This window comes from Aythya marila (genome assembly GCF_965140915.1).
Source record: "Aythya marila genome assembly, chromosome: 29".
Taxonomy (NCBI): domain Eukaryota; kingdom Metazoa; phylum Chordata; class Aves; order Anseriformes; family Anatidae; genus Aythya; species Aythya marila.
The window spans coordinates 1,021,708-1,132,872 of NC_139070.1; the positions used below are offsets into that span (position 1 = coordinate 1,021,708).

At 47.2% G+C, this 111,165-nt stretch overlaps 22 protein-coding genes and 1 pseudogene across 23 annotated transcripts in view; 18 read left to right on the forward strand and 5 right to left on the reverse strand.

Annotated features, from left to right (window-relative positions):
• Window positions 1-16,745: 16,745 nt before the first annotated feature.
• Window positions 16,746-17,042, forward strand: LOC309888482 (feather beta keratin-like; the record flags this gene model as incomplete). The annotated part of the gene is made up of 1 exon (XM_082780805.1): window positions 16,746-17,042. The coding sequence occupies one exon, from the start codon at window positions 16,746-16,748 to the stop codon at window positions 17,040-17,042; it is 297 nt and encodes a 98-aa protein (XP_082636931.1).
• Window positions 17,043-20,185: 3,143 nt separating this feature from the next.
• Window positions 20,186-20,482, forward strand: LOC309888471 (feather beta keratin-like; the record flags this gene model as incomplete). The annotated part of the gene is made up of 1 exon (XM_082780794.1): window positions 20,186-20,482. The coding sequence occupies one exon, from the start codon at window positions 20,186-20,188 to the stop codon at window positions 20,480-20,482; it is 297 nt and encodes a 98-aa protein (XP_082636920.1).
• Window positions 20,483-23,543: 3,061 nt separating this feature from the next.
• LOC309888472 (feather beta keratin-like) lies at window positions 23,544-23,840 on the forward strand (the record flags this gene model as incomplete). Its single annotated transcript, XM_082780795.1, has 1 exon — window positions 23,544-23,840. The coding sequence occupies one exon, from the start codon at window positions 23,544-23,546 to the stop codon at window positions 23,838-23,840; it is 297 nt and encodes a 98-aa protein (XP_082636921.1).
• A 3,735-nt stretch (window positions 23,841-27,575) lies between these two features.
• LOC309888476 (feather beta keratin-like) lies at window positions 27,576-27,872 on the forward strand (the record flags this gene model as incomplete). The annotated part of the gene is made up of 1 exon (XM_082780799.1): window positions 27,576-27,872. One exon carries the CDS (start codon window positions 27,576-27,578, stop codon window positions 27,870-27,872), a length of 297 nt encoding a protein of 98 aa, XP_082636925.1.
• A 3,735-nt stretch (window positions 27,873-31,607) lies between these two features.
• LOC309888474 (feather beta keratin-like) lies at window positions 31,608-31,904 on the forward strand (the record flags this gene model as incomplete). Its single annotated transcript, XM_082780797.1, has 1 exon — window positions 31,608-31,904. The coding sequence occupies one exon, from the start codon at window positions 31,608-31,610 to the stop codon at window positions 31,902-31,904; it is 297 nt and encodes a 98-aa protein (XP_082636923.1).
• A 3,735-nt stretch (window positions 31,905-35,639) lies between these two features.
• Window positions 35,640-35,936, forward strand: LOC309888481 (feather beta keratin-like; the record flags this gene model as incomplete). Its single annotated transcript, XM_082780804.1, has 1 exon — window positions 35,640-35,936. The coding sequence occupies one exon, from the start codon at window positions 35,640-35,642 to the stop codon at window positions 35,934-35,936; it is 297 nt and encodes a 98-aa protein (XP_082636930.1).
• Window positions 35,937-39,671: 3,735 nt separating this feature from the next.
• LOC309888480 (feather beta keratin-like) lies at window positions 39,672-39,968 on the forward strand (the record flags this gene model as incomplete). The annotated part of the gene is made up of 1 exon (XM_082780803.1): window positions 39,672-39,968. The coding sequence occupies one exon, from the start codon at window positions 39,672-39,674 to the stop codon at window positions 39,966-39,968; it is 297 nt and encodes a 98-aa protein (XP_082636929.1).
• Window positions 39,969-43,703: 3,735 nt separating this feature from the next.
• Window positions 43,704-44,000, forward strand: LOC309888475 (feather beta keratin-like; the record flags this gene model as incomplete). Its single annotated transcript, XM_082780798.1, has 1 exon — window positions 43,704-44,000. The coding sequence occupies one exon, from the start codon at window positions 43,704-43,706 to the stop codon at window positions 43,998-44,000; it is 297 nt and encodes a 98-aa protein (XP_082636924.1).
• A 3,735-nt stretch (window positions 44,001-47,735) lies between these two features.
• Window positions 47,736-48,032, forward strand: LOC309888477 (feather beta keratin; the record flags this gene model as incomplete). The annotated part of the gene is made up of 1 exon (XM_082780800.1): window positions 47,736-48,032. One exon carries the CDS (start codon window positions 47,736-47,738, stop codon window positions 48,030-48,032), a length of 297 nt encoding a protein of 98 aa, XP_082636926.1.
• A 3,512-nt stretch (window positions 48,033-51,544) lies between these two features.
• LOC309888479 (feather beta keratin-like) lies at window positions 51,545-51,841 on the forward strand (the record flags this gene model as incomplete). The annotated part of the gene is made up of 1 exon (XM_082780802.1): window positions 51,545-51,841. The coding sequence occupies one exon, from the start codon at window positions 51,545-51,547 to the stop codon at window positions 51,839-51,841; it is 297 nt and encodes a 98-aa protein (XP_082636928.1).
• Window positions 51,842-54,556: 2,715 nt separating this feature from the next.
• Window positions 54,557-69,434, forward strand: LOC309888589 (uncharacterized protein; the record flags this gene model as incomplete). The annotated part of the gene is made up of 2 exons (XM_082781006.1): window positions 54,557-54,848; window positions 69,079-69,434. 2 exons carry the CDS (start codon window positions 54,557-54,559, stop codon window positions 69,432-69,434), a joined length of 648 nt encoding a protein of 215 aa, XP_082637132.1.
• Window positions 58,657-58,953, forward strand: LOC309888473 (feather beta keratin-like; the record flags this gene model as incomplete). Its single annotated transcript, XM_082780796.1, has 1 exon — window positions 58,657-58,953. The coding sequence occupies one exon, from the start codon at window positions 58,657-58,659 to the stop codon at window positions 58,951-58,953; it is 297 nt and encodes a 98-aa protein (XP_082636922.1).
• On the forward strand, window positions 62,466-62,762 carry LOC309888469 (feather keratin 1-like; the record flags this gene model as incomplete). The annotated part of the gene is made up of 1 exon (XM_082780791.1): window positions 62,466-62,762. One exon carries the CDS (start codon window positions 62,466-62,468, stop codon window positions 62,760-62,762), a length of 297 nt encoding a protein of 98 aa, XP_082636917.1.
• A 4,999-nt stretch (window positions 69,435-74,433) lies between the features above and the next one.
• On the forward strand, window positions 74,434-74,787 carry LOC309888467 (feather keratin 1-like; the record flags this gene model as incomplete). Its single annotated transcript, XM_082780789.1, has 1 exon — window positions 74,434-74,787. One exon carries the CDS (start codon window positions 74,434-74,436, stop codon window positions 74,785-74,787), a length of 354 nt encoding a protein of 117 aa, XP_082636915.1.
• Window positions 74,788-87,523: 12,736 nt separating this feature from the next.
• Window positions 87,524-87,868, forward strand: LOC309888591 (feather beta keratin-like; the record flags this gene model as incomplete). Its single annotated transcript, XM_082781008.1, has 1 exon — window positions 87,524-87,868. One exon carries the CDS (start codon window positions 87,524-87,526, stop codon window positions 87,866-87,868), a length of 345 nt encoding a protein of 114 aa, XP_082637134.1.
• Window positions 87,869-89,386: 1,518 nt separating this feature from the next.
• LOC309888487 (uncharacterized protein) lies at window positions 89,387-90,091 on the reverse strand (the record flags this gene model as incomplete). The annotated part of the gene is made up of 1 exon (XM_082780810.1): window positions 89,387-90,091. One exon carries the CDS (start codon window positions 90,089-90,091, stop codon window positions 89,387-89,389), a length of 705 nt encoding a protein of 234 aa, XP_082636936.1.
• A 4,627-nt stretch (window positions 90,092-94,718) lies between these two features.
• LOC309888592 (uncharacterized protein) lies at window positions 94,719-95,423 on the forward strand (the record flags this gene model as incomplete). The annotated part of the gene is made up of 1 exon (XM_082781009.1): window positions 94,719-95,423. The coding sequence occupies one exon, from the start codon at window positions 94,719-94,721 to the stop codon at window positions 95,421-95,423; it is 705 nt and encodes a 234-aa protein (XP_082637135.1).
• A 6,535-nt stretch (window positions 95,424-101,958) lies between these two features.
• Window positions 101,959-103,311, reverse strand: LOC309888461 (feather keratin 4-like; the record flags this gene model as incomplete). Its single annotated transcript, XM_082780783.1, has 2 exons — window positions 102,462-103,311; window positions 101,959-102,345 (listed from the first exon to the last, which is right to left on the reverse strand). The coding sequence occupies exon 2, from the start codon at window positions 102,322-102,324 to the stop codon at window positions 101,959-101,961; it is 366 nt and encodes a 121-aa protein (XP_082636909.1). The 5' UTR covers window positions 102,325-102,345; window positions 102,462-103,311.
• Window positions 103,312-103,504: 193 nt separating this feature from the next.
• Window positions 103,505-103,879, forward strand: LOC309888483 (feather keratin 4-like; the record flags this gene model as incomplete). The annotated part of the gene is made up of 1 exon (XM_082780806.1): window positions 103,505-103,879. The coding sequence occupies exon 1, from the start codon at window positions 103,514-103,516 to the stop codon at window positions 103,877-103,879; it is 366 nt and encodes a 121-aa protein (XP_082636932.1). The 5' UTR covers window positions 103,505-103,513.
• Window positions 103,880-105,693: 1,814 nt separating this feature from the next.
• On the reverse strand, window positions 105,694-106,708 carry LOC309888460 (feather keratin 4-like). Its single transcript, XM_082780782.1, has 2 exons — window positions 106,560-106,708; window positions 105,694-106,443 (listed from the first exon to the last, which is right to left on the reverse strand). Exon 2 carries the CDS (start codon window positions 106,420-106,422, stop codon window positions 106,057-106,059), a length of 366 nt encoding a protein of 121 aa, XP_082636908.1. The 5' UTR covers window positions 106,423-106,443; window positions 106,560-106,708; the 3' UTR covers window positions 105,694-106,056.
• A 198-nt stretch (window positions 106,709-106,906) lies between these two features.
• LOC309888593 (uncharacterized protein) lies at window positions 106,907-107,977 on the forward strand (the record flags this gene model as incomplete). The annotated part of the gene is made up of 3 exons (XM_082781010.1): window positions 106,907-107,018; window positions 107,149-107,477; window positions 107,591-107,977. The coding sequence occupies 3 exons, from the start codon at window positions 106,907-106,909 to the stop codon at window positions 107,975-107,977; spliced, it is 828 nt and encodes a 275-aa protein (XP_082637136.1).
• A 1,725-nt stretch (window positions 107,978-109,702) lies between these two features.
• On the reverse strand, window positions 109,703-110,806 carry LOC309888456 (feather keratin 4-like). Its single transcript, XM_082780778.1, has 2 exons — window positions 110,658-110,806; window positions 109,703-110,541 (listed from the first exon to the last, which is right to left on the reverse strand). Exon 2 carries the CDS (start codon window positions 110,518-110,520, stop codon window positions 110,155-110,157), a length of 366 nt encoding a protein of 121 aa, XP_082636904.1. The 5' UTR covers window positions 110,521-110,541; window positions 110,658-110,806; the 3' UTR covers window positions 109,703-110,154.
• LOC309888594 (scale keratin-like) overlaps window positions 110,654-111,165 on the reverse strand; it is a 1,788-nt pseudogene continuing 1,276 nt past the window's right edge. Inside the window, exons 3-4 of the transcript in view lie at window positions 110,953-111,090; window positions 110,654-110,658 (exon numbers count right to left, since the gene is read on the reverse strand). The product of the transcript in view is annotated as a scale keratin-like (transcript). The remainder of the gene's footprint in view (window positions 110,659-110,952; window positions 111,091-111,165) is intronic.

Consider the following 111,165-nt stretch of genomic DNA (forward strand, 5'->3'; position numbering starts at 1 on the left):
TGGTGCATATAGAAGATTTTGTAGAGCCTTCACAAAATTCTTTGAAAGTATTTGCTCTCAGCATTCCGCAGGATATATTTAACAAGTGAGTTTCCCCTCAGGGAGATCCCACATATTCACCTCAAAATTTAAGGACAATTTATGGTATGGAAACCTGAAGTTATTTAATCAGGATCAAACCACAGGAATGTAAACAAATTATACAGGAGAATGAAGAAAGTATTTTTAGCAATCTGTGGGTGTAGCAGCTTAATTCATTGCGAGTCATCCTATGTCCTCCCTGGCAGACCTCAGAGTTGGGATGGTTACAGGGTGAGAAATGCTGTCTGGCACACAGACCTCTGCTGCCACATCACAGCCTGGGGGTCTGGCCCTTAGTGGCAGTAAAAATAGTTAGAGCTCAGGGGCTGGAAGTGAGGATTACTTTGTCAGTAAAGTGCCACAAATGAAGTTTGTACATGTAATTTAAAGTGCTCTTTTTTACTTGATATTTTTGTGCAGAGCCTGATGAGGTAGGGTTCAATTTGTTTTGTTCCCGTGGTTGGTGCAGAAAAAGTAAAAACAAGTATGAGATGAGAATTTTGAACTTGTTTCTTCTAAAACAGCCATAGATAGGTGTTATTACTGAACAGTTCCTTTAGAGGGCAGACCAGAAATTAGGGATAAAGAATGTAGAAGTAGCAATTTAGGGAATAAAGAGAAGACAAGAATACGAATAGTATGAGTCCTGCGTGCACATAGAAGACCTCTGAAATGGAAGAGGGGTAGAAGAGAATGTTAGGGAGAATCAGGAACATAACCTACCTCATGGGAAAGTTTGAAGTGATGAACTTTTGCATACTCAGGGTTTATTATTGAATGCATCTGATCCAGATAAATAGCTACTTCTTAGTAAAGATCGGATCCCAGGGCATCAAAGTTGAGTTAAGTGATATTAACTTTATAATAGGCACTTTGCCTATGTAAATCAATACAAAGCACTTTGGAATTATTTTGAAACTCTTTCCCTGAGGGCATTTTGGAGATTTCCCAGTGAATGATTTTCTCTGAGACCCTCAGAGAAGCACCTCCCAAACTGCAGGGAGCAGTTGGGAGTATAAATCTGATTAAGCCAAAGCCCAGGTAGTACAGAAACAGTATGCAGCAATAGAAGCAGGCTTCTAGTACACAACCTGGACCCCAGCAGTCCTTCCCCTTCCTAGAGCGCATAGTTCCATGGAGCTTCCCAGTGCTGACATCAGTGCTGTGCACACCTGCCCTCCTTTTTAGGATGGCTGTTTTTTGAGTGTTGGGACCACGTAGCAACTGACTGCATCAGCAGCAAAGTTACACCTATATGCCAGGTCACTTATGGGTCTGTGACCAACACAAGCCTTGCACAGATCCTTGGGAAAGGAATAGCAAGGAACATATACACTCTCCCCTTGTTGTGGGGTTTGGCCTGAAGGATCCGGGATCCTCCATCACCAATGCTAGGACAAGTGTCACAGCTAAGTCTGTAGGACGTGTGGTGGTAGCAGGTTTGCAGGTGAGAAGTAGCTACTAGTGCCTGACTAGCTGATCTGCTATTACATAAACCACTATGTGAGATATGTTCATGGGGCTGGACTATTGCAGGGAGCAGATATTCAAAATACATGAATATTTTGTATTCATGCCCAATGTAAGCTGAGTATACTCTTACTGGGTATACTCAGTAAGTATACCCAGTAAGAGTATACTCAGCTTACTCTTACCTCATACTGGGTTGCTAAAGGGGAGAGAGAGGGAGATGCCTGGATTCCACTTTCTTGGTGTTTGTCCCATGCACTTCAAAAAGCCTTAGGGTATGCGAGAGGTGGTTTGTTTAAAATGGAGGGGAAAATAAAATAAAAAAAAAGAAAAAAAAAAAGCTTGTTTTCATGAAAAGCTGTAAAATAATGATCTCACCTGCAAAATACTTCTTGAAATCCTCACACATTTCTAAAGTGTGGATGTTACTCAACATCTGGATGTCTAAATCTGAAGGCATACACTTAGTTTTGTAACACTGCATGTGTACAAACATAATTAATGTTTATGAAATAACCTGGAAACTTCAGAGATACGTGCTATTACTGCAAGGATCACATAGAATCCATCAGAAGTGGGTCTAATTTATGGGAATAGAAGCTACGGCTTTAATTTGCAGACTCCAAGAGTTCGAGTAGATTAGTATGGAGAGGATGTCCTGGGGGATGGGGAGGGCTGTTGGAAATAGTCCTCTGGGAATTACAATGAGGGAAGAAGGTTTCCACTTGAAAAATCTTGTGAGGCATCAGCATTTGTCTCTGACTTCAGGGTACAAATTTTTATGTAATTTTTCATGGACTTACTCCTACAGGCCTAGCCTCAAATCCACCCCCTTCTACTTGTCTTTTTTTCCAAACATTTTGGAAACACAGGATAATGGGGTAGGGGAGAAGTAGATGATCCTTCCTAGTCACAGAATATAGACAATTTAAAAGCAGAATCACTCCCCTGCTTGGCTTCTTCAGCACATTAATACTTAGCCTAATAGCACATGAGTTCTAGCTGTTGTTGTCTGTTGGCCAATTGATGTTTGCTTTGCATTTTTAAGTTGCATGTATCCAGGTTGCAGGTGATTTTTGCACAAGTTGTCCCAACAGAGTGACCCAGAGACTGCCACAGTGCCCTGCTGTTGCGAGTGCTCAGCTGACGATTTTACGCAGTTTTGGGAGAATAGACTTGCTAGTTTGCTAGGAAACTCATGGTGGCACTCAAGACAATCTGAAAATCTGCATGTGTTGTGCATCTCTGAGCTCCTAACAACTGGGGAAGGAGTGAGGAGGGTACTTCATGGTGCTCTATGCTGCTGTAGCCAGGTGGATTCCTGTGAACCACTGTGCTGCTGTGCAGGGCATGGCCCCCTCTGAATACAACAGCATTTTTCTTCCACGCAAAAATGCAGTTGGGATGGATGCTTTAAAAAATGCAAAAGTTTCTAAACATCAGGTAGTGATTTAGTTAATGCTGGTGTGGGTGGTGCACCTCAGGCAGGTGACAGCACAGCTTGAGGTGGGACTCATAAGGGTTCAAAAATAGAGTGTAGGGGAAAAAAAGGAAAAACAAAAAGTGCATGCTGCATGATAATGTTTAATGCGAATGAAAAGCTGAATATACATGCACAAAATTAGATGGATAGGATATAATCAGAAGAGTTCCAGGACTTCATGAGGGTCTACAGTGAATCTCCAGTTCCATGGTTCTGCATAGGTTGTTGTTTTTTTGCTCACAAATATTTCACAATGAAATCTGCTGTTACAAGTGCTTGAACGTTTTTTTTTTTTTTTTTTTTTTTTTTTTTTTTTTTTTTTTTTTGCCCTGGTTTGCATTAAATGAGATATAGGCAGAAAAATAAGCTGGTAAGCCAGTACATCATGGGTCTTAAGCAGAAATAAAGTATAAGGAAGACTTACTAATGCCTAAGAGCTAACTTTTTTTTTTTTTTTTTTTTTTGGGGGGGGGGTGGAGGGGTTCAGCAAAGTATACACATGAATGTCAATTTTGATTAAAAAAAATCTTTTGGGAACCCAAGATTTTCAGTCGTATAATTTTAAGAAATTGTGTTTTCAAGATGAATTGATAATAAAAAGTCAATGTTGGCATAAAATCTTTAATTTATTGAGAGATACAGTTTTGTCAAACCAAAAATATTTTTTTGAAAATCTTGTTTCTTGGAGAATTCTTTTTCATTTCATCCTAATTTTGGATAAGATCAATGGTGAAATTCCAATTTCTTGTAGTTTGGAAATTCTAGTCCTCATGCAGGTCTAGTGCCAGGAAGCCATGCTTTTATTGACTCCACTGGGAACTGTGGGAGCTCAGCACTTCTACAACCCATTATCCATAAACTTAGTCATGATCTGTCTTTTCAGTTCTCGTTTTTACTTAATCCAGCATGGATATCCATGGATTTAGGCTGGCCTGCAAGTTCTATAACAAAATGGCTTGGAGAAGTGAGGAGACAAAGTATTACAGTTTCCTGTATCAAAAAATGGTAATCCTGAGTTACATGCTGTCCCAGAACCACACATGCCCCTGAACCCAAGCGATCCCCTGGAACCAAGTAAATTCCCGATATCGAACAGTGCAGTAGATCCCACTATGGTTTGCTGAGGGAAAGTGGTGAGAGTTGGGCCTGGATAGATCACAGAATATGGTGGTGAGTCAGGTTCCACTATGTCCACTATCGTGTCGGGGTATTTTATGACACAGGTCTCATTGGAGGTGAGGGCAAATGGCTCAGGGCATACCACCCCCGGCGGCAGGCAACACTCGTCGTAGGGAGACATGTGATGGATCCAGACCTGAAACACAGCAAGAGGGGAGGAGAGAAAAGGCAGTTGTCAGTCCAGCAAGAAGATAACATATTGGATGTCAAGATTTTTGGAAGACAGGGTTGTGTGCTAGATATAGCAATTGGGAGTATTCCAAGTTGCAAGTATTTTAGGTGACTGGATGTCCAGTATCCTCTTTTTGCAATCGTTTGTCTCCCTCCCACTGCCTGTTCAAACCTTCCTGAGAGCTGTAACCAAAGCCCAACTCTGTGTTAAAACTCCAGTTTTAATCCCCAGCACTGGCAAAATCAAAATACAGGGATGAAGCAAGTTACCTCACCTCACCTGGTTAAAAGTGGAACAGTAAGAAATGGGATGGAGATCCACCCATCTTTTATTAGTCTCATTAGTTATCCTCCAGATTACAGATTCTTTTATTTGAAATCACACAGCTCTTTAAAACTGCTCCTGATATCAAGGTCAGGTTTTCTTGGGCATTGTTTAATTATAGATTAACAAGCAGTCCTTGCCCTGAATTGTGCCCACACTAATTAGGTGCGGCAAACACAGTGAGGGAGAAGTGATAATTTTCTTCACTTGATCAGTGTGGAACTGATGTGGAAGAGATTAAGGGTTGGCAGAAAGGGTGGGCCTAAACTGATTTCCCAAATGAATCCCAACATTTACTCCATGAGTCTACAGGAAAAAGAAAATTCAGGGGAGATTTCTTGTCTCCATCTAAATGTCTTGTTTTAGCCACGTGTCTGTGTTGTCCTCTCCCAACCTCAGGGCTGCATCTTCAGCTTTTGCCAATTGACCCCATGCCTTTGACTTGAAGGTAAGACAAAGGCAACAACAGGCTATTTTGTCAGCTGAAGTGCTGGATCTGGAATGGCTCGTTTTCCTCTGACCGGGTAAGAATCACTACCACAGATCAGTCTAAGGGCAGGGATCCCCAAGTGGTGTGAAGGAGACCAACAACTTGTGGAAGCTCACCCTAGAACCCATGAAGAGAGGTGAAGGAGAATTTGTATGATCCTTCTAGATTAGTAATTCAGCACTGCTTAAAATATATTTTAAACAAAACCAGCAGTAAAGTGACTCTTTAATAGGAAAAAAAAAATGAGCTCCAGTCACCGTAGGCTTTTAAAAATATTTAGGGCAGCTTCAGCTGTTAAAAGACACTACTTTCTGTGAAGACAGCTGAAGGTGAGAACATCAAAAAAAATATTTTTTTTTCCAATGTTAATTTGTTTAATGTGACATAGTCTTTATAGTATGAAAAGAATGCTTGCCAGTATGAAATTATTGAGACTTTCTAGAGTTCTGAGGGAATTTTATATACCATTCCTAGTCTAAATGAACAGTTGTCCTGAACACTAACATAGTTTGCAAATGCCAGCTTCCACCTCTGAAGTATAAAACTTCAATTGACTTAAAACTAAAGGTCAATAGAAAGTATATTTCTGGAAGAATACCCCCTTAATATTTCCTAAGTTTAACCTATCATTTGATAATATTTAGATAGCAATAAGTAATTGATTCAAAATTGACTTACCCGGATCACCAAGGAGAAGAGTTTAAGAAAAGTGATTAGAAGAGTTCTACGTAGCAAATGCTTTTATACACTTAGTCAAATTGCCTGAAGGATGTGACACCCTTTTTGCATGCAGTCTTAATTAGTTGCAAAACAAAGTTTGCTGCATGCATAACTTCATGCAAGTAATGAAACTGTTTTGCTCGCTGTTTGTGTTTGCTAGCTATTGGACATTCACGTAGTGTGCTAACATGCTACTACACCCTGCAGGCAGGATTCACTAACATTTCATGGGTCAAAAAGAACTAGATATACTTCATTAGCCACATTTCAGTTATATCATAAGTTGACCACACATTCATGTATTTTCTCTATCTCCCTGCTGCCCCCCATCAAATTCAATTTGTGAAAGAAAATTAAGGGAGCACCAGCAGTACCATTTGCTGTCAGGGAATAGGATTTTATTGTTTTTTTTCCCTAATTTGTGCTGGTGTGCAGCATGGAAAAGAAGAGTTTGCCCGTAAAATTCCTTACAGGGAGCTTAACCTGAAGCTGTTATGACTCTAAGTGAATATTCACATTTAAGGAGAACTAAATACATCTGTAGTCATCTTCCGAGTAAGACTGCCTTTGAATAGGATTGGTTTCTAGGGAGAGACCTCTGTTATTTAACATCCACTTTACAAATAGTGCTCGCATAGGATTTGAGTGGAGCATGTAGATTTATTTCAGCTTTCTTTGTAGGGTTTGACCATGTTACAATTAAAGACAGGCAGGTGTCACCCACGTTTTTTTGCCACTGACTCAAAGTGAAGTCATAGAGCATCATGGTAGTATGTTTTTAGGGTGTTTTTTTTTTTTTTTTTTTGACTGGGTTGAAAAGGGCAATACTACAGAAAAGGGAAGATTGCAACAGGGAAGATTGTACTGTACTATGAAACTGGTGTTTCCATCCAGCCTTTGTTTTTTTCAGTGACAGTACCAAGGTGATGACTGGAAAGAACATACACAAAAAATAGCTCTATCCTGATTAGAAATTAATTTAACACATGAGAGACATAAGCTTAATATAAGACTACTGAAGAATCAGAGAAAATGAGGGCTGTCAGTTTGTCAAGATTTTTATGAGTGAGACAAAGATGTGGAATTAAAAATGTTTTTCTAGTTACTTTAAAGAGAAAATCAGTATAACAGAAGCATGTTAAATGAGGAGAAGGAAACCGGGATTCACTGGGAGCAGACTTCTGGAGAAGTTAGTGTAGATAGAAGAGTTTTTGATGTCAGTCACATGACACAGCAGCTCATAACTCAGAATGTTCTTAATTAAAATAGTTAAAATACATATAAGTTCTTAATTAAAATCTTTTAGCAATACTAAGGATATGGATCATTTACATGTTTGGAAACACACTTGGGTAGTACAATAGAACTTGCTGTGTTGCATTAGCATACCTGAAGCAAAGCATGATGTTTTATCTGCATAAATGACTGGGAATTGGACTGAAATCTTTTGTTCTGTTCACAAGTCTCTGTAAATGCTTTTGCCTTAGGACCCCTGTGAACATCCTCCCAAGCTACAGATAGCTTATGATATGAAGGAAAACTTTGGGTAAATAATCACAAACAAAAGAATCCTTCATCAAGTTTGTAAGGCAAGGGAGGCAGGCATGTCATCTTCCTAGCACCACACAATGGTTCCCTTTCACTTGGAATATAAATCTTGTGAAAGAGAAATAGTAGTTTTTGATAGCAGGGTCTTTGTTGTGGGGTTCCATAGCCTGACATCTACTTTAAAACAATGAAGTTTATTACAGGAATAAGAAGCTTTCTGGGACTGGAGTAACAAGAGAAGTGACCCAGTTGAGAGGACTCTAGGAAAGACCTCCCTGTCCAGATGAAAGGTAACATCACTGAACATCACTGCTTTATGAAGATATGTGAGGAGCCCTGACAGGTCCTCCTTTGAGAGAAGAGATGCACCAGCCGCGCTGGAGACAGTAAAGATCTAAAGCTGAAATACATTATTTCATTAGCACTTCACAGTCCTGAAGAAGGACTGAAGTCAAGGTTGGCGACCGGACGCTTCAAGTTTGCATAATGCAGTATATTTATTTGGAGACAATTTTCCCATTTTTGGTCCCCTTTTGCTTCTCTTCTTCATCCTTGTTAGGAAACTTTAAACTCCGACTGACTCCCTGCCAGATATATTGTGCTCTTGCATGTGCATCATCATGCCTTCAGTCTTTGCAGAGATTACCAGAGCATTTACCATGATTTGTCTAAAATATTTCAAAATCAAATGTCTGCTTGAAGCTACGGGGAAAAAAATTTGCCTATTCCTTCTGCATAACATATGTAAGATATAGCTTCTATTCACTGAAGGCAAATGTTTTATTGTACAGATTAAGAGCTAAATTTCTTGATCATCTTGTGTTGATCTTTATTGTATGAATAGGCATTTGTGGGGAATGCCACTGAGTGAAATGGGTGCTTCCCTTCTGCCAGAAGGTGGCAAGTTTGGAGTAAAAAGGTGGATTTGTGTTTAACCCTTAGAGCTGCCTTTATATTTATTTTTCCTCCCCAGCACAGTGTTGTTACCTCTTAGACAGGTTGTTTTTTAAGACCATGTTAAGAAATGGGAAACATAATTTTTCTGATTAAAAATAGGAAATAGGATTTCTGAGCACAGCAGGAAGAAGAGAGTAAAGGCAAATAAGAATGTCCTAAAATCTACCCATGTAATTAAACTGCCTGAGCACTCAGCTGAAGAGCTGCAGGTATGGTCACACACATATATGGAGAATCATATATATTTTGAATGAATCTACTAAATAAATTATTTTAACAAAATTCTGGTTCTTGCAAGTTGACCACAATATAAAATTCACACAATGTGCTTCTCATATGCCAAGTCAGGATAAACCTGAAAAACTTTTTTTTTTTTAAAAAAAAAAGACAGTTCTTAACGAACTATAACACACCACTGGTGCCATTCTTAGCAATGAAAGCTGTTGTATGCAGAAGATCCCTTAATTACTGGAAGTGCCCATTTATTTAGTTCTATAAGCAGAGAACAAGAATCCCTGTGATGGTCCAGACATGGAGCCCCCCGGTGAGAGACACTCATGTGGGTGCCATGCAGGAGCCCAAGAGCAGCAGTGGCTGTTCCTTCCCTGGGGCTGGGGTTCTGGTTATCCTTGGACCTTGCTTGAACCAGGGCAATGCCCTATGGAGGCTTTGCTGCAAGCGCTTCAGGCAAACTGGATACGGTCTTTAGTAAACAGTACAGGAAGATAACTGGAAGTATCCAGTAAACAAAAACACAAACACCTTAGCTGCCAACTATGCTCATCTTCTGTGGTTTCAGCACTTTGTGACATTAATCCAGGCTTAGCATAGCCACTACTCATTTTATGCATCTTCTGACTCCTTTCTAAATGCTGTCCCAGAGACTGGTCAATGCTTTGTGCTCATTGCATCCTCTTTTTCCAGTGCCTTGTCACATTATGTCGTGGGGCTCCTTGAGACTTTTACTTTCTTTGCAATTTTGGGCACTATATTGAATGCTACCTGACATCCCTCACAGCTTAATTTTTCATTGCCTTGAGCAAATTTTAATTCTAGTTATTATCTAGATTTAATAAAGTGAAGCACAGAGGCTAAATGAATCACCAGAGGTCACTTGGTGAGCAAATGGAACAGCCTGGAGTAAAACAGGCTTTCTTCCTTGGCATTTATCGTATTTATAATTTGAATTCCAGCAACTGTTTGAAGTCTTCACTAAGATTGTGTTGTATCAGGCAAACAAAGAACAAGTCCATGCACTGAACAGCAAGTATTGGAACTGATTAGACCTGGGAAACAAAAGAGAAGGGATTATTATCTCTTACAAATGCAACTTTAATGCACAGGGATTAAGGGAGGGGCCGTCAGTTGAGAAAAGCACAGTGAGCAATTTTTGACATGTCCTGAAATGACACAGGAAATCTGTGGCAGTCAGGAAGTAAACACAGACCTGAGTTTTAATAAATGATTGAACTCCAAGAGTACCCATTATAGTCATATTTTCCCAGTGCTGTTTCTACAATAAAACTGAGGATTTGTTGCAAAAGCTCAGTCCCTAAGATGTCAGAAGTGTGTGTGACCGTGACGAGGCCAGTGTTTTGGGTAACGGAGTGTCCTTCTCTCTGGGGTAACTACTTCTAGAGAAAAGAGACCTGAATTTGAATCTGAGGGAATAAGCATCCAAAGGGATTATAAATCCTAGCTTTGTGGAGACATTCTTGGTCTGGACAAAACGTAACTTTTCAAGAAGGCTGCAGACTCAAAACTGCTTCTTTTTCCTTTGCTTGGAAAAAATAGTGAGCACTGCTTTTTTTCATAAAACAGAAAAAAAATTCCAAGTTTTTCAAAGCTAAAGTATTGTTACCATCCGTGTAACAGTAGTTAAAATCTGTGGCTTCCTTTTTGTTTTTTGAAACCTAAGTTGTCATTTAACAAATCTGCAATTATCAATGCATGCAAATTAATGCCTATGGAATAAAATGATCTTTATTAAAAAGAAATCCCCTTAAAGAAAAATATACATTCAAAATCATCCTTTAATAGTTGGTTACCAGGGAACAATTTCTTTAAGGTGGATTTATATGCTTTTCTGAGCAGAATAGCTAAAGAGAAACAAATCAAGGAAACAAGTAAAGGAAACAATAAGTTGAAAATAAGTTGGGAAATAGGAAGCCTCTGTTTTGGGGACTTTCTTAAATTAACTGAAGGATTACAATTTTTATTTTATTTTATTTTATTTTATTTTATTTTATTTTATTTTATTTTATTTTATTTTATTTTATTTTATTTTATTTTATTTTATTTTATTTTATTTTATTTTATTTATATATATATATTTTTTTGTGCGTGTGAGTTATTTACCTACCCAGAATTTTATTTCTACAAGTAAGCTCTTCATGCACATTTTCTGACCTTCATATTCTGCCTTTAGGTTTCTTTCATTTGAAATTCAGAAGAACCTAGAATATCACTTGAATCATTCTCCTAACTCTGAAAACAGCCTCTGGAATTGAAAGGTGTTTATTTTGTCACTCATTTTTCAATCTGAGTCTATGAATGTTTCAGATTTTTCTGAGACTCTCCCTGCAAATGCAAACAAAACTAAACTATATGTGCAGATCATGTACTCTTACACAATTCTTATTCTTTCTTGTTTGCACATACATACAAGAGGGCAAGCAAGGAGGTGCTCATTTATGTAATTTCTGAGAAAATAATTCTGTATGAGAAGGTTCAGGTTTTCTTTGTAACACTTTTTTTTTTTTGTTTTGTTTTGTTTTGTTTTGTTTTGTTTTGGTTGCGTATTTTGAGAAACCTGACAGCAGTGCAAAGCTACTTTTCAAATGAAAATCAAACAAAAATGCATATGTTGCAAACACCTTAATACAGAACTAGAGAATGTATATTAATAACCTTGACACATTTCAGGGTGACTTTGTAACTCTTTTAAAACACTGCAATCATTCTGGATACTTAAAATATGATAATAAGTGTTTTGCATGTATAAATCATTAATGAGGATTTGCAGAGTGCTTTGAAATCCTTTAATATGAAACTTCCGCAGGCTGTTTCCAATGACTGTCATTGCTTTGGGACCTTTACAAAGACATCTACTGTATAGGAATGCTTTAGAAGATGAGGACCACAGATTGAAAGATTATTAACAAAGAAAAAAAAAAAAGGAAAATATTAGCAAGTAAGAAAATTAAATAGTTTTTAGAGAAAAGTGGTGGAGCATAAACACTTTCTATGCTGAAATCTTCTCATATTTCACGAGATAAGATGGTACCTCAGATATATTACTTTCAACATCTTGTCCAGAGAGATTTACTCATATAGTTCAGGAGTTTATACATTCAAGTTGCTGAGAGAGTTTTTCACACACAACTATAAATGTAATTCAAGTATTATGAGAGAGTCCTCTTTACTGCTTATCAACATTGTCCAAAGAGCTGATTGCTAAGACCACATGCAACCACATTATACCACTCATCTGAGGGTAGGAGCCAGCTCTCTTAGAGTATAAGATTATAAAATTAGGGAGCATAGAATATATAAAAATTTCTTCTCCTTGTACATCAGTTCCTGTGCACTCATTCCCCTGAGCATACAGATTCCCTGAACATGGCCAGTGACAGAGGGCACTAAAGTAATAACCACTGCCTTCAATATTGCTTCGTATGGAGCCTGGTGGTTCCCTGTAATCCTTTCTCTGAGATCCTCAGGAGTCTGACTTTGAAGGTGGGTAAAAGTTGTGAGAGACATCCAGGGAGAAAGAAGGGGAAAGAAGTCGACCAAATGCCTCCTGCTTTACAGCGAAAGCTAATGTTCACTCCAATTGAAAAATGATCAGAGGTTTTGGTTGCCAAAGCCACAATGCCTCAAATGAGAAAGAGTTTTAGAAATGATTTGACTTGAAAGCCAAGACATATCTGAGCAGCTCCAAATTTAAATCCAGAAGTAACTAGTCACCGTGATGATCTGTTTATCTTTCCAAGCAGTGGGCTCCAACTCCCAGCCCATCTGTCTGTTGTCCTTAAGAGTACCACAGCTAAATTATGATTTGAAGGGAGAGATGAATGGAGAACAAGAGTATTGGACTGATGACAGGCAGCCTGCTAAATACACTAGTAATTGTACCATTGATAAGCGACCAGTCCTTCAAATACGTTTATAAAAAGAGAAAATCTGTCAGTGATATGACTTTTATCCTGAGACAATATGATTAACATTATTATTTCTAACCTTGGTGGTAAAAATCATTGCAATGACAGAAATCTATGGAATGGTGTTTATTTGCATCTACGGGGGTCACCCAAGATTCTTTAAGGTGGGAGTGGGATCTAATGAGAATGCAGTGTAGGAAAAAAATTGCATTATGAGGCAAGAAATCATGACCTGATTAAGACCTGATTGGTGGTATGACATGCGTGACTTTGATCTGTTTATCATAAAGGGATTCTATTACTCAATTCATGGGTGTCTGAAGCCTGTACCACACTTTAAGTATAATAACACAGCACTTTGCATGTATAAATCATTAATGAATACTTGTGATATGACATTTGATCCAAGGAGGCCACAGAGCTTCCTGATAAGAGTTACTGCCCCAGGGATCCTTCTAACACACCTTATAATTTAGAAGGGATTTACAGATTTATTTTTTTTTTTTACCATTCTATTAGAGAAGGAAACAAGTAGCAGGTAAACAACTCCAGATAGGAAATCTGTCTGTGGGGAAGGGCAGATCTCAAGGTATGTGAGGCACTTTCCCTGATGAGCTTGTTCTGTGGGCTGTCAGCTACACCTTCTGACACAACAACCCAAGAATGAATTATGCAGGAGAGGAAAAAACTTTGTCATCCTTTGTGGCTGCAACTTTTCACCCTCATACTGACTGACAGACCCTTTAATCAGGATCAGTGCCCAAACAAGCATCCTGGGGGGCAACCAAAGCTTGTGTTCAGAATGATGCTATCCATCAGAAAGGGCGAGGAAGGCCAGAAAGATCTTTTTCTTAAAACAAAAACAAAAACAAACAAACAAACAAAAAAACACTGAAGTACCATTTTCTGTCTAGACAACACACTGATGTAGAAGCAATTACAATGTAGCAGCCTCTTCAGTCTCATGGCAAGTCTCAAATCCTTCCTTCTCTCACCTGAAGAAGTCTACTTGCCTTGGGATCACTGGGTGTAAATTTTTACTATGAATCTGGAGCAGACATATGGCGCTAGCTATGCAGGTAAATGCTTTAATTAGTATTCTCTTAGTAGAACTGAGGAAATAATTTTTCACCGAGATGGACAAGCTGGTGAAAGACAAACAGAGAGAAGCAATAAGTCACAGAATTTGTATAAAATGCAAATTATGCAGTAACGACAGGAACAGACACAGAAGTTGTGGCAGCAGGCTAATGCTCAGGAAAGTGGGTGGTTTGTGTTGGTGGTTTAAAAAAAAAACAACATACCGTATTCCAGCTTTATTTTGTTGCCTGGTGCTGCTGCACTACATAGTCATAAGAATTTAGAGTAGATGAAGATCTGCTCCAGAATTTTTATAAAAGGTTACTATTATGACACACAAAACTACTTTTTAATGAAAAATGTAATAACTCTGGTTTGAAGCTATTAAATGCTGTCTGCTTATGGAGTAACCATGACTCTCAAATTTAAAGTGATGTTATTATCCAAGTGACATATCTGTTTAAATTTTGTCATATACTTGGAATATTTACATACTATATGTACTTTGTATGTCTCAACCATTAATGAATATTTGAGACTAGCTTTGAAGTTCTAATTTTAAAGAAGCCAAAGAAGAACCTTCAATATTGTTATACAGCCCTAGGGATCTGTAGACAGACACACCTCACTGGCTTCTAAACGTATAATAGAGGTAAATGAAAGATCAAGATGGTGATATTGCTAGGTAGAAAATTTTATTTTAAGTGAAATACACTTTTAAAAATGAAATTATATTTTATAAAACATTTCCATCAATCAGGTAATTGATCACCTATTTCACCTCAAAGATCACCATTGGATGAATTCCCAATTAATTTGTTTTTGTTTCTCAGTTGCAGTGAAATATGTTTTGGGGATGATAGTGGGCTTGACTCATGCTCTAATGTAGACAGAGAAATAAGTACTGAACTAAGAATAATAATCATAAAATAACAAAACTGGATGTGATGTTTTGTAGGAACACTGATAGATATATAATTTGATCCCTTCATAGTCAAATTCTTGTTTTGCTGTAGTCATGATGCATTAGGCATGATTTTAATGAACAAAATTAAAACATTTCTCAGAAATGTTTCATACAATGGAGAAAAAAAAATCAAGCTTCAGACTTTGTTCATTTTTCTTCATTTGGTTAGCCAAAATTACCAACTCAAATTATTTGAATCTAATATAAGTAATTGTTTAGTACACCACCTCAATGTAGCACTTGGTTTTCTGTGTTTTGGTATGGTAATAAATCAACAGAAAGTATGTGTCCAAGCAATTACATGGATGCCATCTTCTCATGATGTCAATTGATTTAATGTCTTTCCTATAGGAGAGGTGTCTGAATACTTTAAGTGGATGTTCTGCATACAAAATTGTTATTCAAGTACATGAAATGTTAGTGTATTACATCCATAACTAGATAAGGAAAACAACTGTTTCAATAACCCATATCCAACATCAGATGAGAAATGCTCTGTAGAGTAATTTTGGATTACTTTAAAAAATCAGCTAATTTGCTGTGCTAAATCCCTAAATCAGCGTCTCTTAAGGTGCAACACTTTATCCTTTGAGTTTCATCTCAAATATTTAATGATTTTTTTTTTTTTTTTTTTTTTCTTGTACTGTCATGGTCTCTACTGCTGCCAGTGCATGGATGATTCAAAGTCCTGTTGTGAGAACAGTTTTGTCTGTACTTCACAGGTGCCTGGACTGCCTGATGATGCACAATGGACTGTGATTGATATCTTGAATGTGCAATTCAGTCTCTGCCCTGAAGAAACTGCTGAACTGTGTAGTTCATTGTCCTTGAATGGTTCGAACAAGAGTCCAAAAGTCTGAAAGTTTTTGGTCTCAGCTTATTGAGACAATTCTCACTCTGACTGATATCAGGAAAGGATTCAGAAATCTAACTACTAGTGGCTTCTTTTTCTGACTACATCCCAAAATATGAGATTTCCTTCAAGAATTCATTGGTTTACTGTTGGAAGTCAGAAAAAAAAAGGGAAACATACTCCTTAAGATGTTTTACAGAAATTAAAGGATTGAAGTTTTAAGTTGCCTTGGAGAATACATTATAAACCACAATACGATTTCTGAAATAAAATAGTTAATTTGACCAAAAAAAAAAAAAAAAAAAAAAAAAAAGTTCATATTACACAGGGGATGTGTTGTAGTTATGATTTACTAAAAAAAAGTAATTCACTGTAAAATATATATCAAGGCCATATACGAAATTGATTTCTACAACAAATCTAAGAACTACATAAAAATACCTGGAAAATATTTTCTGCAGATGATGTAAATTTTCTCATTTTATAGCTGCTTAGGATGAGTCTGGCATCATTCTAATTTCTAAATGGCCCCAAGACAAGTAGGTGACTAAACTAACAGAGAGAGGAGGAAAAGACCAGTGCTTTTCAAGCAGAGTGCCATAAATGGCCAAATTACATTAATAAAGTATACTGTGATCAAAATTCATTTGATCTGCAATTATGATGCAAAAGACAAAGATCTAAGGTAGAAGAGACATACCATTAGCAAGGAATTGCACTGGGAGCATTGCAAACACCAACCCCAAAGACTGTGTCACTAGCACTGACTGCTTTGCATTCAAGACGAACTTGTTGGTACACAAATGACAAATGCATGGGGTGCCTCTGGGCCTGGGGCAGCCTGGAAGAGTATAAAAGCCCATCCAACATTAAGCTCCCTCACCCACTTCTCTTGCCTTCTCCTCCTTGGTGAAAAAGGTGAGCTGCAAGAGCCTTCTCCTCACTCCCCTCATTCTCTTCTTCTCCTCTTGGCCTTCTGACCCTGACTGAGTCTGCCTCCATGTAGCTTTGATGTGGGCCTTGCTACTCACTCCATCATTGTTCTGCTTGTCACTGAGAGAAGAGGTGGGAGAAGGACTTAGGCTGTCTTTGCAGGGGTCCTTGAGCACCCAGGCCCCCAAGCCCCTCTCTGTCATTGTGCACCCTGTGCTCCCCAGACTATGTCTTCCATCTTGGCCAGCAGGCTGTCAGGCTGCTGCTGACATGCTGCATGTGTTTTCCCTGCTCTCTCTCGCAGGTGCGCCTCCATCCCGCAGCCATGTCCTGCTACGATCTGTGCCGTCCCTGTGGGCCAATCCCACTTGCCAACAGCTGCAACGAGCCCTGTGTCCGGCAGTGCCAGGACTCCCGTGTGGTGATTGAACCATCTCCCGTGGTGGTGACCCTGCCCGGTCCCATCCTCAGCTCCTTCCCCCAGAACACCGCTGTGGGATCCACCACCTCAGCTGCCGTTGGCAGCATCCTGAGTTCTGAAGGAGTTCCCATCTCCTCTGGGGGCTTTGGCCTCTCTGGCTTTGGTGGCCGCTACTATGGCAGAAGGTGCCTGCCCTGCTAAAGCCCACGAGGACATCCAGTGATCGCATCGACCAGGAAGCCCGAAGCCAGGTGCCGGACTGAGGACGGAGCTGCTGGCCAGAGTTTCCAGATGGGCTGAACACCCTCGTGGCCTCCTGCAGAGCAGAGAGGGAAGCCAGGGTGCTAGCCTGCGCTGTCTGGAAACATGGCCAGCAGACATCTTCTTCTCCCACTTTCTTCATTGCATGACAAGTCCTTGTTTTCTGCTGCTGTCCTGTGCCATGGGTTCATCTGGAAGCAAGTCAAGAGTGTCCTGTTTGTTCTTCCTCTTCCCATGTGAGGGAGGAAGACATGCAACCCATTGTGTTGAAGTGGGATCTGACTGCCAGCTGTCCTTGTGGCAGCTTGGACTGGATCCCTTCCTCCTAGTGCTGCTTTGATTCCTTCTTCAGACTCATTAAAGTTTATGCTGCATTGTAATCTGTGTCTCCTCATATTCCTTCCCTATTGGGATTCCCAGCCATTCTCTGTAGAGGGAATGGGCATGTCCTGAATTGTAATATTCTGGTTAGCCACCACATCATCTCTCTGTGCATACACTAATGTTTCTGAATCACTCAATGAGTCCAGCAGAGCCGCACAGTCACTGTTTCTGTGTCTGCAAGACCATTCTCCAGCAGCATTCAAGTGAGGGATTTTGGCAAGTCCCTGTCTGACCCTCTCCTACCACAGCAAGGAGAGGAAGAAATCATCCTGGATGCATCTGTTGTGCTTTTCTACCGTTCTGCCCCAACCTGCAAGAGCACCATCATCAGGGAGGAAAGTAGCATGGTTTGTGTGTGGTTGTTGTGTCCAATTACAACAGGCTCTGGTGATTGCTCCTGCCATGGGGGATGCAGGTGACAATGAGCTCCATAGCCCTACTTCCCATATGCTCTATTCCTCAACAGGAGATTTGTTTGTCTGTGTCACCCACTCCTGCTTGAGGCAGAGTGTGGGGCACCTCTCATGCTATCCTCTATACTGGGGAAATCCTACAACACTTTACACCATAGCTAAAGGCCTGCCTTCCCTGACTGATTGCTTTTTCAGGCAAAGTCCTGAGTCTTGCTGTGTGGGAAGACCCTCAGGAAACACACTCTTTGTTAATAATCCTTATCTACCCTGAGCTGACAGTGGGAGAAAAGTGCTGTGAACAGCTGATATCTGGGAGAGAAGGCAACAACTGCAGCAGGTGATCAGGGAACGTAGGGAACTGCAGGGAACTGGAGCTTTGGGGCAGAGTAGCATTCTGAAGACTGACTGCTGGGTAGCACTGGCCAGTGGGAAACCACATATGTGTGAGTGTGCTGAGATGCATGGGGAGAGGAAATTGAGGGAAATGATTGTTGTGCTTTGCACTGTGCTGGTGCGGCCTCACATTGAGTGTTGAGTTTTGGCTGCCACAGTATAAGAAGGTTATAAAACTATTAGAGTGTCCAAAGGAGGGCTACAAGTTGGTGAAAGGTCTCGAGGGAAAGACATACGACCAGTTTTCTCAGTCACCTGTGTTTTTCAGCCTAGAGAATAGCAGACTGAGGGGAGGCCTCCTTGCGGCCTACAGCTTCTTCATGAGGGAAATTAAAGGTAGGCCCTGTTCACTTCTCTGTAGTGACAGTGGCAGGACCTGAGGGAATGGCATGGATCTGCAACAAGGGAGGTTCAGGCTGGATGTTAGGAAAAGCTTCTTCACTCTGAGAAGGCAGTCAGCACTGGAACAGGCTCCTCCTGGGAGTGGTCATGGCACTGAGGCTGCCGGCATTCAGGAAGCGTTTGGAAACCACTCTCAGACGTATATTCTGATTGTTTGGTGGTCCTGTGTGGAGATAGAAGTTGTACTTGATGATCCTTGTGGGTCCCTTCTAACTCAGGATATTCTAGGATTCTATGAAGCAGAGGTCGTGATGCATACTTTCCTCTATAGACATCCTGCTGTCATTCTCAGGCCATGCCAGCTTGTGATGAGTTTTTGTGTTGCATGGAAAGTTTTCCAAGCATTTTGCAGTGGAGGTTATTGAATTAGCATGCAGTTTGAAAGCAGAAGTTGCAGGAAGCCTTGAGGAGGAGGAAGGAGGAGTTGTGAAGCCACTACATCACTGCACTGACCTTTGGTAGTGTGAGGGGTGTAGACTTAGCATGTGTTGGAAAGGGGTGTCTCTCCTCAAACATCCTTCTTCTGTTGACTGGGGACTTCAGGAGGCTGCCCAGCCAAAGGAGGGAAGGGCAAAGAACATGTGAATTTCTCCTATGTGAGATTGCAGACAGTCTAAAAGCCAACAGCTTATCCAACCTGACTCGCATGTTCAGACCTAACATAGAATTATTTATTATGTGAAGCATTGGCAATGGCCACTCCTATCATAGAAAGCTGTTTTTAAGTCATACCTTGTGTTTTAGTATGGGAAGGAAATGTGAGTTAAGCATTTTTGAAATCGTCAAAGTAAGGCTCTTTAGGATATGAGGCTGTCATCAAATACTGTAGCTGAATACCCCTCATCACTACTGTATCATTTCCATGTGCTGATGCATCATTTCCAATGGAAATATTTTGGTCTATAATTCTGTCCATTTAAAGGAGTGTGCATGGCAAAATAGTCATGTCATGAAAAGGGTGCATTAATTGGAACAAAAAATAGTGTCCCCATTTACTTTGACTTCACAGTTTTGCATAGAAGATGAGCTTGTTGTGAAACATATTCAAGCCCAAAAGGTGTCTCTGCGCCTGGGGCAGTCTGGAACAGTATAAAAACCCATCCAACAACAGGCTCCCTCATCCACTTCTCTTGCCTCCTCCTCCTTGGTGAACAAGGTGAGCTGCAAGTGCCTTCTCCTCACTCCCCTCTTGCTCTTCTCCTCTTGGCCTTCTGGCCTCCACCAAGGCTCTGCCTCCATTAGGTTTGGTGTGGGCCTTGCTCCTTGACTCTGCTCCCTCTGCTGCTGTTCTGCTTGTCACTGAGGGGGAAGGTGGGAGGAGGTTTGGAGTGTGTTTGCAGAGGCCCTTGGACCCCTCTCTGTCCTCGTCGACTGTGTCCCTGTTCCCCAGACTATGCCTTCTGTCTTGGCCAGCAGGCTGTCAGGCTGCTGCTGACATACTGTGTGTGCTTTCCCTGCCCTCTCTCGCAGGTGTGCCTCCATCCCGCAGCCATGTCCTGCTACGATCTGTGCCGTCCCTGTGGGCCAACCCCGCTTGCCAACAGCTGCAACGAGCCCTGTGTCCGGCAGTGCCAGGACTCCCGTGTGGTGATTGAACCATCTCCCGTGGTGGTGACCCTGCCCGGTCCCATCCTCAGCTCCTTCCCCCAGAACACCGCTGTGGGATCCACCACCTCGGCTGCCGTTGGCAGCATCCTGAGTTCTGAAGGAGTTCCCATCTCCTCTGGGGGCTTTGGCCTCTCTGGTTTTGGTGGCCGCTACTGCGGCAGAAGGTGCCTGCCCTGCTAAAGCCCACGAGGATGTCCAGTGAGCGCATCGACCAGGAAGCCCGAAGCCAGTTGCCGAACTGAAGATGGAGCTGCTGGCCAGAGTTTCCAGATGGGCTGAGCACCCTCGTGGCCTCCTGCAGAGCAGAGAGGGAAGCCAGGGTGCCAGCCTACGCTGTCTGGAAACACGGCCAGCAGACATCTTCTTCTTTTCCCACTTTCTTCTGTGCATCATGAGCCGTTGTTGTCTCCTGCTGTCCTGTGCCATGGGTTCATCTGGAAGCAAGTCAAGAGTGTCCTGTTTCTTCTGCCTCTCACCATGTGAGGGAGGAAGACATGCATCCCATTGTGTTGAAGGGGGGTCTGACTGCCAGCTGTCCTTGTGGCAGCGTGTACCAGATTCTTTCCACCATGAGCTGCTTTGATTCCTTCTTCAGACTCATTAAAGTTTACACTGCATTGTAATCTGTGTGTCATCATGTTCCTTTTCTTTATGGATGCCCAGTGAAGCTGTCCAGGGAGAAATGTGATGTCTTGGAGTGGAAAAGCATGGGTGAATATGGCCCTAATATGGACCTCCTTCATGTCTGGAGGAGTTAGCTAGCCTGAAGAAAGATGGTCATTAGTGGAGATATGGAGAGGTGGAAGGGTGTCTGGTGTTTGCAAGCTAAAATGAGAGTGTCCAAGATGTAACCCAAGAGATTTGTCACCAACATGGGAGGTTTGCTGCTGTCTTCCAATTTATGAGGCAAACCTTTGAATTTGTGGAAGGTATGCTTGTGAAGGCCAGTGCCCATCTGGATGAAGCTCTGGTGGTATATTACAGCTCTAAATATTTTGTTCTGCCCATCTCTCCCCACGCATATCTGCCAAAGCCTCAGATTGGAAAGAGTCCCAAAGAAGATAAAGGGAGAAGTGGAAGCTAGGGCAATCTATTAGAGGATGGTGTGAGCTCCTATTTTTGGGTTTAAGTCCCTCCCTCCTCTGCTATTTTTCTCTGTGGGCAATCCCTTACTCCAGGCCCTCCAGTCCTCACTGAGGTTGAGTGGGAAGCTTCTCTTTTGCTCTACCCTCTGGAGGACAGTATAATTTTGCACCAGGTGGGTATATTCTCTTAAAGACAGCAACCACCAAAAAGATCCATGCATCTGTCCTTGATGGGAGACCCTCTAAAATGCACTTTGCTCTATGTTTTTAAGGCATCCTGTTTCATCTCCAGAATACAGGAGTTGTTAAAAGATACAACTGGGGATAGAAGTCAACATCCTCAGTATGCCGTCTGAGAGTAGTGTGTTACAAGATGCTTGAGGTCTTGTATAGACCCTCTGTATGTGATTCTGCATTGGAGACTATGGAGAAATGATAGAAAAATGTATTTTTGCATGCAATGTCTTTCTTGTGGAGAGTTTTTAATGAAAGCAGCATGTATGGGAAACTGGTGCCCTGTATAGTTTAAAGATGATTAAAATTCCTTTGTATATGGAGATCCTTATTTTCCGTGCAGCAATGCTGTGTTGCAGTCACACTGTGGATTTATTCTGCATGCAGATTTGCTTAGATGAACATGCCCTGTCACCTTAAAAGCTCCTTTCATCTTCTTAAATGAGGAATTTGGTTGGGCCTCTGTGATTAGAGAGTTGCCTATGTCTGGTGGAGTCCCAGCCTCACTGGGGAAGGCATTTTGTCCACCCCGTGGGATGAGGTCGTGAGCTGTGTACATGTATGCTTAATATCCCAAGCTGGGCTGTTGTTCCCCTGAGAAATGTGCTGCCTCAGGAAAGCACAGGGTGTGGCTTGGTGTTGCCCCCTTGGCACATATCTGCAGGGAGGTCCTGATACCTGCTGCTCACCCAGATGCCCTTGGTGGACCTCCCAGACCTCCCTTGTTTCTGGGCAGGGTTGTGTGTAGCATGGAAATGTTGCCGTGTGTTTTTGTTAGAGTGGTTTCTTCAAAAAAGCAGCATATCTAGATAATACTGACTTTGGAAAAGCAAAATCATTCTTTCTGAAGCATGCTTGGTCTGGTTATTGGGGACTAACAGACAACAGTGAAGGAGGTGAGAAAGCAAAACAACCAGGATAACTGGACTGTGCAATGCCAGTTCAAAAGGAGAGTACAAAACACCTGACAGCGCAGTCATCCTGCTGTAAAAATAATGCCTACGAAAGATTTAAAAGCCTTGGAGTCACAGAGAGCAACAGATTTGACCAGTCCTTGGATAAGGATCTGCTCTCTAATCAAATGAAAATATTGGAAGAAAAAACAAAAACAAAAACAAAAGCAAACAACAAACAAACAAAACAACAACAACAAAATCAAAAAGCACCAAAAAAATGCCACATTCATAACAGTCTAATATGCCTAAGAAGGGGAAAATGCTGATGTCAACTAAAAACATGGCAAAACTCCTCTGACGTGGTTGAAACATCTGCCTGATTTTAACTATAATTTCCAATGGAAATATTGGCCTATAATACTGGAGCTTGAAAGGAGACTGCATGATGGAATGGACATGTCATGAAACAGCAAAATGAAAAGGGAGCATTGCAGGGAAAATAAACAATGAGCCAATTTACTTAATTTGGAAGCTCAGCATAAAATATGAGCTTGTTGGTAAACACATTAAAAGTGCAAATGGTCCCTCTGTGCCTAAGGCAGTCTGGAACAGTATAAAAACAAATCCAACAGTAAGCTCCCTCATTCACTTCTCTTGCCTTCTTCCCTGGTGAACAAGGTGAGCTGCAAGTGCCTTCTCCTCACTCCCCTCATTCTCTTCTTCTCCCCTTGGCCTTCTTGCCTTAAAAAACTCTTTGCCTCTGTTAAGCTCTTGCTGTGGCCCTTCATCCTTGACACTCCTCGCTCCATTGTTGACCTCCTTGACACTGAGAGGGGAGGTGGAGGAGGTCTTGGACTGTCTTTGCAGGGGCCCTTCGGCCCCTCTCTGTCCTCGACCTGGACTCAAGCCTGTCCCTGCTCCCCAGACTATACATTCTGTCTTGGCCAGCAGGCTGTCAGGCTGCTGCTGACATGCTGCGTGTGCTTTGCCTGCCCTCTCTCCCAGGTTCGCCTCCATCCCGCAGCCATGTCCTGCTACGATCTGTGCCGTCCCTGTGGGCCAACCCCGCTTGCCAACAGCTGCAACGAGCCCTGTGTCCGGCAGTGCCAGGACTCCCGTGTGGTGATCCAGCCCTCTCCCGTGGTGGTGACCCTGCCCGGCCCCATCCTCAGCTCCTTCCCCCAGAACACCGCTGTGGGATCCACCACCTCAGCTGCCGTTGGCAGCATCCTGAGTGAGGAGGGAGTGCCCATCTCCTCCGGGGGCTTTGGCCTCTCTGGCTTTGGTGGCCGCTACAGTGGCAGGAGGTGCCTGCCCTGCTAAAGCCCACGAGGATGTCCAGTGAGCGCATCGACCAGGAAGCCCGAAGCCAGGTGCCGGACTGAGGACGGAGCTGCTGGCCAGAGTTTCCAGATGGGCTGAACACCCTCGTGGCCTCCTGCAGAGCAGAGAGGGAAGCCAGGGTGCCAGCCTGCGCTGTCTGGAAACACGGCCAGCAGACATCTTCTTCTTCTCCCGCTTTCTTCTCTGCATCACGAGTCCTTGTTATCTCCTGCTGTTCTGCGTCATGAGTTCATCTGGAAGCAAGTCAAGAGCATCCTCTTTGTTCTTCCTCTGGCCATGTGAGGGAGGAAGAAGTGCTTCCTGTTGTGGTGAAGGGGGGTCTGACTGACAGCTGTCCTTGTGGCAGCGTGGGCTGGATCCTTTCCTCCATGTGCTGCTTTGATTCCTTCTTCAGACTCATTAAAGTTTTTGCTTCCAAGTAATCTGAGTCTCCTTATGTTCCTTTTCTATTGGGATGTTCCGTGAAGATGTACAGGGAGAAATGTGATGTCTTGGAGTGGAAAAACATGGGTGGATATGGTCCTAATATGGATCTCCTTCATGCCTGTAAGAGATGAGTACCCTTAAGGAATTTGGTCTTTGTAGGAGTGACTGAGAGGTGTGGTATTGGCAAGGTCTTAGAAGGATGTCCAGGAGCTCCTGCTCTCTAATTGTCGTATCACCAACAACCAAGGTTTGATCCTGTCTCCCCGTTGATGAAGCAAACCTTTGAATTGCTGGAAGGTATGTTTGTGCAGGCCAATGCCCAACTGGATGAAGCGCTGATGGTATATTAGCACTCTAAACATTTTGTATTGCCCATCCCTCCTCCAAGCACACCTGCCAAAGCCACAAAGAGGAGGGAGTCCCAAAGAAGTCAAAGGGATAGGTGGCATCCAGGACAACTTTTAGAGGGTGATGTGAGGCCCCTTTAGATCTTGGCAGGACGCAGATAAATTCAGCCTTGGTGTGTATAATGGCGGCGGAATGCAAATGGCGATGCAAAGATTGTTTTCTCTCCTCCGAAAGGGCTTATGCAGAATCTTTCACTTGTCCTGAAAACACTGCAGAGGACAGGAATAGCGCAGGACAAGTATCATCTTCCCCATTGGAGCATTCCTGTGGTGAAAAGTGTTATGTCTTTCAGGGTACTACGTGTGCATCCCTGTGTCCTGAAGCCAAGTGGGTCTGGAGAAACCCTGCAGGACCCCTCCAAAAATCCCATTCTGATGCTGTGCAGGCTAGGCTGTGCCTGGGTTGGTCCCAAGCCAATGATTGCTTTGTCCCTCCACCCTGGCCTCAAGCTGGGGAGACCGAGGTTGTGGTAGACCAACAGCTCTGTTCTCAGTCCCTCCTTCCCACACGCTTGTCCTCCGCAGGCAGTGCTGTGCTCCTGCCGCTCTGATCCTGCCTCAGGCAGAGTTAGGGGCACGTCTGGTGCCCTTGCTCATCTGGCTGCCCTTGTGAGGACTCCCAGAGCATGCGTGCTGCTGAGCCGGGTGGGTGGGGTGTCCTGGGGAAATCCTACCAAATATGTGCTTGTGCCTGCTGTGCAGGCAGAATGATGTGTATCAATTACTCAGCATGTGCTTTTGTTATTGAAGCTCTTGTAGTGGCTTTATGTGACAAGGTTTTGGTAGCAGTGGCCCACAGGGGTGGCTTCTGCGAGAAGAATCTAGAAGATGCCCCATTTTAGGTAAGGGCCCACTGCTGGCCAGAGTAGATCCAATAAGCAACGCTGTTTGCACCTCTCTGTGAGCATAATTAAGAAAGGGACACACACACACACAAAAAAAGGTGGTGCTACACAGCATCTGGGGGAGTGAGTCGTGAGAAAGAGCCTTGCAGGCGCCATGGTCAGTGAAGAAGGAGGGGGAGAGGTGCTCTAGGTGCTGGAGCCCAAGTTCCCTTACGGCCTATGGTGTGGACCATGGCGAAGAAGGCTGTCCCTCTGCAGCCCATGGAGTACCACGGTGGAGCAGGGTTCCATGCTGCAGCCCGTGGAGGAGGCCACGGTGGAGCAGGTGGACCTGCACTGAAGGAGGCTGTGGGCTGTGGAGGACCCCTGCCGGACCCAGATCCTGGGCCAGACCTGTGGCCTGTGGAGAGGAGCCTATGTAAGAGCAGGTGACCTGGCAGGAGCTGTTGCCTGTGGGGGACTCATTTTGGAGCAGTTTGCTCCTGATGGATTGACCCTGTGGTACGGACCCATATCTGGAGCAGTTCTTGAAGAGCTGCTGCCTGTGGGAAGTCCACGCACAATCAGTTCAGGAAGGACTGCATCCTGTGGGAGGGACCCCAACGTGCAGGTTACGAGAGTGACTGTGAAGGAGCGGCAGAGACAAATGGTATAGACTGACCACAACACCCGATCCCCCATTCCCCTGGGCCGCTCGAGGGGAGGAGGTTGAAGAGGGCAGATGGGAGGAAAGCATGTTTGGTTTCTTTTCTTTGTTTCTCACTCCTCTAGCTTGTTAGTAATAGGCAATAAATAGTAATAGGCAATAAATCTTACTATCTCCCTATGTTGAGGCTCTTTTGCCCATCACAATAATTATTGAGCGATCTCCCTGTCGTTATCTCAAACCTTGAGCCCTTTTTATCCTATTTTCTCCACCTCTCCCTTTGAGGAGGGGGAGTGAGGGAGCGGTTGTTGTGGAGCTCGGCCGCCCACCCAAGTAAAACAACCACAGCTCTCCAACAGAAACTCTTGGGAGGGCAGCAGCCTTCATTCCCAATTCTTGGAGTTAAGAGGTGTAAAGCAGGAAGGTACAAAGGGGAGAAGTACGATTACAAAAGAAGAGCCAGGCACATTTCTCCCAAGAGAATTGTTAATCTGAGGGAGTCTAAAACCAAGATTAGAGGTGCCCTGCCTAGAAATACAATGACTAAAAGAACCTGAGTAAGCACTGCGTTAAGGAGGGAGATTGATAATGCTGACCCTCACACCTGGAAGTCCATCCTGAAACTTCAAGGCTAGGGAGGAGATGTACACCAGAAATCAGGGTGAGTGTTGGAGCAAGGCTCCAGGGAGTAAGAGGCTCCCATTCCCTAAAGAGGTAGGACAATCCGCATCATTGTCTTCATCATCTCTTTGTGCTGATGTGTATTTTTGCCCGGAAACATTCTGGCCTCTAATCCTGTGACTTGAAAGAAGCCAGCGTGGCAGAATGGCTATGACATGAGCAAGGAAATGAAAAGGGAGCATTGCAGGGAACAAATAAATGCCAGAGATTCTTAAATTGTAATATTTTGCATGTGAGATGAGCTTGCTAGTAAAAACACTACTTGTGCAAATGGTGCCTCTGGGCCTGGGGCAGTCTGGAACAGTATAAAAACTCATTCAACAGCAAGCTGCCTCATCCACTTCTCTTGCCGTCTCCTCCTTGGTGAACAAGGTGAGCTGTAGGAGCCTTCTGCGTACTCCCCTCTTGCTCTTCTCCCCTTGGCCTTCTGGCCTCCACCGAGGCTTTGCCTCTGTGTAGGTTTGGTGTGGGCCTTGCTCCTTGACTCTGCTCCCTCTGTTGCTGTTCTGCTTGTCACTGAGGGGGAAGGTGGGAGGAGGTCTTGGACTGTCTTTGCAGGGGCCCTGGGACTTCTCTCTGTCCTTGTCGACTGTGTCCCTGTTCCCCAGACTGTGCCTTCTGTCTTGGCCAGCAGGCTGTCAGGCTGCTGCTGACATGCTGCGTGTGCTTTGCCTGCCCCCTCTCCCAGGTTCGCCTCCATCCCGCAGCCATGTCCTGCTACGATCTGTGCCGTCCCTGTGGGCCAACCCCGCTTGCCAACAGCTGCAACGAGCCCTGTGTCCGGCAGTGCCAGGACTCCCGTGTGGTGATCCAGCCCTCTCCCGTGGTGGTGACCCTGCCCGGCCCCATCCTCAGCTCCTTCCCCCAGAACACCGCTGTGGGATCCACCACCTCAGCTGCCGTTGGCAGCATCCTGAGTGAGGAGGGAGTGCCCATCTCCTCCGGGGGCTTTGGCCTCTCTGGCTTTGGTGGCCGCTACAGTGGCAGGAGGTGCCTGCCCTGCTAAAGCCCACGAGGATGTCCAGTGAGCGCATCGACCAGGAAGCTCGAAGCCAGGTGCCGGACTGAGGACGGAGCTGCTGGCCAGAGTTTCCAGATGGGCTGAACACCCTCGTGGCCTCCTGCAGAGCAGAGAGGGAAGCCAGGGTGCCAGCCTACGCTGTCTGGAAACACGGCCAGCAGACATCTTCTTCTTCTCCCACTTTCTTCTCTGCATCACGAGTCCTTGTTATCTCCTGCTGTTCTGCGTCATGAGTTCATCTGGAAGCAAGTCAAGAGCATCCTCTTTGTTCTTCCTCTGGCCATGTAAGGGAGGAAGAAGTGCTTCCCGTTGTGGTGAAGGGGGGTCTGACTGACAGCTGTCCTTGTGGCAGCGTGGGCTGGATCCTTTCCTCCATGTGCTGCTTTGATTCCTTCTTCAGACTCATTAAAGTTTTTGCTTCCAAGTAATCTGAGTCTCCTTATGTTCCTTTTCTATTGGGATGTTCCGTGAAGATGTACAGGGAGAAATGTGATGTCTTGGAGTGGAAAAACATGGGTGGATATGGTCCTAATATGGATCTCCTTCATGCCTGTAAGAGATGAGTACCCTTAAGGAATTTGGTCTTTGTAGGAGTGACTGAGAGGTGTGGTATTGGCAAGGTCTTAGAAGGATGTCCAGGAGCTCCCGCTCTCTAATTGTCGTATCACCAACAACCAAGGTTTGATCCTGTCTCCCCGTTGATGAAGCAAACCTTTGAATTGCTGGAAGGTATGTTTGTGCAGGCCAATGCCCAACTGGATGAAGCGCTGATGGTATATTAGCACTCTAAACATTTTGTATTGCCCATCCCTCCTCCAAGCACACCTGCCAAAGCCACAAAGAGGAGGGAGTCCCAAAGAAGTCAAAGGGATAGGTGGCATCCAGGACAGCTTTTAGAGGGTGATGTGAGGCCCCTTTAGATCTTGGCAGGACGCAGATAAATTCAGCCTTGGTGTGTATAATGGCGGCGGAATGCAAATGGCGATGCAAAGATTGTTTTCTCTCCTCCGAAAGGGCTTATGCAGAATCTTTCACTTGTCCTGAAAACACTGCAGAGGACAGGAATAGCGCAGGACAAGTATCATCTTCCCCACTGGAGCATTCCTGTGGTGAAAAGTGTTATGTCTTTCAGGGTACTACGTGTGCATCCCTGTGTCCTGAAGCCAAGTGGGTCTGGAGAAACCCTGCAGGACCCCTCCAAAAATCCCATTCTGATGCTGTGCAGGCTAGGCTGTGCCTGGGTTGGTCCCAAGCCAATGATTGCTTTGTCCCTCCACCCTGGCCTCAAGCTGGGGAGACCGAGGTTGTGGTAGACCAACAGCTCTGTTCTCAGTCCCTCCTTCCCACACGCTTGTCCTCCGCAGGCAGTGCTGTGCTCCTGCCGCTCTGATCCTGCCTCAGGCAGAGTTAGGGGCACGTCTGGTGCCCTTGCTCATCTGGCTGCCCTTGTGAGGACTCCCAGAGCATGCGTGCTGCTGAGCCGGGTGGGTGGGGTGTCCTGGGGAAATCCTACCAAATATGTGCTTGTGCCTGCTGTGCAGGCAGAATGATGTGTATCAATTACTCAGCATGTGCTTTTGTTATTGAAGCTCTTGTAGTGGCTTTATGTGACAAGGTTTTGGTAGCAGTGGCCCACAGGGGTGGCTTCTGCGAGAAGAATCTAGAAGATGCCCCATTTTAGGTAAGGGCCCACTGCTGGCCAGAGTAGATCCAATAAGCAACGCTGTTTGCACCTCTCTGTGAGCATAATTAAGAAAGGGACACACACACACGCAAAAAAAGGTGGTGCTACACAGCATCTGGGGGAGTGAGTCGTGAGAAAGAGCCTTGCAGGCGCCATGGTCAGTGAAGAAGGAGGGGGAGAGGTGCTCCAGGTGCTGGAGCCCAAGTTCCCTTACGGCCTATGGTGTGGACCATGGCGAAGAAGGCTGTCCCTCTGCAGCCCATGGAGTACCACGGTGGAGCAGGGTTCCATGCTGCAGCCCGTGGAGGAGGCCACGGTGGAGCAGGTGGACCTGCACTGAAGGAGGCTGTGGGCTGTGGAGGACCCCTGCCGGACCCAGATCCTGGGCCAGACCTGTGGCCTGTGGAGAGGAGCCTGTGTAAGAGCAGGTGACCTGGCAGGAGCTGTTGCCTGTGGGGGACTCATTTTGGAGCAGTTTGCTCCTGATGGATTGACCCTGTGGTACGGACCCATATCTGGAGCAGTTCTTGAAGAGCTGCTGCCTGTGGGAAGTCCACGCACAATCAGTTCAGGAAGGACTGCATCCTGTGGGAGGGACCCCAACGTGCAGGTTACGAGAGTGACTGTGAAGGAGCGGCAGAGACAAATGGTATAGACTGACCACAACACCCGATCCCCCATTCCCCTGGGCCGCTCGAGGGGAGGAGGTTGAAGAGGGCAGATGGGAGGAAAGCATGTTTGGTTTCTTTTCTTTGTTTCTCACTCCTCTAGCTTGTTAGTAATAGGCAATAAATAGTAATAGGCAATAAATCTTACTATCTCCCTATGTTGAGGCTCTTTTGCCCATCACAATAATTATTGAGCGATCTCCCTGTCGTTATCTCAAACCTTGAGCCCTTTTTATCCTATTTTCTCCACCTCTCCCTTTGAGGAGGGGGAGTGAGGGAGCGGTTGTTGTGGAGCTCGGCCGCCCACCCAAGTAAAACAACCACAGCTCTCCAACAGAAACTCTTGGGAGGGCAGCAGCCTTCATTCCCAATTCTTGGAGTTAAGAGGTGTAAAGCAGGAAGGTACAAAGGGGAGAAGTACGATTACAAAAGAAGAGCCAGGCACATTTCTCCCAAGAGAATTGTTAATCTGAGGGAGTCTAAAACCAAGATTAGAGGTGCCCTGCCTAGAAATACAATGACTAAAAGAACCTGAGTAAGCACTGCGTTAAGGAGGGAGATTGATAATGCTGACCCTCACACCTGGAAGTCCATCCTGAAACTTCAAGGCTAGGGAGGAGATGTACACCAGAAATCAGGGTGAGTGTTGGAGCAAGGCTCCAGGGAGTAAGAGGCTCCCATTCCCTAAAGAGGTAGGACAATCCGCATCATTGTCTTCATCATCTCTTTGTGCTGATGTGTATTTTTGCCCGGAAACATTCTGGCCTCTAATCCTGTGACTTGAAAGAAGCCAGCGTGGCAGAATGGCTATGACATGAGCAAGGAAATGAAAAGGGAGCATTGCAGGGAACAAATAAATGCCAGAGATTCTTAAATTGTAATATTTTGCATGTGAGATGAGCTTGCTAGTAAAAACACTACTTGTGCAAATGGTGCCTCTGGGCCTGGGGCAGTCTGGAACAGTATAAAAACTCATTCAACAGCAAGCTGCCTCATCCACTTCTCTTGCCGTCTCCTCCTTGGTGAACAAGGTGAGCTGTAGGAGCCTTCTGCGTACTCCCCTCTTGCTCTTCTCCCCTTGGCCTTCTGGCCTCCACCGAGGCTTTGCCTCTGTGTAGGTTTGGTGTGGGCCTTGCTCCTTGACTCTGCTCCCTCTGTTGCTGTTCTGCTTGTCACTGAGGGGGAAGGTGGGAGGAGGTCTTGGACTGTCTTTGCAGGGGCCCTGGGACTTCTCTCTGTCCTTGTCGACTGTGTCCCTGTTCCCCAGACTGTGCCTTCTGTCTTGGCCAGCAGGCTGTCAGGCTGCTGCTGACATGCTGCGTGTGCTTTGCCTGCCCCCTCTCCCAGGTTCGCCTCCATCCCGCAGCCATGTCCTGCTACGATCTGTGCCGTCCCTGTGGGCCAACCCCACTTGCCAACAGCTGCAACGAGCCCTGTGTCCGGCAGTGCCAGGACTCCCGTGTGGTGATCCAGCCCTCTCCCGTGGTGGTGACCCTGCCCGGCCCCATCCTCAGCTCCTTCCCCCAGAACACCGCTGTGGGATCCACCACCTCAGCTGCCGTTGGCAGCATCCTGAGTGAGGAGGGAGTGCCCATCTCCTCCGGGGGCTTTGGCCTCTCTGGCTTTGGTGGCCGCTACAGTGGCAGGAGGTGCCTGCCCTGCTAAAGCCCACGAGGATGTCCAGTGAGCGCATCGACCAGGAAGCCCGAAGCCAGGTGCCGGACTGAGGACGGAGCTGCTGGCCAGAGTTTCCAGATGGGCTGAACACCCTCGTGGCCTCCTGCAGAGCAGAGAGGGAAGCCAGGGTGCCAGCCTACGCTGTCTGGAAACACGGCCAGCAGACATCTTCTTCTTCTCCCACTTTCTTCTCTGCATCACGAGTCCTTGTTATCTCCTGCTGTTCTGCGTCATGAGTTCATCTGGAAGCAAGTCAAGAGCATCCTCTTTGTTCTTCCTCTGGCCATGTAAGGGAGGAAGAAGTGCTTCCCGTTGTGGTGAAGGGGGGTCTGACTGACAGCTGTCCTTGTGGCAGCGTGGGCTGGATCCTTTCCTCCATGTGCTGCTTTGATTCCTTCTTCAGACTCATTAAAGTTTTTGCTTCCAAGTAATCTGAGTCTCCTTATGTTCCTTTTCTATTGGGATGTTCCGTGAAGATGTACAGGGAGAAATGTGATGTCTTGGAGTGGAAAAACATGGGTGGATATGGTCCTAATATGGATCTCCTTCATGCCTGTAAGAGATGAGTACCCTTAAGGAATTTGGTCTTTGTAGGAGTGACTGAGAGGTGTGGTATTGGCAAGGTCTTAGAAGGATGTCCAGGAGCTCCCGCTCTCTAATTGTCGTATCACCAACAACCAAGGTTTGATCCTGTCTCCCCGTTGATGAAGCAAACCTTTGAATTGCTGGAAGGTATGTTTGTGCAGGCCAATGCCCAACTGGATGAAGCGCTGATGGTATATTAGCACTCTAAACATTTTGTATTGCCCATCCCTCCTCCAAGCACACCTGCCAAAGCCACAAAGAGGAGGGAGTCCCAAAGAAGTCAAAGGGATAGGTGGCATCCAGGACAGCTTTTAGAGGGTGATGTGAGGCCCCTTTAGATCTTGGCAGGACGCAGATAAATTCAGCCTTGGTGTGTATAATGGCGGCGGAATGCAAATGGCGATGCAAAGATTGTTTTCTCTCCTCCGAAAGGGCTTATGCAGAATCTTTCACTTGTCCTGAAAACACTGCAGAGGACAGGAATAGCGCAGGACAAGTATCATCTTCCCCACTGGAGCATTCCTGTGGTGAAAAGTGTTATGTCTTTCAGGGTACTACGTGTGCATCCCTGTGTCCTGAAGCCAAGTGGGTCTGGAGAAACCCTGCAGGACCCCTCCAAAAATCCCATTCTGATGCTGTGCAGGCTAGGCTGTGCCTGGGTTGGTCCCAAGCCAATGATTGCTTTGTCCCTCCACCCTGGCCTCAAGCTGGGGAGACCGAGGTTGTGGTAGACCAACAGCTCTGTTCTCAGTCCCTCCTTCCCACACGCTTGTCCTCCGCAGGCAGTGCTGTGCTCCTGCCGCTCTGATCCTGCCTCAGGCAGAGTTAGGGGCACGTCTGGTGCCCTTGCTCATCTGGCTGCCCTTGTGAGGACTCCCAGAGCATGCGTGCTGCTGAGCCGGGTGGGTGGGGTGTCCTGGGGAAATCCTACCAAATATGTGCTTGTGCCTGCTGTGCAGGCAGAATGATGTGTATCAATTACTCAGCATGTGCTTTTGTTATTGAAGCTCTTGTAGTGGCTTTATGTGACAAGGTTTTGGTAGCAGTGGCCCACAGGGGTGGCTTATGCGAGAAGAGTCTAGAAGATGCCCCATTTTAGGTAAGGGCCCACTGCTGGCCAGAGTAGATCCAATAAGCAACGCTGTTTGCACCTCTCTGTGAGCATAATTAAGAAAGGGACACACACGCACGCAAAAAAAGGTGGTGCTACACAGCATCTGGGGGAGTGAGTCGTGAGAAAGAGCCTTGCAGGCGCCATGGTCAGTGAAGAAGGAGGGGGAGAGGTGCTCCAGGTGCTGGAGCCCAAGTTCCCTTACGGCCTATGGTGTGGACCATGGCGAAGAAGGCTGTCCCTCTGCAGCCCATGGAGTACCACGGTGGAGCAGGGTTCCATGCTGCAGCCCGTGGAGGAGGCCACGGTGGAGCAGGTGGACCTGCACTGAAGGAGGCTGTGGGCTGTGGAGGACCCCTGCCGGACCCAGATCCTGGGCCAGACCTGTGGCCTGTGGAGAGGAGCCTATGTAAGAGCAGGTGACCTGGCAGGAGCTGTTGCCTGTGGGGGACTCATTTTGGAGCAGTTTGCTCCTGATGGATTGACCCTGTGGTACGGACCCATATCTGGAGCAGTTCTTGAAGAGCTGCTGCCTGTGGGAAGTCCACGCACAATCAGTTCAGGAAGGACTGCATCCTGTGGGAGGGACCCCAACGTGCAGGTTACGAGAGTGACTGTGAAGGAGCGGCAGAGACAAATGGTATAGACTGACCACAACACCCGATCCCCCATTCCCCTGGGCCGCTCGAGGGGAGGAGGTTGAAGAGGGCAGATGGGAGGAAAGCATGTTTGGTTTCTTTTCTTTGTTTCTCACTCCTCTAGCTTGTTAGTAATAGGCAATAAATAGTAATAGGCAATAAATCTTACTATCTCCCTATGTTGAGGCTCTTTTGCCCATCACAATAATTATTGAGCGATCTCCCTGTCGTTATCTCAAACCTTGAGCCCTTTTTATCCTATTTTCTCCACCTCTCCCTTTGAGGAGGGGGAGTGAGGGAGCGGTTGTTGTGGAGCTCGGCCGCCCACCCAAGTAAAACAACCACAGCTCTCCAACAGAAACTCTTGGGAGGGCAGCAGCCTTCATTCCCAATTCTTGGAGTTAAGAGGTGTAAAGCAGGAAGGTACAAAGGGGAGAAGTACGATTACAAAAGAAGAGCCAGGCACATTTCTCCCAAGAGAATTGTTAATCTGAGGGAGTCTAAAACCAAGATTAGAGGTGCCCTGCCTAGAAATACAATGACTAAAAGAACCTGAGTAAGCACTGCGTTAAGGAGGGAGATTGATAATGCTGACCCTCACACCTGGAAGTCCATCCTGAAACTTCAAGGCTAGGGAGGAGATGTACACCAGAAATCAGGGTGAGTGTTGGAGCAAGGCTCCAGGGAGTAAGAGGCTCCCATTCCCTAAAGAGGTAGGACAATCCGCATCATTGTCTTCATCATCTCTTTGTGCTGATGTGTATTTTTGCCCGGAAACATTCTGGCCTCTAATCCTGTGACTTGAAAGAAGCCAGCGTGGCAGAATGGCTATGACATGAGCAAGGAAATGAAAAGGGAGCATTGCAGGGAACAAATAAATGCCAGAGATTCTTAAATTGTAATATTTTGCATGTGAGATGAGCTTGCTAGTAAAAACACTACTTGTGCAAATGGTGCCTCTGGGCCTGGGGCAGTCTGGAACAGTATAAAAACTCATTCAACAGCAAGCTGCCTCATCCACTTCTCTTGCCGTCTCCTCCTTGGTGAACAAGGTGAGCTGTAGGAGCCTTCTGCGTACTCCCCTCTTGCTCTTCTCCCCTTGGCCTTCTGGCCTCCACCGAGGCTTTGCCTCTGTGTAGGTTTGGTGTGGGCCTTGCTCCTTGACTCTGCTCCCTCTGTTGCTGTTCTGCTTGTCACTGAGGGGGAAGGTGGGAGGAGGTCTTGGACTGTCTTTGCAGGGGCCCTGGGACTTCTCTCTGTCCTTGTCGACTGTGTCCCTGTTCCCCAGACTGTGCCTTCTGTCTTGGCCAGCAGGCTGTCAGGCTGCTGCTGACATGCTGCGTGTGCTTTGCCTGCCCCCTCTCCCAGGTTCGCCTCCATCCCGCAGCCATGTCCTGCTACGATCTGTGCCGTCCCTGTGGGCCAACCCCGCTTGCCAACAGCTGCAACGAGCCCTGTGTCCGGCAGTGCCAGGACTCCCGTGTGGTGATCCAGCCCTCTCCCGTGGTGGTGACCCTGCCCGGCCCCATCCTCAGCTCCTTCCCCCAGAACACCGCTGTGGGATCCACCACCTCAGCTGCCGTTGGCAGCATCCTGAGTGAGGAGGGAGTGCCCATCTCCTCCGGGGGCTTTGGCCTCTCTGGCTTTGGTGGCCGCTACAGTGGCAGGAGGTGCCTGCCCTGCTAAAGCCCACGAGGATGTCCAGTGAGCGCATCGACCAGGAAGCCCGAAGCCAGGTGCCGGACTGAGGACGGAGCTGCTGGCCAGAGTTTCCAGATGGGCTGAACACCCTCGTGGCCTCCTGCAGAGCAGAGAGGGAAGCCAGGGTGCCAGCCTACGCTGTCTGGAAACACGGCCAGCAGACATCTTCTTCTTCTCCCACTTTCTTCTCTGCATCACGAGTCCTTGTTATCTCCTGCTGTTCTGCGTCATGAGTTCATCTGGAAGCAAGTCAAGAGCATCCTCTTTGTTCTTCCTCTGGCCATGTAAGGGAGGAAGAAGTGCTTCCCGTTGTGGTGAAGGGGGGTCTGACTGACAGCTGTCCTTGTGGCAGCGTGGGCTGGATCCTTTCCTCCATGTGCTGCTTTGATTCCTTCTTCAGACTCATTAAAGTTTTTGCTTCCAAGTAATCTGAGTCTCCTTATGTTCCTTTTCTATTGGGATGTTCCGTGAAGATGTACAGGGAGAAATGTGATGTCTTGGAGTGGAAAAACATGGGTGGATATGGTCCTAATATGGATCTCCTTCATGCCTGTAAGAGATGAGTACCCTTAAGGAATTTGGTCTTTGTAGGAGTGACTGAGAGGTGTGGTATTGGCAAGGTCTTAGAAGGATGTCCAGGAGCTCCCGCTCTCTAATTGTCGTATCACCAACAACCAAGGTTTGATCCTGTCTCCCCGTTGATGAAGCAAACCTTTGAATTGCTGGAAGGTATGTTTGTGCAGGCCAATGCCCAACTGGATGAAGCGCTGATGGTATATTAGCACTCTAAACATTTTGTATTGCCCATCCCTCCTCCAAGCACACCTGCCAAAGCCACAAAGAGGAGGGAGTCCCAAAGAAGTCAAAGGGATAGGTGGCATCCAGGACAGCTTTTAGAGGGTGATGTGAGGCCCCTTTAGATCTTGGCAGGACGCAGATAAATTCAGCCTTGGTGTGTATAATGGCGGCGGAATGCAAATGGCGATGCAAAGATTGTTTTCTCTCCTCCGAAAGGGCTTATGCAGAATCTTTCACTTGTCCTGAAAACACTGCAGAGGACAGGAATAGCGCAGGACAAGTATCATCTTCCCCATTGGAGCATTCCTGTGGTGAAAAGTGTTATGTCTTTCAGGGTACTACGTGTGCATCCCTGTGTCCTGAAGCCAAGTGGGTCTGGAGAAACCCTGCAGGACCCCTCCAAAAATCCCATTCTGATGCTGTGCAGGCTAGGCTGTGCCTGGGTTGGTCCCAAGCCAATGATTGCTTTGTCCCTCCACCCTGGCCTCAAGCTGGGGAGACCGAGGTTGTGGTAGACCAACAGCTCTGTTCTCAGTCCCTCCTTCCCACACGCTTGTCCTCCGCAGGCAGTGCTGTGCTCCTGCCGCTCTGATCCTGCCTCAGGCAGAGTTAGGGGCACGTCTGGTGCCCTTGCTCATCTGGCTGCCCTTGTGAGGACTCCCAGAGCATGCGTGCTGCTGAGCCGGGTGGGTGGGGTGTCCTGGGGAAATCCTACCAAATATGTGCTTGTGCCTGCTGTGCAGGCAGAATGATGTGTATCAATTACTCAGCATGTGCTTTTGTTATTGAAGCTCTTGTAGTGGCTTTATGTGACAAGGTTTTGGTAGCAGTGGCCCACAGGGGTGGCTTCTGCGAGAAGAATCTAGAAGATGCCCCATTTTAGGTAAGGGCCCACTGCTGGCCAGAGTAGATCCAATAAGCAACGCTGTTTGCACCTCTCTGTGAGCATAATTAAGAAAGGGACACACACACACGCAAAAAAAGGTGGTGCTACACAGCATCTGGGGGAGTGAGTCGTGAGAAAGAGCCTTGCAGGCGCCATGGTCAGTGAAGAAGGAGGGGGAGAGGTGCTCCAGGTGCTGGAGCCCAAGTTCCCTTACGGCCTATGGTGTGGACCATGGCGAAGAAGGCTGTCCCTCTGCAGCCCATGGAGTACCACGGTGGAGCAGGGTTCCATGCTGCAGCCCGTGGAGGAGGCCACGGTGGAGCAGGTGGACCTGCACTGAAGGAGGCTGTGGGCTGTGGAGGACCCCTGCCGGACCCAGATCCTGGGCCAGACCTGTGGCCTGTGGAGAGGAGCCTATGTAAGAGCAGGTGACCTGGCAGGAGCTGTTGCCTGTGGGGGACTCATTTTGGAGCAGTTTGCTCCTGATGGATTGACCCTGTGGTACGGACCCATATCTGGAGCAGTTCTTGAAGAGCTGCTGCCTGTGGGAAGTCCACGCACAATCAGTTCAGGAAGGACTGCATCCTGTGGGAGGGACCCCAACGTGCAGGTTACGAGAGTGACTGTGAAGGAGCGGCAGAGACAAATGGTATAGACTGACCACAACACCCGATCCCCCATTCCCCTGGGCCGCTCGAGGGGAGGAGGTTGAAGAGGGCAGATGGGAGGAAAGCATGTTTGGTTTCTTTTCTTTGTTTCTCACTCCTCTAGCTTGTTAGTAATAGGCAATAAATAGTAATAGGCAATAAATCTTACTATCTCCCTATGTTGAGGCTCTTTTGCCCATCACAATAATTATTGAGCGATCTCCCTGTCGTTATCTCAAACCTTGAGCCCTTTTTATCCTATTTTCTCCACCTCTCCCTTTGAGGAGGGGGAGTGAGGGAGCGGTTGTTGTGGAGCTCGGCCGCCCACCCAAGTAAAACAACCACAGCTCTCCAACAGAAACTCTTGGGAGGGCAGCAGCCTTCATTCCCAATTCTTGGAGTTAAGAGGTGTAAAGCAGGAAGGTACAAAGGGGAGAAGTATGATTACAAAAGAAGAGCCAGGCACATTTCTCCCAAGAGAATTGTTAATCTGAGGGAGTCTAAAACCAAGATTAGAGGTGCCCTGCCTAGAAATACAATGACTAAAAGAACCTGAGTAAGCACTGCGTTAAGGAGGGAGATTGATAATGCTGACCCTCACACCTGGAAGTCCATCCTGAAACTTCAAGGCTAGGGAGGAGATGTACACCAGAAATCAGGGTGAGTGTTGGAGCAAGGCTCCAGGGAGTAAGAGGCTCCCATTCCCTAAAGAGGTAGGACAATCCGCATCATTGTCTTCATCATCTCTTTGTGCTGATGTGTATTTTTGCCCGGAAACATTCTGGCCTCTAATCCTGTGACTTGAAAGAAGCCAGCGTGGCAGAATGGCTATGACATGAGCAAGGAAATGAAAAGGGAGCATTGCAGGGAACAAATAAATGCCAGAGATTCTTAAATTGTAATATTTTGCATGTGAGATGAGCTTGCTAGTAAAAACACTACTTGTGCAAATGGTGCCTCTGGGCCTGGGGCAGTCTGGAACAGTATAAAAACTCATTCAACAGCAAGCTGCCTCATCCACTTCTCTTGCCGTCTCCTCCTTGGTGAACAAGGTGAGCTGTAGGAGCCTTCTGCGTACTCCCCTCTTGCTCTTCTCCCCTTGGCCTTCTGGCCTCCACCGAGGCTTTGCCTCTGTGTAGGTTTGGTGTGGGCCTTGCTCCTTGACTCTGCTCCCTCTGTTGCTGTTCTGCTTGTCACTGAGGGGGAAGGTGGGAGGAGGTCTTGGACTGTCTTTGCAGGGGCCCTGGGACTTCTCTCTGTCCTTGTCGACTGTGTCCCTGTTCCCCAGACTGTGCCTTCTGTCTTGGCCAGCAGGCTGTCAGGCTGCTGCTGACATGCTGCGTGTGCTTTGCCTGCCCCCTCTCCCAGGTTCGCCTCCATCCCGCAGCCATGTCCTGCTACGATCTGTGCCGTCCCTGTGGGCCAACCCCGCTTGCCAACAGCTGCAACGAGCCCTGTGTCCGGCAGTGCCAGGACTCCCGTGTGGTGATCCAGCCCTCTCCCGTGGTGGTGACCCTGCCCGGCCCCATCCTCAGCTCCTTCCCCCAGAACACCGCTGTGGGATCCACCACCTCAGCTGCCGTTGGCAGCATCCTGAGTGAGGAGGGAGTGCCCATCTCCTCCGGGGGCTTTGGCCTCTCTGGCTTTGGTGGCCGCTACAGTGGCAGGAGGTGCCTGCCCTGCTAAAGCCCACGAGGATGTCCAGTGAGCGCATCGACCAGGAAGCCCGAAGCCAGGTGCCGGACTGAGGACGGAGCTGCTGGCCAGAGTTTCCAGATGGGCTGAACACCCTCGTGGCCTCCTGCAGAGCAGAGAGGGAAGCCAGGGTGCCAGCCTACGCTGTCTGGAAACACGGCCAGCAGACATCTTCTTCTTCTCCCACTTTCTTCTCTGCATCACGAGTCCTTGTTATCTCCTGCTGTTCTGCGTCATGAGTTCATCTGGAAGCAAGTCAAGAGCATCCTCTTTGTTCTTCCTCTGGCCATGTAAGGGAGGAAGAAGTGCTTCCCGTTGTGGTGAAGGGGGGTCTGACTGACAGCTGTCCTTGTGGCAGCGTGGGCTGGATCCTTTCCTCCATGTGCTGCTTTGATTCCTTCTTCAGACTCATTAAAGTTTTTGCTTCCAAGTAATCTGAGTCTCCTTATGTTCCTTTTCTATTGGGATGTTCCGTGAAGATGTACAGGGAGAAATGTGATGTCTTGGAGTGGAAAAACATGGGTGGATATGGTCCTAATATGGATCTCCTTCATGCCTGTAAGAGATGAGTACCCTTAAGGAATTTGGTCTTTGTAGGAGTGACTGAGAGGTGTGGTATTGGCAAGGTCTTAGAAGGATGTCCAGGAGCTCCCGCTCTCTAATTGTCGTATCACCAACAACCAAGGTTTGATCCTGTCTCCCCGTTGATGAAGCAAACCTTTGAATTGCTGGAAGGTATGTTTGTGCAGGCCAATGCCCAACTGGATGAAGCGCTGATGGTATATTAGCACTCTAAACATTTTGTATTGCCCATCCCTCCTCCAAGCACACCTGCCAAAGCCACAAAGAGGAGGGAGTCCCAAAGAAGTCAAAGGGATAGGTGGCATCCAGGACAGCTTTTAGAGGGTGATGTGAGGCCCCTTTAGATCTTGGCAGGACGCAGATAAATTCAGCCTTGGTGTGTATAATGGCGGCGGAATGCAAATGGCGATGCAAAGATTGTTTTCTCTCCTCCGAAAGGGCTTATGCAGAATCTTTCACTTGTCCTGAAAACACTGCAGAGGACAGGAATAGCGCAGGACAAGTATCATCTTCCCCATTGGAGCATTCCTGTGGTGAAAAGTGTTATGTCTTTCAGGGTACTACGTGTGCATCCCTGTGTCCTGAAGCCAAGTGGGTCTGGAGAAACCCTGCAGGACCCCTCCAAAAATCCCATTCTGATGCTGTGCAGGCTAGGCTGTGCCTGGGTTGGTCCCAAGCCAATGATTGCTTTGTCCCTCCACCCTGGCCTCAAGCTGGGGAGACCGAGGTTGTGGTAGACCAACAGCTCTGTTCTCAGTCCCTCCTTCCCACACGCTTGTCCTCCGCAGGCAGTGCTGTGCTCCTGCCGCTCTGATCCTGCCTCAGGCAGAGTTAGGGGCACGTCTGGTGCCCTTGCTCATCTGGCTGCCCTTGTGAGGACTCCCAGAGCATGCGTGCTGCTGAGCCGGGTGGGTGGGGTGTCCTGGGGAAATCCTACCAAATATGTGCTTGTGCCTGCTGTGCAGGCAGAATGATGTGTATCAATTACTCAGCATGTGCTTTTGTTATTGAAGCTCTTGTAGTGGCTTTATGTGACAAGGTTTTGGTAGCAGTGGCCCACAGGGGTGGCTTCTGCGAGAAGAATCTAGAAGATGCCCCATTTTAGGTAAGGGCCCACTGCTGGCCAGAGTAGATCCAATAAGCAACGCTGTTTGCACCTCTCTGTGAGCATAATTAAGAAAGGGACACACACACACGCAAAAAAAGGTGGTGCTACACAGCATCTGGGGGAGTGAGTCGTGAGAAAGAGCCTTGCAGGCGCCATGGTCAGTGAAGAAGGAGGGGGAGAGGTGCTCCAGGTGCTGGAGCCCAAGTTCCCTTACGGCCTATGGTGTGGACCATGGCGAAGAAGGCTGTCCCTCTGCAGCCCATGGAGTACCACGGTGGAGCAGGGTTCCATGCTGCAGCCCGTGGAGGAGGCCACGGTGGAGCAGGTGGACCTGCACTGAAGGAGGCTGTGGGCTGTGGAGGACCCCTGCCGGACCCAGATCCTGGGCCAGACCTGTGGCCTGTGGAGAGGAGCCTATGTAAGAGCAGGTGACCTGGCAGGAGCTGTTGCCTGTGGGGGACTCATTTTGGAGCAGTTTGCTCCTGATGGATTGACCCTGTGGTACGGACCCATATCTGGAGCAGTTCTTGAAGAGCTGCTGCCTGTGGGAAGTCCACGCACAATCAGTTCAGGAAGGACTGCATCCTGTGGGAGGGACCCCAACGTGCAGGTTACGAGAGTGACTGTGAAGGAGCGGCAGAGACAAATGGTATAGACTGACCACAACACCCGATCCCCCATTCCCCTGGGCCGCTCGAGGGGAGGAGGTTGAAGAGGGCAGATGGGAGGAAAGCATGTTTGGTTTCTTTTCTTTGTTTCTCACTCCTCTAGCTTGTTAGTAATAGGCAATAAATAGTAATAGGCAATAAATCTTACTATCTCCCTATGTTGAGGCTCTTTTGCCCATCACAATAATTATTGAGCGATCTCCCTGTCGTTATCTCAAACCTTGAGCCCTTTTTATCCTATTTTCTCCACCTCTCCCTTTGAGGAGGGGGAGTGAGGGAGCGGTTGTTGTGGAGCTCGGCCGCCCACCCAAGTAAAACAACCACAGCTCTCCAACAGAAACTCTTGGGAGGGCAGCAGCCTTCATTCCCAATTCTTGGAGTTAAGAGGTGTAAAGCAGGAAGGTACAAAGGGGAGAAGTACGATTACAAAAGAAGAGCCAGGCACATTTCTCCCAAGAGAATTGTTAATCTGAGGGAGTCTAAAACCAAGATTAGAGGTGCCCTGCCTAGAAATACAATGACTAAAAGAACCTGAGTAAGCACTGCGTTAAGGAGGGAGATTGATAATGCTGACCCTCACACCTGGAAGTCCATCCTGAAACTTCAAGGCTAGGGAGGAGATGTACACCAGAAATCAGGGTGAGTGTTGGAGCAAGGCTCCAGGGAGTAAGAGGCTCCCATTCCCTAAAGAGGTAGGACAATCCGCATCATTGTCTTCATCATCTCTTTGTGCTGATGTGTATTTTTGCCCGGAAACATTCTGGCCTCTAATCCTGTGACTTGAAAGAAGCCAGCGTGGCAGAATGGCTATGACATGAGCAAGGAAATGAAAAGGGAGCATTGCAGGGAACAAATAAATGCCAGAGATTCTTAAATTGTAATATTTTGCATGTGAGATGAGCTTGCTAGTAAAAACACTACTTGTGCAAATGGTGCCTCTGGGCCTGGGGCAGTCTGGAACAGTATAAAAACTCATTCAACAGCAAGCTGCCTCATCCACTTCTCTTGCCGTCTCCTCCTTGGTGAACAAGGTGAGCTGTAGGAGCCTTCTGCGTACTCCCCTCTTGCTCTTCTCCCCTTGGCCTTCTGGCCTCCACCGAGGCTTTGCCTCTGTGTAGGTTTGGTGTGGGCCTTGCTCCTTGACTCTGCTCCCTCTGTTGCTGTTCTGCTTGTCACTGAGGGGGAAGGTGGGAGGAGGTCTTGGACTGTCTTTGCAGGGGCCCTGGGACTTCTCTCTGTCCTTGTCGACTGTGTCCCTGTTCCCCAGACTGTGCCTTCTGTCTTGGCCAGCAGGCTGTCAGGCTGCTGCTGACATGCTGCGTGTGCTTTGCCTGCCCCCTCTCCCAGGTTCGCCTCCATCCCGCAGCCATGTCCTGCTACGATCTGTGCCGTCCCTGTGGGCCAACCCCGCTTGCCAACAGCTGCAACGAGCCCTGTGTCCGGCAGTGCCAGGACTCCCGTGTGGTGATCCAGCCCTCTCCCGTGGTGGTGACCCTGCCCGGCCCCATCCTCAGCTCCTTCCCCCAGAACACCGCTGTGGGATCCACCACCTCAGCTGCCGTTGGCAGCATCCTGAGTGAGGAGGGAGTGCCCATCTCCTCCGGGGGCTTTGGCCTCTCTGGCTTTGGTGGCCGCTACAGTGGCAGGAGGTGCCTGCCCTGCTAAAGCCCACGAGGATGTCCAGTGAGCGCATCGACCAGGAAGCCCGAAGCCAGGTGCCGGACTGAGGACGGAGCTGCTGGCCAGAGTTTCCAGATGGGCTGAACACCCTCGTGGCCTCCTGCAGAGCAGAGAGGGAAGCCAGGGTGCCAGCCTACGCTGTCTGGAAACACGGCCAGCAGACATCTTCTTCTTCTCCCACTTTCTTCTCTGCATCACGAGTCCTTGTTATCTCCTGCTGTTCTGCGTCATGAGTTCATCTGGAAGCAAGTCAAGAGCATCCTCTTTGTTCTTCCTCTGGCCATGTAAGGGAGGAAGAAGTGCTTCCCGTTGTGGTGAAGGGGGGTCTGACTGACAGCTGTCCTTGTGGCAGCGTGGGCTGGATCCTTTCCTCCATGTGCTGCTTTGATTCCTTCTTCAGACTCATTAAAGTTTTTGCTTCCAAGTAATCTGAGTCTCCTTATGTTCCTTTTCTATTGGGATGTTCCGTGAAGATGTACAGGGAGAAATGTGATGTCTTGGAGTGGAAAAACATGGGTGGATATGGTCCTAATATGGATCTCCTTCATGCCTGTAAGAGATGAGTACCCTTAAGGAATTTGGTCTTTGTAGGAGTGACTGAGAGGTGTGGTATTGGCAAGGTCTTAGAAGGATGTCCAGGAGCTCCCGCTCTCTAATTGTCGTATCACCAACAACCAAGGTTTGATCCTGTCTCCCCGTTGATGAAGCAAACCTTTGAATTGCTGGAAGGTATGTTTGTGCAGGCCAATGCCCAACTGGATGAAGCGCTGATGGTATATTAGCACTCTAAACATTTTGTATTGCCCATCCCTCCTCCAAGCACACCTGCCAAAGCCACAAAGAGGAGGGAGTCCCAAAGAAGTCAAAGGGATAGGTGGCATCCAGGACAGCTTTTAGAGGGTGATGTGAGGCCCCTTTAGATCTTGGCAGGACGCAGATAAATTCAGCCTTGGTGTGTATAATGGCGGCGGAATGCAAATGGCGATGCAAAGATTGTTTTCTCTCCTCCGAAAGGGCTTATGCAGAATCTTTCACTTGTCCTGAAAACACTGCAGAGGACAGGAATAGCGCAGGACAAGTATCATCTTCCCCACTGGAGCATTCCTGTGGTGAAAAGTGTTATGTCTTTCAGGGTACTACGTGTGCATCCCTGTGTCCTGAAGCCAAGTGGGTCTGGAGAAACCCTGCAGGACCCCTCCAAAAATCCCATTCTGATGCTGTGCAGGCTAGGCTGTGCCTGGGTTGGTCCCAAGCCAATGATTGCTTTGTCCCTCCACCCTGGCCTCAAGCTGGGGAGACCGAGGTTGTGGTAGACCAACAGCTCTGTTCTCAGTCCCTCCTTCCCACACGCTTGTCCTCCGCAGGCAGTGCTGTGCTCCTGCCGCTCTGATCCTGCCTCAGGCAGAGTTAGGGGCACGTCTGGTGCCCTTGCTCATCTGGCTGCCCTTGTGAGGACTCCCAGAGCATGCGTGCTGCTGAGCCGGGTGGGTGGGGTGTCCTGGGGAAATCCTACCAAATATGTGCTTGTGCCTGCTGTGCAGGCAGAATGATGTGTATCAATTACTCAGCATGTGCTTTTGTTATTGAAGCTCTTGTAGTGGCTTTATGTGACAAGGTTTTGGTAGCAGTGGCCCACAGGGGTGGCTTCTGCAAGAAGAATCTAGAAGATGCCCCATTTTAGGTAAGGGCCCACTGCTGGCCAGAGTAGATCCAATAAGCAACGCTGTTTGCACCTCTCTGTGAGCATAATTAAGAAAGGGACACACACACACGCAAAAAAAGGTGGTGCTACACAGCATCTGGGGGAGTGAGTCGTGAGAAAGAGCCTTGCAGGCGCCATGGTCAGTGAAGAAGGAGGGGGAGAGGTGCTCCAGGTGCTGGAGCCCAAGTTCCCTTACGGCCTATGGTGTGGACCATGGCGAAGAAGGCTGTCCCTCTGCAGCCCATGGAGTACCACGGTGGAGCAGGGTTCCATGCTGCAGCCCGTGGAGGAGGCCACGGTGGAGCAGGTGGACCTGCACTGAAGGAGGCTGTGGGCTGTGGAGGACCCCTGCCGGACCCAGATCCTGGGCCAGACCTGTGGCCTGTGGAGAGGAGGCTATGTAAGAGCAGGTGACCTGGCAGGAGCTGTTGCCTGTGGGGGACTCATTTTGGAGCAGTTTGCTCCTGATGGATTGACCCTGTGGTACGGACCCATATCTGGAGCAGTTCTTGAAGAGCTGCTGCCTGTGGGAAGTCCACGCACAATCAGTTCAGGAAGGACTGCATCCTGTGGGAGGGACCCCAACGTGCAGGTTACGAGAGTGACTGTGAAGGAGCGGCAGAGACAAATGGTATAGACTGACCACAACACCCGATCCCCCATTCCCCTGGGCCGCTCGAGGGGAGGAGGTTGAAGAGGGCAGATGGGAGGAAAGCATGTTTGGTTTCTTTTCTTTGTTTCTCACTCCTCTAGCTTGTTAGTAATAGGCAATAAATAGTAATAGGCAATAAATCTTACTATCTCCCTATGTTGAGGCTCTTTTGCCCATCACAATAATTATTGAGCGATCTCCCTGTCGTTATCTCAAACCTTGAGCCCTTTTTATCCTATTTTCTCCACCTCTCCCTTTGAGGAGGGGGAGTGAGGGAGCGGTTGTTGTGGAGCTCGGCCGCCCACCCAAGTAAAACAACCACAGCTCTCCAACAGAAACTCTTGGGAGGGCAGCAGCCTTCATTCCCAATTCTTGGAGTTAAGAGGTGTAAAGCAGGAAGGTACAAAGGGGAGAAGTACGATTACAAAAGAAGAGCCAGGCACATTTCTCCCAAGAGAATTGTTAATCTGAGGGAGTCTAAAACCAAGATTAGAGGTGCCCTGCCTAGAAATACAATGACTAAAAGAACCTGAGTAAGCACTGCGTTAAGGAGGGAGATTGATAATGCTGACCCTCACACCTGGAAGTCCATCCTGAAACTTCAAGGCTAGGGAGGAGATGTACACCAGAAATCAGGGTGAGTGTTGGAGCAAGGCTCCAGGGAGTAAGAGGCTCCCATTCCCTAAAGAGGTAGGACAATCCGCATCATTGTCTTCATCATCTCTTTGTGCTGATGTGTATTTTTGCCCGGAAACATTCTGGCCTCTAATCCTGTGACTTGAAAGAAGCCAGCGTGGCAGAATGGCTATGACATGAGCAAGGAAATGAAAAGGGAGCATTGCAGGGAACAAATAAATGCCAGAGATTCTTAAATTGTAATATTTTGCATGTGAGATGAGCTTGCTAGTAAAAACACTACTTGTGCAAATGGTGCCTCTGGGCCTGGGGCAGTCTGGAACAGTATAAAAACTCATTCAACAGCAAGCTGCCTCATCCACTTCTCTTGCCGTCTCCTCCTTGGTGAACAAGGTGAGCTGTAGGAGCCTTCTGCGTACTCCCCTCTTGCTCTTCTCCCCTTGGCCTTCTGGCCTCCACCGAGGCTCTGCCTCTGTGTAGGTTTGGTGTGGGCCTTGCTCCTTGACTCTGCTCCCTCTGTTGCTGTTCTGCTTGTCACTGAGGGGGAAGGTGGGAGGAGGTCTTGGACTGTCTTTGCAGGGGCCCTGGGACTTCTCTCTGTCCTTGTCGACTGTGTCCCTGTTCCCCAGACTGTGCCTTCTGTCTTGGCCAGCAGGCTGTCAGGCTGCTGCTGACATGCTGCGTGTGGTTTCCCTGCCTCCTCTCCCAGGTTCGCCTCCATCCCGCAGCCATGTCCTGCTACGATCTGTGCCGTCCCTGTGGGCCAACCCCGCTTGCCAACAGCTGCAACGAGCCCTGTGTCCGGCAGTGCCAGGACTCCCGTGTGGTGATTGAACCATCTCCCGTGGTGGTGACCCTGCCCGGCCCCATCCTCAGCTCTTTCCCCCAGAACACCGCTGTAGGATCCACCACCTCAGCTGCCGTTGGCAGCATCCTGAGTGAGGAGGGAGTGCCCATCTCCTCCGGGGGCTTTGGCCTCTCTGGCTTTGGTGGCCGCTACAGTGGCAGAAGGTGCCTGCCCTGCTAAAGCCCACGAGGATGTCCAGTGAGCGCATCGACCAGGAAGCCCGAAGCCAGGTGCCGGACTGAGGACGGAGCTGCTGGCCAGAGTTTCCAGATGGGCTGAGCACCCTCGTGGCCTCCTGCAGAGCAGAGAGGGAAGCCAGGGTGCCAGCCTGCACTGTCTGGAAACACAGCCAGCAGACAGCTTCTTCTTCTTGTGCTTTCTTCTCTTCATCATGAGTCCTTGTTGTCTCCTGCTGTCCTGTGCCATGAGTTCATCTGGAAGCAAGTCAAGAGCATCATCTTTGTTCTTCCTCTCACCATGTGAGGGGGGAAGAAGTGCTTCCCATTGTGGTGAAGGGGGTCTGACTGGCAGCTGTCCTTGTGGCAGCCTGGACTGGATTTCTTCGACCACGAGCTGCTTTGATTGCTTCTTGAGACTCATTAAAGTTTATGCTGCATTGTAATCTGTGTCTCCTCATGATACTTCCCTTTTGAGATTCTCAGCCACGCTCTCTAGAGGGAACTGGGATAACGTAGAATCTAAAGTTGTGGTTAGCCCCCACATCCTCTGTGTGCCTACAGTCCTGTTTCTGAAGCACTGAACCAGTCCCGCAGGGCTGCGCAGGTGCTGCTTGTATGTTTGCCAGACAATTCTGCAGCATTCAAGTGAGGGATTTTGGCGAGTCCCTGTCTCACCCTTGCCTACGAGAGCAAGGAGAGGAAGAAACCCTCCTGGATGAAGCTGTTGTGCCTTCCTGACCTTCTGCCCCAAAATGCAAGAGAGCCAACATCAGGGAGGGAAGCAACATGGCTTGAGAGTGGCTGTTTGGTCCAACTACACCGCGCTCTGGTGATTGCTCCTGCCACAGGGGAAACAAGGGAAAACAAGCTCCATAGCCCTTCTTCCCTTATGCTCTAGTCCTCCACAGGAGATGCTTTTGTCTGTGTCACCCACTCCTGCTTGAGGCAGAGTGAGGGGCACCTCTCATGCTATCCCCTGTGCTGGGGAAATCCTATGATGCCTTACACCACAGCTAAAGGCCTGCATTCTCTGACCAACCACTGGTATGAGGCAAAGCCCTCAGCCTTGCTGTGCAGGAAGACTCTCAGGAAACATGCTCCTTGTCAACATTCCTGAGCCACCTCGAGCTGACAGCAGGAGCAAAGTGCAGTGAAAAGCTGATACCAGGGAGGGAAGGCAACAACTGCAGCAGGCAATCAGGGAGCGCAGGGTGCTGCAAGGCATTGCAGCTTTTTTGGGCAGACCCTGAGGTGCGAGACATGTTTTTCCTTGGAAAATTAATTGAAGCTTCCTTCCTTTCTTCTTTTGGGGTAGATGCAGCTGGTGTCCTATGTCCCAAGTGCACAGGAGATTTCTTCCTCATGCATATGAGTTGTCTGAGTGCAGCAGAGGCCCAATGGCCCTCATCAGGCTCACCTGGAGCCTCCCACCACACCCTCTTCCCATTGACCCTGGTGCTATAGTTAAGTTTTGTCCTGAGCCTTTGGCCCCCCCTTCAGATCCGGGTCATCAGTGTGGGTTGCCTGCTCTGTTGCAGATTTGCTTTTGCCTGCCCCTGGGTTGCCTTGGTAGGGCTAAAGTTGCCCAGTGGTTTCCCAGCTTTCCCTTGGGTCTGTCTGTGTTACTTTTTCTGGGCCTGGTCAGCAGTCTTTGGGCCCCGTGTTGACCCTGGTTGCTGTCACTGGACCTGACCCTGAAGTGTGGACTGTCTTGTCATCAGTCCTATGTCACCTGACCACCGAGCTAGACGCCTGGCTGAATCTGCCTTCCATCTCCTCATCTTCCTTGGTCAGGTGCTGTACAACGAGGGCCATTGCTGGTATAGCTGATGCCCTGTTGGCTGTGTGGCCTTGCTTGGCTCCTGGCTCCCATTGTGTAGGCAGCAGGTGGCTCGTACTGAGCTGTGACAGCACTCTTTGGGATAGATGTTTACTGTCATCATCAGGGTAGTACTGTGCACCTTCAAAGCTTTCCTCATCTTCCTAAATGAGGAATTTGGTCGGGCCTCTGTGATTTGACAGTTGCCTTTGTCTGCTGTCGTCCCAGCCTCATTGGGAAGGCGTTTTGTCCAGCCCTTGGGAAGACGGCCTGGCTGAGGGGCCTGAGCTGTGTATGCCTAGTATTCCTTGCTGGGCAGTCGTGCCCCCAAGAAACATGCTGCTGGTATGGCTTGGTGTCACCCCTTGGCACACGTCCCCAGGGAGGTGCTGATACCTGCTGCTGCCCAGGCTGCCCTCAACGGCACTCTCAGACCTCCCTGGTTTTTGGGCAGGGTTCTGTGTTGCACGGAAATATGGTCACATGTTTGCTGGTGTGTACTGTTCTGTCGGTATGTGGGGTCAAAGCAGAATCTGAGGCGTGGAGATGGGGAAGGAGGAAAGGAGCTGTGTTTGTTGTCCAGTATGGGGCTTTGTCTGCAGGAGACATCCCGGTTTAACAGGAGTGGGCAGCAGGAGCGAGTAGTAGAGAGAGAGCCATGTCCGTGTTTCTGAAAGAGGCCTGCTGTGGTGACAGGGGACCTCTAGTTGCTGGGGACAGAGGGGAGAGGAAAACCAGTCAGGCTTTTGTCACCTGAGAGCAAGGCTTGATCCCACAGAAGGGCTGAGGCTTGATGGCAGAGCAGCCATACTTGGAAATCTGGTGCCTAAGGCAGCCTGAGCAGGTTGATAGGTAAAGCAAAGGCTGTACCTGCTCTTTGCTGATGAGCCTGGCTGGCAGTCTGACCTTTAAGGGTGGGTTTGCATGGAAATGAGTACCCATGCATTTAGGACAAAGCCTGAAGGAAGCTGCAGGAGGGTGAGAGGCTGGCACCACTTGACAATTTGGCCATCTCCTTCTTTTTGCCTTCATCTTCTTCCTGTGCTTTTGTGTCACTTCCCCAGAAGCATTTTGGCCTGTAATCCCGTCACTTGAAAGGAGCCTGTGTGATGGAATGGGCATGTCCTGACCAGGAAAATGAAAAGGGGTCACTGCAGGGAACATAAGTCACCCATCTCTTCCATTGCGGTGTTTTGCATGCAAGATGAGTTTCCGGTATACACATTACATGCGCAAAAGGCACCTCTGGGCCTGGGGCAGTCTGGACTGGTATAAAAGCCTGTCCAACAGCAGGCTCCATCATCCTCTGCTCTTGCCTTCTCCTCCTTGGCGAACAAGGTGAGCTGCAAGTGCCTTCTCCTCACTCCCCTCATTCTCTTCTTCTCCCCTTGGCCTTCTGGCCTCGACCAAGTCTTTGCCTCCATGTAGCTCTTTGTGTGGTCCTTGCTCCTTGACGCTGCTCCCTCCATCACTGTTCTGCTTGCCAGTGAGGGGAGAGGTGAGAGGAGGTCTTGGACTGTCTTTGCAGGGGCCCTTGGGGACCTTGGCTCACAAGCCCCTCCCTGTCCTCATGTACCGTGTCCCTGCTCCCCAGACTATGCCTTCTGTCTTGGCCAGCAAACTGTCAGGCTGCTGCTGACATGCTGCGTGTGTTTCCCTGCCCTCTCTCCCAGGTGCGCCTCCATCCCGCAGCCATGTCCTGCTACGATCTGTGCCGTCCCTGTGGGCCAACCCCGCTTGCCAACAGCTGCAACGAGCCCTGTGTCCGGCAGTGCCAGGACTCCCGTGTGGTGATCCAGCCCTCTCCCGTGGTGGTGACCCTGCCCGGCCCCATCCTCAGCTCCTTCCCCCAGAACACCGCTGTGGGATCCACCACCTCAGCTGCCGTTGGCAGCATCCTGAGTGAGGAGGGAGTGCCCATCTCCTCCGGGGGCTTTGGCCTCTCTGGCTTTGGTGGCCGCTACAGTGGCAGAAGGTGCCTGCCCTGCTAAATGTCCAGTGAGTGCATCGACCAGGAAGCTCGAAGCCAGGTGCCGGACTGAGGACGGAGCTGCTGGCCAGAGTTTCCAGATGGGCTGAGCACCCTCGTGGCCTCCTGCAGAGCAGAGAGGGAAGCCAGGGTGCCAGCCTGCGCTGTCTGGAAACACGGCCAGCAGACAGCTTCTTCTCCAGTTTTCTTGTCTGCATCCTGAGCCCTTTTTGTCTCCTGCTGTCCTGTGCCATGGATTCATCTGGAAGCAAGTCAAGAGTGTCCTGTTTTTTCTTCATTTCCTCTTCTGATGGAGGAAGACCTGCATGCTTTTCCGGTGAAGTGTGATCTGTCTAGCAGCTGTCCTTGTGGCAGCCTGGTCTGGATCCTTTCCTCCATGTGCTGCTTTGATTCCTTCTTCAGACTCATTAAAGTTTTTGCTTCAAATTAATCTGAGTCTCCTTATGTTTCTTTTCTATTGGGATGTTCAGTGAATCTCTTCAGTGAGAAATGTGATGTCTTGGATTGGAATAGCTTGAGAGGATATGGTCCTAATGTGGATCTCCTTTGTTCCTGTAGGAGATGAGTACCCTTAAAGAATTTGGTCTTTATAAGAGTGTAAGAGAGATGGTAGTAAGTCATATTGGCAAAGTGTGAAGTCTTAGAAGTGTGTCCGGGAACTCCCTCTCATTGAAATATCACCAACAGGAAGGATTACCAACACTTCCTATTCTTCTGTGTAAGGCAGGAAATTATGAATGGGCGAAGCATGATTAAAAAAGAAAAGCCACGCACCTTTCTCCCAAGACCATATTTAATATGAGGGAGAGTCCAAAACCCAAGTCTAGAGGTGTCCTGCTTAGAAAGGTGATGCATAAGTGGATCGGAGTGACCATAATGTTTATGGGTTACACTAACGTTGATGACACCAAGACGAGTGGTACAGTTGATATCCCTGTTGGGAATGGATTTTAGCAGAAGTCACCCTGCCAGATGTGAGAACTGGGGCCATGTGAACTTCATGGAGTTCAGCAAGGGCACGTGCAAGTTCCTGCATCTGATTTGAGGAGATCCCCCATGTCAGTACAGGCTGGCTGTGGGCATGTAGATGTGGTGCTTTGGTACATGGTTTAGTGGTAGCCTTGGCAGTGCTAGGCTAAGAGTTGCACTTGATGATCTTAGAGGTCTTTTCCAACCTAAATGACTCTATGATTCTGTGAATTGACTGAGATTGGCCCTGCAGTGTAGGAGTCAGCAATATGTGCTTGTAGCCCAGAAACCCAATTACATCTTGGGCTGCATGAAAAGAAGTGTGTCCAGCAGGAAAAAGGGAGGTAATTGTCTCCATCTGCTGTGCTCTACTTCACCCAGAGTACCATATCCACTTCTGGGTTCCCTGGTACAAGAAAGACATGGACCTGTTAGAGCAGGTCTAGCAGAGGCCTTGAAAATGACCTGGGAGCTGGAGTACCTCTGCTCTAAAGGCAGGCTGAGAGAGTTGGGCTTCTTGAGCCTGGAGAGGAGAAGGCTCCAGGGAAACCTTTTTGCAGCCTTTAAATATCTAAAGTTGTCTTGTAAGAAAGATGGATAAAGACTTTTTACCAGGCACAGCAGTGACAGGACAAGGGAAAACAGTTTTAAATGGAAAGACGGTAAGTTGAGAGGGGATCTAACGAAGAAAGTTTTCACAGTGAAGGTTGTTACACACTGGAAGAGGTTGTGCAGAGAAGCTGAGGATGCCTCAGCATTGAGAATGTTCAAAGTGAGGTTGAATGGAATATGAGTAACCGGATCTGGCAGAAGATGTTCCTGCCCAAGGCAGAAGGTTGAACTAGATGATCTTTAAAGGTCCCTTCCAAACTAAGCCATTCCCTAACTTAAGATTTTATTATAGCATCAGGGGGAACAATTGATGATGCTGGCCCTCCCATGTGGAAGTCCAGGTGATGCTTCAGGGTTAGGAGGAAACCTACCCCAAACATCAGGACAAGTGTTGAAGCAAGGCCCCAAAGGGCAAGAGGCTGGCATTCCCCGACGAGGTTGCACACTCCTCATCACTGGCTGCATCATCTGCTTGTGCTGACGTGTCACGTCTCCTGGAAAAAAATATTTTGGCCTCTAATCCTGTGACTTGAAAGAAGACTCCATGGTGGAATGGGCATGTCTTAAGCAAGGAAATGAAAAGGGAGCGTTGCAGGGAACAGAAACAAGACACCCATTCCTTTAATTGTAGTGTTTTACATACAAATGGGCTTGCTGTAACACATGCTGCATACATGGTGTGCCACTGGGCCTGAGGCTGTCCGAGCCAGTTTAAAAACCCATCCAACAGCAGGCTCCATCATCCACTGCTCTTGCCTTCTCCTCCTTGGCGAACAAGGTGAGCTGCAAGTGCCTTCTCCTCACTCCCCTCATTCTCTTCTTCTCCCCTTGGCCTTCTGGCCTCGACCAAGTCTTTGCCTCCATGTAGCTCTTTGTGTAGTCCTTGCTCCTTGACGCTGCTCCCTCCGTCACTGTTCTGCTTGCCAGTGAGGGGGGAGGTGGGAGAAGGTCTTGGGCTGTCTCTGCAGAGAACCTTGGGCACCCAGTTCCCCAATCCTCTCTATGTCCTCATACACCATTTCCCTGCTCCCCAGACTGTGCCTCCTGTCTTGGCCAGCAGGCTGTCAGGCTGCTGCTGACATGCTGCGTGTGCTTTGCCTGCCCTCTCTCCCAGGTGCGCCTCCATCCCGCAGCCATGTCCTGCTACGATCTGTGCCGTCCCTGTGGGCCAACCCCGCTTGCCAACAGCTGCAACGAGCCCTGTGTCCGGCAGTGCCAGGACTCCCGTGTGGTGATCCAGCCCTCTCCCGTGGTGGTGACCCTGCCCGGCCCCATCCTCAGCTCTTTCCCCCAGAACACCGCTGTGGGATCCACCACCTCAGCTGCCGTTGGCAGCATCCTGAGTTCTGAAGGAGTGCCCATCTCCTCTGGGGGCTTTGGCCTCTCTGGCTTTGGTGGCCGCTACTGCGGCAGAAGGTGCCTGCCCTGCTAAAGCCCACGAGGACATCCAGTGAGTGCATCGACCAGGAAGCCCGAAGCCAGGTGCTGGACTGAGGACGGAGCTGCTGGCCAGAGTTTCCAGATGGGCTGAGCACCCTCGTGGCCTCCTGCAGAGCAGAGAGGGAAGCCAGGGTGCCAGCCTGTGTTGTCTGGAAACACAGCCAGCAGACAGCTTCTTCTTCTTGTGCTTTCTTTTTTTCATCATGAGTCCTTCTTGTCTCCTGCTTTCCTGTGCCATGGGTTCATCTGGAAGCAAGTCAAGAGTGTCCTGTTTCTTCTTCCTGCCATCTTCTCAGGGAGGAAGATGTGCATGCTGTTGTGGTGAAGTAGGGTCTTGCATGACAGCTGTCCTTGTGTCAGACTTGGCCGGATCCCTTCCATTGTGAGTTGCTGTGATTGCTTCTTCAGACTCATTAAAGTTTTTGCTTCAAATTAATCTGAGTCTCCTTATGTTCCTTTTCTATTGGGATGTTCAGTGGATCTCTCCAGTGAGAAATGTGATGTCTTGGATTGGAAAAGCATGAGAGAATATGGTCCTAATGTGGATCTCCTTTGTTCCTGTAGGAGATGAGTACCCTTAAAGAATTTGGTCTTTATAAGAGTCTAAGAGAGGTGGACAGATTTGTACTGACAAAGTCTTAGAATCATAGAATTAAAGAACTGGGTTTGAAAGGGACCTAAATATATCTTTGGGTCCAACCCCCTTGTGAAAGCAGGTTCCTTAGAGCAGTTTGCCCAAGTAGGTATCCAGACTGGTCTTTAGTGTCTTCAAAGAAGGAGAGTCCACAGCCTTCCTGTGCAGCCTGTTCCAGTGCTCTGTTGCTGTCACTGTGAAGAAGTTCTTTTGCATGTTGGTGCGGAACTTCCTGTGATCCATTTTGTGGACACTGCCCCTTGTCCTGTCCCCACAAACCACTGAAAAGAGGTTGGCCATATCCCTCTGTCTCCTACACTTAAGGTATTTATAAACATGAATAAGATCCCCTCTCAGTCTTCTTTTCTAAAGGCTGAACAGACCCAGGTCTGTCAGCCTTTCCTCATAGGTGAGATGCTCCTTGCCCCCTGAGGATGGTGACCCTGCCCGGCCCCATCCTCAGCTCCTTCCCCCAGAACACCGCTGTGGGATCCACCACCTCAGCTGCCGTTGGCAGCATCCTGAGTTCCGAAGGAGTTCCCATCTCCTCCGGGGGCTTTGGCCTCTCTGGCTTTGGTGGCCGCTACTGCGGCAGAAGGTGCCTGCCCTGCTAAAGCTCACGAGGACATCCAGTGAGCGCATCGACCAGGAAGCCCGAAGCCAGGTGCCAGACTGAGGACGGAGCTGCTGGCCAGAGTTTCCAGATGGGCTGAACACCCTCGTAGCCTCCTGCAGAGCAGAGAGGGAAGCCAGGGTGCCAGCCTGCGCTGTCTGGAAACACAGCCAGCAGACAGCTTCTTCTTCTCGCGCTTTCTTCTCTTCAGCATGAGTCCTTGTTGTCTCCTGCTTTCCTGTGCCATGAGTTCATCTGGAAGCAAGTCAAGAGCATCATCTTTGTTCTTCCTCTCACCATGTGAGGGCGGGAGATGTGCATTCTGTTTTGGTAAAGTGGGGTCTGTCTGACAGCTGTCCATGTGTCAGCTTGGACCTGATCCCTTCCTCCAAGTGCTGTTTCGATTCTTTGTTCAGATTCATTAAAGGTTACACTGCAATGTAGTCTGAGCCTCCTTATTTTCCTTTTTTATTGGGATGTCCAATGAAGCTGTCCAGGGAGAAATGTGATGTCTTAGGGTGGAAACGTGTGGGCGGATATGGTCCTAATATGAGCTCCTCCTTGCAAGTTGGATTTGACTAGTCTTGAGGCATATATCCATTTGTGGAGAGGTGGAGTGGTGTATGTTGTAAAACATAACGAAGTATGCTTGTGCAGGCCAGTAAACAACTGGATGATGCTCTGATGGTGGATTACCACTCTAAAGATATTGTTTTGCTCATGCTTCCTCCAAGCACACCTGTGAAAGCCTCAAAGATGAGAGAGTCCCAAAGAAGTCAAAGGGACAATGAGCATCTAGGACAGCAGTGTAAATTGATGTCTAAGCCCTGCTTTGATCTTGTGCTGTGGATATGTATACTGTCTAGGGGAGTGAGAGGGAAACATGGAGGATGTTTTCTGTCCTCTAGGGAGAAAATCAGAGTATGTGATATGTCCGGAAAACCTTGCATAGGGCAGGAATGGAGCAGAACAAGTATGATCTCCCCTGGTAGAAATGTCCTGTGGTGAAAAGTGTTATGTCTTTCAGGGTACTACGTGTGCATCCCTGTGTCCTGAAGCCAAGTGGGTCTGGAGAAGCCCTGCAGGACCCCTCCAAAAATCCCATTCTGATGCTGTGCAGGCTAGGCTGTGCCTGGGTTGGTCCCAAGCCAATGATTGCTTTGTCCCTCCACCCTGGCCTCAAGCTGGGGAGACCGAGGTTGTGGTAGACCAACAGCTCTGTTCTCAGTCCCCCCTTCCCACACGCTTGTCCTCCGCAGGCAGTGCTGTGCTCCTGCCGCTCTGATCCTGCCTCAGGCAGAGTTAGGGGCACGTCTGGTGCCCTTGCTCATCTGGCTGCCCTTGTGAGGACTCCCAGAGCATGCGTGCTGCTGAGCCGGGTGGGTGGGGTATCCTGGGGAAATCCTACCAAATATGTGCTTGTGCCTGCTGTGCTGTCAGTCTGGACAGCCAGAGCGCAAAGACATGGGCAGGCAGAGTGATGTGTACCGATTACTCAGCATGTACTTTTGTTATTGAAGCTCTCCAGTAGAAAGTCTTGGGACAGCAGCAGCCTTCATTCCCAATTTTTGGAATTAAGATGTATAAAGCAGGAAGGTATGAAGGAAAGAAGTACGATTACAAGAGAAGAGCCAGGCACATTTCTCCCAAAAGCAATAGTTAATTTGACGGGGAGTCAAAAAACAAGACTAGAGGAGCCCTGCCTAGAAAAGTAATGTTTAACTCAAGATGAGGGCATATTATAAAGGGGAGCAATTGTTGTGGCCAGACTTTGAATGTAGAAGTCCATCCTGGTGCTTCAGGGATGGGAGGAGAACAGCCTCAATCATCAAGATAAATACTAACACAATGCCCCAGAGACTAAGAGGCTGGCATCCCCTGGAGTGCTAGGACACTCTTCATCACTGGTGGTACCATTCTTGTGCTGACGTGTCCTTTTTCAGACATTTTGGCCTCTAATCTTGTCACTTGAAAGGAGCCTGCCTGATTGAATAAGCATGCCCTAAAAAGGGACATAAAAAGGAAGTATTGCAGGTAACATAAACAAGACAATTTCTGTAATTGTGATGTTTTGCATGGAAGATGAGCTTCTGGTAAACACATTACAATTGCAAAGGATGCTTTGTACCTGGAGCGTTCTTGTCCCGGTATAAAAACACATCCAACAGAAGGCTCCATCATCCACTTTTCTTACCTTTTCTTCCTTGGTGAACAAGGTGAGCTGCAAGTACCTTCTCTGCACTTCCCTCATTCTCTTCTTCTCCCCTTGGCCTTCTGGCCACGACCGAGGCTTTGCCTCTGTGTAGTTTCAGTATGGGCCTTGTCCCTTGAGGCTGCTCACTATTCCGCTTGTCACTGCGGTGGTAGCTTGGAGAAGGTCTTGGGCTATTTTTGCAGAGGCCCTTGGGCCCCTCCCTGTCCTCATACACCATTTCCCTGCTCCCCAGACTATGTCTTCTGTCTTGGCCAGCAGGCTGTCAGGCTGTTGCTGACACGCTGCATGTGCTTTCCCTACCCTCTCTCCTAGGTTTGCCTCCATCCCGCAGCCATGTCCTGCTACGATCTGTGCCGTCCCTGTGGGCCAACCCCGCTTGCCAACAGCTGCAACGAGCCCTGTGTCCGGCAGTGCCAGGACTCCCGTGTGGTGATCCAGCCCTCTCCCGTGGTGGTGACCCTGCCCGGCCCCATCCTCAGCTCCTTCCCCCAGAACACCGCTGTGGGATCCACCACCTCAGCTGCCGTTGGCAGCATCCTGAGTGAGGAGGGAGTGCCCATCTCCTCCGGGGGCTTTGGCCTCTCTGGCTTTGGTGGCCGCTACAGTGGCAGAAGGTGCCTGCCCTGCTAAAGCCCACGAGGATGTCCAGTGAGCGCATCGACCAGGAAGCCCGAAGCCAGGTGCCGGACTGAGGACGGAGCTGCTGGCCAGAGTTTCCAGATGGGCTGAGCACCCTCGTGGCCTCCTGCAGAGCAGAGAGGGAAGCCAGGGTGCCAGCCTGCACTGTCTGGAAACACAGCCAGCAGACAGCTTCTTCTTCTTGTGCTTTCTTCTCTTCATCATGAGTCCTTGTTGTCTCCTGCTGTCCTGTGCCATGAGTTCATCTGGAAGCAAGTCAAGAGCATCATCTTTGTTCTTCCTCTCACCATGTGAGGGGGGAAGAAGTGCTTCCCATTGTGGTGAAGGGGGTCTGACTGGCAGCTGTCCTTGTGGCAGCCTGGACTGGATTTCTTCGACCACGAGCTGCTTTGATTGCTTCTTGAGACTCATTAAAGTTTATGCTGCATTGTAATCTGTGTCTCCTCATGATACTTCCCTTTTGAGATTCTCAGCCACGCTCTCTAGAGGGAACTGGGATAACGTAGAATCTAAAGTTGTGGTTAGCCCCCACATCCTCTGTGTGCCTACAGTCCTGTTTCTGAAGCACTGAACCAGTCCCGCAGGGCTGCGCAGGTGCTGCTTGTATGTTTGCCAGACAATTCTGCAGCATTCAAGTGAGGGATTTTGGCGAGTCCCTGTCTCACCCTTGCCTACGAGAGCAAGGAGAGGAAGAAACCCTCCTGGATGAAGCTGTTGTGCCTTCCTGACCTTCTGCCCCAAAATGCAAGAGAGCCAACATCAGGGAGGGAAGCAACATGGCTTGAGAGTGGCTGTTTGGTCCAACTACACCGCGCTCTGGTGATTGCTCCTGCCACAGGGGAAACAAGGGAAAACAAGCTCCATAGCCCTTCTTCCCTTATGCTCTAGTCCTCCACAGGAGATGCTTTTGTCTGTGTCACCCACTCCTGCTTGAGGCAGAGTGAGGGGCACCTCTCATGCTATCCCCTGTGCTGGGGAAATCCTATGATGCCTTACACCACAGCTAAAGGCCTGCATTCTCTGACCAACCACTGGTATGAGGCAAAGCCCTCAGCCTTGCTGTGCAGGAAGACTCTCAGGAAACATGCTCCTTGTCAACATTCCTGAGCCACCTCGAGCTGACAGCAGGAGCAAAGTGCAGTGAAAAGCTGATACCAGGGAGGGAAGGCAACAACTGCAGCAGGCAATCAGGGAGCGCAGGGTGCTGCAAGGCATTGCAGCTTTTTTGGGCAGACCCTGAGGTGCGAGACATGTTTTTCCTTGGAAAATTAATTGAAGCTTCCTTCCTTTCTTCTTTTGGGGTAGATGCAGCTGGTGTCCTATGTCCCAAGTGCACAGGAGATTTCTTCCTCATGCATATGAGTTGTCTGAGTGCAGCAGAGGCCCAATGGCCCTCATCAGGCTCACCTGGAGCCTCCCACCACACCCTCTTCCCATTGACCCTGGTGCTATAGTTAAGTTTTGTCCTGAGCCTTTGGCCCCCCCTTCAGATCCGGGTCATCAGTGTGGGTTGCCTGCTCTGTTGCAGATTTGCTTTTGCCTGCCCCTGGGTTGCCTTGGTAGGGCTAAAGTTGCCCAGTGGTTTCCCAGCTTTCCCTTGGGTCTGTCTGTGTTACTTTTTCTGGGCCTGGTCAGCAGTCTTTGGGCCCCGTGTTGACCCTGGTTGCTGTCACTGGACCTGACCCTGAAGTGTGGACTGTCTTGTCATCAGTCCTATGTCACCTGACCACCGAGCTAGACGCCTGGCTGAATCTGCCTTCCATCTCCTCATCTTCCTTGGTCAGGTGCTGTACAACGAGGGCCATTGCTGGTATAGCTGATGCCCTGTTGGCTGTGTGGCCTTGCTTGGCTCCTGGCTCCCATTGTGTAGGCAGCAGGTGGCTCGTACTGAGCTGTGACAGCACTCTTTGGGATAGATGTTTACTGTCATCATCAGGGTAGTACTGTGCACCTTCAAAGCTTTCCTCATCTTCCTAAATGAGGAATTTGGTCGGGCCTCTGTGATTTGACAGTTGCCTTTGTCTGCTGTCGTCCCAGCCTCATTGGGAAGGCGTTTTGTCCAGCCCTTGGGAAGACGGCCTGGCTGAGGGGCCTGAGCTGTGTATGCCTAGTATTCCTTGCTGGGCAGTCGTGCCCCCAAGAAACATGCTGCTGGTATGGCTTGGTGTCACCCCTTGGCACACGTCCCCAGGGAGGTGCTGATACCTGCTGCTGCCCAGGCTGCCCTCAACGGCACTCTCAGACCTCCCTGGTTTTTGGGCAGGGTTCTGTGTTGCACGGAAATATGGTCACATGTTTGCTGGTGTGTACTGTTCTGTCGGTATGTGGGGTCAAAGCAGAATCTGAGGCGTGGAGATGGGGAAGGAGGAAAGGAGCTGTGTTTGTTGTCCAGTATGGGGCTTTGTCTGCAGGAGACATCCCGGTTTAACAGGAGTGGGCAGCAGGAGCGAGTAGTAGAGAGAGAGCCATGTCCGTGTTTCTGAAAGAGGCCTGCTGTGGTGACAGGGGACCTCTAGTTGCTGGGGACAGAGGGGAGAGGAAAACCAGTCAGGCTTTTGTCACCTGAGAGCAAGGCTTGATCCCACAGAAGGGCTGAGGCTTGATGGCAGAGCAGCCATACTTGGAAATCTGGTGCCTAAGGCAGCCTGAGCAGGTTGATAGGTAAAGCAAAGGCTGTACCTGCTCTTTGCTGATGAGCCTGGCTGGCAGTCTGACCTTTAAGGGTGGGTTTGCATGGAAATGAGTACCCATGCATTTAGGACAAAGCCTGAAGGAAGCTGCAGGAGGGTGAGAGGCTGGCACCACTTGACAATTTGGCCATCTCCTTCTTTTTGCCTTCATCTTCTTCCTGTGCTTTTGTGTCACTTCCCCAGAAGCATTTTGGCCTGTAATCCCGTCACTTGAAAGGAGCCTGTGTGATGGAATGGGCATGTCCTGACCAGGAAAATGAAAAGGGGTCACTGCAGGGAACATAAGACACCCATTTGTTTAATTGTGGTGTTTTGCATACTTGAAGGTCCTGTTGGTAAACACATTAGAAATGCAAATGGTGCCTCTATGCCTGGGGCAGTCTGGACTGGTATAAAAGCCTGTCCAACAGCAGGCTCCATCATCCACTGCTCTTGCCTTCTCCTCCTTGGCGAACAAGGTGAGCTGCAAGTGCCTTCTCCTCACTCCCCTCATTCTCTTCTTCTCCCCTTGGCCTTCTGGCCTCGACCAAGTCTTTGCCTCCATGTAGCTCTTTGTGTGGTCCTTGCTCCTTGACGCTGCTCCCTCCGTCACTGTTCTGCTTGCCAGTGAGGGGGGAGGTGGGAGAAGGTCTTGGGCTGTCTCTGCAGAGAACCTTGGGCACCCAGTTCCCCAATCCTCTCTATGTCCTCATGCAACCTCTCTCTGCTCCCCATACTATGTCTTCCATTGTCCAGCAAACTGACAGGCTGCTGCTGACATGTGGTGTGTGTTTTCCCTGCCCTCTCTCCCAGGTGCGCCTCCATCCCGCAGCCATGTCCTGCTACGATCTGTGCCGTCCCTGTGGGCCAACCCCGCTTGCCAACAGCTGCAACGAGCCCTGTGTCCGGCAGTGCCAGGACTCCCGTGTGGTGATCCAGCCCTCTCCCGTGGTGGTGACCCTGCCCGGCCCCATCCTCAGCTCCTTCCCCCAGAACACTGCTGTGGGATCTTCAGCATCTGCTGCCGTTGGCAGCATCCTGAGTGAGGAGGGAGTGCCCATCTCCTCCGGGGGCTTTGGCCTCTCTGGCTTTGGTGGCCGCTACAGTGGCAGAAGGTGCCTGCCCTGCTAAAGCCCACGAGGATGTCCAGTGATCGCATTGACCAGGAAGCCCGAAGCCAGGTGCCGGACTGAGGACGGAGCTGCTGGCCAGAGTTTCCAGATGGGCTGAGCACCCTCGTGGCCTCCTGCAGAGCAGAGAGGGAAGCCAGGGTGCCAGCCTGTGCTGTCTGGAAACATGGCAAATACCTTAATCTTTAAATAACTGCTTCTGATTACTTCTGTTGCATTTTTACTTTGCTTTGTGTAATCCTCTCTTTATGAATAAGTTGAGGGTACTTAATGCCTCAGTAAGGAAAAGCAGTGTCTTGTCTGTGTTCCAGTGTTAATGGCTTCCTTCCTTTACATAAATATTTACTTTGCTTTTGCATTGTGGAATGTTTGCCTATCTCATTAAACTGAGTCTGCATCTTAATTTGAATTTCATTGTGTTTTGTTCTCTGCTTCCACCCTTTTGGGTGGAGTAAATCATTATATGGTAAAATCTATGCATTTATTAAACCATACCTTCACAGCTGAATTCGAGAATTTAATAGCCAGCAATAATCAACACTAAGTTTTTTCACCATTTACTCCATTCTTGAAGCATTTAACTGGTTTTCTTGCTAGCTTTTTCATTTTTTTCCACATCCATGTGGAATGTTACTTTTGCAACCTTTCACAGCGATAACTTTCTCATCTTGTCTCATAGTTTTCTTTGAAACTCTGAAAATTGCAAAGTGTGGAGTAGCTTCTCAGAACTTATATTTGTCTGGGATTTTGTTTGTTTGTTTGTTTTTATTGACATGAATGCTACTAAACTCTGAAGATCTAACCATGATAGGCTTTGAGGCAAACTTGTGATCTTGTCTCACATTTTCAAGACTGAAATGATTGTTCACAACCCCTAAGAATAAGAAGACTCTGTATGATTTAGTCATTAATAAATTTTTATGGTCAACTTCCACGTTCTCTCTTTCAAGCCTTAAACAAAGTAGATCTTATTCCTTAGCTAATCTGTGCAAGAACTCTAATCCACACAGAAAAAATTATGTGGGTGAAGAACTAGTTAAATGGCTGTGTTTGTCTTAACAGATTTTAATCCTGCTTTCAGCTAAGACTTTTCTCAAAGAATGTTGAAACCCTGCGCTTTGTGTGCTACTGAGTTTTATCAAAAAATATTAACAAATCCTTGTTTTGTCTAGATACAAAACCATCTAGATATGCATCTGAGCTCTTAATTGTATCATTAAGACAATCAAGACATTAAGACAACCTCGTTAGCTCCAGTGGCAAAGCAGTGTGGGGTCCAGTATGACACAGAACAGGAAAGCAGTAAGAAAGAGTAGCATCTAATTTCTTATGACTCTAAAGCTTGTGGAGAGCTTTCTCTTTAGGAGCACAATAAGTTCTATTTGAAAATGGAAGTGCTGAAATAAAAACAGCAAAGGAACCAGGCTGAAGTCACCAGACATTCAGGTTCAAAGCTGGAACTAGCCCAATATCCAATCATTGGTGGTAAAAAGGCAGATGTATTCTTTTCAAATGTCCTTTCCTTTCCTTTCCTTTCCTTTCCTTTCCTTTCCTTTCCTTTCCTTTCCTTTCCTTTCCTTTCCTTTCCTTTCCTTTCCTTTCCTTTCCTTTCCTTCCCTTCCCTTCCCTTCCCTTCCCTTCCCTTCCCTTCCCTTCCCTTCCCTTCCCTTCCCTTCCCTTCCCTTCCCTTCCCTTCCCTTCCCTTCCCTTCCCTTCCCTTCCCTTCCCTTCCCTTCCCTTCCCTTCCCTTCCCTTCCCTTCCCTTCCCTTCCCTTCCCTTCCCTTCCCTTCCCTTCCCTTCCCTTCCCTTCCCTTCCCTTCCCTTCCCTTCCCTTCCCTTCCCTTCCCTTCCCTTCCCTTCCCTTCCCCCAAAGTTGCAAAATTAGGAAAAGAATATTTAATTTAGAGATAAGATGGCTTATGGCCTTTTTTAGACTGTGGCTCGAGGCAGCAAAGTATAAGAGATGAAAAGTCAACAGGTGTTAGACTGAATAGAGCTTCTGCTGAAAAAAATCAATTCCATGAGTGTATTTAAAAAAAATAAAAGAACAAATGTATACATGAATATATGGTATCCTATCAAAAGAACTGGTGTGATTGAGGTAATTAGTTATTCACCCAGGTCTGTGGGGAATCACTGATAACACTGATATACATCAAAAACTTTCTGTTTGGGGGAAGGTAGGTGTCTTTCTATGATGCAAATAGACACATACCATAAAGAGTATAGAAATGTGTTTCAGAAGAAGGAACTGCCTAGCTTAGTGGCCTGTCTTTGACAACAGCATATGCTGAAAAGTGTGTTTTGTGGTTCTTCTTCTGAATGAAATAAATGAAATAGATTGGAGATCTAGCCTCTTCCATAAGTGTTTCAGTCTTTGCCTTGAAATACTTGTTGATTTTAAAAAAAGAAATAATCTCCTAGAAGCCTTTAGTAAATGTGGCATTAGAAACATCCTGAAGAATGTGAATGTCTGTTTAAAACCAATGTCTCCTTTATATGTTGAGATTGGAGAAATGGATACAATAACTATGATTATGACTTTTTACGAATTTCTCAGACTCTTTGAGACTACTGAAGCATCTTTTTTTTTTTTTTTTCATGACTTGGTTCTCACATAGATTTATTTATTTATTTATTTTCAGGTGGAACCTTTTTTGATAATGAAATTATTTTTAGTTTTCTAGTCTAGGTTCCTTCTGGCGCTGCATGAGAAGCATACTCTGTCCATTTAAAATTCTTTCATCTTCACAATTTATGGGTTCAATTAATTTCTGGTACTTCTATACTTACTCCATTAATGTCCATATGAAATGAGTAAAAGCCCAGTCTAATAAATCATTCTTTTCAGATCCTCAGCAATTTGTTACCTTACAGGTGTCTTGGAAGTACAATCTAAGATCGCATTCAAGACATTTATTAAAGTTCTTTGTGTGCAATTCCCTGCCTGACCTAGTTAAGAACAATTGTCATTTAACTTGTTTGTCATTCTTAAAATTTCCAAAAAAGGCTCCAAGCCTCCTGGGTAAGTTCTTTGAGCCAACCAGTGCAGTCTGAAGTCAGGCCACCATCAGAAGACAGTTCACAAGTCTTCTTGAAAACATTGCTGTGATCTTTCATGAGTTTGTTTTTAAAGTGAGTTATTATATCAAATAGAAGCTGTTGTGTTAAAAGAAGGAAGAAGAACAGAAGTGCTGAAAATAGTATTTATGAATGTTGTTACATGTTTTACAGGAAAATTAATTCTCCAAGTTGCCAATAAGAACCTGCTGCTATAGATAACTTAAAGAACTTTAAAAAATGTAGGTGCCACATATACGTTTATGGATTGATATTGTTTAGGTCTGGAAAGGTAGGGAAATATTTTAGTCTAGGTGGGTCACTTTAAATTATATTACTGAAATATGAAGAGCAGTTTAAAATTGCTAAAACATTGAATTGTTCTTTAAATAATAGTTCAGAGCTGGTTTTCATAGAGTCCATTAAAATACAGACGGATCCCTTTTGTGAAGCTGGGTGGCAAAAGATGATCCAGGCTGACAGATTTTGAAGACATCCCATTAGGTGGATTATAAAGGTGATCAAACCCCATTATGTATCATGAGCAGTTTGATAATTCCATGAATATGCACACTGTTAATGAAAATTGTGAAGAAAAATGCAAACATAGTAAAATCTTGCATATGTATTCCACTTGTGCAATGAATCTACACCAGTCTGGAGTACCATCACTGCTATACTGAAGTCTGTAGCAAGGGGAATAACTATGATGGCAAATGGCTAATTCTTGTGTTTCCTTCTCCCCCCCTTCCCCCCCCCCCCATAACTTCACTGTTAAAGTCCTGTGAGGATGAGAGGATAATATCTCAAAATAGTTTAAAATTCATATGTCTTCAAGATGACTTATGAAATGCTCTTCATATTTGTTGTCTGAGAAGATACAGAGGGGAGTTACAGGTAACTGAGAAATCAAGTTCAGAACCAGTCTGCAAACGTCCCCAGGTGATAGCAGCTGCACCTCAAACTATGACACCAAAGTGTGTGATACTATCTGAATTAGAAGAGACCATTCCTAACCTTTGTGTCTTGTCCATGGTGAAGAAGCAAAATCCTGTACAGATTTGAATCTGTACTGAAAAATGCGAATTACCCTAATTCACACCAGAAAAACTATCTGCTGCTGTATTTCATCATACTGTTTCATATAACAGTATTTTTGTCTGAATTTCACAATGGGGTCTGGTTCTTTCTCATTGGATTTGGTGGGATTTTGTTTCATGTGTGCATATGGTTGTGGGTTTTTTGCAGGGCCTTGAGAAAACACAAAAGTTCAGTCTAGATTGTTCTTAAGCTTGATTGAAGTCAGAGCTTTGCAGCCATTGGTAGAGCACAGAATTTGTTGAGGACTTACATTCATATTCTTAATAAAAGAAAAAAAAAAAAAGGATGATAATTTATGTATTCCATAAATTTTCTTTAATCTTTATCCTGATGACTGAAGTGTGTTGAATGTACAACACATACATTCTGTTGTGACTGAAAGGTGGCACTGGAATAAATTTGTCCCATAATACCATAAGATGAGAGAAACTTGTATGGCAGAATATTCATGTCAGAAGATAAGGAAATGAAAACAATAATAAACAGTAAGGAAAAGGCATTTAATCAGTTGGAAGCATTTTGCATTCAGGGCATACTTGTTGGTAAATAATTTCATGTACAAAGGATGTCTGCAGTCCCCAGGCCATCCAAGACTCAGTATAAAAGCTAGCTCTACTCAAGGTGCTTCCTACCACTACTTGCCATTTTCTCTTTCGTGAACAAGGTTAGTTGAAATCTACTTCTATTTTCTGAATTCTTCCTTCCTAACAGTTTGATTACTGTACTTCTTCCTCCATAGTATTCAGCTAGCTGCTGTTTTGGGGGAAGTGGGTGAGTGGGGGGCAGTGGGGGGTGTTTTTTTGTTAAAGAAGTATTTTTTCAGTGTTTGAGTTGCAGGGACTTCTAGAGGCCAGGCTTGGCTATATAGATCTTTGAAATTCTCATATATATTTATTTAAATGTATGCTTTCAGGTATGCTAAGTGACTTAGAAAATCCCAATACTAATAATATTAGAGATTAACAAACTGAATGGTTAGAATACAGAGATCTATATGCCCAGGAGAAAAAGTGTATTTTATATATTTAAGGGTCTGTTTCATCACCTGTAATGCTTGAAATTTCATCTGGGTTGACAAGAAGAGAAAATAACAGTGTTTGTAAGGGCTAAATTTATCTTCAGAAATGTCCAGAAAAATCTGGTTCTGTGCTGTTTATGTTGTAGGAGGCTTCTCCAGTGTTTGCATTTTTGTTATGACAGATCTACTCCTGGGCACAGTGGGAAGTAGGAGGGTAAAAGGAACCATATTATCAAGGAAGCAGCTGGAGAGCAAGAAGATTAGGAAGGTTTAAAGCAGAGGCTTGTGGGTCTTAAAATTCAGTTACGTTGAACCACAAGATTTTGATATCTAAATAATACTTTCTAAATGAGGAAAAAAAGAAGCTGTATACTGAGATTAGAAGCATTCACACTGGGTTTAACAAGGGTATTGATTCTAATACTATAGTAATTAATATAGACTTTAATAGGACAGATATCAAAATATTCTGCTTGGTATCTTATAGCTGCCAGGTTTTTGAAATTGTAGGTTGCAATGACATCTCCCTCAAGTTTAAAGAAATGGTTTCAGGGTCAGCGAGGATAAAGAAGAACAAAAATAGAGGAGAACTGAGCACTCAACAGACTGAGATAGACATAGGAGATAGTGAAATTTGTGTTTGTTGGAATGGTGGAACTGGTCACAGGGAGCATGCAGGGACTGCATGGATTTCTCATGGATGGACAAGTCATCTGGGACAAATTTCTAAACAGCTCAGCTTCAAGTATGCCAAATGGCAGTGAAATTTGTACATTTTCCTAGGTGAAGTTGGCATCTGGAAAATTACTACTTCTGAAATGCTTTTAATACTTAGGTTGGATCTCAGTAGTGTCTTTCCAGACAGCAAATCAAAACGCTAAAATATGTCATGAAACAGGTATGTCTCCTTTTGTTCTGCTGCCATTTATTCCATTGGATCACCAAAAACTGATAAAGGACTTTTTCAGCCTCCATCTTCTTGTAGAAGTGGTTTTACTTCCTCACTTGACTCTTGAAAGGTTACCTGGAAAGCTCCAGTGGTCCTGGTACCTGAGAGGAGTAAACAGTAAACTGCAATATGACTCCTATGCTGCATTTGTTCTGATCCTGTATTTCAGACTTGCCTCCATCCTGCAGACATGTCCTGCTATGAGCGGTGCCCTTCCACACCTTGTGGCCCAACCCCACTTGCCAACAGCTGCAACGAGCCCTGTGTGCGACAGTGCCAGGACTCGACAGTGGTGATCCAGCCCTCTCCTGTAGTGGTTACCCTGCCCGGCCCCATCCTCAGCTCCTTCCCCCAGAACACCACTGTGGGATCCTCGGCATCTGCGGCTGTTGGGAGTGTGCTCAATGCTGAGGGAGTCCCCATCTCCTCTGGGGGCAGCTCCTTGGGATATGGGAGCTTTGGCTATGCAGGCCTGGGCAGTGGGTACAGCCGGCCCTACCGTCGCTACAACACCTACCGCAGCAGTTTCAGTGGACCATGCTAAAGCACGAGGAGCAAGCACAAAGAAATGACCAGAAACACTGAAGCACGACCTGATGCAGGAGAGAGCTCATGGCCATGGTTTTCAGATGTGATGTTAGGCACCCACAACTCCACCTGAAGTGCATGGAGCTGTGGGAGTTAGTCATTCCCTAAAATGAGGCCCCTGTTCTTGATATGCTACTTTATATTTCTAATCAAGTATGTAATTCTGCTACCCACTGCTGTATTTGATACTGCCTGGTGCTAAACATACTTTAAACAGTAGATGGGACTTGATTGTCAAGGTGTAGTCCTACACTGAAAGAAGAGCTCTGTCTGTGGGACACATCACCTTTTTTCCCTTATTAGAACCTGTTGCTTTGCAGTATTTTAATGCACTCTTTAGTATTATTAAAGTTTTATCATATTCCAAGTCTTCTGTTATTTTTATTCCCCATCCTACCTTACTTTGTAACTTTTTCTAGGTGAAATTCATCACTGTAGATCATCAGTACCAGGCAGAGACATGATATGAATACTAGCAGAAACACCGATAAGAGGAAAAGAAGATATATTTAGAGGTTGAGATCAAAAACATATCTTATATTGCAGCTGAAATGCATATTGATTCCAGAGTTATTTATTGTAATATTTGACTTTCTGCATCTCTGTCAGGAAAGTTTTCTGAAGACAGGAAGTATTTTATTATCTAACAATGACATACTGAGTAATGCATATCTAATCTAGCCTATAATTATGTTTGTTTTAAGGAATCCTGTTGTGATTCACTCTCAATAACTCTGACCTAGAGCTGCAGGGTGCAAAGAAAGATTAACCATCAAATCACTGCTTGAATGCTTGAATTCATAAGGTCGAATATGAACAGCAGCACAAGTCCCAAGGAAGGTATAGACATAGCTTTTTGTGAGAGACAGAACAAAACCATTTGGTCTATTTGCTTGCTACTTACTGCAGAAGTACTGTCTATTTTAGGGCTCCTAATAAAAGCCTGTCTTTAATGTCCTGTCTGTAGCCCTACAGAATTCCAACAGAAAACACATGGAATGAAGCATGCTAAAAATTACAGGACACTGGTAGGCATCAAAACCTTAGAAGTTCTCTCAAATAAATTATTTGTGCTGAAAGTAAGTACCTGAGATTAAAAACAGCATTGCACAGCCACTGAAGCTACTAAAGCAATAGATTTTTGGAAAGAAAAAAAAAAGAAAAAAAAAAGAAAAAAAAAAAAGAAAAAAAAAAAAAGAAGGCGTTCTCAGGTAGGGAAATGTTTTAGGCATTCAATTAATTCTAGTTATCAAACAAATTCTATTGCAGCTGGTTGAATGGTCCCCAAGACTTAAATTGTTCCAGGTAGTTAAATTGTTATGTTTATAGTTTATGCACCAGTCTAGTCTCATCCTGGCATCAGATGAAAAGCCTTCCTCAAAGCTTCTTTCATGTCAAAGACTTGTGGATCATTTAAACACTTCATACTATTACATTCACGCCTGTGAAGTCAACATAAAGATGATACAAATTTTAGTTCATGTAAGTAATTTGTCAGCTCTGGCAATTTGGTAGTTCACCAGCCTAATGGGAGCACTCTGTCGTTATACAAAGTGTTTTAATTGAGTGCATGGAATGTGAAAAGCCATCACTGATCCATACATGAGAGCTGTTCAGTCCTGGTTCACCAGTCTTAGCAGTCCCAAAAAGCAAGATCTGAAGACTCACAGCATTTTAGGTGAACTTTACTAGATGCCAATTAGACTTAACTGGCAGAATGTCAATTGAAGTATTTCCAGGCTGTTTCTAAGATATTATATACCCTCCAAGGAAAGGAGGATATATATTTTGTGTTCTTAGAGGGAAGAATGAGGAAAAGTTAGCATTTTTTGCCTACCTAGTTTTAAGGATGAAAAGGAAAAAAAAAAAATCCCCAGGCGAGTGATGTCTTTCAGTTACTCTAAGGAAATATGTTTTTAAAATTTCTAAAGTAGTATGTGAGATAGAGATTTTGTGAAAAGGGAAGAACGTAGCAGCTGTAGGAAAGGAGAGGAAAATTTTCCTCTGGAGAATCATTAAAATATTTAGTTATAGGAATTTACAGAAATCTTCCCTTCCCTTCCCTTCCCTTCCCTTCCCTTCCCTTCCCTTCCCTTCCCTTCCCTTCCCTTCCCTTCCCTTCCCTTCCCTTCCCTTCCCTTCCCTTCCCTTCCCTTCCCTTCCCTTCCCTTCCCTTCCCTTCCCTTCCCTTCCCTTCCCTTCCCTTCCCTTCCCTTCCCTTCCCTTCCCTTCCCTTCCCTTCCCTTCCCTTCCCTTCCCTTCCCTTCCCTTCCCTTCCCTCCCCACCCCTCCCCTCCCCTCCCCTCCCCACCCCTCCCCTCCCCTCCCCTCTTTCTTAATCAAGTTTGACATTTTTAAATAAAATCATTTCTGAAGGAGTGCGCTTCGAGTTACTTTGTGAAGTCCTTTGAATGATCTTGACTCACACACTTTGAAATTAGGTTATTAGCCAGGTGATGCGAGAGCTGAGATCTTGTCATGTACCTTGAAATTTAGGTAGCATGAAACTTTGCATATTTGAGACATTAGTGAAAAGCTATTCTGAACTTTGAAGTCCTTTGTTCTTCTGAAGACCAAAACCAACCTACGTATAAAGATACTCCTCATTGAGAGTTAATTCACATCTCTTGCTGGAGGACTGTGACGCTAAGAGAAGAGACCTGATCCTTGCTCTTTGAATACTTTTCATCTGTACAAATATTTCTGTCAGGCCACTGCAGGCTGAAGAGGTGAAACAAATCACATAATGATAAATATCATGGAGAAATGCTGGGTGCAATTTCTACTGACGCTGTAGTTTAGCTCAGGCAGAGAACTGCCTTTAAGAACCAATAACTGAAAGCAGTCTTAATATCCATATTCCTATCTAATTTGATGTGAAAATTGATGTACATCCCTTTGACTTGCTGGGATTTCATGTAGGACTAATGTTGATTCTTCAGATGAAAGATTGCAGAAATCAGATAAAAAATTAGAGGCAGTTAATAAAGTCTCTAAAGTAATAAGATCATGCCATGACACTTTTTCATTAAAGTGTGATTGTTTGACCTTCACCTGGAAAAAGAAGCTAAAAAATACAGTCCTGTGTGTATATTAGCTGTGTTTGTACAAACTGGGGGAAAAAAGTATGGGTTAGCCCACAATAAAACACTCCAGAAAGTGTTTTATTGTCTCTGGTCAGCAATTCTCACTGGTCTTAATTTTCTCTACCTTTTGCAATACTCATGGAAATTTGGTGCTCTTCTCAGCTGTATGTTTGTGTGGGGTTGAAATAGTGCAGAAATGCAAAATTTGGGAATATATATAATGCATCACATCTTGTGGTCAGACTGACCCCTTGAAATGGAAATGGTCATGAGCCCAAGCTCGCATCTCAGAGCTTAATGATTGTTCACCTAAAGGAGTGAAGTCTTGAATAAGGACTCTGCATCACATACGCTCCCCTTAAGCAGTGTCTTGACGACAGAAATGAAACATAAAATGTACATTGGCCTTAGGAGACAATATAATTATTGCTGTAATTCAAATGAATCACCACAGTCTTCCAAGGAATTAAATGGGTACTCATTGCTGAAGATGAAAGCTTTGCCTGTACTGGAATGTGAGTGTAATAAGGGGAGGGGAAAAAGAGAGAAATACCAAAAGAGATTTTGGGAAGAAAAAAAAAAAAAAAAAGTTAATCAGTTTGGTGGATTTTGCATGCAAAAGTATGGATTGTTAAATAATTTCATGCATAGTATATGTCTCAGGTCTGCAGGCAGTCTGGAATGCAGTATAAAAGCCTATACAACACAAGACTCTTCCATCCACTTCTCTTGCCTTATTCGCTCAGGTGAACAGGTAAGTCTGAATCTACCCAGTGTCTTTTTAAATGCTAAACTGTGACTTTGATGACTGCTTTTTGTTGTTCTTAGTTCTTTATAAATATTGCTAGGTGTTTTTTTTTTTGTTTTGTTTTTTTCCTTTTCAGGAGGAAAATTAGAAAGGCTTACTTCTATCAGACAGAAAGGCTTTATTTATTTGTGAAGCAGGGTGTAATGATGCAAGACTTAAACTTCAATACTGGCAATATTGTCTCTCAAAACATGCAGCTTCATGCTCCATTTTAGAGGCTGGTGCTAAGCTAGCCAAAGGATCTGGCTGGAAATACGGTCTTGTCTTAAAATATAGGGACTAGCCCAAAAATAAACCTATTCTGAGTTCCAGGATCCATCCCAAGTCCTCTTTTCCACAGGCAGGAGAGCTGAGATCCTAGGAGACTCAAATACATTGAATTTGAACTAGGGCAAAACTTCTGACCAAGAAAATAATCCTTTTTCCCACTCCATGTCTGCCTGTTCTGGTCATATGTACTTTGGGAGCAAAGGATGCATCTAAAACACTTTTCTACAATTCTGAAAATGCTTCTGGTTGGGCTGCTAGAGAGTAAATTCTAGCACTGAGGCATTAAACTCAGATAAGTGTCAGGATAAGGCTCAGTGTTTCCACCGCGATGGTAGCTTCAGCAGCTGTCCTCCATCTACGCTATAGTGGTACCATCTGCACTGAGTTGCTGCAAGGGGAAATTGCCAAGGAATGGGAAATGCCTTTGCTGGTGAGGGTTAAGAGGAGTTTTTTCACAACTGGCAGCATGGTTCAAAGGCTACCTGCTCCATCAGTCTTGAAAAAGATAAAAATAAAAACTTCTATGTCATTTTCAGACTGCTCACAGTAGATTTTGGTCTAATAAATGATATTAATACTAGGTCAAAGGTTGGACTAGATGACCTTAGAGGTCTTTTCCAACCTGAATGATTCTGTGATTCTATGATTCCATGAAATGATTATCCCTTTAACCACCTTGTCTAGTTACTTTCCCATGTTAACCCCATACCTGAGTTTTTTAAATTCAATATAACTTCTATATTGCACATGATTTCTTTGCTGTATTTCAGACATCCCTCTGTCCTGCAGCCATGTCCTCTAATGACCTGTGTCCTCCCACCTCCTGCGGCCCAACCCCACTCGCCAACAGCTGCAATGAGCCATGCGTCCGGCAGTGCCAGGAATCGACATATGTGATCCAGCCACCTCCTGTGGTGGTTACCCTGCCTGGACCCATCCTCAGCTCCTTCCCCCAGAACACCGCCGTAGGATCCACCAGCTCGGCTGCTGTAGGCAACACCCTCAGCTCTGAGGGAGTCCCCATCTCCTCTGGGGGCAGCTCCTCGGGATTTGGGAGCATTGGCTATGCAGGCCTGGGCAGTGGGTACAGCCGGCCCTACAATCGCTACAACACCTACCGCAGTGGTTACAACGGGCCATGCTAAAGCACGAGGAGCAAGTACAAAGAAATGACCAGAAACGCTGAAGCACGACCTGACAAAGGAGTTAGCTCATGGCCATGGTTTTCAGATGTAGTGTTAGGCCCCCGCGACTCCACCTGTAGTGCATGGAGCTGTGGGAGCTTGGCATCTCCTAAAATAAGGCATTTGCTTGTCTTATACTTTGAATACTTCATATTTCTCATGAAACTTTTTATTTATTTTTTTTTCTATTGCTGTAGATGGGACTTTATTGTCTCAGTACACAGCAGCATTGAGAAAAGAAACCTAGGATGAAAAGACATATTTGCTGTTGTCTTACCGACTCCTAGAAATATTTGCTTACACTTTGTACTTTTTTATTCCACTTTTTGCTCTCATTAAAGTTATGCTGCATCATAAACCAAGTCTCCTGGTGTTTGTTTGGTAACACCTACTAGCAGCCTGCTCTTGGTAAAATTTCTTTCCATTTTTTTTAGTAATTAACTGCTACTATTTCAAGTTGACTAGAGTTAAATATTCAGCTTACTGCTTCTATGCCAAGAAATCATTTCTACAGCCAGGAAACTTTGGCTTCCTTGTATATACAAGGTAGATACTCTGCAGAGTAGTAGAGTCTGTGCGTGTGTGTGTGTGTGTAAGTGCAAAGTAGATGCATAGTAGGAAGACCATAGGGAGTTTGGCAGGTTTATGCTCTAAGAAGAAACCTGCTCCCTCTGCAAATCATATTGAGTATTTTTATTTTTTTAATTAATGCCAGCTTATCTGAGACTACTTAAGTGTAGAAATTCTACTGTAGACAGTGCTCCTGGTGCTTCTGTGGTGCTGAAATAATTGGGTTTGGCGGAGATATTTGCATGCACTCACTGGCTGCAGGCATCTGTAGAGTTAAATGACAGGCTGAATTTTCATCCCATGATAATGTCTGTAATTTCAAAGTTTATTTTCAGCATGAAAACCCATCTCTTCTTACTGGGATGGAAAGGATTTAAATGAGTGTGTGTTAGTCCTGCGTCTCCAGCTCCAAGCATGTAGGCTGTGATCATTTCCTTTCTAAATGACTAATGGAAGTAAATATAAAATCAGGGACCTGTAATGGGCATGTAATTGTGGCAAAATTCATGAGTGAGATCTTATGCAACCCTTGCCAAAAATAAATAAGGGACTGTGAAAAGGGTTTATACCAATGATAATAGGCAACCCCTTGCTCTGAGCTGATGAACTCCAAGTATGCTTGTGTCTTTCTGTCTTGGCACTGAGACATCTTTCTGTGAGGTAGGTGGATCTGACACATAGGGCCATGAGTAGAGAAATTCTAATTGCACAATTACAATTTGAAATGTAATTAACATATGCATTAAAAAAAAATATTCAAAAGTATTTGAAAAATGACTAAAGCCCACCCATTGTGGGTGTGGTGTTCTGCAGAAACTCAGGTGAGTAAATAATTTCTTCCCTCTAGCATGAAATAATTTTTGTTGTTGTTTTCTCCTACTGTGCCCTTTGAATTCTGGTATAACAACCCCACTATAAGCTGTCTCTTTGCAGAAATACTCCACAGATCTCTATGCAGAAGTTAGCTACATTTATTTTTTGACAGAAAGAAAAATTGTAATATAAACTGTTTAAGCTTATTAGACCACTGTAAGATGCCAAACCTCAAAATTTAGTCATTTTAAAGTTCTTTATAACTGTAATTGATTATCATTAACAATGAAAATAGCTATGTATGAAATAGGTATGAACTTTTAGGACTGTATATATCTACCTATATTTGAACATCCTTGCCTTCAGGGGAGGCATCCGAGCAGCATAAATTGATATTGTGAAGCTCAAGTTGCAGGCTGTGCCTATACCAAATGCCATCTCAGATTATACACAGAGTGTATATTATTCATCTGCCTGTGTCAAACAACAATTTGCAGCAACAGATTGCAACAGAAACAGCAGAGATACACAGTCTGATTGAACAAAAGAACCTTAATATACATATATATCTTTGGTTTCAAGCACTAAGTCCTAATACTATGAGGGTATTAGCAGAGTTCACTGTCAATGGCCTCAAACCAGATGTCCTAGATTATTCTGTGAACTTCAAATGGCTGTGCAGTCTGTATGAAATGCTGTCAATAACATCAGTATTAGTACAATTAGCTAAGATTGAGGCCTGAGATTAAAGAGATAACTATCAAACCCACTGTCAACAGTGAGAGAAGGGGACTGCACAGGAGGAATCTGTGCCATAAGGACTTTTACAGATTTGTACAACTGTTCAAAGCCTCTGAGGCATCCATTTCTTTGAACAAGCTAATTAATTACAGCTCAAAAGTTATTGCAGGTGGCAGTCTTCTCATCAGGGAAACCGCTCTGGTCTCTGCATGTCTGTGTTTCCACACACAGATTTTGGGGTCAATTTTGTGTCTGGAGCCATTGCCCAGAGATTAATGTGAGTAAGATTCCAGTTCCCTTTTGATTAAGAGCTTTTTTCAGCCATTTAGTCACTTACAGGTGTCTTGGGAGGATGTTCTCACATTATGCAAAAACTTTTTTGTATATGAATATACAGACCTGTCTCTGATTATATAAAAACAGTCATGAATTCTGATTCGCTCGCTTTAATTCAGCCCAAAGATCAGGACATGAAGTCATTCTGACTGTACAATAATTATTGTAATCACTTTTAAGGAAGGTCATAGACATCTCTGAAACATTGCTAGGTCCTTTTCTATACTTTGAGTCTGATTTTAAAATTATTTAAGCAGAGCTTGGAAGAAAGAATATATATATTTTTTAATGATGAAAATCATCTATCAGTACTGCTATGCAAATTAATTTCCTAAGTAGCTGTTGAAAAAGCTTGCTAATCCATCAGAGTATGGAGAAATACTGAGGAATAACCAGAGTTGGTGAAGCTAAAAAACAATACAGTAATTTCTTTTTGAATCTCCATGAAATATGATATAGCTTGAAACAAGCCTTTAGGTATTTTTTAATTAAAGTGAAATAGCCATAATTCATGTCACCAGCAACAGTGATATACATTTTAGAAGCCAATGACTGACCTGTACTCCCAAATCTTAATAATAGATTATTATAGAAATGATATGAGGATTCATATCTGGGTCACATATCTTAAGGTGCCACATAATATGATACTTTGCATGCCTAGAGTTTTAATAAAAGTTTTTGATAAACTTTGATGTTCTCAGGAACACATGACCAAGCCAAACAAGTTTCTGTTCTCAGGGGATCTTCACAAAGACGCTCATAATTTGGAGATGATTTGCATGTCTAAGTAATTAAAGCGCTAGGAGAGAAAAGACCTGAGTGCTGATCTCTGTGCCAATGATTGCTTTTGTATTTTACCCCTTTACTATTTATCCTGCATGCCCTTCCTATGGAAGAAGTTTGATGTCATTGCACTGTTCAGAAAATAAATAAATAAATAAAAAATGATAACAAGTGAAGAAATTGCTGATATTTTATGTATTTTTGATGCTTCTGCACTGGGCTACCACTGGTCTGTAGCACACTGTGTACCAGTAATACAGGGGCAGCAGGAGAAATTAATACTGCAATACAAAATCTTGTATGTGACTGCTTCTGCCTCCACAGGTGAGTTTTGTAAAGCAATATCCTTTGTAGGACTCTTCCTTGAGAACAAATGTCACCAAGCATTATTATACATGTAGAAGTTAGCCTAATTAAGCAGCTGCTGATGTGTTGAGGTCTGAGATAAGAATAAAGGTGCATCTGTGGATTCCATAAATTAAAAACTCCTAAGAGATGAGGCCCAGAATTAGACAGCCAGGAAAGATGCTGTATAAGATTTGTGCTTCAGAATCTTCCACAGAAACAGAATTGTTTGATGTTATCTCATTGGACTGGACATTTTATACCTTTTTTTTTTTTTTCTTTTTTCTTTTTTTTTCATATGAAAGAAGTGGTATCTTAGTTTTTCTAGTTATATCTTGGCCCTTGTACACAGCCATAACTCTTTCCAGTTCCTCCTGATTCTCACAGAGTTCTTCTTTCTCAATATTTTTTTTCTCTCATTTTGAGGCCTGAGTTGGGTGTAAATTGTATGTGAATTCCCAGCCATTTTCTGAAAAACTCAGTCTCTCTCTTCTTCTCCTTGAGAGCACCTGAATTCCCCAAACTACAGCTGCTCATGGATTTGCTTCCAACTCATTAAAAGCTGAAATTCTTCATAATTTGCAACAATATTTACCTTGCAGAGGAGGGCTTGTAGAAGGGACTGTATTATGTAAATTCAGCTTAGTCTCCTTTAATGACACCAGGCAGATCCAAAAGAGTTTTGAAGGCAGAATAATTTTTTCTGAATTAATTATTCTAATGTTACCAGAAATTAACTTGGCCCAGAATATTTTAAGATGAAAGAAACTTGTGGTCAGATATGCATGCCACAAGATAAGGAAGTGAGGCAGTAATAAGCACAAATACTGAGGCAAAAAAACATGTAATCAGTAGTGTCTCATAAATAACTTCATGCACAAAGAATGTCCCAAGTTGTCAGGCAACTTGGAGTGCAGTATAAAAACCTGAGCAACTCAAGGTTCTTCCATCCATTTCTCTTGCCTTCCTTGCCTTCGTGTATAGGGTAAGTCTGAACTCTTTAGTTCTTTTTCTATATGTTGAACTGTTGCCTTGATGATTTTGTAGCTTTTCCTCTCTAATATTGTAGTAGATTCAGTTTTTTAAAATTATTTATTTTATTTTTTTTTTCTTCTGAGGGAGGAAGTTGGGAGGGCTTTTCATTTAAAAGAGAATATTTTCTGTTGGTGGCCAGTTATAAAAATCATGGAATGGGGGAGTTAGACACGTTAGTTAGACAGTAAGGTTCATGTATTCAACTTCAGGATCCAAACGAGTTATTTGATATGGCAACTGAACATAAAAAAATCTGCAGTCACTTCTTAGGTCTGTTCAGAGTAGCGTGCTGGTCTGTGGAATATTTATCAAAGACCAGACATTCAGAGAAATAGGGGGCCAATACTGGCATTTTATTCTTTGCAGTTCTGGGTCACCAGCTTATCATGCAGAAAGCCTCAGTCCATGTCTGTCTTTGAATCCCAACTCATAGTTCTTCTGAATGCAAGGAGTGACCTTTAACCAACTGTCTCCCCATGCTCCAAACAACTGGAGAGATTTCCATGGTAGCTTCTGCTACTGATTTTAATGTTAATAGCAAGACAAAAAGTGGAAGTGTTCCCGAATTCAGCTGCCTGCTTTCCATTTCTTGTCAAACAAATGTTGAGTACTTCAGTTTCTATTTTCCAGTTTCTTAAAATTGGGAGAAGGGACCTCCAAGATGGGACTTGCATGAAAGAAAGCGATACAAAGATATGGGGAAGATTATTTCCTGTATTATCTTTTGGTAGGATGCTTGTCATTCTTGGCTGTTGAGCAAATATGCCAGCCTTGGATCAGGAATATCAGGCCAGGTCTTACCCATTCCAGCTGCGCACCTTCCTCTGAAGGCTACAGAATCAGTCTCCATTTCTCTAGGGCACACTGAGCCCTAATAGCTTTCCTGTGTGCAGCCTCTGCAAGGGGAAGTGTTCAAAGTTCCCTTTTTCCAGGGTAGCACTATGGCCATGTGGTTAGGGCACTCTCTGCAGTGTGAGCGACGAGGTTTTCAGCACCGCTACATGCCCCGGTTCCTTGGTGAGTTTACTAACCACGGAGGCTTCAGGGTAAGTTACTGAGCAAAACGCATTAGTGCTACCTTCCTTAGCAGTCTCCTTAAAGAAAATGCAAACTCAACCCTTTTTTCAAAGTACTCTGGAGCAAAAATTTAATCTTGCTCCCCATGCAATCTCTTGTTAGTTTGCTATACTAAAGAGAAGTTTAATCCAATTCTTGTATGGCATTTATTTCCTTCTTTTTCAGATTTACCTCCACCCCAGAGCAATGTCCTGCTATGATCTGTGTCCCCCCACCCCCTGTGGCCCAACCCCGCTTGCCAACAGCTGCAACGAGCCCTGTGTGCGGCAGTGCCAGGACTCAACAGTGGTGATCCAGCCCTCTCCTGTGGTGGTTACCCTGCCTGGCCCCATCCTCAGCTCCTTCCCCCAGAACACCGCTGTGGGATCCTCGGCATCTGCAGCTGTGGGGAGCGCTCTCAGTGCCGGGGGGGTTCCCATCTCCTCTGGCAGCTCCTTGGGATTTGGGAGCTTTGGCTATGCAGGCCTGGGCAGTGGGTACAGCCGGCCCTACCGTCGCTACAACACCTACCGCAGTGGCTTCTGTGGGCCTTGTTAAAGCATGAAGAGCAAGTATGAAGAAATGACCAGAAACGCTGAAGCACAACCTGATGCAGGAGAGAGCTCATGGCCATGGTTTTCAGATGTGATGTTAGGCACCCACAACTCCACCTGAAGTGCATGGAGCTGTGGGAGCTTGGCATCTCCTAAAATCAGGCCTTTGCTTGTCTTTTGTTATGCTTTACTTTATATTTCTGATCAGATGTCTTGTTGTCTTATGCTTTTTTTTTGTATTTGATAATGACTAGGTAAAATATGTAATTATTAGAAGTTGTTATGCATGACTGAATTAGTACAGTCCATTTAAGTTACAAAGAAGGAAGATATAATTTTGCTGAGTGTGTCACTGTGAGAGAGATGAGTGGGTACTGTCCTTACTGGACCTTGGAAATGTATTCCTTACACTTTACATTGCTTCCTTCCATTCCTCAGCCTCATTAAATTTGTGCTGCATCATATTCTGAGTCTGCCTGTGTTTCTTTCTACTCTCAGCCCATTTTCCAGCATGTCTGGGGTGAAACAGGTCTGTTTGCACGTCATCCATGCCAGAAACTATTGTGCAAATATCTTCAAACCAATTGCTAAATGGGAATGAGACAGATTTCAGTTGTGGACAACTTTTCCTTTTTTTTCTATATATGGTAAATTTTGCTGAAGAAAATTTGTCAAAGGCTAGAAACAGATGAGGTTCCCCTGCAATGGTTATGCCTTCTGTTGTAGCATAAGGAGGTAATCTTAAAGTAAGCAAGCTGTTTCTGCTTACTTTCTTTAAACACCCTTTACCTATTGCACTATGGAGATTGAAATGGGCCCTTTAACTGTTTTGATATCAATTTTCTATGAAAAATTGTTCATTTGACATAGATTTCTTCGAAGAGGGATGAGAATGGAGGAATAAGCTCACCTGAGAAAGAGGATGAGGTCCCCTTCAATGAGAAATAGCCTAAATTCAGGGAAAAGTTCACTGATGGAAATCATATTTCTCCTCATCCTTCTGTAGACGTAAGCAAGAAGAGGGCAGAGGGGTAGAGATACTGGAGGAAAATCTGGAGGAATATGAGGAACACTAGAAATTATGGGGGGTGCTGAAGTGTTACCTCCACTCATCTGTTCACAGTTTGATCTACAAACTGGAAGGAGATTGCAACTTTTTTAACCTATCTGTGATACTTAAGAGGAACCCTTTAAAAGAAAGGAGTGCTTATGCTTGTCTTGAGAGCACCTGAGCTTGCTAAGGGTGAAGGTGGAAGGAGAGAGGTGGCAAGCTGCTGCAACCCCTTGAGTGCACCTTGATGGGTGCAGCAGAACTCTTGGCAACTGTGAGCAGACTCCAGCAAGTGGTGGAGTTGAGGAAGAGAAGGCTATATGATGTTTTTGCAAAGGAATTAGCCATTGAAGTTTGCTGGCTTGGGACATGTATTTGTGAGAGAGAAATTAAAAGATTTTGAGTTCTATCCCTTTCTCACTGTGTCTTTATATACTTAGATCTATCTATTGTGCCTAGCAGATCTGAACTTTATATGGCATTGCTTTGTCCTAGCATGGTTGTCTGTGTTGTAATAAAGGAGGTCTTTAGAGACTGGGAGCTTTGGTCCCTGAGGGAAATAGGCTTGAAAAGTTCTATGTGAAAGCTCTGGGTGATTCAGTGTTCTGTCTCCCCACACAGCTCACAGCCTGCTATCTGTGAAATTTCTTACTTGGAATCTTTGTACAGACTGATGCTGAACTATAATTAAGGCCAGAGAAAGATGTTGACAAAGTTATATTGACTACAGTCATTACTGAAGCTAAATTAAAGGAGGTACATCAGTTCGATGAAAGAATCCATAATTTCAAGGAGTAAGTTTTCTTAATTAACAACAGAAGAGAATAGAAAGTTAGCAGTTTGATAATACAATACAGCAGAAGGCTAGTCCGAATTTAATATATAATATGATTTTTTGCTATCTCAACTGAAGCTATTACTTGATTAAAGGGGATTCATTCCAAAGAAATCATTCTTCATTTACAGTTGCAGCAAAATAACTTTCTCTTACGGAGTTCAATCTGCCTATCTAGCACAACAAAGGAGTTACAATTGCACAGTAGCAATGTGACTGGAGAGTCATGGCTAAGGCACTAGAGTTCAAGTATCTCTAACATATCCAGGTGGAAAGACAGCATCTTTGCTCCCTAAAAAAATACATTTTATTACTGTTGTAATCTCCTTCTGCAACTCTCTGTTAAGTTTTAATCTAATTGACTGCATTAAACCCCTCTGCAGATGTAACCTCTGTGCTTATAAAGTCTTGCTGAAGTTGGGATATTTCCTTTGTGTATTCAGAAAGGAGAAAGGTCTGGTATGTTGCTTATTTATTTAACACAAACAAACAAACAAACAAACAAAAACCTAAAGCATGATTCCCTCCCTTAATTCATATCACAGACTGCCTTTTTTTGTAATAAAATTACTGTAGCAGCAAATGTTGCATCATCCTAAAAGTGAAAGTTTTATTCAGTGCTGCAGAATATGAGCTAGATTATTGTGTTCTGGATAAATTTTCTAGACAAGACAAGCTGCTTTTCAAATTACTACTCTGTTGGCTTTGGAAACGTCACCCCATGTTAGATTGGGGCTTATGTAATTGGGCAGCAGGTGTGCAATAACACAGTACCAGACTACAACAGCAGCATAAAAAATAGCACATGATACTGTATACATGCTCTGAAACAAACAAACAAACAAAAAAAAGTCATTATCTTCTTTCTAGACTGATAAATTTCCATCTGTTAATCTCTGAACAGATTGAAGAATTTGGTCCCATGGATGGAAGTGGGACACTCTCTTTGGTCTTGCTGTCTGTAAAGGCATATTTCAATGCCAAACTTTATGAAACTGAAACCAAAATTATAGTGTCTGCTGTGCCTGCAGGGATTAGAGAAGACAGAAAGGTTCTGAAAGATGAGAGCTTTTATAGCTTTCTCAGGCTCCCTGGAGGACCCAAGACATTCTTGCACACTTACTAACTAGGTCTTGCATTTTTATTTATTTTTTTAATTCTTCTCTTTTTGCATATGGCTGTGTTCCAACTAGTAAAATTGTTTTGTTTACTGTTTATGTTTATTGCCTGGACTTATCCTGGTGTTAGATGAAAACCATGATCCATGATGTCTCTTTCATCTTTATGGTTTGCATCCTTTAAATCTGTCTGGCTCCATAATACAAACTCCACCTTCCCAAGATGTGGATGAGTCAAAATTCAATTTGGTTAGGAATTTTGTCTGCTCTTCAACATTTTGGTCACACTGGTTCATGGGAGCAATGTCACAGCAAGAACTTTTAATTTAAGACTTGAGTGTGCAATTTCATCCCTGATAAGTGACTGCGAGATTTAGGTTTGCTACTCTTTGTAATATTCCAATAAGCAATATCCCAAAGTTCCTGGGATGATGAGATTGAATCAGTGGAGCTAATTTGACACATGAACACCTTCGGGAGAGAAATTGTGACTCTCTTATCATCACCATACCTTTTGATAAGCTTTATTATTATTATTTATTTATTTATTTTTAATACATGCTTCTATCATGGTCAAGAAATAGCTATTTCTACAAAGGAATATGTATTTTAACATTCTGATACCACAGTGGTTTGTTTTTATGTGTGTATTGGTAAGGGTATTGGAGAATAAATAATAAATCTCAAGGGACAGAAGAGCTTCAGACAGTAGTGTCACTGTTTGGGGCAATATGGGTAATGTCATCTCATACCTAAGGACATCCAGTGACTGATGATTGGAATGAGATTTTTGAAGCATGTGATTTTATGCAAACAGATTAAATTTTGAGGAAAAAATTGAATGACTCCAGCTTCTGAAGCCATATAATGTGATGCAGTTTGGGAGCTTTATCAGTAATCCTGGTCACATTTTGAACACCAACTATGTTCAAATAATGTCACACACCTTCAAATCTTCTGTTAAGTCAATATTTGCATGTCTGAGCCATTGATGAAATTTTTTTGTGAACTCTGAAGACCTTTGTTCTTGAAAACTGTGCAATCAGCATTTATTTCCCAGGAGATCTTCATGAAGATACTAACACTTAAGATATAATTTACATGTCTCTAAGTGATTTAAACATTAGGAGTAGGAGATTGGAGTGTTGATCTCTGCCCTAAAGTCTGTTTATGCATTGTATACAATTACTTCTTAATCTAGAAATTGTCTTTGAAAAAGAAATTGAAATGTTGCACGTTGCAACATTCTTTAAGACCATGCAAAATGAAAACAAAGTTATTCGCTTTCAAGAAAGGAAAAAAAAAAAATATACACTTCTGTAGGTAGCTACCATTAATTTGGAGTATAATTTTGTATAATATTGGAAGACACGGTAGAGGAAAAGATTTATGTAGCTGCACATGTAAAACCTGTGACTTTAATGACCCCATAGGTAAGCCTGCTCAAAACTTTGAGTGTCGGTGTCTCTGACTAGCCAAAAATTCACATGCATCCTCAATTTGACCTGAGCTGTTTTTCCTAGAGTTTGATGTAGGAATAAAGTTAAAACTGCAGACTCCTTAGATTAAGGATGTTGATGCTCAGTCTCCAGATTGAAGACCTGGATCTCAAATTCCTTCACGGAAATGCACTAGCTTATGTTAAATGAATAGATAAAACTGCCGACACTCTTTCATCCTGTCTCCTGAGTCAAGGAAGTAAAATAATATTTTCCCTTAAATAATAATTCCCTGGAAGTACTTTTGAGGGTGCTAAAGTGGAATCAACTCTGCTAAGGGTTTTCTGTAGCAACATGGTTATCTGAGTGTGTGCAGCTGCACGGCTGCTTAAGAGGAAATTGCTCCGGTTCTAAGTCAGAGCCAGAGGTGTGAGCAACTTATGGTCTTTGTAAAGTGCAAGGGGGAAGTCACGGGGGAGTTTTTATCATATGCATCTTTCCTAATATATTTATTCATCTCTGTCAAATGATGTGCACGGCGTATATTGTCCTTAGGATGCAAAATCATTTCCTTAGTAGCTGAGATGAATCAGTTGATCTGACCAGGAATTAACAGGGCTCATAAGATGTTTAAGATAAAAGAAACTTCTATAGTGGAATGCATATGTTATGATGAGGAAATTAAAACAAGGCAACAGCAAGGAAAAATAAATTATCAGCTGGGAATATTTTGCATAGAAGAAGTCTTTAGCAAAAGTCCTCAGGCACTCAGGGACAGAGTATAAAAGCCAGCACAGTGCAAGTTGCTGCCATCCACATCTATTTTATTCTCCTTGGTGAAAGGGTAAGTCTGAATCTTTCTATGTCCTGAATGATTTTTTATTTTTACACTGGCCTGTTTTATACCAGTCTAAGGTTTATGCTCTTCATCAGTGTGTGTGGGAGACCTGCAAGTAGCTCTTCCCATGCAGGGAGGCAGCTGGTCTTTGAAGGGTGGCAATTGCTGGGCACAGGACATCACTCATTTTTCAGTTGGGTCACTGGAGCATTCAGTCCCAAGATGCTGAAATCACTGCATGTGAATTGCTTAGCAACTAGAATTGGGTGTGGAGAACCTGCACAAAGATTTTTGGCTCTTGGAGCTTTATCTGAAGGTAGAGAGGTATGTGGACTTGAATTTTTCAAAAGCGTGCTGAGCAATATTGAAAGTATATCCTTTCTTGCACCAGGATACCAGGAAAAATAATCCTTCTCCATGCCTAAGTACTTTGGGATCAAAAACATTTGAATTGTCTCCTTCTAAAATGCTCTGTATACTTTGGCACTAGATCTACATAGCAGCACCTCAGTAGCCTGTAACTGAAATATCAGCACAGCTCCCATCTATTTTTTCTTATCAAATAATATGGGACAATGTCAGCTTCCATTTCTTCCTTTAATAAACAGGCTGAAAGTTGCTTTCTCTTCAAGACTGATATATGAGGAAATAAGCACAAAGGACAGGGGAAGAGTAGGTGTTAGGCAAAATATTTGTTGTTTTGCTGTTTAAGAGGCAAGCTTATATGCGGAGAGGATACTGCCACATTATCAGGTTATGCTCCTCACTTATCCCTGCTGAGGAATTTTATCTTCTTCTCTCTATTGTGGAACAAATCACAACATGGTACAAAGTTTCTCATAACTGTATGGTCAGGACATCACAAATACTGACCCTTACTTCCTACCTACTGCAGGTTCCATACAACCTAGGGAGTATTGTGAGAAATGAGCTACCAGGGACTGCTCAGGATCAGGCAGAACTGCCCCTTGAGCTGTCCTCTGTAATGGAGACTAGTCTGGGTTTCACTGAAATCCCCTTTCGATCCAAGACTGACACATCATTATTTTCTCCCCACAGTCTCTAGTTAGCTTTTGGTACTCTCCAGCATCTCAGCAGCTCAGTTACATAACTATAATTACAATTTTTTCCTGTACTTACTGTCTTCTCTATGTTTCAGATTTACCTCCATCCCACAGCCATGTCCTGCTATGACCTCTGTCCTTCCAATCCCTGTGGCCCAACCCCGCTTGCCAACAGCTGCAACGAGCCCTGTGTGCGGCAGTGCCAGGACTCAACTTATGTGATCCAGCCCTCTCCCGTGGTGGTGACCCTGCCCGGCCCCATCCTCAGCTCCTTCCCCCAGAACACCACTGTGGGATCCTCGGCGTCTGCAGCTGTGGGGGATGCTCTCAGTGCTGGGGGGGTCCCCATCTCCTCTGGAAGCTCCTTGGGACTTGGGGGCCTTGGCTATTCAGGCCTGGGTGGCCTTTATGGGAGGTCCTACCGTCGCTACAACCGCCGTGGGAGCTGTGGGCCGTGCTAAAGCCCCAAGGAAAAACCACAGAGAAAAGGAACCAGAAGCTTAAAAGCACGATCCAGACACAGGACAGAGTTCATGACCATGGCCTTACACTAGCTGACCACCCTCAGCTTTTCCCTGAGCTAATGGGACTGCAGGAGCTTGGCATTTCTGATTTAATGCCTTTCTCTGTTATCAATGAGGTGAAAAATGTAACTTTGATTGCTGCATATTGGCATTGGGTGTCCAGCCGTAAAGCATTGCCTTGAAATGTATGATTAGTTTTATCCAAATTGAAACCTATTGCTTTCCTGTGCTGTATATTTTATTTTATTTTTTAGTTATTCTACTTCTTGCTCATTAAACTTATGGTGCATCATAAACATATCCTCTGATGTTTTTCCTTTCTTCTTTTCTTTTGAGCTCTTTTTTTTGGATAAATTTGTCAGTTTATAAGTTGTCAGTACCAGGCAGATCTTCATTTAAATCATACCATAACAATTAGTGAGGAGATAATTAAAGACACATGTAAACCGTGAGTAATACCTGTTTTCTGATAAGGTGTTTTTCCTTAGCCACACTTCTTTCAGAACAATATTAAATATTCATTCCTGGCTAACAAACAGTGGGTAAAACAGGTGGGGAAATCTAATCCTGTCTTACAGGCAATGTCCTTTCATCTCTTGCTGTTCCAGTTCCTTAGAGCTCGTAAAATCCCAGCAACCTCCTCTATTATTTTCCTGACTCATTTTTTAACTCTATGGAGAATTAACATTAAGAAAAATGGCAGTAAATAACAGCAAAAACATTAAAAATTAACAAATTAGATAAGAAAATTATGTATGATTCTTCCTTTGTTTGCTTGTTTGTTTAGGAATACTGAAATTAAGGGGTAATTGGTTACTAAATTATGTAGTGATTAGGGGACCTTTGAGGTGTCACCAGAAATCCTCAGAGCAATAACAATTACCCCTCCTGTTCTAAACCTTGGGGAAGATAATGACTTCTGAATTGCTAAACAAATATTCATTAACACAATGCTGACGCCTTAAGGATCTCAATTAAAATTTCATTCTACAATTTGAAAAGACATGGAGCAGGGCAGATTTTCTGATAAGTTAACTCAGCACACTAGGGAGTTAATTTTGCTCCCAGAGGAGTCTGAGGGACAAATGAAAACCAAGGAGTCTCACATGCAACACCACGGGACTTTATTGTGACAGGGAAGCATAGCAGGCAAATACAGAAACTCAAGGTGATCCAAGAGGAAAGGCATGATGCAAGTACTGCGTCGTGGGTACTGGTGCCCTGCTCAGGGCCCCAGGGCCAGTCGAGGTGGCAGGAGGCTGCAGGGGACGCTGAGGAGGCAGCCAGGGCACACTGTGGCACAGGGCAGTGGGACACTGGGCACACAGCCACCTCCAGTCCTCGTGCCCCGGCAGATGATGGGTGCTGCTGGTCCCTAGGGCTCTTGCTCTGTGTCCCCATGCCAGGGTCCTTGCTTCAGGGCTGTCGCTGGCTCTGGGCATGGCTGTGGTGGCCTTAGAAAGACCCACAGCTACCGCGGCGGGACCTTCTCCACCTGGTACCAGGGAGGCAATAGCCCATGCCACAGGAGGACAGGCCAGAGCTGTAGGACCTGCCAAAATTGCCAAAGCCACTAGAGCCATACAGGCCCCCGTAGCCCAGGGAGCCCCCGTAGCTCAAGTCATCCCCATAACCTAGGCAGCTCCCATAGCCCTGGGACCCGCCGTAGCCCCCCAGGCCAAAGTTGCCCCCATAGCCCTGGGACCCGCCGTAGCCCCCCAGGCCAAAGGAGCTCCCATAGCCCTGGGACCCGCCGTAGCCCCCCAGGCCAAAGGAGCCCCTATAGCCCTGGGAGCTGCCATAGCCCCCCAAGCCCAGAGAGCCCCCGTAGCCCTGGAACCCCCCCAGGCCAAAGGAGCCCCCAAAGCCTTGTGACCCTCCAAAACCAAAGGGGCCCCCATAGCCCAGGGAGCCCCCATAGCCCAGGTTGCTTCGGGAGCTGAAGGAGCCTCCCAGAGTGGTTGGGCCCGAGGATCCCACAATGCTCTCCTGAGGAAAAGAGCTGAGCACAGGGCCCGGGACTGTCACCACCGCCGGCGGGGGGATGATCACAGCTCTGGAGGGGGGACACTGCTGCACGCAGGGCTCGTTGTAGCTCTCGGCAATTGGCTGAGGGCAGGTCACCCCGTACGGTCTGTAGGACTCCATGGAGCAAGACATCCTTCTTGTGATGGCTGTGAGTCTGCAGTGCACAGTAGAAAGCAGGTTTAAGGGAAATGGACAAGCCTTAGAGCTGCACTATGAGGAGGTGAACCAAGATTTCTAAGTGTTGGATGCATTTCTGAATCAGCAGAAGTTAAGAGTGAATGTACATATATAACAAATGAAACTCTTTCTTGTATCAACTGCCCTTATTTTATGTTTAAGCTTTAATCTTATCATGACCAGCTTTGTAAAAAATCTGATGTGAAACAGAAATTCTGTTCTGGAGAAATTACTAGTGCCAGACTGGAGTTACTCAGTGATTTGTCTCCAGCATTTTGTACTGCTGAGGAAGCACTCTCAAGGTATAAGAACCAGGGAAAAAGAAGTCAGTATGAATAGGAGAAAAATCTCATTGCCTTATTTGTTAATTCAGGCTTCCTAAGACACTTCAAGTATTTGTATTTTTCTAGTTTGAAGATTTACTTCCTCTCCTAATGCAGTGACTCCTGATGTTCTCTCTGGACAGATTGATTTTCAGCATGAAACAAAGGGCATAAGTCTGTGATCACAAATGCAGGAATCATCTCCATGACAAAAGCATTGTAAAAATAAAAAGTAATGGTAGTAGAAAGACTAAGTGGAAACCATGCTTACCTTGTTTGCTGCAGAGACTGAGGCAAGAGAAGTGGATAGAAGGGCTGCAGGTAACATGAGCTTTTATATGCTTCTTCAGCTGGTGTCTTTAAGCCATCATTTGTGCCTCTGGTCCTAATTTGTTACAAAACAAACATGATAGTGGGAGCTTTCATATTGCCTTGTCAGCACTGTCCCTCCCAAGAGTTACTATGGGTGTGATACAATGTTGATGACAATCAGTTATCTGTGATTTTCATTTTAGAGGATTTATGAAACTTGGATCCAAAGGGTTGCATCCTGTACAGTCATTGACTGAAAGCCAGAGCAAGAAACATGCGTCATGTTAGTCCCATTTTAATGTTTGGAATAGTACCTGCATGGCATGGGGCCCTTTCTGTGCCATGTGCAAGAACTAGGTGAAGGTCATCCAATGTGAGCTAGACATTCAGCTCTGAGAAGACACAAGTTCTCCTCACACAGAATCATGGAAGGGTTCAGTTTGGAATGGACCTCTGGAGGTCATCTGTTCCACGCCCCGGGCTCAAGTGTTTCCAGATGTTCAGGTGGAGCCTCCTGTGTTCCAGTTTGTGCCCATTTCCTATTGTCCTCTTCTTGCAGTCTGTTGGGGATATGTAAACATTCTGACAGATCAGGGCAAAGGGCTGATGTTTTGCAGGCTCACTCCTGATGGAATAGGTATTGTGGTCAGACACCACCTTGGTGTCTTTTGGTTGGGTACTGACAGGGTGGTCAGGCACTGGAACAGGCTCCCCAGGGCAGTGTTCATAGCAACAAGCCCGCTGGAGTTTAAGAAGTATTTGAACACCGCTCAGACGTAGGATTGGATTCTTTGGTGGTCCTGTATGGAGCCAGAAGTTTGAATTAATATGGGTCATTGTGGGTACCTTTCAACTTGGGAGATTCTGTGATTCTATGATTTGTATTGCTAGTAACGACAAGAGAGCAATAGGACATGACAAAGTTTCTAGCTTGTTTTAAGCTTTTTGTTTTATCTGTAACTAATTCAGGCAGGGAGATTTGTGTCTGATTTAATGCATTTCCAGTAACATACGGGAATGATACAGTCTCGTTGTTGCTATAAATACTAACTAAAACCCAGTGGAGCTGGCATTCATCTATTGAAAACTCTTCCAACATCATTCACTCAACTCTGCTGAGACAATTCAGATGACACCAGGTTAAAAGAGGAGTGGCTGATCTGAGAATGGCTGCTCTAGAGAAGCAGAAAAGGCCTTTTTGATGCCATCAGAACTGTTAATGGGGTCTCTGTCTAAAGCTTATAACCACTTGAAAATTTATTTTGGAATCTCACCTTATGCAAGTTAGAAATACATTTCAAAACAATCCTTATTTATTTATTTATTTATTTTTAATCCCCATCCCAGAAGTACTGAGCACTTAAGAAAAAAAGGGAAATTAAAATATATCCCTTTTAATAGTATTTTATTAATGGGATAATTCTGTGGTATCACACAATTATTTGCGAATCTGTTGTTCTCTAATTTAACAATATTTCAAAAGATAGGCTATAAATGACCTCTAAATTGTTAAATAGATGTACCTTTGAAGTGTCATCAGGATTTGCTGATAATAATGACAGACACCTAGAAGATAATGACTTTAAGCTGCTTCACAAACACTCATTAATACTTAATGCTTGCAATTTCTGTTATAATCATACTAAATGAAGAAGGGCAGGATTTAGAAGCTCCCTTGTTATGAAACAGCATCATTCAAAAATATGCCAACCAACGTCACTCATTTTGCTTCCATAATCAGGCAGTGATTTTTAAATTTGACATTTGCAATGATTTAATTTTCATTCATAATGTCAAGCTCTTTATTCTATTAGATATTAACAAGTTTGGGGAGATTACGATGTTCATGCTACAGATGCAAATAGTAGCTTCATCTCCTTTTATGAGCCTGTATTTTGGTAACATGCCTGAAATGTCTAATATCTTAAATTCTAAGGAAAAAATAAGAGCCCCCTTAAAGGTTGCCTGAATTTTCAGACTGAACAAGTTATTTTCCCATGTTCTGAAAAACAAAGGGTCTCAAACTGATGTCCTAAATTCTCTGCTCTCATAGTCTCCAGATCTCATGCTGTCACCCCTACATGACCCCCTATCTTATACATGAAGCCATACATTATGACACAAGCACTTCGTCCACACACCTCTAAATTGACGCTCTTGCACAAGATTTGCATGCTGATGGTAGCACGTTGGTGTAGAACAATCCTACAACAATCGAATATGAATTTTTAGTAGGTGTTTGTGAAGCCTCTTATCATTCCTTGGAAGATCTGGAACATCTCTGAGATGTGTCACTGACATTTCAAAGACGACAGTAAAATAACAACAGAAGACTCTTTATAATTCATCAGTAATTAATGTCATTTGGGTTGCAAACAAAGACAAAAAAAAATATGTTTCTAAACCAGATGTGGATACCTGAAATTCTCCTTTCTACTACCTCTTTCCCCCCTTTTTATCCACTTTCAGTGTCTTTCACCTTCCAAAATGACTCCTAGTTGCTATTGTAACTATTTTCAAAAAATAAATAAATAAATAAATAAAGGCTGCTTTGAATGCTTTGAAGTGGCTGACTAGGCGATGCTTTGCCACTCCTTCTATACTTGAATATTTGTTGTTCTTCACTCTAAAGGTCTTGAGAGAGATATACAAAAAAAAAGTTTGTTCTTTTTGATAATTTTTTTAAACGATCTCTCCTCCAAATTCTCCAAATTTCTGATAGAGGTAGTTGCTATGTAAATTTAAGTAGTTTATTCAATGCATTCACTCCAGTAGCAACAATATTTACCACTGTATCTCTAGATATCTTTTATGGTCTCCCCTGAGTGCATTACACTGCAGGAAATCAACAGAGCTAGTGATTGGTCTATAATGAGATATTCCAGACCCCAGACCCAAATTATTCATAGGACCCATCATTTCCTATTCTGTGATGCAAATTCAGATGTCAGATTGGATTTGCCACACTGAGCAGCCCAAATGATGACAGTCATTGTAAGTACACTATCTGAAAAAAAAAAAAAAGTAAAACCTTTATATAGCAAATATTGACTAGTAGCAAACGTTATCTGTGACTTGTTTTTAACCAGTAAACCACATTGTAGTCATGTTACATAAAACATATATGTGTTATATAAAACTTAAAGTGTACTTAAATAACAGATCCACCAATGCTGGTGTTGGGCACTAGATGACTGCAAGATCCCATCATTCATAAATCCAATGCCCATGACTTGGTAATGGCATTGTATCACACCATTTTTTTCAATGATGGGAGTGGCAGTGCAAAGCAAGCAAAAATAAATCCCTCAATATCAAGGTTGTTTTGTTACTATGTAAGACCTAAGGCACAAAGGGTGTATCATATCCTGTAAGCAGTCTGAGAAATGTATAAAAGCTCTCCCTACTCCAAGCCTCACTATCCACTTCTCCTGGCTTATTCTCCTTGGTGAACAGGGTAAGTCCTATTTGGCTCAACCTCTGTCCTTCTAAATCATATGTGATGCTATGGAATGGCAGGCTTGGAGAACTGCAAGTGTTGGAAGGTCTCCTTACAACAAAATGGGCGATTTTATAATGTCATTTTCACTATCCATTTCCCAGGCATTTTAGTTCCAATTCAGGAGCTACATGCACTAGGAAATTTTAAGTATCACAGGGAGCATAATAAATACATCTTGTGGTAGCATTTGCCCCATAAGAACAAATGTTTCCACTTAGAAGTTGGGTGCTACTAGAGAAGCAATATGAACCTAGAGAAATGACTGGCTATAACTGACGCTTCCTTTCTTAACCTACTGTAAATATACTAGCAAATTTTAGTCTGTTTAAGCTGTGCTTATAAATTAGATTCATTAGATTCTTCATAGTGCAGCTCTAAGGCTTGTCCATTTCCCTTAAACCTGCTTTCTACTGTGCACTGCAGACTCACAGCCATCACAAGAAGGATGTCTTGCTCCATGGAGTCCTACAGACCGTACGGGGTGACCTGCCCTCAGCCAATTGCCGAGAGCTACAACGAGCCCTGCGTGCAGCAGTGTCCCCCCTCCAGAGCTGTGATCATCCCCCCGCCGGCGGTGGTGACAGTCCCGGGCCCTGTGCTCAGCTCTTTTCCTCAGGAGAGCATTGTGGGATCCTCGGGCCCAACCACTCTGGGAGGCTCCTTCAGCTCCCGAAGCAACCTGGGCTATGGGGGCTCCCTGGGCTATGGGGGCCCCTTTGGTTTTGGAGGGTCACAAGGCTTTGGGGGCTCCTTTGGCCTGGGGGGGTTCCAGGGCTACGGGGGCTCTCTGGGCTTGGGGGGCTATGGCAGCTCCCAGGGCTATAGGGGCTCCTTTGGCCTGGGGGGCTACGGCGGGTCCCAGGGCTATGGGAGCTCCTTTGGCCTGGGGGGCTACGGCGGGTCCCAGGGCTATGGGGGCAACTTTGGCCTGGGGGGCTACGGCGGGTCCCAGGGCTATGGGAGCTGCCTAGGTTATGGGGATGACTTGAGCTACGGGGGCTCCCTGGGCTACGGGGGCCTGTATGGCTCTAGTGGCTTTGGCAATTTTGGCAGGTCCTACAGCTCTGGCCTGTCCTCCTGTGGCATGGGCTATTGCCTCCCTGGTACCAGGTGGAGAAGGTCCCGCCGCGGTAGCTGTGGGTCTTTCTAAGGCCACCACAGCCATGCCCAGAGCCAGCGACAGCCCTGAAGCAAGGACCCTGGCATGGGGACACAGAGCAAGAGCCCTAGGGACCAGCAGCACCCATCATCTGCCGGGGCACGAGGACTGGAGGTGGCTGTGTGCCCAGTGTCCCACTGCCCTGTGCCACAGTGTGCCCTGGCTGCCTCCTCAGCGTCCCCTGCAGCCTCCTGCCACCTCGACTGGCCCTGGGGCCCTGAGCAGGGCACCAGTACCCACGACGCAGTACTTGCATCATGCCTTTCCTCTTGGATCACCTTGAGTTTCTGTATTTGCCTGCTATGCTTCCCTGTCACAATAAAGTCCCGTGGTGTTGCATGTGAGACTCCTTGGTTTTCATTTGTCCCTCAGACTCCTCTGGGAGCAAAATTAGCTCTTGTACAGTGACATTGTATCTGGGTTCCCTCAGGAATCCAAACATCATGTGAAAAAATGAACTGTTGTTCAGCCTTTCATCCAATTATTAGGTGTGTACATTTAATTTATTATTATTACTACTAATAATAATAATAATGATTATTGTTTTGCACGACTTTAGTCAATAGGTATTCTGCAGAACTGTCAGTGGCCTTAAAATGGCTTACACATCAGTTTCTGCATTTGTGTTTTTATGTTGAAACAAAACACACACATATCATGGTATTGTTGTGTGTGTGTGTGTGTGTGTGTGTTTTTTTTTTTTCCTGTGCAGGAAATATTTATTTTATTTTATTTTATTTTATTTTATTTTATTTTATTTTATTTTATTTTATTTTATTTTATTTTATTTTATTTTATTTTATTTTATTTTATTTTATTTTATTTTATTTTATTTTATTTTATTTTATTTTAATCTTTTACAAGTTTTCCTGGTATATTATCCTTTGAAGGACAGGATGCATATTGTGAATTAATTGTGTGTTAAGCTCAGATGAGTTCATGGACCTGTTAACTGTTCTTGTTGTTGTAAGACAGCAGTAGACAAAGGAACAAGAGGAAAAGCCCACCAATGTTAAGAGTGGGATTTGTGCAAGCTTTGTGAGCTATTTTGCCTTTCAGTGATGGGTGTGGAAACTTGATACCAAGAGCTGAACTTCCCAACCTGTAAGACTGTTACAAAGACATGACTGTGTCTGTGGGAGCAGAAATCTGATTGCATTGTGCATCAAAACTGCAATGACAGTGAAAGTTGGAGGAAAACTACATAAAATTCATTGACATAGTTTAAAATCCCTGCATTTTTTAAATTAATCTGTGAGAAATATCCTCAACCAGCATAAAATGAGAAACGAGACAGAAGGAATTTAGATAATCTGTAGTGTTTAATGTGTCATCAACAGGGATGCTCCTGCTGCCTTGGCCTGCAGCTACTTTAGAGGAGCTGGCTGTACCAGTGGGAGGAGAAGTGGGAGGAGAAGGGGCTGGAGTACCTGTTGCTGAGGGTGGAGAGGGCTGAGCTCCCGGACCTGCAGCCAAAAAGTGCCCCAGAGTCATAGAGAGTCCTGCTGCAGAGGCTCCCCAGGCCAATGCATGCCCCAGAGGTGGAAGAGCCCCCAAAGGCAGGTTCTCTGGAGGAGGCCACCACGGATTTCTGGGGGAAGGATCTGAGGATGGGGCCAGGGAAGGTGATGACGATGGGGGGGGGGTGGCTGGATGAAGGCTGTTGAGTCGGGGCACTGCTGCGCACACAGCTCGTTGCAGCTCTCAGAGATGGGCTGGGGGATGGCAACACTGGTTTTCAGTGAGTACAGGTCGTTGGAAGCCATCTTGCAGGATGAAGGTCAGACTGCAAGCCCCAAGATGTGGCTTTGCTTGAAATAGGAGTGTTACTCCTGGAATGCCACTGAACACAGCTGAAAAAGTGATCATTTATTAGATGAATCTTAAACTTCATAGAATATTAAAATAATGATCTGAAATAACATTGTTTTCATCTGTGATTTTTAACCTTCTTGACTAAGAATATCCAAATTTTGTTTATGAGGAATGAGTTTCTGCATTTGCACCCATTCCCCCTAATCTTGCATTCACCCTTGCTTTCACTAACAGAATAGTCACAGAGATAAACCGCCTAATGCTGCTCAAAATCCGAGTATGGCTATAGAAAACACAAGAAATCTAAAAACCATACTCACTAAGCTCAGCAAGGTGAATAAGCCACAAAAAATGCCTGAATGTACTCAGGGGCTTATATAGAGTTTCTTGGCATGACTTCAGGATTTGAAACTCATTTGGCACTTGGCTGCTAACAGAAATTGTTTAACAGTTCTGTATGTTGAAATTTTTGTGGTTGTCATAGTTATAATTTTATTCAAAGTCTCATATCATGTGATGGATTTCTTTAATCTTAGTTCTTAATTGAGTAGTGTAATTCCTACTATCATTACAGTGACCTGACTGGAATTACCATGTGCATTAAGCTGACTCTACATGTTACCTTGTCCTTCATGAATTTGTCATAAGTAGGTCTGCTCAAAGATTTTGTAAGACTCAGCTTTGGCTGACATGCACATTTTTCCTTAACAGCCCTCAAAATTTATCTGGTAACCTTGTTGCAGGAAGAATGAAGCTTAGCATAGGACTACCTAGGAATCTGAGTTTTCCATCCCAAACCTTAACAGACCTTGTTCACCTCAGATGAGTTTTGAGTGATCATGAATATTAACAGAGATCCTACAGTACACACTGTTATTCACCAACAGCTTTCCACAGAGAGGAACAGTCTTTTGATCTACCTATAAATGTGCCAGCTCAATCATACGTAAAAAAATAATTTTGCTTCACTACAAGAGTTTAAATGTGCGTTGAAATTCAGCTTTAAAGGAGCCCACTGTTCTGCTGACAGTGATTTGTGTTAGGAAGTCAAAGAAATCACCAGCCAGATGTATGTAAAGTCCCACCGCTGCCCAAGATGAACCAAAACAGGTATGACTCCAAGGAGAAAAGCAAAAAAGCAGATGCAGTTTTTGGTAGATGATGTTGGCATTAAACCTTACCAAGTATGTTCTGGGGCTACTTGAAAAAAAAAAAAAAAAAGTACGTTGTAGTGATTTCACAAACTTTAATTGGTGTTCAACCTAGCTAATATTTAATGTCATGTTAATGTATGAAAATGTGTTAGTGATTTAGACACTTCAGTGTTACACAATTACATCACTTTTATGTACAGGTATCAAGGTGGTGCATGCCATTACTTTAATTAGAACACCATTGGAAATCCTGGCTGTCATAGGTCAACATTAACACAACTTTTCTTTTACATCGTTAAAAAAAATCTCAAGCAGATGTCACACATGGTGTGTATCAGATGAAAAAATACCTGTATTTAAATCTATACTTTGCAGAAAGAAACTCTACATACATTTGTGATTGTTTATCTTTCCCCCCCCCCCTATGCTTTTACAGAGGATAGCCTGTATTTTCTATTCCAGCTCTAATGTTTTTATCCATGTCCAAGATATTCTATGTATTCTTCCAATTGGCAACACTGAGAAGATGCCCAGAGCTGATCTGGACTTAATTCCTGCAGTACCTATGCTGAATATTTCTAGTTTTGATACATCTTGACTCTTTTTTTTTTTTTTTTTTTTTTTTTTTCTCTTCATGTAAAAAAATGGATTAGATTTCTGATTTTTTTTTTTTCTCCTTGGAATTTGGTAAGACTTGTGGCTGGGGAAGAAAGTAGAAAAAACTGCTGGCTAAAAATCAGTGTTTTCCAATAAGCTATGCCTTGCATTTATTGCAGGGGAAGACAAAAATCTCTCTTCAGGCATAGAAAGTGTATTACTGCAGTCTACATTTTACCCACTCTCTAAGGATGACTTCCTTGCCCACATTTATAGTTTACCATGATGTTTACAAATCAGAGCAAGTTGTGCCTTATTACTCTCTCTGGGCAACAAGCCCTCCCCACATCCAAGACCTCCATTTCCTCTCTCCACTTGCTAGCCTTACTTTCTGTATAAAAACATTGTTATTTAAATGTTCTTCCAATTCTAAAATGTCTTATGGGGGTTCCCGTGGGAAAAAAAGAAAAAAAAAAAGTGATTACTACAGATTTTCTCAGGCTTCTAAGGAACAAAGGATATCAAAGCAGTTTAGAAACACTGACTAATGATTTATGCAAGTAGACTGTTTTGTTATAATGCAATGTGCGTGTCCCAGGGGTGAGTAATAGCATCAGGCTAAACAGAGAGCCCTATCGCTCCCCTAATCAGAATATGGTCTGTAGCCGCTGGAGCTGGCCAGCTCTGTCTCTGCCCTACTTTCCCTTTTGTGTCATCCAGAGCAGTCTGCTCTTCTCCCAGCGTGTCAACAAACATCTTGAGCAGCAGCGTGGATCCTGCATTACAAACTTACTATTCTTTCCATTGTCTCTGTAGATTTCTAAGCAACTAGGAAGGGTGAAGTTGTAAAGCTGGATGATAAAGAAGTGAGATTAAGAGAGTTGAAAGGGGATGTTTTAAAAAACGAATATCATTTCTGCACTTTAAATAAGAGGCAGAAGTATTTTAATAGTCTGGAGTTATTATCATCTTAAAACAACTCTTTAAACTGTAGCTGTGTGTCAAATATTATTACTAGAGAACATTCTGAACCTGTTTTCATAGTGGATGCAGAAAGTGAAGGTTTTATAAAATACCAGGAGCATCACCCAGAGGTAACTCATTATGCATTCTAAAGAATATAGATTACTGTATGATAATGAAAATCAACTATAGATATCACAGAAGAAAGGAGAAAAAAATGTACAGCAGCAAGATGCAGGAGGTGATTTTTGAACTTAAAAAATTGAAAAGGAGGTAAATATGAAAAAGATGGAGACACACGATCCTCAAATCTGTCTCTCTCTCATTACTAAATACTTAACTGACACAGAATAAAAAGCACTACTCAAAATGATTGATACTAGAAACTACAACAAGAAGGAATGTACCATGTTGCTGAAAGGATACAGGGAAAACTGGCTGTGGCAAATAAGCAGAGTCTTGCCACTGTGGCAAATAAGCAGAGAGTCTTTAGCCTTATGGACAAATACAGATCCAGATGAATACACAATAGGCTACATATGGAAAAAAAAGAAAACAAAGAGGAAAAAAAAAAAAAAAAGGAAAAAAAAAAAAGATTTATTGGGAAAGACAAGTAAAACGAAATCAGAAAACAATAAAAGATGAGGGTAACAAGACTAAAAAACACCAACAAGATTATGCACAGAATTTTGTTTGTAATTTTGCAAATTGCAATTATCAACATTAAAGTTGAAACACTAAATATATGTTGCAAGAAAAAAAAATAAAATGAGACAGAGAGAAAGAGAATAAGCGAACCACTAAAAGGTAAGCAGGATATAAAAAGGACCACATGCAATCCAAGAAAGTAGATATAAGAGCAGGATATAAAAAGGACCACATGCAATCCAAGAAAGTAGATATAAGAACAAATATTGAGAAAGGAAGATCAAAACATTTTAGAAAATACAAATAGATATGTCTTTTAGGATCAGTAACACCTACAAATGTCTAAAAAATATGCGACCTGTGAGGTTGGTTTTACCAGGCCCGCTGGTGTACACAGCCTCATGAAGGAGGAGAGTAAGGGGAACAGGCAAGAGGCAGGGAGAATGGGAGATGCAGAGGCAGCAGATGAGCATCCCAGAAAGGTAATTACAGGAGCTGAGAGAGGGTGGGTACTGTAGAAGAAACAGAAACAGACCACCATGAGGTACTAACAAGAAAGAGCTCATTGAGTGCTCAAAGGAAGGCAACGCTGCAGACAGATTGCCCACTGAGGGAGCAGAGGCTTCATCCTTCCTGCCAGGCAGCAGGAAGTCCGGCATTAGTGCAACTTCGGACTTTCTGAATTTTCGCTTTATACCCAATACCTATCCTGCTCTCTACCCTAATCCACTACACAAAAAAAAAAGCCCTTCTGTGATGACTGCTCCTCTCACCCCTCAGAAACAAAGAGGATCATGGGTCACTCAGCATCAGTGTGAGCCCAATACAGAGACTCCGCTACGCCCCGCAGGGCTGCTTTCCTGCCTCGGAACACAGAAAGAGGAAGAGAGAGAGGAGTGGATGCAGGAAACCTTTATTGTGCCCGGCACGGCAGGAGAAGTGGACAGAGAGCTGGAGCAGGAGCCAGCGGGGCTGGCTGTGGCGTGTCGGGGGGACAGAGGATCTTCTCCAGAGCGTGGCTTCTGGTTGCGCAAGCCCTGGCGGTGCGGCACTGCAGCTCGGGAGGACTTGGTCCATGGGCCCCACAGGCCTTGAAGGGTCTTGCTTCTGCTGCGGAGAGCAGGAGGGGGGAAGAGAGAGCGGGAGAGCAGAGGGCAGGCTGGGCGCAAGGCCCTGGCCATGGAGGAAGGAGGAGTAGAATAGGGCGCGAGAGGCTGAAGGGGCCGGCACAGCCAGCTGCCCAGGCCTAGGCTGGGGCTGGAGATGCTCAGCGCTCCTCAGCGCCCCGTGCCCACGAGCTCAGCCATGCGTCGCGGCAGCTGGCAGGGGGTCTGGGGCAGGACATGGCTTTAGCAGGGCCCACAGGTGTCCCACAGCTTCTTGCTGTAGCGCGGCAAGACGTAGGGGATGCAGGCGGGAGAAGCGTAGGGCCTGCCAAAGGTGCAGAGGCCCCCCGAGCCCTGGGTGGCCCCTGCGCCGTAGAGGCCCCCCAGCCCCAGGGAGCCCCCAAAGGCGGGTGCTCCGGAGGAGCCCACCACGGCTTGCTGGGGGAAGGAGCTGAGGATGGGGCCGGGGAAGGTGACGACAACGGGGGGCGGCTGGATGAAGGCCGTCGAGTCGGGGCACTGCCGCGCGCACAGCTCGTTGCAGCTCTCAGCGATGGGCTGGGGGACGGCGACGCTGGTTTTCGGTGGGCACAGGTCGTAGCAAGCCATCTTGCGGGATTGGACGGTGCTCTGCAAGAGGGCACAGAGTGCGATGCGAGGGAGCAGTAGACGGCAGCTGGCCAGGCTGAGGCGCCGGGGCCAGGGGCAGGGGCCAGCGGCAGGAGGAGAAGCGCTCGCAGACTTACCCTGTTCCCCAAGGAGAAGGCGGTCAGAGCAGTGCTTGCGAGAGCCCCGCGCAGGCCGAGCTTTTATCCAGGCCCCGCCATTGCGCAGCGCCCGCTGGGCCAATGGGCAGAGGCGGCACTCCCTCCTGCCGAGGCCAGGCTGTCCTGCTCCTGCCCTCCCTGAGTCAGCATCCCCTGTCCGGACCAGCACAGGCCCCTTTGCTGGCTTCCCTCCCCTTTCCGCTTGGCGGGCCAAATGCGTGGTGCTGAGCAGGCAGTGCCCGAGAGGAGCGCCTTTGATTTGGCGTTTCGTCACCTCGCCCCTCTGCAGATAACAACTGCAGTGCGTACGTCATGGAGGCGCTGGCGTGTGGCTGCTCCTTGCCCAGCGCCACGACCCCGCTCTGCCCTGGGGCTCTCCACAGCGCGCACGCGGCCACCCTGAGACCAAGCCCCTGGGGAAGAGCTGCGGCACGCAGGGTGCTGGCAGCCCGCCTGTGTCACACTGCATGCCCTCTTAGGCACGCAGGGGATGAGACGGCAGCGGGGCTAATTTGCCCATTAGGTGAGGGCTGGCGAGCGTCCGAGCGGGGTAATTGCAGGGGCTGAGGGAGCGGGTGGGGGCTGGCGAGGAACCGGCGTCAGCACAACAGCCCCGTGGCGCGCAGGGAGGAGGCTGGGGCTCGGCCACCACGGGCCACGTGCCCCCAGCGCGGCCAGCTCCTCCCCGCGCTCGCCAGCCCCCATAAAAGCGTGGTCCTGGGCAAGCGCTGGCATCCGCCGCTCCTGCCTGGCTCTGCACGGGAAAAGGGTGGGTGGCGGGGCCTCGTCGGGCAGGGGCCGGTGTGGGGCTCCCTGGCCACCAGAGCTCTGCCGGACGCGCTGTGGGCAGAGGGGCTCTGTGGGGGCAGGCGAGGGCCGCGGGCACGCAGGGAGCAGGCGTGGAGAGCCGGGGCGGGCTGAGGAGGGAGTCCCCTGGCTGTGGCACGGGCCCTGCTCTGCCAGGGCATCTCCTCACTCACAGCACCGGCCCTGGGGGCTTTGCATTGCAGGCTCAGCTCTCTCACACCAAGATGGCTTGCAACGACCTGTACCCGCCGAAAACCAGCGTCGCCGTCCCCCAGCCCATCGCTGAGAGCTGCAACGAGCTGTGCGCGCGGCAGTGCCCCGACTCGACGGCCTTCATCCAGCCGCCCCCCGTTGTCGTCACCTTCCCCGGCCCCATCCTCAGCTCCTTCCCCCAGCAAGCCGTGGTGGGCTCCTCCGGAGCACCCGCCTTTGGGGGCTCCCTGGGGCTGGGGGGCCTCTACGGCGCGGGGGCCACCCAGGGCTCGGGGGGCCTCTGCACCTTTGGCAGGCCCTACGCTTCTCCCGCCTGCAGCCCCTACGTCTTGCCGCGCTACAGCAAGAAGCTGTGGGACACCTGTGGGCCCTGCTAAAGCCACGCCCGTGCCACCTCTTCTCCTCTCGTCCTTCCTCCTCCTCCTCTTCACAGACACGTGACTCCTCCGGTGCTGCCCCCCAGGGCCCTTTCTTGGCCCTGGGCCGGCCAGCGCCTGGCAGAAGCCTGAAGGAAGAACGCCTCTCTGGAAGCCCCAGGCACCACCGGCCTGCCTGGGCCTTGCTCGTGGCTCTGTGCTTCTGTCCTTTCCTGCCTTGACAATAAAGCAAGCCTGCATCCAATGCCTGCCTCTCCGCCTTTCCTTCCCAGGCCCCGCGGGGGCTCCAGGGCTCCCTCCGCCTGCACATGGCCCCTTCGCTCTCCCAGCCCCCCAAAGAGCCGGGGCGCCCTGGACAAAGTCCCTGGCAGCCCTGCCTCCCACACTGAGGGCTGCAGCCCATCTCCCAGGGCCCTGCCTGGAAGCAGCCTGCTCCCCGCCTCCAGCAGGGCCGCCTCCAGACGCTCCACACAAGGTCCTGAAACAGAGGGGAACCCCGAGCCAGGAGCAGCAGCACGCCAACTGCCGCCTCCACGCAGCGCCACCTGAACAAAGCTTAAGCCTTGTCCAAAACACTTCTCTGCCCAGCCCGCTCCCGGGCTTACACACTCCTGTAGCTGAAGAAAGAGCTTCTCCCAAAGAGCCAAGCCAAACTTCTCCCAGGGCACCGTTCAGCTCTGAGCTTTTCCCTCACAGCCCAGCAGTTAGCAGAGCTTATCTTTAGCAGGCAATTTCTATACAATTAGCACAGCTTGCAGTCCAACCAAACTTCTAGGAACCAGCTCGGCTTCCTTATTATCTAGCATTCTTGCATTTCCTAGACGGTTCAGTCATGCGGACCCTCGTCCAAATCCTTACTAATCACCACCACACCAGCACCACAGGCTAGAGCCAGTCTTGACCGGAAAGAACTCACTCTACTCCAAGGAAGAAGACAACGCCGCAGGCAGCCCTGAGCACCCAGGGAGCAGAGGCTTCTTCCTGCCAGCCAGCCAGCCAGCCAGCCAGCCAGCCAGCAGCAGCAGCAGCAGCTCCAGCCTGAGTGCCACATGGGGCTTGCTGCCGCTTCGTTTTATAGCCAGTGTTCCCTGAGCTGTGCCACTTCCCTCTTCCTTAACGGGCGTCACCACACCCAAGGATCCAGCACGTGGGCTTTGTGCTAACACTGATGGGCTTAATCCCAGGGCCAGCAGGAGGCTTGCCTGGGAAGAGGTGTCACCTCAGCCTGGGGCCACAAAGGGGGAGACAGAAGGGGAGGGGGCGACCCATGCTCAGCGTCCTTACGTCTTACGGCTGCTGCTAACCCTATTGCCAATGAGCAGGAGCAGGGGGGAGCGCTCACGGCCCCAAGGCACGTTGCTGGCTCCTGCTCCACTGGGCGGCCACCAGCCCCACGGCCATTTCTGCAAGGCTGCCCTCCAGCAAGGGACCGGCCCTGCACTCACCGTGTGCAGCGCTCAGCCATCCCTGCTCTCCGGCCTCTTCCTCTGCGCTTCTTGCCCGAGACGGTGCCTCGCTTCTGCGGAGTAGCGCCACTTGGCAGAGCTGGTTGCGCTCCCGGGCGGAGAAGGCCAGGCAAAGCAGAACTGCCAGCACCTCTCCTGCTCTCTGCCCTAATGCCCTGGGCCTCCCAGCACCAGCGTGTGCCCTCCCCCGGAGCCTCCACTACGCCCCGCAGGGCTGCTTTCCTGCCTCGGAACACAGAAAGAGGAAGAGAGAGAGGAGTGGATGCAGGAAACCTTTATTGTGCCCGGCACGGCAGGAGAAGTGGACAGAGAGCTGGAGCAGGAGCCAGTGGGGCTGGCTGTGGCGTGTCGGGGGGACAGAGGATCTTCTCCAGAGCGTGGCTTCTGGTTGCGCAAGCCCCGGCGGTGCGGCACTGCAGCTCGGGAGGACTTGGTCCATGGGCCCCACAGGCCTTGAAGGGTCTTGCTTCTGCTGCGGAGAGCAGGAGGGGGGAAGAGAGAGCGGGAGAGCAGAGGGCAGGCTGGGCGAAAGGCCCTGGCCATGGAGGAAGGAGGAGTAGAATAGGGCGCGAGAGGCCGAAGGGGCCGGCACAGCCAGCTGCCCAGGCCTTGGCTGGGGCTGGAGATGCTCAGCGCTCCTCAGCGCCCCGTGCCCACGAGCTCAGCCATGCGTCGCGGCAGCTGGCAGGGGGTCTGGGGCAGGACATGGCTTTAGCAGGGCCCACAGGTGTCCCACAGCTTCTTGCTGTAGCGCGGCAAGACGTAGGGGCTGCAGGCGGGAGAAGCATAGGGCCTGCCAAAGGTGCAGAGGCCCCCCGAGCCCTGGGTGGCCCCCGCGCCGTAGAGGCCCCCCAGCCCCAGGGAGCCCCCAAAGGCGGGTGCTCCGGAGGAGCCCACCACGGCTTGCTGGGGGAAGGAGCTGAGGATGGGGCCGGGGAAGGTGACGACAACGGGGGGCGGCTGGATGAAGGCCGTCGAGTCGGGGCACTGCCGCGCGCACAGCTCGTTGCAGCTCTCAGCGATGGGCTGGGGGACGGCGACGCTGGTTTTCGGTGGGCACAGGTCGTAGCAAGCCATCTTGCGGGATTGGACGGTGCTCTGCAAGAGGGCACAGAGTGCGATGCGAGGGAGCAGTAGACGGCAGCTGGCCAGGCTGAGGCGCCGGGGCCAGGGGCAGGGGCCAGCGGCAGGAGGAGAAGCGCTCGCAGACTTACCCTGTTCCCCAAGGAGAAGGCGGTCAGAGCAGTGCTTGCGAGAGCCCCGCGCAGGCCGAGCTTTTATCCAGGCCCCGCCATTGCGCAGCGCCCGCTGGGCCAATGGGCAGAGGCGGCACTCCCTCCTGCCGAGGCCAGGCTGTCCTGCTCCTGCCCTCCCTGAGTCAGCATCCCCTGTCCGGACCAGCACAGGCCCCTTTGCTGGCTTCCCTCCCCTTTCCGCTTGGCGGGCCAAATGCGTGGTGCTGAGCAGGCAGTGCCCGAGAGGAGCGCCTTTGATTTGGCGTTTCGTCACCTCGCCCCTCTGCAGATAACAACTGCAGTGCGTACGTCATGGAGGCGCTGGCATGTGGCTGCTCCTTGCCCAGCGCCACGACCCCGCTCTGCCCTGGGGCTCTCCACAGCGCGCACGCGGCCACCCTGAGACCAAGCCCCTGGGGAAGAGCTGCGGCACGCAGGGTGCTGGCAGCCCGCCTGTGTCACACTGCATGCCCTCTTAGGCACGCAGGGGATGAGACGGCAGCGGGGCTAATTTGCCCATTAGGTGAGGGCTGGCGAGCGTCCGAGCGGGGTAATTGCAGGGGCTGAGGGAGCGGGTGGGGGCTGGCGAGGAACCGGCGTCAGCACAACAGCCCCGTGGCGCGCAGGGAGGAGGCTGGGGCTCGGCCACCACGGGCCACGTGCCCCCAGCGCGGCCAGCTCCTCCCCGCGCTCGCCAGCCCCCATAAAAGCGTGGTCCTGGGCAAGCGCTGGCATCCGCCGCTCCTGCCTGGCTCTGCACGGGAAAAGGGTGGGTGGCGGGGCCTCGTCGGGCAGGGGCCGGTGTGGGGCTCCCTGGCCACCAGAGCTCTGCCGGACGCGCTGTGGGCAGAGGGGCTCTGTGGGGGCAGGCGAGGGCCGCGGGCACGCAGGGAGCAGGCGTGGAGAGCCGGGGCGGGCTGAGGAGGGAGTCCCCTGGCTGTGGCACGGGCCCTGCTCTGCCAGGGCATCTCCTCACTCACAGCACCGGCCCTGGGGGCTTTGCATTGCAGGCTCAGCTCTCTCACACCAAGATGGCTTGCAACGACGTGTACCCGCCGAAAACCAGCGTCGCCGTCCCCCAGCCCATCGCTGAGAGCTGCAACGAGCTGTGCGCGCGGCAGTGCCCTGACTCGACGGCCTTCATCCAGCCGCCCCCCGTTGTCGTCACCTTCCCCGGCCCCATCCTCAGCTCCTTCCCCCAGCAAGCCGTGGTGGGCTCCTCCGGAGCACCCGCCTTTGGGGGCTCCCTGGGGCTGGGGGGCCTCTACGGCGCGGGGGCCACCCAGGGCTCGGGGGGCCTCTGCACCTTTGGCAGGCCCTACGCTTCTCCCGCCTGCAGCCCCTACGTCTTGCCGCGCTACAGCAAGAAGCTGTGGGACACCTGTGGGCCCTGCTAAAGCCACGCCCGTGCCACCTCTTCTCCTCTCGTCCTTCCTCCTCCTCCTCTTCACAGACACGTGACTCCTCCGGTGCTGCCCCCCAGGGCCCTTTCTTGGCCCTGGGCCGGCCAGCGCCTGGCAGAAGCCTGAAGGAAGAACGCCTCTCTGGAAGCCCCAGGCACCACCGGCCTGCCTGGGCCTTGCTCGTGGCTCTGTGCTTCTGTCCTTTCCTGCCTTGACAATAAAGCAAGCCTGCATCCAATGCCTGCCTCTCCGCCTTTCCTTCCCAGGCCCCGCGGGGGCTCCAGGGCTCCCTCCGCCTGCACATGGCCCCTTCGCTCTCCCAGCCCCCCAAAGAGCCGGGGCGCCCTGGACAAAGTCCCTGGCAGCCCTGCCTCCCACACTGAGGGCTGCAGCCCATCTCCCAGGGCCCTGCCTGGAAGCAGCCTGCTCCCCGCCTCCAGCAGGGCCGCCTCCAGACGCTCCACACAAGGTCCTGAAACAGAGGGGAACCCCGAGCCAGGAGCAGCAGCACGCCAACTGCCGCCTCCACGCAGCGCCACCTGAACAAAGCTTAAGCCTTGTCCAAAACACTTCTCTGCCCAGCCCGCTCCCGGGCTTACACACTCCTGTAGCTGAAGAAAGAGCTTCTCCCAAAGAGCCAAGCCAAACTTCTCCCAGGGCACCGTTCAGCTCTGAGCTTTTCCCTCACAGCCCAGCAGTTAGCAGAGCTTATCTTTAGCAGGCAATTTCTATACAATTAGCACAGCTTGCAGTCCAACCAAACTTCTAGGAACCAGCTCGGCTTCCTTATTATCTAGCATTCTTGCATTTCCTAGACGGTTCAGTCATGCGGACCCTCGTCCAAATCCTTACTAATCACCACCACACCAGCACCACAGGCTAGAGCCAGTCTTGACCGGAAAGAACTCACTCTACTCCAAGGAAGAAGACAACGCCGCAGGCAGCCCTGAGCACCCAGGGAGCAGAGGCTTCTTCCTGCCAGCCAGCCAGCCAGCCAGCCAGCCAGCCAGCAGCAGCAGCAGCAGCTCCAGCCTGAGTGCCACATGGGGCTTGCTGCCGCTTCGTTTTATAGCCAGTGTTCCCTGAGCTGTGCCACTTCCCTCTTCCTTAACGGGCGTCACCACACCCAAGGATCCAGCACGTGGGCTTTGTGCTAACACTGATGGGCTTAATCCCAGGGCCAGCAGGAGGCTTGCCTGGGAAGAGGTGTCACCTCAGCCTGGGGCCACAAAGGGGGAGACAGAAGGGGAGGGGGCGACCCATGCTCAGCGTCCTTACGTCTTACGGCTGCTGCTAACCCTATTGCCAATGAGCAGGAGCAGGGGGGAGCGCTCACAGCCCCAAGGCACGTTGCTGGCTCCTGCTCCACTGGGCGGCCACCAGCCCCACGGCCATTTCTGCAAGGCTGCCCTCCAGCAAGGGACCGGCCCTGCACTCACCGTGTGCAGCGCTCAGCCATCCCTGCTCTCCGGCCTCTTCCTCTGCGCTTCTTGCCCGAGACGGTGCCTCGCTTCTGCGGAGTAGCGCCACTTGGCAGAGCTGGTTGCGCTCCCGGGCGGAGAAGGCCAGGCAAAGCAGAACTGCCAGCACCTCTCCTGCTCTCTGCCCTAATGCCCTGGGCCTCCCAGCACCAGCGTGTGCCCTCCCCCGGAGCCTCCACTACGCCCCGCAGGGCTGCTTTCCTGCCTCGGAACACAGAAAGAGGAAGAGAGAGAGGAGTGGATGCAGGAAACCTTTATTGTGCCCGGCACGGCAGGAGAAGTGGACAGAGAGCTGGAGCAGGAGCCAGCGGGGCTGGCTGTGGCGTGTCGGGGGGACAGAGGATCTTCTCCAGAGCGTGGCTTCTGGTTGCGCAAGCCCCGGCGGTGCGGCACTGCAGCTCGGGAGGACTTGGTCCATGGGCCCCACAGGCCTTGAAGGGTCTTGCTTCTGCTGCGGAGAGCAGGAGGGGGGAAGAGAGAGCGGGAGAGCAGAGGGCAGGCTGGGCGAAAGGCCCTGGCCATGGAGGAAGGAGGAGTAGAATAGGGTGCGAGAGGCCGAAGGGGCCGGCACAGCCAGCTGCCCAGGCCTTGGCTGGGGCTGGAGATGCTCAGCGCTCCTCAGCGCCCCGTGCCCACGAGCTCAGCCATGCGTCGCGGCAGCTGGCAGGGGGTCTGGGGCAGGACATGGCTTTAGCAGGGCCCACAGGTGTCCCACAGCTTCTTGCTGTAGCGCGGCAAGAGGTAGGGGCTGCAGGCGGGAGAAGCGTAGGGCCTGCCAAAGGTGCAGAGGCCCCCCGAGCCCTGGGTGGCCCCCGCGCCGTAGAGGCCCCCCAGCCCCAGGGAGCCCCCAAAGGCGGGTGCTCCGGAGGAGCCCACCACGGCTTGCTGGGGGAAGGAGCTGAGGATGGGGCCGGGGAAGGTGACGACAACGGGGGGCGGCTGGATGAAGGCCGTCGAGTCGGGGCACTGCCGCGCGCACAGCTCGTTGCAGCTCTCAGCGATGGGCTGGGGGACGGCGACGCTGGTTTTCGGTGGGCACAGGTCGTAGCAAGCCATCTTGCGGGATTGGACGGTGCTCTGCAAGAGGGCACAGAGTGCGATGCGAGGGAGCAGTAGACGGCAGCTGGCCAGGCTGAGGCGCCGGGGCCAGGGGCAGGGGCCAGCGGCAGGAGGAGAAGCGCTCGCAGACTTACCCTGTTCCCCAAGGAGAAGGCGGTCAGAGCAGTGCTTGCGAGAGCCCCGCGCAGGCCGAGCTTTTATCCAGGCCCCGCCATTGCGCAGCGCCCGCTGGGCCAATGGGCAGAGGCGGCACTCCCTCCTGCCGAGGCCAGGCTGTCCTGCTCCTGCCCTCCCTGAGTCAGCATCCCCTGTCCGGACCAGCACAGGCCCCTTTGCTGGCTTCCCTCCCCTTTCCGCTTGGCGGGCCAAATGCGTGGTGCTGAGCAGGCAGTGCCCGAGAGGAGCGCCTTTGATTTGGCGTTTCGTCACCTCGCCCCTCTGCAGATAACAACTGCAGTGCGTACGTCATGGAGGCGCTGGCGTGTGGCTGCTCCTTGCCCAGCGCCACGACTCCGCTCTGCCCTGGGCTCTCCACAGCGCGCACGCGGCCACCCTGAGACCAAGCCCCTGGGGAAGAGCTGCGGCACGCAGGGTGCTGGCAGCCCGCCTGTGTCACACTGCATGCCCTCTTAGGCACGCAGG

Excerpts from the sequence above, each read along its gene's own strand:
- LOC309888460 (XM_082780782.1), bottom strand. The coding sequence starts at position 106,422 with ATGGCTTGCTACGACCTGTGCCCACCGAAAACCAGCGTCGCCGTCCCC.
- LOC309888456 (XM_082780778.1), bottom strand. The coding sequence starts at position 110,520 with ATGGCTTGCTACGACCTGTGCCCACCGAAAACCAGCGTCGCCGTCCCC.